This window comes from Anolis sagrei, chromosome 4 (assembly GCF_037176765.1).
Source record: "Anolis sagrei isolate rAnoSag1 chromosome 4, rAnoSag1.mat, whole genome shotgun sequence".
NCBI lineage: Eukaryota > Metazoa > Chordata > Lepidosauria > Squamata > Dactyloidae > Anolis > Anolis sagrei.
In genome coordinates, this window is record NC_090024.1 from 185297484 (window position 1) to 185416951 (window position 119468).

The 119468-nt window shown below is 39.9% G+C and overlaps 3 protein-coding genes, 1 long non-coding RNA gene and 1 other non-coding gene across 5 annotated transcripts; 2 read left to right on the forward strand and 3 right to left on the reverse strand.

Annotated features, from left to right (window-relative positions):
• Positions 1–1238: 1238 nt before the first annotated feature.
• ELAPOR1 (endosome-lysosome associated apoptosis and autophagy regulator 1) lies at positions 1239–88887 on the reverse strand. Its single transcript, XM_060773219.2, has 22 exons — positions 88438–88887; positions 47236–47356; positions 43306–43498; positions 35733–35880; positions 33813–33893; positions 31213–31318; positions 30898–31047; positions 29829–29917; positions 25476–25653; positions 23499–23627; positions 21982–22072; positions 18564–18669; positions 16321–16458; positions 15859–16116; positions 14630–14803; positions 13951–14131; positions 13032–13128; positions 12588–12689; positions 10151–10277; positions 8970–9148; positions 7926–8091; positions 1239–6346 (listed from the first exon to the last, which is right to left on the reverse strand). The coding sequence occupies exons 1-22, from the start codon at positions 88627–88629 to the stop codon at positions 6278–6280; spliced, it is 3075 nt and encodes a 1024-aa protein (XP_060629202.2). The 5' UTR covers positions 88630–88887; the 3' UTR covers positions 1239–6277.
• Positions 17458–29780, forward strand: LOC132773760 (uncharacterized). Its single transcript, XR_009631345.2, has 3 exons — positions 17458–17687; positions 18644–18693; positions 28052–29780. It is a non-coding gene; the product is annotated as an uncharacterized lncRNA (long non-coding RNA).
• A 2668-nt stretch (positions 88888–91555) lies between the features above and the next one.
• On the forward strand, positions 91556–99247 carry CFAP276 (cilia and flagella associated protein 276). The gene is made up of 5 exons (XM_060771541.2): positions 91556–91654; positions 95767–95883; positions 96165–96280; positions 97605–97738; positions 98882–99247. The coding sequence occupies exons 1-5, from the start codon at positions 91574–91576 to the stop codon at positions 98950–98952; spliced, it is 519 nt and encodes a 172-aa protein (XP_060627524.2). The 5' UTR covers positions 91556–91573; the 3' UTR covers positions 98953–99247.
• A 6483-nt stretch (positions 99248–105730) lies between these two features.
• Positions 105731–106123, reverse strand: LOC132775306 (small Cajal body-specific RNA 2). Its single transcript, XR_009631511.2, has one exon. It is a non-coding gene; the product is annotated as a small Cajal body-specific RNA 2 (non-coding RNA).
• A 4224-nt stretch (positions 106124–110347) lies between these two features.
• TMEM167B (transmembrane protein 167B) lies at positions 110348–115201 on the reverse strand. The gene is made up of 3 exons (XM_060773218.2): positions 115092–115201; positions 114759–114890; positions 110348–111774 (listed from the first exon to the last, which is right to left on the reverse strand). The coding sequence occupies exons 1-3, from the start codon at positions 115099–115101 to the stop codon at positions 111692–111694; spliced, it is 225 nt and encodes a 74-aa protein (XP_060629201.1). The 5' UTR covers positions 115102–115201; the 3' UTR covers positions 110348–111691.
• Positions 115202–119468: the final 4267 nt, after the last annotated feature.

Sequence of the window (119468 nt, forward strand, 5' to 3'; positions counted from 1 at the left end):
TGGTTACTAATTGGAGTCCAAATTAATGTGAATCATAAAAGATAAACAAATTAAAGGCTTTTCACAAGAAGGGTCAGGCTTTAGCACAGCAGGCTTTAGCACAGCAGGTTAAACCACCAGCTACAGTAAATCTTCTCAGTCAAAAGGCTGCCAGTTTGAAGCCTGGGTCAGGGTGAGTTCCTGGCATTTAGCCCAGCTTCTGCCTACCTAGTGGTTGAAAAGCAAATGTGAGTAGATAAATAGGTACCACTTAAAAGCAGGGAGGCATTCTGAAGCACCCATAAGGAATGCCAGTGATTCAATCAAAAGAAGGAAGTTACAAAGAAAGCTCTTTGTCAGGGAGATGGAGAGACAGCACAAACCCCTACCTCTGCTGACTGGAACTGAACACAAACCCTCCAAGATGCCAAAGATGGGAAAAGCTTTGTTTGTGTATAAAACGGCATTAAATGGTTGCCTAATGCGTACGTTCTGTGATCTGCTCTGAGTCCCCTTCAGAGTGAAAAGGGCAGAATATAAATACTGTAAATAAATAAATAAATAATAAGAAGAATGGATAATAATGAAGAAGAAATAAATAAGAAGAACGGAAACAGTATATGGTTTTCCGAGAAATGAGAAATCTAAAAATGTAATAATCCGTGGTTGTGGCAACTAATACCTCTGATAACCTTAGTAAGTTTAACATTGCTAGATCTGTAATAACAGAAAAGTATCTCTCATTACAGTTGGATGGAGGCATGGGTCCTATCTAGTCAATGCTTAATGTATTAGTGTGTATAGGTTTGAAGCCTCAGTTTAGTATCTTTGCTTTAGTGTTTGAGCTTTAGCTTAGTTGAGTTATAGCTATATCCTAAAAGTAAAGGTTTCCCCTTAACATGAAGTCTAGTCATGTCTGACCCTGGGGGGTGGTGCTCATCTCCATTTCTAAACCGAAAAGCCAGCATTGTCCGTAGATGCCTCCAAGGTCATGTGGCCAGGGCTAACAGTGGGAGCTCATTCCACTCTCCGGATTCGAACCTGCAATCTTTCGGTCTGCAGGTTCAGCAGCTCAGTGCTTTAACCTGCTGCGACAATGGGGGCTCCTGTATGTAGCTATATATACATACACATATAGTGTGCATTTGAATTATATATTCTTACCTTTTTCCTTTCTTTTTCTTCCCCTTTTTTTCTCTTCTGAATGTTGACTAGATTGTCTGTATTAAAACTAATAAATAATTACAAGAAAAAGAGTGTAGGGCTCAGAAGAACGGCATCTTTACTTTCTCTCTTACCTCATTCCTCTCCCAAAACAGAGGTTGCTCACATTAAAATAGTCAGAAAGTACATAGTTTTAAAACCAAAAATGTACATGCAACTCTTGCCTCCAGAAACTATAAAATTCTGTTAAGATCATATATAAAAGAAATCTTGCACACAGAGCAAGATAACCTGCAGTTTTATCATCACAAAGCTGAAAAAACACAGTTTTATAAATATAATCCAGTCAATTCTGTAACATACGGAGTTGCAAAAATTCATTGTCATCTGTGTAAGAAAGGTATTGTAGTCCCTGAATAACACTTGTATAACTTGTCCACATACCCAAAAGTCCTGGCCGATTAATTCTAGGACACTAAAATATCTGGCATGTTGATCTTATGTTACAAAGGTCACAGTTTGTAAAGGTTACAGTTTGATCCAAAAACCATTTTCAAGCATGTACAAAATATAGCAGAAACAAAAAGCCAGAATAATAAATCACAACTTCATACAAAAAACAGAAGCGGTGATACTATTAAATAGGCAAAAGTATTTTTCTGATCTTACTGATCAGTCTATATGACAGGATTGCATCAAATAAATCAGAGGAGGACCACATCATATACATGGCACACATTAGAAGGTCTAGATATTTATGTCTGGTAAGACATTTGAAATCTTAAAAATAATCTAAACTTCCACTGGTTATTTGGCTAAGGAATTCAATGCCCATGACAAGTAATTTCTTTTCTCATCTCAGCCTCCCAGTTATTTTAGGTTCATTTCCAGCTTCCTGCCCTCCAAAAGGATTTTTTCATCTGTATTTTCTATCTGTAATAGGCATTTGGGTATTACTTCTGAAAGTGGTTACTAAGATCTTCAATGGGAATTGCTCTGAATCTTCAGAGTGGCTGCTGCTGCTCCTCCTAAAAGTCCATATTCCTGCGGGTAGTTCCTTCAGCTTACTGTTGTATCACAATTTAAACAATTTGGCAAAGATTATACCAATTGCCTCTTATTGACATTATGTTTTGATTTTTGTCTTTGTCCCTGCTCCCACCGAACACTCTGCAGAATATATTATGTTTTCTATGTTATATTGCAGTTAGAAAACCAAAGCAAAGTTACAAGTATGCTAAGCCTCCAATTAAATTAATAATTTGCTACTTTCACTTGACATTTTACAACTTCCCAAATCAAATATAAAATACTATCCCCTTTTCAATTATTTCAGTAAGTATGTATTATGTGTCTTTTAAGTTCTGCTTTACAACCTGTGTTAGGTTGCATATTTGTCCCTCTATCTTGTGCTCTTCTAGTTAGACTGCTAAACAAATAGTAGACATACATATACTATGCCAATATTTTAATATGCAGTGGACTCATCCTGGTAACATGTGCTGATGGTCTTGAAGCTGATCAAAGATATCTCTTTGCCACACCTACTACTGAGAATGAAGATACTTTTTTCTCTCACTCAGTTTGAACAGTTTAGATTATCTAACTAACTTGACAGCAGAATTCAAATGCATTAATTGCCCCTCCTTTCTAAAATACTGGCATAGCCTAATGCTAAGTTTTTGTAGCAGTTAAATCTTCCGAAATGCTCTGAGAAATGTAACATTTTCCTGTACCACCTGACTCACCATTGACATTTTTTTCTTATTTGAGGCTCTGCCAAACCTTTTCCATGTTAAGCCAAGTCTTCATGTGCATTTAGGGTTGCAATACTTAGAAAAGGTACTAGGGTTGTTGTTGTTGTTGTTGTTTTTGTTTGTTTTTGTTTTTTTGCTGGTTTAATCACCTCTGAGTCAGGAACAGTATACATTTTATTGTCCTAAAATTTAATAGTGTTTTCAAAGAGAGAAGGTGCTGAGTTTGTTTAGTAACCACTGGTGAGGTTCACTGATGCAGGAACAGATCTTTGTATCCTCTTAGAAATGGACTGGAATCTGATTATAGGAAGAATACTAAAAAGAATAAACTGAGTTGTAAAACAGATTTGTGGTACTTCTGAATTGCTCCATTTTGGCTGTATTTGCTTTAAATGGCTTTATGCTTAAACTATATTCCTTTGGTTTGTATAAATTCTACCTTATCAGATGAAATGCAGCAGACCTACTAAGTGTGCAGCTCCAAATGCTTTATAGACTCCCTGTTATCTCTGGCTTCCCTGGGACTGTGAAAAACACATTATGAAGTATCTGACATGCCATAATACATCACTGCATTCAACTTTGTGCATTATAAGTTGTGCAGGCCAGCATACAAGATAATGCTTATTAGTTAATCAGAGACCTGTCTGTTTGGAATCTTTTTATTCATTCACACAGGGCATGCAATTAAGGCATCTGTTTCCTATTCCTTAATAATTCCAATATGACCAATCACAATCTAGCAGTGGACACTTGGACTTAAATCAGAACTGGGAGTTGGCTCTCCAGGTATTTCCCATCAGCCCTCCTTAATCTGGCCAAAGATGAGGGACACTGTACTTCATCAACATCCAAACGTTCAATGATTCCACACCAGTCGCTTATTTTCCAGTTCCAGTATAGTTTGATATTACTTTAAATGATATTTTAAAAGATTTCTCAAGTCTTTAAACCAATATGAATTATTTATATTGAGGTTTGTTGTCTTTTGTGTGTGTGTGTCAGGAGCGATTGAGAAACTGAGGTAACAGCAGCTGATAATTATTTATCCCAGAAAACAAAAATCAATCCAAATCAATTTGGCCTTGTTTGTATCAGAACCAGTTCCTGTTAGCTGCTTGGGGCAGAAGAGTTTACTTCCAAAATAAATTATGGGCATTTATCCTTTTTAAAACAGAACATGAAATTGTACTGTAAAAATGACCACATTTGTGTTTGTGATTGTGAGTACACATCTAAAAGGACCTTGAAACATTTGTAGGCATGGAAAGTACACAGTACAAGCAAAGCAAAGCAGAGGTGTAGAAATCTAGGGGTATCTACAGTAAAATTAAAAGTACTGTCATTGAAAAGAAACTTGAATGACTGAGGCTGCAGTTCTTTACCTGCTTACCTGTAAATAAGGCTTGTTGAACTTTATGTGACCTATTGAAATTAATTTGACATTTACATGATTATATTATGAAATGAGGGCATGGGCTTCTATTCATTTTTTTATTAACTGCTTTAATATTAAGGACTATTCTAACCTAACAGGGTAAACAGAAGGACTGTAATCTGTCAACACTGGCTTGGCATTACCAGTAAATGTTGACTTAACCCAGGAGCACCAGTTTTTAAAAGAGCTGAAAACTTCCTTTAAAAAACAACAGCACTACAACCCATTGTGCCGTGATCTTGGGGGATTCTCAGAGTTTTAGTCCAAAAAAACTAATTCCCCCAAGTTTCAGTTTTAAATGTAGTCAATGTACAGAGAAAGAAGGCATTTCTTTGAGTTATAATTGCCAGTCTCCAATGAAAATGAATAAACCTTTCCAGATCAGAAGCCATAATATCCATAAAGGAATTGATGGATTGGGAACGTTACCTTGTACCACATTCACCACTGCTACAATTCAAGCAATTCAAATAATTATACAGAAACATTTCATAGGCATCTACACATTGATATGTATCAAAACTGGCAAAAAATGTTGCAGCTCTTCCACAAGCTCCTCTCTGGTCACTAGGATTGCTTTGCTTAGTTATTTAAAAGTGTTAAAAATAAAATCTAATTTTAAGAAAACTGAAGGGAACTTACATAAAATCAAAAGATCAGAGCTTATGCCTTGATTGCATAAAATGTTAAGCATGTCATCCATTTCCCCAGTGAAAGTGAAAGACATCCAAATTTCCCTCTGAACTGAAGTCTGTAATTCAAGGGTGAGATCTCCTCCCCCACCACATACCTGTTTATAGAGAAATGACTGATTCTAATTCTGCCTGCTACGTAGGGGGCATAGTTGACCACTGCAGTCATTACCTGAATACCTACATTCATAGCTTAAGGACACACTCCTCTGCTGAAAATCTAGTAAGATTTCTTGGAAGTCCTGATAGGCTGTCACAATGCCAGTTAGACAGGCAATTCCCTCTTAGATGGTAATAGGGCATATGCTTGTATGGATTTTCTTAAAAGTGACCACTTTTCTACAAAAGCTGAAGAAAATCCAGCCATTATTTATATGCTCTAATATTCTGCAATGCTTAAAAATACTCCTTCCCAGATATATTAATCTCCATAATGATCAGTGTGCAGCAGATCTTTTGCCAAAGTGGTATTTAAAGAGGTTTAGGTGGCGTTACTAGCAAATTAGAAAAAGGCTGGCTGTAAATGAGAAACACCTACAGCATGCTCTGGGATTTTCTGTACTACAAAAAACCCCACCCCCTATCAGCCTGAAAAGATAATCTGAGTGCAGTGAAGAAGTTGGTAATTTGGGACCCAAATACAATTTCACTGCCAAAAAGCCCTTAATGAGGAAGACGGGGCTTAACATCATCCATTCAAAACTATTAATGCAGTAGCACATTTGGAAAGCATTTTGCAAGATAAGATGGTATCGTCACCCACAAGAAGGATTGTCTGGAAGGAAGAATTACAGCAGAAGCCTTTGTATATCTGCTTAGAAGTAAATCCAAGTTAAATGGGATTATTCCCAGGTAAGGACTGCAGCCTTAGGAGCATGCCACAGTGATATTTTTAGGGTAGTTCAGCCATTTGTAGCTGGAGGGAAAAGTTAAAATGCAAACTGTCACACTGAATAAATCTGTTAAGGGGAAAACTTAAATTTTGGCCACAACACAGAAAAGGGGACATGGCGTGCAAGAGACATACAAATATATATCTACATTTAGTTTTAAAAGCACACTTGTATTTGGCACAGTTTTGCTTTTGGGAGAATGTTAAAAATTTCGGCTTAAAAAAGTACAATAAGAAGCTGAAGTTAAGGAATATTGATAAGGCCACATGGCAAGTTCATAGAAGTGCAGGTATTAGCCAAGGAGAAGTCCCAAAGCATCCTGCAGCAAAGGCATGAGAGGTAGGCAATCCACTCCTAAAGATCCATGTCAATGGTACCAGAGGAAGTCTTCAATGGCACAGAGTCAAAGCCATCAGATGTTCTCTAAAGGGAACATAAAATGAAGTCTGGTTAAGGCTACGAAAGAAATGTTGCATTTTTCTCAGATCAGATATGCTTTCCCATTTCATATCCCACTTCTTTAACCATGTTACTAGTGACTTTCAGTAAACAATTCTCTTAAGCCTTCCTCTGCAGAAGTGACCACAGTAATTGCTTTCAAGTTGTTAGATGTTTGGGATAAGAAACTTTTATTATTTGTACTCTTAGAGAAGCGGCAGTATGGAGGAAAACAGATCTATAACAAGATGAAAATGTCCAGCATCTAGACCATCTCTCCAGATATGGAACTACAACTCCCATCTGTCCTAGTGAGCATAGCAGATTATGAGAAATGCTAGGAGATGCTGCCAAGAACCTTTGGAGGGCTGTACTTTGCCTGTTGTGATCTAAACTGAAGACCAAAGGTTGATTTAAATAGCATTTTGTGTAAGGGGAGGGGAGAAAGCCACTCACATTCTTCATGCACTTACTAAATGCCTGTAATTTATCCCATGTAAATATGTGATCTTGCTATTGTTCTCACTATCCTCTCAGAAACACAATTGGCAATTCTGGCTCTGATTCCTAAAAGGTGAAGCTGAGCAAGAGGCAGTCAGCCCATCATGCATTTACTCTCAACTATACAATGAGAAGCCATGCATTTAAGAGACAAGACAAGTTCCAGCCTTGATGAGTTTATAATGTTGTACTTGTATCTTGAATTAATACCCATTAGTCTGTCTAGTGCATACTTCACTCTCATGTCTTCTTCCTCAAAAAAAAAAAAAGGAGGCTACAGCTCTAGAAAGGTGGCAGCTGTGTTAAGAGTTTCTCAGAATGCAGGTCCTTCTCTATGCACCAGTTCCACATGGTCATCTCATGTGGATTGTTGCATGTCCTCAGTTAGCTGGCATGTTTTTAGACAGAGACACAAAACAGGTGGATCTCTATCTACCTAGAAGACTGAGAACAACCCTACACACAGAGTTCTGCCAACCCTGACTGAGAAGCCTACAGGAAAACAAGTAGCCACATTACAAAGTAAAAACAAAGCAGTGCACCATTCCCTGGAACATTAATCAATGTAGTAGGAAATACAATAACATATGTAGAGAGTTTCATGGTCATAGGTCTATCCTGCAGAAAGTTTCCTATAAACACTTGTGATGCCTTTCTACAACCAGGAAAGCTAACTGCATCTGGTATAATTTTCGGAAAGAGGCACATTTTTCTTTTTTACTATCCTTCTCTGTCAAGAGTTTTAAGACAACAATGGAGAATGAGGCTTACATCAATCTTCGTAACCTTCTGCCTTATGTCGTGTTCAGTTTACATTCATTAAGAATATTAATTACAAATCGCCCAAGTCAAAAATGAAAGGGATATTGATTTCAAGAAGAAAATACATGCATGCTTCAGGGATATCTTGCATATTAGGTATATTGGGACAATGTCTATTTAAATATGACCTAGAAAAATAAACTGGACATGCAAAATATCTGTCAGGTTAAATAAACAGTGGAATCAAGCCCAAGGCCTCAATTGCTTCATTTTTCCCATTGTGGATCCACAAGTACCTCACCTTGGTAGTGAATGCCTTTATTTTGCCAAAAAGGGAATTCTTGCTTGTGAAAATCAGGTCATCCTCTACATCTTCCCCCTCCATGATGGCACAACTGTCAGCAGCAGGCAGCTCACTATCCTTGGCACTGGCATTCATCACCAGCTTTGAATATTTATATTCCAGTCTTGAAAGAGACAGAAAATAAACTTGAAGGAGAAAAACAGTTTGCAGACCTCTTTTTGACACCATCCTTTCATTCTCTAACCACCGTGTGACTTTTTGGCTACTTTCAGCCTCCACTTCTTCTAATCACAAAAATTCCTTATTCTGGTACCTCCTCTATAAACTAATGAATGTGTGAATTGATAATATACAACCAACCCTCCACAATTGCTGGAGTTAAGGGCACAGGACACCCACAAAAGTGAAAACTCAATAATTAAAGATTCTATTTCCTTTACTTGAAGGAACATCTTTTTAAGAATTTCTAGGTCCCCCAGCAGGACTCTATGGTCACTGGTGGAAGTTGAGCACAGAGTTGTGCACTGGAGAACATAGAGATTCCTCAAGAGAACATTTTAACCCAATCTGCAAATAATGAAATCAACAAAAACCAGGCTTGGCTGAAGTATAACAATATATAAAGATAAGCACATATGATTCAATAGGCAATGTTATTTGAAAAATAAATTCAGCTTCTACTTTTGTCTGTCTGTTACATTGTTCAAGTTTATCATCTGACATAAAAAGTAAACTAGAAGAGGGCACTGTACAGTGCAATAATAATAATAATAATAATAATAATACAACTTTATTTATACCCCGCCACCATCTCCCCAAGGCACTCGGAGCGGCTTACATGAGGCCAAGGCCAACAACAACACATCAATAAAACAACAGGTAATAAGCAAAATAAACAATACAATTAATATAACTCACACATAAGACAGTAACACACAAGGATTTAGAAGCCTATGGCCGGACCAGATGTAATGGTGCTATCTATGTAGCTACGACTAAGAAGCAGATGCTGGGACCTGCCAAGAACAAGGGCTAGCTTACTTTTGATTTTTCTTCCAGAAGTAGCATGTCATAGCTGTCAGAAGAACAGCAGCACAAGTCCCAGCTGAGATTCCCACTTTGAGCCAGAAGTCCATGGTTTTACAGATGCTGACTTTTTGCTCTGGGAGCGGAATGCCTCTTGCACAGAGCTTTGGCTCCCGCCAGACATATGTCGTTCTCTGTAGAAGAAAAAGCAAGTGTGCTTCTTTTCAGGAAATATATATCCCTAGCTTGTATAGACAAACAATAGTAATTCTTTGTTACATACAAGCAGCAGTAGCAGTTGCTACAGGAATCTTAAAAGAGATAAATCTATCTTAGCAAAGATCGTAAGTGAGCTGTTGCAAGATGCTGCCAAAGTATTTCATCATTTACAAGCTCTGTGTACTACACATGCGCATCTGAAGTCAGTAGGAGTAATGTAAAATTGTTTAAAATCTGACTATGGGTGCTCCTAGACCAGGATTTTATTGTGAAATCACTCTATGTACCTCATCCCATGGGTCTCAGGAATCAGCAAGCATTGTAGCAAATCTGGTTGTATCTGGAGGGGGGACGGGAACAACACTCACCATCCCATGCCCTGTATCGCCCGACTCAATGGTCGTCACATTATACAGGGGGAAGTGTCAGCTGCCCGGCTTCCCCTCATTGTCTCAACGGCAACACGGTGTGGTGACATGCACCAAATCTTCTGTCATTTTATAGCTTACAGAGCCCTGCTGGAAGTAGTTCAATGTCATCTGATGGGAGCTGGCAGGCTCTGTCAAAGCTATAGAAGATCCAGTGCATGCCACCAAAACGAAGCCCATCTTATGAGGTTGACAGTCGTTGTTTGTGGCATGGCAGAGGGGATCTATGTGTTGAACTTCATTTACGACCCTCTCTGCTACATGGAATGGTATCAACAAGTCATTGTTTCTTTCTACTTGACTCATGTATCTTTTCTTACATACATATTAATTAACTTTGATTGTGCTTTTCCTGCATGGTAGTGGGTTGGACTAGATGGCCCATGTGGTCTCTTCCAACTCTATTATTCTATGATTCTATGGACTGACAGTTGGGATGTGGTAGCTTGGAAAAGCTCATTTTAAAATTCATGTAATTCTATGTACAAACATGCAATCTGCAAGCCTTGGAAACAATGAAAACTCAAAAAAGGAACTCCAAATCTTTACCTGTATTCCTCCAACACAAGCACTGGTGATGGCATGATAATCATCTGTAGAACAGAGGGGGCAAGCTTCAACAGTCTCCCACAGGAAATGAAAAGTGCATCCATCACAGGTTCCATCAGGGCATTTGCTATTTGCAAATTACAAGAAGTAATTTTGAATGGAATTAAATCATTTTAATTCACTTCTCCAGAGTAATCAGTCTCAAAATCTAAGAATTAGGCATTGGACCCTCCTCAAGCTACTACCAAAAATCCTTTACCAACAATTCCACAGACTAGGGATGGGCAGCTGTGGAATGATAGGGAGCTGCAGTAACCCTCAGGAGATCTTGGAGGGCCACCCAGCCAAATTAACTCCCACAAATAACATTTATTTTTTCTGTTCTCTAAGGGTTAAGGGAGCATATTCACCAAGTACACAAAATATGAACTCTGCTAGACTCCATCATCAGAATCAAATAAAAGGATAATAATGAAGTATAGAATACTTCACTTAAGCAGAAAAAATGAATAGATACATGATAGCTGACACCTAGCTTGACAACAGTCCATGTGAAAAATATCTTGGAGTCTTCATGAACAACAAGTTGAACATGAACCAACAGTGTGATGCAGCAGCTAAAAAGCCAGTGGGATTTTGGGCTGCATCAAAAGGAGTATAGTGTCGAGATCAAAGGAAGCATGGTACTCATCTTTTCTGCTTTGGTCAGATCCTACTTATAGAACAATGTTTGTGTTGAAATTTTTTTTTTGCTAAGTTATATTTCTAAGCATGAGAACTAACATGAGTTCTAGCAATGATGATTGCATCAAACTAGACACAACAGAGATACCTTTAAGCAGTTGAGGTACCTTACATAGGAGCTCAATTTCCTTAACCAGATTAGAGCAATAGGAAACAAGAATGGAACAATTCCTTTTACAATATTTTGCATCTCCAAGTGCCATCTTAATGCAATGAGAACTCTGGGCAATTGCCTGGGGTGGTGGGGGCATTAGCTTCAATCAAATAATTTATTGTACAAACTCAAACCCATGACAAAAAGGTACAGGTACAGGGTGCACAGAATAGTAACCTTAAAGCAAATAGGAAGCAAAAGATAACAAAGACCATCATCATGCTCACACAAAGAGAAAAAACAATGGGGGCATAAGCATAGGGGCCCCATGATAATCTATGCACAGACCAGAATGCAACACTAATTTTCCTATCACCTCCCTCAAACATTCAACTCTCCCACTTATTCTGTAGAGGAAGAAAAAATGGTGGCTTATAGCTGAGAGTTAGCATGTCTGCATTTATGAGATAAATATTACTATTTTTATTGCTTGCAGTGTTATCAAAGAAAAATATTGTAATAGATTCACGGAAGGCAATTAACGGCTGGAGACAACAGTTGCTTCCATTATTGGAAGCAGAACCTCCACTATTTGTGTTCCAGAGGAGTGTAAACATGTGAGGAAAAAGAAACTGTAGACTTATTATGTAGTAATAATAAATATAAGCTTATTTTATCAATAATATGCATGTTTATTCCTGTGAGTGGCTGTGAAGGCAGGGCCCACTGCACTGCTTTACCTGAGGACCTATAATGCTGTTAAGATGGCTCTGACATCCCCACCCAAAGAAATATCTGGCTTGATGTGGACTCTAGAGTAAATTATGTGCCCTTGTATGTTTTTTCGCTTGGAATAAATAGCAGTGGGGTAACAGAAAAAAATATAATGGGAGAAAATGATACAAAAGGGCAAAACTTAACCTTATCTTCTCAAGTACAGGATTTGTGATCTTAATTTGAGACTTATGTGGTTAGTATTTGCAAAAATGTTTATGAAACAGAGATGCAAGTATATTTTTAATATGCCTTTACTAGGGGAACAATGGGATCATGAACATATTTAATATTCATTTAAAACAAAATTATCAAGATGGTCAGACATGAGATTCCAAACAGGAATACATTCATTTATACACTTTTTTCAGAGGGCTTTCAATTGCCTCCTCTGAGGCTAGAAATGTGTGACATGCCTAAGGACTTCCAGTGAGATTCCATGATTCAAACATAGTCAAACACTCAAATCACTACATTTCATGGGTTTTCATGGGCTATATGTAAAAAGATGCAATAAGATTAGAGACAATCATAAACATCTGAAGTGTGAAGTACACAGAAACTGGCTCTTCTCCACAGGTGAAAAGGCATGCCAACTCCACTTCAGAGGTATAACTATAATTCCCAAAATATATGAAAAAAATGTTATCTTGCCTTCTGCATATTGTATCTCTGAACTAACAGTGAGAGTAGACTTCTAATTGTTGACATCACTTAATTACTCCCTCTCCACGCCAATTTCTGGAGTGCCCCATTGTAGAGGTTAGGGCAGACTGTCAATGGGACACAGCTTCTAGCAAGATAAATACTAGCCAGAAAACTTACTTTGGCACAGAAAGGGTTCCAGTCTGTGGCTTTAGGGGATTACATCTCATTCTGATGGCAGTGGCTCTCCCCTCATTACATGTCTGGGTCACATCACTGGATCTGCAAGTTAACCAAATATATTAGCTTATGATACGCCTGCTGGAAGTGGTAATCCCACACCTTGGATAGAAATTAGACTCATGTGTACAGTTAGACAGAAGTCTGAACTCATTACATAGATTACAGGAGGGTGGGAAGCATCATCCTCCGGCACTAAAGAAAAAATCTTACGGTAATTCTCTGCCTTGTTCTCTAGTTACTTCTTACAGCTATTTTCAGATTTAGAAAATGAAATTCCCTGTGATGCTGGAATATTGTAAGAACATTCAAGACAAAATGCGTTTCATTTCTAAAAATGGACAATACCTACTTTTTATCTTTGTTTGCCACTCTTTAGCTTACCTGTAAAAGAATATCACATCTGGTAAGCCCTCATTCTCAGGAAGGAAATAATCAGCAGGAGAAGTTATGTTGTCTAGAGTAGGCTGTGTTGTTACTCCTGCAAATTAGGAGCAAACCAGTCAAAAGGAGACACTGCATAGGGGAGGATGTAATTCCAGCCTAGATTAGCAAGAACCCTAATACTCCAAAATACACTGTGCTTTAGAGTCCCTCTAGAAAAGAGAACCATCTCATCATTGCCACTTTCAGCAAAGAGACCTTTTTGTCACCCTCCTCCCCCGGTCCTGATTTTTTGCAAATTTGAATTAGGTTCATGGCATCATGTGAGGTTTGTGATAACTTTGGTTGGGGGAGGAGTCTTCCAGAAGCTGTTCAACCCTCAGCAGCCCTAGCCAACATAGCCGATACTAAGAGATGTCAGGAGCTACATTTCAACAGCACTTAGTAGCCTGCACAGTTCCTAGTTCTGGGTTAGGAAATGTCAGTTAATGTGTATTTGGTTGTGTATTGCGTTATCAGTTTTTTAAATCACAAAAATAAAAGTGTTGTGGTTGAGCCTAAATGGACATGGAATCCAGTTGAAAAACAGTGTCATTCTTATACAGTTTCTAAAAATAATGCCATGTAGGAGAAACCCCTGATAGCTTCTTGCATACAAAGTTAAGCTTGAACTTAGTGTGGGAAAGACTAAAGGAAACAGATACCAACTGGCATTAAGTTTCTTGATTCAAGCAATCATATTTTTCAAATGAAAACCTATATTGATCTTACTGGTTTCCAATATGCCATTTTTATCTAGCAGACAGAAGGGCGGGGTTGGTCTAGTCACTTCAATCACTGCATGTAACATTCCCAAAAGCTTCCATCAAAAAATTGCATCAGCTCTCAGGTCAAAGTACAAGATGATAGTAGCTCTCACCTACAAATTGGTCACCCAGGCTCACAGGCTGTGAAGACATCACTGTTTTGTAGCCCATTACATCAGAGGGAACAATTACAGACTGGCATACATAGGACAATGTTGCTTTGGAGAATTCTGTCTCCTTGCCAAGGTCATGTATATCAGTGACATTATCAATGCAAGTAGCTGTCTTCCTTCCCTTCAGTAAAGGAGAAAGAGAAAGAGAAAAAAATTCTCACAGTGCAATACAATACAATACAAATCTTTATTACAGTTACTGACCAGCACAAAGCTGGGAAGGGGAAACACTTTTCTTTTTCATTGCAATTTAAAAACTTTGGGGGGGGGGGGATCAAAATTTCAGCCTCTCCACCCAAATAGGCAGCTGCATCTCAACAGTGGAACATTTTTATTAGATAACAGTTTCGGCCCTCCTAAGAGTTAATGAGGGAATACGATCAATCAGCAGATGCTAGAAGGGATTCATATGGTATAAACAGGCAAACCTATATATAAAAATTGTAATGCAAGTTTTCTGTGTAGTACTGATTCTAATGTTACATGAGAGCTTAGAAACTCTCCACACAATAGGGGTTGATCATATTGTAGAGCGGTTTTGCAAGTTATACGTCTCTGTGAAGGAAACATTTCTTGGATATCTTGATCTGACTTGCCACATATGTGTACATGTACTTACATTGTTCCCACAGAGGCTGATGTTGAAGTGATGAAAATACTTCAGTCCTTTTGAGGTAAAGCTGGGTCCCCATAGAAAGGATGTACTGTTGGCCAGTGCTGAAAATTCATACTCCAGAGTCCTGCCACCTGGGCTGACTGAGAGGTAGCAGTCATTGTAACAAAGAGAATGGATCTGGGGGAAAAGAGAATATAAAGTCAGTTTATTGGCCCACAGAGCCATTCTGAAACTATCCTTTTCTCCAGCAGAACTTATGATCCCTCTTTGTTCTAAGACGAATCAATCTTGATTTGAGATTATTCTAATGCAAGCCACAACCATACCACTCAGGAATCCAATATGTTTCTGTCTCTTGTCAGTGATACAGGATATCCATGAAACCATGTGAATACTTTCACAAAACATATATGAAGTAAGGAATTGCTCAGCTACTGTTGGGCCTCTTCCATTTTAACAGGACATATCATCTTTCTGAGAATCAGTGCATGTGGGACTGTGGCAGGAAGTGTATTTGTGAAATTCCAAGATATTTCCATAAAGGAGGAATTCTCTCCCATCCCTATTTTTCTAGGTAAAAATATTAAACTTTTCCAAAAAAAAAAAAATAGTGACTTTGAAATGTTGATATTTTTAGTTACATCTGTCTGTACTCTACAAGCAACAATTTGTTGCCATTTTTACACATGTGTATATTTATTTATTTATCAATCAAAGTGTTTAATTTTATTGATTGCTTGATTGAAATATTTTCATCTCGATCTGTTTCTCGGGTTTAAAGCTATACAAATATGCAAATCAACTATTCAACAGGCATATTTGTATGTATAGATTTATGGGCCATGAGCATGTATGAATGTATAAGAATAAACAAATTAATGCACGCGTGACAGGAATTACATATATTTAAATAAATGGATGAATTGGCCCATGGAGGGGAGGAATCAAAACAACAGAAGGGTAATACTTCTGTTGTGTTCAATTAATATACTTCAGAGTACCAAACAAATATGATCTCAAAAGTCAAATCACAATGTTATGAATTTTGCATACTCCTATTAGAATTATATTACCCTGCTGTTGCTGTAATTTAATTTCATGAATATCCTTCTGTCAGTTAAATTAATTACTGGCCTCTTATACTGTTTTTCTGTTTAAGCCAATTTAAATCTATGCAGCTGTCATAGTTTAGGAATCATTGACAATCAACACAGAGGATGAGAAAACAGTACCTTGTTGCTTGTTGTGCCAGGGCCACAAGGGATGCAAGCCTGATCGCCATAAGGCTGGTGAGCTTTCAAATAAGTATTTGATGCACATGGATAGCAGCCACCAGAACCTCTGTCAATGTAGTGTCCGTGGGGACAGGAAGTACAGGATGAACCAGAAGATTCGAGAGCACATGGCCGGCAGTAGGAAGCTACACCATCAATAACATTGGTCACATTGACAGAATATAGCTTGGCAACATCATTCGTATATTTTCTTCCCTGGAACAAATATAGACAGTACTATAAATGAAGCAGAAGTATTTAATAAAGTTAAGGCAGGGTGGTGCAGGAAATAGCTTCATATTTTTAATTATAACCTCTTCTATTTTGTAGGACACTGAAATATTTCCACGATTCTTAGTGAGAACTTCTGTAAAAGGATAATTAAGAGCAGTAGATCTCCAAAAAATCCACGATCCTTACCGCCTCATGGTATGCTGTCCTTTGGAAGGCCCATGTGAAACTCATGGTGGCGTTCTTCTCAATGATGTAGGTGTAGGACTGCTTTCCCTTAGACCCAACCCAGGTTTCCACAGGTGTGTTTGTTCTGGAATTCACACCCTACCAGGAAGGGAATGACAGGGGACCAATGAAAAAGGAATAGACACCAATTTCCAATGAAATAACTCTTTACTACAAATACAAAATAGTAATATTTCCATTATCTAAGGATGAAGTAGGGGACTAATGCTAGGAATGGGATAAAATTTTCCAAATGGCAATCTGATAAGTGAAAGGAGGAAGAAAAGTGAAAGGAGGAAGACAGAGAAGAAACATGCTGAAGTTGTGGTTATGATATCTTGGAGACATTTCTATTTACATGTGTTGTTGAAAAACCTGGGGTATATTTTACCACAGAAAACATGGAGAAGGACTGAAATACTGCTGTTTATTCAACTATTCAATACCTACATATAATCTAAACATTCATGTTACATTTTCATCATTCTTATTTCTTTTTCTTTTTCTTTTTTGTGTATCTATGTGGATTTGCTGATTCTAATCTATTCTATTCCTACATACATTTGTTGTTGTGTTTATTCAAGTCATTTCCATTTTATGGTAAGCCTAAGGAAAAATTATCATGGGTTTTTCTTGGCTAAATTTGTTCAGGAGGCATTTCTTTTGCCTTTTTCTGAGGCTGAGAGAGTGTGACTCACCAAGATAACCTAGGGGGTTTCATAACTAAGCAGGGATTTGAGCCTGTGGTCTACTAGTAGCCTAGTCCAGCACTCCTCTCAATTTTTGAACAACATAGAATATCATAGTCCAAGGTTCAAACTACACTCTCTGATATATATATATGTGTGTGTGTTCAATATATTTCTAAAATTCTCATATTAATCTTATTAACAATATTAATATTACCAATGGAGGGATTTTTAATTAACAGTCATCCTTCCACTTTTGCAGGTTTTGTGCTTGTGGTTTTGATTATTCATGAGTTTGAAATGCTGTCCTCACCTCCCAAGGTTGGGGCTGCCATGTGAACATTGTCCACAGGAGGTGAGCAAGGGGACTATTTGGGAGGTGCAACGTATTTGTTTTGTTGAGGACTTTCCTTCCTTTGCCTAGCTGTAACAGAAATTTGCAGCAGTGTAGGTAAGAGAAGGAGCTAGTTCCACGTGCCACCTCACTTGGCCAGCAAATCTGTCTGATCTTCCTCTTCTTATGTTTTGCAAATATCTGTTTTGTTTGAGGAAAAGATGACAGTTTTGGGGGGATGACAGTTTTGGGCGGAACAGGATCATAAAGTACACACACAGAGAAGGACAAGCTGAATCTGCAAGGTAAGTGACATTGCAGGCATGCCTGGAGCTGTTCCCTCTCTTCTTCCTGTTCGCTGCATGTTTTTTCTTTCTTTGCACAGCAAAACAAAGATGCGGGAAGAAGAAAAGAATCTGGGATTCCCAGGATAAGTGAAGTGCTGCCACTTTCCCCCCCATTCCCTCATGAACTGCACCCATATTTTGAATTTATTTTTCTATGTCCACTGCAACACAGAATAAAGACATACTAAAGATGTGTCTATGTCCAGGTTTAGTAGACTCAGTGTTGCTTTATATGTTTCATAAACATATATGAAACATTAGATAGTACATCATGCATATCCATATGTATTCCATTGGCCAGGAGTGACAAACTAATTTGGAATTCTTCCCTAGCTTCCTACATACGAAGCCTTGTTGGCCACATGACATCAGTGATTGGCTACGTCCCTGACATCACAGGTCCCCCAATTGTACTACTGGCTTTACTTTGTACTCCTCTTCTCTGAGGAAAGAAAGGAAGGAGCAAAGTACTATAGGAACATTCCTGTCCAACTGTACCCTCACTTCTTCCTTCCCAGTTCAAAGGGTCAGTAGCACTGAGCATGTATTGCCTGATTTTTTTCCCCCAGTCTCTGACTGGAGATAACAAGAAGATTCTCTGCTCAGCTTCTGACTGGGTAGATAGGATAAAAAGATGTTGTATAAATTCAAGGAAAGAATGTATAGCTTTTCAGTTTAAGGTTCCAGAAATTATAGATTTTTTTTAAAAAAAATGCCAGTGTTTCGTGGATTGCAGAGAAGGAATGTTATTCTTTCCGTAGACTGTCTTGTGCTATGGCTGAGACCTTATCAAAAGAAAACTTATCTACTCACCACCATGAAATAAACACTCACCACCATGAAATAAAGCTCACAATTCATACTGCAGACAGTTTCAAAGACAAATGTGATCTGTGCTATCTTCTTATTTTCAGAATCCTCCATTATCGTTTGTGGAAGACTGCAAAAGGACAAGCATACCCAGGTGCATTAACTGTTTAAAATGTTGGTGAGAATTTAACAGATGACAGTGGAAGGGAGAAGGAATGCCTAAAGATGGATGTACTCAGTTAGTGATTCTCACTTTGGTGGTGAGATATTAAAACAGAAGTTAAGTACTGGAGGGTAATACAATATAACGCTCCTCAACCTTGTATTAGTGGGGGATATGTTTCAGGAATTTGCATGGATATGTGAAACTACAGATAATAGCAAACTCTTAAAATGAAGGATTTCTGGCTCCAGAATACAATAGAGTCACACTGGAAATTAACAGAGGACATTAAAATGCATATAGAAAATATAAGGTAATTTGTTGGATGAGGATAAATGAAATGTATACCTCTTCTGTAGATATGGAGGTTGTATTGTATTCTAATTTGCAATATTATTGAAGAAGCTAAGGGTTCCTGTTCCAAAAGAATTCAGTGCTTGGCTATAGAGAGCGTGTAGCAGCCACACACAGTTCATACACATAACAGGTTGTTACTATTGTGATATAGATTGTAAAGAAATTATTCTAAGCATGCAGTGTAGAAACCAACAATGAAAGGGTCAGGGTATAGGAGAGTGCATTCCTAGACTGTGACCTTCTGGTCAGTGAATTCATGTTATCTCTGTGTCGGCTGTTTTAGAGATAAGAAAGAGTATATTATGATATCTGCAGCAATTGGTCATTCTCTTTCTCTGAACCTCGTGGAAGTAGAAGTGTGATCCTGTATATAGTGCAGTGAAAATGTAAATAAATCTAGAGCCACTCTTCTAAGCTGAAAGAAGGATGTGACTGATTAATTTGATGGGGCCAGCAGAGCAGGATAGCCGGTGCTCAAAAAACAGATGTTTTCCTGGGTCACAAAGGGGAACTTGTCAAGGAGATTTATGGAAGCCTCAGTTTCCATACCACCATCAGTTACACAAAAGAAGAATTTAATTCCTTATCTACTCTTTCAGTGGCTATGCATCACTGAGAATAATAGATTAAGGACTGTGGAAGTATTGTAGGCACAACACTCTCTTTGGACTTTAGGAGAGCTGATTTCCAAAAAATGAAGGAAACACTGAGCAGCATTCCGTGGACACAGATACTGAAAGACAAGGGAGTTACGGATGGATGGGAGTTTCTCAAGAGTGAAATACTCAAGGCGCAGTTGCAAACCGTGCCAACAAAAAGAAAAAATAGGGCAAGTGCAAAGAAGCCAGAATGGATGTCCAAAGAACTTCTAACTGTGCTGAGACACAAAAGAGACATGCACAAGAACTGGAAAAAGGGAGAAATCACCAAAGAAGAATTCAAACAAATAGCCAACAGCTGTAGGGAAAAGGTCCGCAAGGCTAAAGCACAAAACGAGCTCAGGCTTGCCAGGGACATTAAAAACAATAAAAAGGGATTCTTTTCTTATGTCAGTAGAAAAAGGAAAAACAAGGAGCGATAGGGCCTCTTCGAGGAGAAGATGGGGCAATGCTGACAGGGGATAGGGAAAAGGCAGAACTACTAAATACCTTCTTTGCCTCGGTCTTCTCACAAAAAGAAAGTCATCTTCAACCTCAGCAAGACGGAGTGGATGAGGGATTTGAGGACATCCATCTCCAAATTGGGAAACAAGTCGTACAGGAATACCTGGCCGCTCTAAGTGAGTTCAAGTCCCCAGGGCCAGATCAACTACACCCAAGAGTATTCAAGGAACTAGCGGAAGTCATTTTGGAACCATTGGCAACCATCTTTGAGAGTTCTTGGAGAACGGGAGAAGTTCCAGCAGATTGGAGGAGGGCCAATGTGGTCCCAATCAAGAAGGGAAAAAAGGATGACCCAAACAACTACTGTCCGGTCAGCCTCACGTCAATACCAGGCAAGATTCTGGAAGAGATTGTTAAGGAAGTGGTCTGCAAACACATAGAAACAAATGCGGTCATTGCTAATAGTCAACATGGATTTATCAAAAACAAGTCATGCCAGACTAATCTGATCTCTTTTTTTGATAGAGTTACAAGCTGGGTAGATGCGGGAAACGCCGTGGATGTAGCGTACCTGGATTTCAGTAAGGCCTTCGACAAGGTCCCCCATGACCTTCTGGCAAGGAAACTAGTCCAATGTGGGCTAGGCAAAACTACGGTGAGGTGGATCTGTAATTGGTTAAATGGACGAACCCAGAGGGTGCTCACCAATGCTTCCTCTTCATCCTGGAAAGAAGTGACGAGCGGAGTGCCGCAGGGTTCCGTCCTGGGCCCGGTCCTGTTCAACATCTTTATTAATGACTTAGATGAAGGGTTAGAAGGCATGATCATCAAGTTTGCAGACGACACCAAATTGGGAGGGATAGCCAATACTCCAGAGGACAGGAGCAGGATTCAAAACGATCTTGACAGATTAGAGAGATGGGCCAAAACTAACAAAATGAAGTTCAACAGTGACAAATGCAAGATACTCCATTTTGGCAGGAAAAACGAAATGCAAAGATACAGAATGGGTGACGCCTGGCTCGAGAGCAGTACGTGTGAAAAAGATCTTGGAGTCCTCGTGGACAAGAAGTTAAACATGAGCCAACAATGTGATGTGGCGGCAAAAAAAGCCAATGGGATTTTGGCCTGCATCAATAGGAGCATAGTGTCTAGATCTAGGGAAGTAATGCTACCCCTCTATTCTGTTTTGGTTAGACCACATCTGGAATATTGTGTCCAGTTCTGGGCACCACAATTCAAGAGAGATATTGACAAGCTGGAATGTGTCCAGAGGAGAGCGACTAAAATGATAAAAGGTCTGGAGAACAAGCCCTATGAGGAGCAGCTTAAGGAGCTGGGCATGTTTAGCCTGAAGAAGAGAAGGCTGAGAGGGGATATGATAGCCATGTATAAATATGTGAGAGGAAGCCACAGGGAGGAGGGAGCAAGCTTGTTTTCTGCTTCCCTGGAGACTAGGACGCGGAACAATGGCTTCAAACTGCAAGAGAGGAGATTCCATCTGAACATGAGGAAGAACTTCCTGACTGTGAGAGCCGTTCAGCAGTGGAACTCTCTGCCCCGGAGTGTGGTGGAGGCTCCTTCTTTGGAGGCTTTTAAGCAGAGGCTGGATGGCCATCTGTCAGGGGTGATTTGAATGCAATATTCCTGCTTCTTGGCAGGGGGTTGGGCTGGATGGCCCATGAGGTCTCTCCCAACTCTTTGATTCTATGATTCTATGATTTGGGAAAAGAGACACACTGCTGGATACAATATTTTACTGTACTTATTGCACTTTGCCTGTATAGCCTTGCCAACATCAAAAATTGTGAATACTCACCTGAATCCATGAATCAACAATGTCAAAATCATGAAGTCATTGTCAGAAGCTCCTGCTGCTGTGTAGATGTAATCACCAGCCACTTCCCATCCTGAAAGAAGCAATCAACATCTAACTAAATATAGTGTTCTTTCAAAAAGAGGATATTTCTGATCTGGATTCCATCATATAAAATGGGGACAGTAATTCCTTAAACATATGTACATTTCATCAAGGCTAGAACAAAAGTTCATAAAGGTTGAATGATGGCAGCTGCTCGGTCTCTGTTTCAGAGCTCTCTGTCTCTGTTTCATATGAACACATCTAGAATGTCAGCAGGATTTTACCATGATGAATGTTTCTTCACCTCTTCACGTTCATTTTTTGGTACTAACATGGTTAGGAAAATTCACATGGTTTTGTAATATTAGAAGTTATTAGGACAATTGAAAAGAGGAGACACAGAACTATTGACTACAGTGACAGACACTGAATTCAGTTCCAGCTTAATACCTGTACCACTGTCCGGATTGGCTTGTAAGGAAAATCACTTCTATTTCGACTAGGTGGTTTTTACACACATTCTTTTCCTATCCTTTCAGCTGAATTAAACTGCCCTGCTCTTAAATATCTAATACCAAGTACTAAGTGAATTTATATTTTCAGAGATAATAATCATTGACAGTGCTTTCCAAGCAAGCCTAAAGCCCATAGTTATCCTTCCAGAAGAATAATTTTCCCCAGCAAATATCTAGTGAAGATAAGAGAAAAATCACCTCTTAGGCTCTTAATCAGTTTATTTATATTCCAACTAGAACACATCCTGATTAATATTTATCCTTTTTTTGATAGAGATGATGTAAGCCAACTTTTAATTACCTGCAATATTCAACTTCATCAAATTGATTACTTATATATCCCTTTCTTTTTTTTCAAGGACTTTATACAGAAATTCATTATTTTGTTTTTGATTTTATTTTTATAGCCACCTAGTGAGAAGTAAGTTGACTGGGAGATGGTTCTCATTATTGTATCTTTCAAGTAGTTTCTGATTTATGGTGATTGTATTATGGAGTTGTCTCTGTAGGATTTGATCAGAGGGGCTTAATCTTTGTCTTCCTCTGCTGTTGAATGTGTGTGATTTGCCCAAGGCCACCCAGTGGGTTTCTATGGCTGAGCAGGGATTTAAACCCTACAACCCAGAGTCGTAGCTGAATGTTCAAACCATTGTACCACACTGGTTCTCAGAGACTGAGACTGAGAGATGGTGATTGGCCCAAAGCCAAACAATGAAAGGCGTCAAGTTTAAGTAGAGATTTGGAAACCTATCCTTTTCTACCCCAATCTACTTTACACTCATTGCACCACACTGGTAATTAACAACTGATTCCAACAAGTGGAGTTAGTCAGCCCCACAGTTTAAATGCATGTGAGTAAATCAGCTGTATAATCAGAACATGGAAAGGACTCAAAGAATGTAGTTGGCACACTAGAAAGTATATCCATATACAGGGGATAACAATATGTCACGAAGGTACCTGTCATTCGCTTGTATTCAAAACTAATTCCACTGAGGACTGTTGTTTCCATGTTAGATGGCAGAGTGTTCCACCATTTATATTCAAAACCTAGTGCTGGCTCAGTCCCAATAGGGCAGTTAACACAACCTGGGAACATAAGGAAATAGTATTATTAATCTCAGTAGGAAAACACAATTCCTGAATGCAGCTTCTACGTAACTGATTATCCTCCAAATCAGTGGTTCTCAACCTGTGGGTCCCCAGATGTTTTGGCCTTCAACTCCCAGAAATCCTAACAAGCTGGTAAACTGGCTGGGATTTCTGGGGTTGTAGGCCAAAACACCTGGGGACCACAGGTTGAGAACCACTGCTCTAAATATTTGGAACAACAAAAGCCAAACCTAGCGGCATCATTAGTGAGCAGAGACAAGGGGAATGGTAAGCCAAAACATCTGGAGCTTACCAGGTTGGTGAAGACTGTCCTAGGGTGAAAACAATTGCTAAGTGGCTAATAACATCCCTTGACATATATCATGCTCAAAATTCTTTTTGAAATACAATAGTAAAAATATGCTACATAGATGGCTTTAACAGTTCAGCTAGATAATTCCTTATCCAAAATGCTTAGGACCAGCATTTTGTATTTTGTTTTGTATTTTGTATTTTTTCAAAATACTTGCATAACTAGAAGATATTGTGGAGATAAAATTCATTTATGTTTAATACACATCTTACAATCATATCCTAAAGGCAATTTTATACACAATAATTTTAATAATTTTGTGCATGAAACAAAGTTTGTATATATTGAACCATCAGTAAGCAAAGGGGTCACTATCACAGTCACTCATGTGGACAGCTTTGAGTTTTAGAGTATTTTGGAATTCCAGATAAGGGATACTCAACTAATAATATGCTTGAGTTCTCATGCTGTGTAGTTGAGTTTCATTACTCAATATTATGTGGTAAATTTATTTAGTTTACCATATTGAAGGTACATTGGGAAAAGAATATTCTTTTTCTAAAGTGCAATGCTGTGCCTGCTTTCACAAGAATAGATCACCTTGTAGGTTGAAATAAAAAAATAGAAAGCAATTACATATTGCTTTTTTAAATTTCCAAAATGGTTGGGTGCAGTCAAGCTAAAAAGAAACCAGTAGCACTCTCTGCACAATCCCATGAAATTCACACCAAAAAGAGGGCTCCATTCACCTTTGTTTAAAATTAAGTGAGGTTTTTTGAATGTCAGGAGTGACTTGAGAAACCGCAAGTCTCTTCTAGAGTGAGATAATTAACCACCTGCAAGGACATTGCCCAGGAAACACCCAGATGTTTGATGTTTTACCATCCTTGTGGGAGGCTTCTCTCATGTCTCCCCATGGGGAGCTGTAGGTGAGATGGTAGCTCATCTACCATCACTCCTCGGATTTGATCCGCTAACCTGTCAGTCAGCAGTCCTGCTGGCACAAGGGTTTAACCCATTGTGCCACCAGGGGCTCCTATTAAGTGAGATAAGTAGGGAGAAGAAACCAGTGTAAGTCATGAATTGGCTACTACAGCTTTGCAGGCATTTCATGCTATACTGGCTATACTGATATGACTGATGGTAGTTGTAGCTCCACACCCACCACAAGAATGTGAAGGGTCACAGCTGCCTCTTTTTAGTCAAAACAGATCAAGCAGCCCTTTTCCTGGTGCTCTGTTCAGTCCCATTACTCTGCTGCCACTGATAAAAATATAGATAATTAGAATTAATGATGAAGAAACTAAAGAGTGGGAACAAAGCTCGCACAAACAGGACTGGGCATGTTTTTATCACTTCTGAGTCCAGAAGGCACAATTAAAATGGAGGCTTCAAATCCCAAGTCTCTGTTTCTTAGGGAATGTGTTGCACTGATGATTGTAGAGATCCCTGCCAGTTTCAGAATTTTTAAGGAACAGAATTCATGTAATAAATTTTGCCTGACTGAAAAGGTAACAATGGAATAGCATTACCAGACCCATTCGAATAAGTTCCATATGGGCAGGGCTCACAGGAACTGTTGTTTGTCTTGAAAAATCCAGGGTTGCAAGGCGGACACAAAGTTTTTATGCCTGACGGGGGCAATTTGACAGACTTTGGAAGATCTTCATTACAGATCTTTGGTTCAGCCCATTTGTACATTAGCTGAGTCTGTGAAGACAAAGTGATATAAAGTTATTGATACCAAATGTTTCAGCAACACATTAGTGTGCCAAAAGCTTGATCCCCCTATATCAGATATCAGATTTGGCTGGATACCGAGCAGAATTAAGTCTCGTAAGACTAGTTCTTGTGCTTTTCAAAACTGAAGTAGAACCAAAATTAAATCTGCACAAAGCCTTATTGTCAATTAGGCTTTGAACTGGCTGCATTTGTGCCATGCTGGGAGAAAGGCAGATTATACTTTACTTATTTATTCTGCTTTATACCCCAATCACTCTCCCTCATTGAAGGACTCATAGCAGCTAACAGTTGCCGATATAAATAAAATGAATGAAATAATGAATTATTGGCAAAATAGTATGCCATGGCAGTCAAGGGAAAGAAGGTTGATAAGTGCATTTTCTAAATACAGAACATGTTTTACTGGTCTTTTCCATTACTGTGCTTTATAGACAATGATAAATGCAATGCCTTATTTGCTAAGCTGTTAACTGTTTTTTTTGTTTTGTTTTTTTTTGGAGCAGAAAGTTAACAGTCCTTTGCAAATCTGAAGCTCTCATTCTGTGTCAGAACATGGCTTCAACATTTTTGGGACACGGTTTCAATAACGCCTTCCTAAACAATAAGCTAACTCTTTTCTGTGAACTTTCTACACCACAGGACCCCCCCCCCCCTCTCTAGATAGATAGATAGATAGATCAATCCTTTATCTATGCCAATTTAAACAGGCAGTTGAACCATTATTTTCCTCTAGTTAAGAAGAAAGAATGTACTTGCATTCATTTCCTGTTTTCCTATAGTTCTTCATGTTCATGTAATATGTGTAATTATTATAATTAGAAAAGAGGATACTGTAAATGGATGGTTTAGGATACTGCCTAAACACCATGAAGGCACCAAATTATCTCTGATCTTGGAAGTTCAAAACAGTCAGGTCTGATTCATACTGGGAAGGGGGACTGCCAAGGAATACCATGTGCCACAGACTGAATTTCAGAGCAAGAAAACCCACCTCTGACTATTTCTTCTTTAAAGAAAAACATAATTCATAGGGTCACCATAGGTTGACAGGCAGTTTGAAGATGAATGTACATACACATACACAAGAAGCAAAACAAAGCCAAGAGCGTTACATTTGTTGGCATTTAATCACCACCAGTAGAGTTATTTTCCTACTTGTCAGAATACATTACGTCTTTTTTGTCTTACTTTATTTGAGGAAGGCAACAGAATATGAAGTCTTTCACCACGTGCCCCCCTTATAATTTGAGAACAAGTTTTCTCTTCAACTTAATCACAGTTCAACTCTTCTGTTTTGGTTCCCCACTTTTATCTCATGTATTTTTTTATCACAAGCCTAAATTCAAGTACAACTAAATTCAAGTACAACTAAGCTCGGAAGCTTCAATTAGTCCAACGGTTGGCAGCCATGATACTAACAGGAGCGGAGCGCAGGGAGCATACAACTCCTCTGCTGCACCAGCTCCACTGGCTGCCGATTTGCTACCGGGCTCAATTCAAAGTGCTGGCATTGGCCTTTAAAGCCCTAAACGGTTCTGGCCCAACCTACCTATCCGAACGTATCTCGGCCTATCAGCCCAACAGGACCCTAAGATCTTCTGGGGAGGCCCTGCTCTCTATCCCGCCTGCTTCACAGGTGCGGCTGGCGGGGACGAGAGACAGGGCCTTTACTGTGGTGGCCCCTCGGCTATGGAACGCCCTTCCCATGGAGGTAGTAGTGCATGGTAGTAGTTTCTGAAATGGTTTGAACTGCTGCTTTTATAAAGTAATTCATTATGTTGCTCACTACTATACTCAGCCTAGGAAATGCCAGCATCAGTGCTTTTGAAAAGGGTAGCTTGCCTCTTAATTTATCATTACCACTTATATTTATATAAGTGATACATGGTAGGGTTTTTTTGTCTTTCTAACTGTTGGACAAGGGTTTCCATGTCTCTCAGAGCAGCACGAGGCTCCATGTGCTGCTGCTTCCAAGTTCTGATACTGAAATTCAGGTCACTGTACTCAGCAATGTGAGCTGCTTCTACATGCCACAGGGAGTTTGGGTGTCTCCCAGTAACATTTATCATAGTTGCTATACTGTGGCTTCTTAAGTAACATAATTTCAGCATTGGAATGGGTGCTGCGCAGGCCAATTTGTCAGCAGTTAACTATGCAGAACTCTCACCCTCAGTTTAAATGAAGGTAAGCATAATGAGTAATTAATGCAGTCTGTTCCTCATCACGGCAAGAGGACTCATGTTAATATTGATCTTCCACTATCACCTCATTTAAAAAATGAACAAATTAGAGGTGGGAGTGTTGCTTTGAATGTGTTATGTCTAGACCCTGTCACTCCTTAGCACAACAGCATCATTCATTTCAGATGCTGGACTATGCTACATGTTTCTGTTGAAGCTGGGGTAGCCTTATTGAAGATCTGAAGAACATCACCACAGAGATCATGTGACTGAAGATGGCAATGGTGAAGTTGAGAATTTTGGGGAACTGTCTCTTGATATGGTGAGGGAAAACAAGGGGCATACAGTAGGAGGACATCTTTTTTGCATGCAGGTAGATTCTAAATCCAGCCCCTGCCTTCTCCAAGTTCACCTGTCTTAAACCACGATGAGCTACTAACATTATAGGTAAAGAATATTGAGATAGAATGGATAATGATCTATTATAGTAGGAAAAACCTTCTATTATCCATCCCAAGGTTGAAGTGCTTATATTCTAAACTAATCTTGTGCCACTCTTCTTCATACGTGAAAAAGCATTGTGAGAATATTCCAGGAAGAGAAAAAAAATTCAGTGTCACCCATGTCAGTTGATAGGACAACAGTCAGAAGTCAGGAATAGAATCAATCTGCTCCTTTCTCTCCACCTCTGTTGCTTAATGTAATTGCAGTTTCTTGGCCAAGTGGTTTAATCTGTTAACATTTTTAAATCCCTCTTTATAAACAAGGATTGGGGAGCTTGACTTTTGAGTTTGCTTTCTCTCTCACTTCATTGGTGCAAAATGAGCACTGCAGGGAGAAGGGGACAGTTCAAAGCAGTTGCATATTAGACTACACAACAGCTTCCTGCTGCACTCAGTCCAAAAGATGTGAGACACAGCAGGGTGAAGAGGTTCAGAAGAAATGTGCTCTCTTGTCTCTCTTCCCTCCCATCTTAGTTGACCTTGAAAACTGCAAGTGGGCTGCTTGATTTGGAGAAAAAATTCCCCTCTCAGCAACACAATTTCTTACTGCTTTTCATCTCCACAGGTGAAAAAGGAAGTATTTGCATCCTTGCTATTACTGGTGTTTGGAGGCAATTCACTTCTTCTAGAGAGTTCTAAGAACTAGCAGTCCCTGATGTCATTAAAATTATCCTGTTTCTTTCAAGTTACAATCAGGTTACACATTTAAAAATGTCTATCAAAGGCCATAGTTAAATCCTGTATTTCAGTACCTGATTCACCTGTTGGGTATTATAGATTACTAATTCTAAAAACAGCCAAATTCATAAAGCAATGAATGAATTAATGCCATTGTTTGCCAAAAAACCTGAAGCAGCCTGGCTTTTGACAACAAAATGCATTCAATTTAAAGAACAAGCCAACCATCTGCAAACATTGATTATTAAAAGGCAAGACGGTGCTCTTACAGGAAGCAAAGAGGCATTGCATGCCATGTGTTTTGGGTTGCAATAATGAAAAGAAGAGTAAAATGATGATGACTGGTTTGTCCTTTGTAAAAATATGTGATTAGCCATTTTTCTGGTGTTAAAATACTTTTGTGCCTGTAGTCTTAACGATTATGAACTGCTCTTCTGCTCTTTCTTTCAGTAGTAAGAAAAGAGGGAAATACTACATGAAAATACAGCTAGAGTAAAGTGGCTGTGCCATGTTCTCCCCTCCTTCCCACTTTAAAGAAAAAGAGAGCTGAGCATAACAACTCTTCTGCAAAATCCTCTTCTGAGAACCACCCTGAGATAACAGGAAAGGGGTACACTTTAATTTTGAAAATAGATCACCACATGGTGGTGCTATAGGCATGAAGAATGCTTCTAAGAAGGTACAAAGGTATTACACTTCAAGAACCTAAATGAGAATCTAGGGAAATCCTACTGTTAACATGTAACCATTGTAATGAGAATAAATTAAAGAATATGCATACCTCTCCATTTGTATCACATGCTGTATGAGTATAAAAATAATCCTTATCTGTACAGGCTGGGCGTGGCTTGCATAATGAAGAACCTGGTTCTTTAGCGTAGAAAGAAACAATGGTTATAGTCACATAGAATGAAAAAAACACAGAAACAACTAAGTAGAAAGCTGTTTTAAACATATGTGTATGCACATATATATGCTTGCACACACAACCCTTTTTTCCAGTGCCAATATTTGCTCTTCTAGAAACTGTTGGGTTCTACAAATAATGTGTGTTGTATTTGCTTAAGGCACTAGATTCTGATAGGAACAAAGTCTAAGTTTTTGTATAATTAGCTTCTGTAATAGGAGCAGGCAATTACCAGTCTTTAGCATGTTTCTCTTAAATGGAGTGCCCTTCTCCCCAAGTTGAGAAGGAAGTACTCAGCAGCAAGTAGTTCACTATTCATCTCCCCAGTGCTTTCTAGTAGTCTAGCAAATTGTATCAAAGAACACATTTTCCTACTATAACTTCCCCAATTTAGGATAAAATGGCACCAGAGTTTTTAAATCTGTGGATTTTTTTTTTCAAATTTGAAAATTTAAAAATTCCAACATATGTACATACAATTACAAAATCTTTTTGATAGAATTGGCTGGCTGTTACCCAGAGCTTTTGGAGAGTTCTTAGGGAAAATCTCCACCTTGGAAGATCTAAGTCTGGATAGGTTTCTCTGCCATTATTAATAACCATGTATGCCTGGTTTCATCTTCTGTTACCCACGTCTCTAAACTTTTCCAGGTTGCCAAGGAAAAGGGAAAATAAAAGATGAGGGCTCTCCCTAAATTTCCATGGTACTAAATGCACATGTAAGGTTTCTGAAAATGCTCATACTCTTTGCTGATTAAAATGTGACTTTTTGACAGAGAACAGAAGAAATTGGGTTTAAAGTAAACTTGAACAACAGCACTGTGAAATGAAGTTGTCGAATTTGCAATCAGCTGGGGATGTGGGACACTTTACTTATTAAAGTTGGGGAATCAATCTCTTTTTATAGTTTTTAGATAATCAGCAGAAACGTCTAAAATGCTACCTGAATACATTGCTGGTTCACATTGCTGGCAGGCAGTTGCTCCCTTGCTGGAGAAGGAGTTTGCTGGACACTGTCGGCAGGATGAGGAACCTGATTTGGATGTGTAGGAGCCTGCCTTACAAGGAAAGCATTCTGAAGTATACGCTACTCCTAAGGAAGACAAGAAGAAAGTGTGTGTGTGGAGGGGTGGGGGGAGGATGGTTTGAAAAGATAAACTGGACTGCAGAATATTTTGCCCCCTAACAATACTGCAGAGGCAACAGGCACTGTGGTGAACAGCTACACTATATGTGCCAAAAAAAAAAAAAAACCAACCTGTAATTGCAATGTTCCTCACCAACACAGGCTTGGGAGTTTTGGACCACACAGAGAAGGCTGTTGTTCTCCAATATAAGGCGTTATTGCCACGATTCAGCTTTACCTGTATATATTAAACTCAAAGTTAAAATACAGGCTTATATTGAAATGGTGTTCCCTTTGAGATTTTGAGACTGTTTAAAAGAATGCACAGATTTTCCACAAAGCATTAACAACCATAGGTCCACAAAAACCAGTATTATTATTACAAGTATCATGGCCATCTTACACTATAAATTGAATGGCCATCTTACACTATAAACTGAAAACCTGTTCACGGGCCTCTATACCGAGAGGCTGCAGAACCCACTACCTCCAGGGCATTACTTCTGAAACAGCTGCCTTGTTGGAAAACTATTAGAGGCTCCACAACGAAGACCCATTCAGTGAGCAGACTCTTCAGGCAGCGCAGAGCATTGTGTCCTCCATCTCTGAAGCCAAGAAAGAACAGTGGATCAAATTGATCACAGAGGTCGACATGGGCAGGAGCAGCCAGAAGGCGTGGAGGCTGCTGAGACGGCTGAGCAACGATCCCTCACAAACTAATACCCATGCCAACATAAAGGCAGATCAGATAGCACACCAACTCTTGAAGAATGGGAAACCCAACCTTGCCACCAAAGTAGGAAAGAAACCAATAGCCAGACAGCCGGAGATTGAGAACAACAACCTCCATGAACCCTTTACATCTACTGAATTGGACATGGCTCTCAACAAATGTAAGAATGGCAAAGCAGCTGGCTTGGATGATCTACGGATGGAACAAATCAAGAACTTTGGTCCAAAAGCAAGGCGCTGGCTGCTGGAGCTGATGAACAACTGCACTGCATCCTGTCAGATCCCCAAAATCTGGAGGAAAGCAAGAGTCATAGCCATCTTGAAGCCAGGCAAAGACCGTAATGACCCAAAAAGCTACAGACCAATCTCCCTGTTGTGCCACCTCTACAAAGTTCTGGAGAGACTTATTTTGCATAGAATTATGGAAAATATAGACCCCTGTCTGATCCCACAGCAAGCTGGCTTCAGAAAAGGCAAAAGCTGCACATCGCAAGTGCTGAACCTGACCCAGCACATAGAAGATGGCTTTGAAAGGCAGCAATCACAGGAGCTGTCTTCATAGACTTGTCAGCAGCCTATGATACTGTGAACCACCGCCTCCTCCTGAGAAAAATGTATAATATCACAAAGGACTACCACCTCACCCGCCTCATAGGAAACCTGCTACAAAACAGGAGCTTTTTTGTTGAGTTCCAGGGCCAGAGAAGCAGATGGCGGAAACAGAAGAACGGCCTGCCTCAGGGGAGCGTGCTTGCTCCATCCATGTTCAACATCTACACAAATGACCAGCCACTGCCAGAAGGGACAGAGAGTTTCATCTATGCTGACGATCGTGCCATTACTGCTCAAGCAGGGAGCTTTGAGATGGTAGAACAGAAGCTCTCCGAAGCTCTAGGTGCTCTTACTGCCTATTACAGGGAAAACCAGCTGATCCCTAATCCATCTAAAACACAGACATGCACCTTTCACCTTAAGAACAGACAAGCATCCCGAGCTCCGAGGATTACCTGGGAAGGAATCCCACTGGAGCATTGCAGCGCACCCAAATACCTGGGAGTCACTTTGGACCATGCTCTGACCTACACGAAGCACTGCCTGAACATCAAACAAAAAGTGGGCGCTAGAAACAACATCATACGAAAGCTGACTGGCACAACCTGGGGATCACAACCAGACACAGAGTGAAGACATCTGCCCTTGCGCTATGCTACTCTGCTGCTGAGTATGCATGCCCAGTGTGGAACACATCTCATCACACTAAAACAGTGGATGTGGCTCTTAATGAGACATGCCGCATTATCACGGGGTGTCTGCGACCCACACCACTGGAGAAATTACACTGCTTAGCCGGTATTGCACCACCTGACATCCGCCGGGAAGTAGCAGCCAATAGTGAAAGGACCAAGGCAGAGACATCTCCAGCTCATCCCCTGTTTGGGTATCAGCCAGCACGTCAACGACTTAAATCAAGACATAGTTTTCTTAGAACTACAGAGACACTCGCTGGAACACCCCAGCAAGCGAGAGTCCAAAAGTGGCAGGCCCAAACCCAGCACCTCAATTCATGGGTGATACCAGATGAGAGACTCCCCCCTGGGCACTCAGAAGACTGGGCGACTTGGAAGGCGCTGAACAGATTGCGCTCTGGCACCACGAGATGCAGAGCCAACCTTCAGAAATGGGGCTACAAAGTGGAATCCTCGGCATGCGAGTGCGGAGAAGAACAAACCACTGACCACCTGCTGCAATGCACCCTGAGCCCTGCCACATGCACGATGGAGGACCTTCTTGCGGCAACCCCAGAGGCACTCCAAGTGGCCAGATACTGGTCAAAGGACATTTAATCAAATACCAAATTTACAAAATCTGTGGGTTTTTTTTCTTTCTTTTTTTTTCTTTTTCTTTTTAATCTCTGTGTTTGTTTTGCTCTGTTGGAATTGTAATACAATGGTTGCTGATGACACGATAAATATATACTATAAATTAATTTCTCCACTTACACTGTGGACCTCCCACCCTTTCTCTGTGGTCGTCATCCATCGTGATTCCTCTACTGTGGGCTGGCACTGATCATTCTGAATCTGCAACAAAGGAAAATCTAAAATAAGGAAAATAAATTGACTGGATTTACTTAAAATATCAACCAAAAGGTTAATTGCTGTGTCCTTCTGCAGGTGGAAGAAAAAACCCTTTGTATGAGAGAGATTTAATAATGCAGAAATAATGCCTTCATATAATGAAATAATAAAACACATGAAGGATAAAATGTGGTAAGTTTCTTTGGGCTCCTACAAAGTGAATTCTAAGACAAATGTTCTAGTCAGTTTCACAGAGCTAAATTAGAGCATCTTATTTGAATTGTAACAAATACTTTGAATAATTTTATGTCCATTTAATGCGCTAGCTCACTACTTCCTTAAAACCAAGTGAAATACAGTAATAGAAACACCTGTTAACAAAATAATCACAAAATACTTCAAAATTGTTAAGTCAACTACAAAGCACTTTAAAGACAGTAATGTTGTATGAGCTCTGTCAACCAAATTCAGGTTGCAATTGTTGTCTGTCAGGAATGCCTTGATTGTGCTTTTCCTGCCTGGCAGGGGTTGGATTGGATGGCTCATATAGTCTCTTCCAACTCTATGATTCTATTTTATGAAGTCTTTTGTTATTATAGTGAATAAGCGAGCAAAAGCTGCCAAAAAATTATGGGTTTTTAAAAACAAACATTACCTTTGAAATGTAAAGAAATTACCATTATATATTAAGGAGGAATGCAAAAAGGTATTCCTATCAAAATTAATTTACAAAGAACTATACTAGAAAGAATGGCACAGCAGCCGGATAAAGAAGCTACTGTGTGTCATGAAAGTACAGCTGACCCTCTCAATTTGCTGCGATTAGGGTCATTCGTCACAAAAGTGGGAAAAATAAAATGATTTTTTTAACCTGAGAGAACATCTCTCTAGAAATATTCAGGTCCTCCAGTAGGGCTCTATGGTCAATTTCGGCTGGATGTTGACCACATAATTAATCTGGAGATCTTACAAAAGCTTAGAGAAGCATTCTCTCTTAAAATCTCTAGGTCTTTCAACATGACAGCCCTCCCTCTCTAGCCACTTTAGGAAAGAACTGAAAACATGGACGTGGAAGCAGGCATTCGGAAATTATTAATTATAACTTATCATGATGGTGAATTATTTGGAACTGGTTTTTGCCCTGGTGTACAATATAAGCAGGATATTTTATCAGGATATTGTTATTTTTAGTTCTTAGTTTGCTTTGTTTTTGTTATTGTTGTTTATGTATTTATTCTATTTTTTTTGTTTTGGTTTTTGTACTATGACTTATATTTTGTAAGCCACCCGAGTCCTGCTTGAAGAGGGGGCAGAATATAAATAAAGTTAATTGTTATTACTATAATTACACAGCGAACAATTTAGTCAGCACCAATTGTGTTTAAATGCAGGCCAAGGTCTTTAGGCACTGCACCCAGTGTGTCAATCACCACTGGGACCACCTTTATTGGTGCCAGAGTCATTATTATTATTATTATTATTATTATTATTATTTGTTCAGTTAACCTGACCATAACTTTCACAAGAAGCTGGGGGGCATAGAGATTTTTAGAATGAACATATTCAAATCTGTGAATATAATCAAATTTGTAAAAATTAAGCCTGCAAATATAGACAGCTAACTGTAAACATGAATATCTATTGCCTTTCAGGGTATCAGTTTTAAATTTCAGAAATCCTTCTCCTCAGCTCTGAAAGTGAACTTTATTTTTTTTCTAACATACCACTCCCATCACACAGACTAAGATAGCCTCTTGTATGCAGAAGTGATCGTTTTTGTAAGATAGTACATCTTGAACAGCATACAGTAATACAAAGCAAGACAAGTTGTGAGAAACATACAAAGAACTCAAAGACGATGCTGCTGTCTGAGTAGATGTACTCAAAGGAGACGGTGCCAGATTGCTTGAGATTAACTGCATACATCAGAGTGGCAGTGCACTCATCTGTGTTGGAGGCAATGTAATCTCCCTTAGGAGTCCACGTTGACCTGGAACAGAGCAGAGAAAGAAACTCAGCAGTTAAGAATACTACTCCACAGTTCAAGAAAAAAGGCACTTCCAAGATGTTACAAAGGAGTCACATTAACAGCTGGCATGAAAAAGCATATATGCTGGACATTATTCCTCCAATGAAATAATAAGTGTAATATTTATAAAGAATTCATTCCATCTTCTAAGAAAAAATGCAGAAATCTCAGAGGCAATCTGATTTCTTTTATTAGATCGTGCCAGGTTAGATTTGACCTGGAGATCAAGAGCAATTAAAATAGAAGGCAGATGCTCCTAGCTAAGTCATACAATCAGAGTATACAAAAATATTCAAATCTGTTGTATCAAAACGGTCAGCGACTCAGTATACATTCTGGATATTACTCATTTACTATATGCTAGGGATGTATAATGAGTGAATCATTTCTCGTGCAAACAGATTTTTTCTTCTCCTTAGAACTCTTTTATCGGAGGCTCAGAAAAACAAAAGTCATCCCCTGACTGGAGCCACCCCAAGACTTGAAATCCCCAGAAACTGGGCCTCAAAAGGTGCAACTTACCAAGGGCAATATGATAAGGCAGCTCTCTGACCACTGGACCACCTCATATGACCACAAACCTTGTTAAAATGTAAGACTGGAAAGTGAACCTGCTGTGCAGGTGAAAATTCAGAACTTCGTGAAATTCCTAGTAAACATGTTCTTATCAAGTGCTATTAAGTGCAACCCATTTTTGGCTCCTTGCTTCAGGAAGAAGAAACAGCTCAAAGCATGCTGTCAGATTCAGACATTACTGCTTCTCTCTCTTCAGTAGAGAGACACTACAAAAGTTATGTTTCTCTTCTTTTTCTGGGAAATGGATAAAAAAAATCTTTCATCTACAAAACTTGTCATGGGCATGCTCTCTGAAGCTTGTGCCTGCTGTATCCATGGCACATAATCACTGCCCAAGGGAAAGGCCTGGAATCAGTTGTGTAACTCCATAGTTCTGGGTTCTTCCCAGTATTTGCCTTCTCAATTTGGTAGCCTCAGTCATCTCCAGATACATCCCACCTCTTTGACACATCTAGCACAGTTTAGTCTGCTGTGTCCTAAAATCCCTCATGATCTTTCATGAGTCAAAGTTTAGTAGTGAGGTGTCAAGCTCTCAGCTTTCTTTTCCACCAAGCAGGCCAGTTTGCACATGATGTTGGGATAGCTTTTTACATCATCATTCAGGGAAACAATCATAATATAAATGTTGCAGGACAATCCATGATCCATGTTTTTTTTTGTCCTGTGTATGTGGTAGTATAGCACCCTGGACCCAGGCATGAAGCCCCTCAAGCCTCCCCCCCCCCCCGAAATTCTCATGGTGGTTCGCGAAAAGGCCTTACTGGTGCATTATTTAAACTGTTATGTTTATTCATATCATGATCTGATCACCATGCTCAATATATCCCATATGCATGGGGGTATTGGGGTAACGATACAAAAGGTTTGGTAGGGTAGATCCTCTTTCACTCAGACTCAGCCCCCCCCCCCCCCGCGAAACAAACTCGCCCCCCCCTCCTCCCCAAATCGAAATCCTGGCTACGGGCCTGCCTGGACCTTTTTCTCATAAATTGTTCTCCAACTAAATGTCTGTACAAAACACCCGTTTACTCTCCCTCTTAAAGAGTTTATGTTTATAAGTCTCAGAAATTGTGAGAGCAACGAGGTACCTCCACCCCATACCAAATAATTCACTCATTTCTTCTCAGCAGTATCCCTCCCCCACAAACCATGTGCTCGCCCCGAGCTCACAAACCCAGAAGAAAAAAGATGACTAGCAAACTTCCAAAAAGCTTAGTCAAACAGAGCCCACAAGACTGTGAAGACAATGGACAACATTTTAATAGGTTGGTAGAAAGTGACAATGTTTGTGAGGTCCTCATTGTTATTTAATTCTGCTTGCTTCTCATGTACCCTGCCTTATATATATACATGTCTGCTTTTCCCCAAGCTAGGCAATCACCCTCACCCCCCAAATAACATTCCTTGTTTCATCAAAAACACCTTGTTTTCTAACCAGCCTCCCTTTTCTTCCGAAGTCATTATATTTAGTTAAAAATACACACAGGGTTGGTTTTACTTTGAAGCAGCAGAAGTTTAGATAAATCTCCCATGTGCATAATATATGCCAGCCACATATTTTGGAATTTCATGAACATTTATTAAAACTAAAAGAAATGTGCTTTAATTATTTGCAATAAGCTTTCAAACGAACACACAAACGACAGCAAATACGCCATCTCTGGTCTGCCATCTCCACTGAATGGAAACTTCCCCTGAATCTAAGACAAAGTAGCAGATCCAGACAACTCTTAATGAGACAAATTCGCAATGGTAATCTGCTGCTCTGTTCCCATGCACAGACTTAGAAGTTTGATGAATAATTTAAGTGATATGAGAAGTAGGTTACATTTGCAAGTTGCACAAACACTTCACAGCACCAGGTTGTTGAGTTTTTCCTCCAAAAGCTCCTCTTTAAAGTCTTGTCTCTTGCCTGATTAATCTGAGCTCATTTTTCCTCAGCATCAAAATGATCAAAGCACCAGGAAGGAAAAACAAGGTGGCAGTATTAGACTCCAGTAGGTAAGCATTGGAGTCTGATGGATAGGACAAAAGGCCCATCTTTGACTAGAGTTAACCTCTTGCGCACTTTAAAATCACAAGCTCACAAAATATTCACATCATCACAGTATTAGGCTTAATTGCTACAACTAGGATTAAAACCATAGGCAGACAAGAGCAGAACAGAAATTGCTAAAATTCATGGTGGCTGAGCTTGGGCAGCAGGAGTGGACCATGCATCATAATAGCCCACCAGTCCACAGAGCGAAAAATGTGCCCAATCACATATCAGTTTTAGTTAAGGCTGTCAGCAGTTTTGTTTCCCAGCATCTTGGCTTGATTATGTTCAATTCAATTCAATTGTAAGAAGCATTGGCTAGGATCAATAATACTACTGGAGCAGCTGCATGGGTGGGAACAAACATGGTAAGTTGGCTAGTGGGCTGCAGTCTCTAATGATAATAATCTTTAGAAGAATAAAAGCAGTGATTACTACCATCCCTTTTCCATGCTTTGACACTAGCACAAAATGTCAGAGTAGAATCAAACAAATAAAGCGTGCTCCTGCCAATGTCATGTACAGGAGTCAGCATGTTGAAGTAATTTGCCGTTATTGTAACAGCTGCTACCTGTTTCGACATAACTTTTAAGGTAAGTGGAGGACTGGGAAACATGCACTGATGCTGGTGTTTGGACTCCAATGAGCAGTGTCTTTACATATTATTTGTACAAGGTAGAGGAAGTGTCACCTTACCTTGTATATAAGGTGGTCTTCCTCTGACCCATAACCCAGCACCTCCTAGCACTAGCGTGTTAAAGAATACCTCCAAGAAAGTGTCAGTTCTTCTAGAACTGGAAGGCATGTGATGTGTTATTATAGAGAGTTAATACTTTCATGCTTTAGTAAGATTCAGGCTTGCACTGTTTACTACTAGTTGGTACACAAACAGATTATGAAGGGGCAGTTGTTGGGTTAGCCTGTTTCCCTGACAGTAATTTTCAAAGGAAAGGAAAAGCTCTTACTGGGAATGATATAAAAGAGATCAAGAAACAAATTAAAGATGGTATATGGGGAAAATGTTTTACAACTCAGAGTGCCAAAAAGTTGACTGATCACTTCAATAATCACAGCAAGTATCAAGTATTTGCTTTCCAACCAAGCAGGTTGTTAAAAACAGAGGAGACTTTGTAAATCATGCAGATTTGCCTGGCATGTGGAATTAGAGAAATAAGTCTTGAGAAAAGTAATGAGGGGTATAATGAAAAACAAGGCATGTCAAATCAAACTTGAATTGACCCCCATTATCATTTTCATTATGCACTATTTCGTTAATATTGTCTTTTTCATCATTAAATGGTACACATTTTGAATGATAGGCTAAGTTGAGGAAAAACAGATTCTTCTCATTAAACATTGAATGGAAAATCATATTAAAAACTGCAAAAGCAATTATTTCTTATTGTGAAGTCAAACTGAAATTTCTACAATGGCATTTGAACGAATAGGCAAGATTTGGTTTTGCTTCTTTCAGTATCTTGCATCTGTTTCATCAGATGTTTGGATCTTTTCCCTAAGACTTGTCATTTGTCACTTTTAATTTAAACAAAATTTGGAACACAAAAGAATTAAATATTATGTTCAACTGATAAAACTGCATGATTAAAAATTACTAAAATTTTAATAAGTTATACAGTTTCCCTCACTTACTGTGGGTGTTAAGTTCCAGGGCCACCCACAATAAGTGAAAATCCGCAAAGTAGGGATGCTATGTATGTCCTGCCTCAGTGCATAGGACCACCCACTCCTTTCTCCCCTCCCCTCTCTCTCTCTCACTCAATCCCTTCACCTTCTCTTTCCTCTCCTCTTTTCCTCTCCCTCCCTCCTCCCTTTGCACACCACACTTCCTGTTGGCTCCTCCTAGTGTGCCTGGCTCCCTCTCCCCTCCTCCTCCTCTTTCCCTTCCTCCTTCCCCGTTCATGCTTGCTTTCTTCACCTTCCTCTTCTCCTTCTCCTCTTCAGGGCTGAAAGGGTGCATGGAAGTTGCAGGGGAGAAGGAAAGGACTGTCAAGGAAGAAAGGAAGGAAAGGAAGCAAGTCCTTCTTGCCTTTCCCTTCATCGGATGAAGAGAGAGAGAGAGCGAAGGAAAGGAAGGAAAGGCCCTCAAGGCTGGAGGGAGGACTGAGGGGGGAAAGCACCTCGGAGAGTGGTGGCGGCTTGGTGGGGACAGTTTGGGTGCCTGTCACATGATATATATTTTAAATTAATATATTGAAAATTTGTGAAACAGGGAGTCTGTGAAAAGCAAACCACGAAGTAGCGAGGGAGCACTGTATATTTGTAATGCAATAATCTTTCTTTAGAAAAATCATGTTGATATAAGTCAGTATGGCATAATGATTTGAATGCTGGACTGCAAATCTGGAGACCAGGGTTTGAATCCCTCCTTGGCTATAGAAGCCCAATGAATGACCTTGGGCAAGTCACACACTCTCCGCCTCAGAGAAAGGCAATGGCAAACCCACTCTGAGCAAATCTTGTCACCAAACCCCCATGGTTTGCTTTAGGGAAATGGTTCTCAAGCTGGGGTCCCCAGATGTTTTTGGCCTTATTTATTTATTTATTTATTTCGGACCAAGTAGCAACAGACAGAACTGACCACGGAACAACAGACTGGTTCAAGATTGGGAAAGGTGTACGGCAAGGCTGCATACTCTCACCCAACCTTTTTAACTTGTATGCAGAACACATCATGCGATGTGCGGGGCTTGATGAATGCAAAGCTGGGGTAAAAATTGCTGGAAGAAACATTAACAACCTCAGATATGCAGATGACACCACTCTGATGGCCGAAAGCGAAGAGGAGCTGAGGAGCCTTCTAATCAAGGTGAAAGAAGAAAGCGCAAAAGCCGGGTTGCAGCTAAACATCAAAAAAACCAAGATCATGGCAACAAGAATGGTTGACAACTGGAAAATAGAGGGAGAAAATGTGGAGGCCATGACAGACTTTGTATTTCTAGGTGCAAAGATTACTGCAGATGCAGACTGTGACCAGGAAATCAGAAGACACTTACTTCTTGGGAGGAGAGCAATGTCCAATCTCGATAAAATAGTAAAGAGTAGAGACATCACATTGGCAACAAAGATCCACCTAGTCAAAGCCATGGTATTCCCTGTAGTAACCTATGAATGTGAGAGCTGGACCATAGGGAAGGCTGAGCGAAGGAAGATAGATGCTTTTGAGCTATGGTGTTGGAGGAAAGTTCTGAGAGTGCCTTGGACTGCGAGAAGATCCAACCAGTCCACACTTCAGGAAATAAAGCCTGACTGCTCATTGGAGGGAAGGATACTAGAGACAAAGTTGAAGTACTTTGGCCACATCATGAGGAGACAGCAAAGCCTAGAGAAGACAATTATGCTGGGGAAAGTGGAAGGTAAAAGGAAGAGGGGCCGACCAAGGGCAAGATGGATGAATGGCATCCTTGAAGTGACTGGACTGACCTTGAAGGAGCTGGGGGTGGTGACGGCCGACAGGGAGCTCTGGCGTGGGCTGGTCCATGAGGTCACGAAGAGTCGGAGACGACTGAACGAATGAACAACAACATTTATTTCGGTTACTTCTCACCCCAGAGGGGGACTCAAGGTGGCTTACAAAGGCACAATTCGATGCCGGCATCAACATAACAGTAGAATAAAAACAATATAGCAGCAATTAAACAATTAACAATCAGTTTCTGCACTGCAACAATAAAACCAATAAAACCAATTTCACCTAATTAACGCTCAGCATTTGCCATCTCATAGTCCAAATTCCAATTCCACTTAGTCCTGTCAGTCCTAGTCGTCCAATTGTCTATATCTAGTTGTCAGATTGCCCGAAGGCCTGGTCCCACAACCACATTTTTAATTTCCTCCTGAAGGAGAGTAGGGATGTTGATGACCTAATTTCCCCCGGGACTGAGTTCCATAGGTGAGGGGCCACCACTGAGAAGGCCCTGCTCCTCGCCCCGACCAACCTCACTTGTGATAGCAGTGGGGTCGAGAGCAGGTTGAGAACCACTGCTTTAGGGGCACCATGAGCCAGAAATGGCACAAAATATGCACACACACGCAAATGTCATGGCCATAACACAAACCATCTTGGTTTACAAATTAAATTATCCTTTTTAAATATAAACATCCTAACTTGTGCTCTAAAAAGAATAATATAAAGAGGGAGACAAACTGCTACAAGTTAAAATTAGTTGTTCACATAATCCAATGTGGATGGAATAGGGAATTAGAAGCAGCATTGTTAACTACAGTCCCACTGACTGTAGCATATGAGCTTATTATCTATCATCACAGTAAAGCCTAATCAAAGGAGGATGAGTGGATTTCCCTATTATTGTCACAAATTGAGTTACTTGTGATTTAATGCTGAGAATTATCAAATCAATTTCAGAATCGTCACTTTGCCCTTATTTTTAGATCATGTCTCTCCCCTTCCTTTCAGGTTAATGTACACATATGTCCATTAATTAAATCACAGTATGAAGATGGATCATAATGTAGCCGACACAACCACATCAAATACATTTTGACAACTGAATGTGCATGCAGGCATGCATCAGTTAACTGTAAGTAAAACAAAACACACAGGCTCACAAACAGCATTAGAAATCATAAAATCAGGAGCAGAATAGCAGAGAATTAATAAGAAATTCACAAGCATGCCAAATCAAATGTGCTGCTTAGTTTTTCAAATCTACAGCAGCCTTGAAGGCACTGACTGATGCTGAGCAGCATGGATGCTGTGTTCCAACATTAATGATAACAACAAGCTCACTCACATGCTACAATTTCCCAAGGATTCTGTGAGGCTGTAATCAACTCCAAGGTTGGTTGCCACACTGGCAAAACCATGGGGCAGTTCATCCCATTCATCGAACTTGATGCCGGTCCCCAGAGAATACGTGCCCTCTGCACATGGTTTGCATGACTGATCTTTCATGTCCAAGAACGTGCCTGCTGTGCAGGAAAATGCTGAAATGCAGAAGAGCAAAAGCAAGATTAGGCAAAAGGGTGAGAAAAAAAAAACAAATAGAGATTTTTCTAGATTGATTCCTAGCATTCTGGCGAACCAACAGATAAGTGGAGTAGTGCCTGCTGAACCTGGAGTGAAATCAGAAAACATTTTGATAAGGTTGTTTCTCTTCTATTCATCTATAGACTAAACGGTTTATAAACAAACCAAGGCAAAATATCTATTGTTTATCTGTTAAAACAATTGACATCTTGCCTTTCCATTGCATACAATCGCTCAAGGAGCCCAACATGCACTTTTGGGGGGTGGGGGTGGGGGGTGGGGAAGGTGAGAAACCAGAGACTAATACTGCAGTGCTAAACATACATATGAGGGACAAACTCTACTGAACTCTGTGGGGCTTATTTCTGACTAAGGTTGCATTATAAAGCTCTAAATGCACCTTGGGATAACTCTCATTGCACTATATGGGATTTTCTTCTAATATGCTCTGGCTTGTGCCATAACGTCTTCTACAGACACAAAAAGAAAGCCAGGTTTCCTAACACATACATACATACATACATACATACATACGTGGTAGGAAACCTGGCTTTCTTTGTGTGTGTGTATGTGTGTATGTACACACACACACACACACACACACACACACCATAGTGACTTTTTCCTAGTATTTTCTTCAATTGTACAGTTGTGAGGAAATAATCGATGTCCACTCCTGATTTTAGTTGAATTGAAAGTCCCTATTATCTAGAATCAGGATTAGAAACTGTGACTTGATTTTAGTTCATTCCCAATAATCTGAATTTTCTGAGCTTGAATATAACACAGTTTCTTGAGCATGAATATAACAAAAAAAACTATATCTTTGACATCTGGAAAAGAAAGGGAGAGGGAACCTCAAAATTCAAATGTATGGAAGTTCATCTGGTCTATAGTAATAAATTCGTTTTTTCATGATGAGGAAAAGTTTGCAGGAAGGCAGCCAAATGGGTAATCTGGAGCGAGGTGTTGCAGAATCTAGAGTCCTCCCACATGTGCACAGTTGAACATACAGTGGCAAGATCAAGATCTTTATGGTGGGAGGAAACAAATTCTGGATTTTCAAATCTTGGCTCTATTACTGTCACAAAGCAGACATTAAATTGCCATCACTAAAAATTCTAAAATTGACCTATTCCTGCAAGGTGTTGTGGAATGTCTGTATGCAAAGGAGAATTAAAGGGGATGACATTTTAAACCTTCTCAATGGCTTTAGAAGGGAGAAAAACATTAAAGAAAAATAAATGAGTATTAACATGCTAGGCTGGGTTTTATTTTTACATTCTTGAATGTATAGCCTAGCTAATCAAATTGATATTATAATTACATATTTGTATCATAATTTAACAGCTCTTTAAGCTTGCCTTGTATCCATAGAGAAAAGAGATCCAAAGAGCCCCTGAATACACATCACAACTTACATCACGTTTTGTTTACTGTACCACACTCCATGTAGACCTGCCTATCAGAAGTGTTCAAGAACTACTAATGGTACAAAATACTCCAGATAGGTGGTTGACTGGGACCAGTTATACTGAGCATCAGGCCCGTAGCCAGGATTTCGTTTCGGGGGGGGGGGGGCTAAAACATTTTCAGGGGGTTTTGGGGGGGGCTGAGTCTAAGTGAAAGAGGGTCTAGCCTAGCAAACCTTTTGTATCATTACCCCAATACCCCCATGCATATGGGATATATTGAGTATGGTGATCAGATCATGATATGAATAAACATAACAGTTTAAATAATGCACCAGTAAGGCCTTTTTGCGAACCACCATGAGAATTTGGGGGGGGGGGGGGAAGCCCCTCAAGCCCCCCCCCCTCCCCCCGGCTACATGCCTGCTGAGCATGATACCCTTGTTGACAACAGCTTCACTGGCTTTTGGTCTGTTTCCAGGCACAATTCAAAGTACTGGTTATTAGTGATCTAGTAAAACCCTGTATGGCTGAGTCAGACTAATCTGAAGGATCATATTTTCCTCAACAAGTTTGCCTAAGATCTGAGATCATCAACAGAAACCTTTCTTTCCGTATCATCACTCCTCAGTGGTTCCCTCCAGTCTCTGATACTCCCCCATTTTCAGGTGTACCTTTGGTGACTGGCCTATTTATACCTTTAAATGCAAGGTGTGAAATAATTATTAAAATAGAAACAGAAAGAAAATATCTCTCAGCCTAGTGGGAAGGACCCGTTTGCCTGTCCAATTTGCTTATTATGGGCAGGTCAATTCTAAGTCCTTACTCGAATTCCTTCAGAAATTTGTTTCAGCTTGAAAACATTGTTTATGCCTTTACAACCTGAATTCTGATCAAAATCTGACAGTAGCAATTTAGTCACCTTGGAGAAGTTATTTTTGGGTAATGATATTGTTAGGAACCCACATTTCAAGAGTAATGCACCAAGGAAGAATGAAATGAACTACAGCTTTTATTTACATTACAAATGTACTTTTAAGGAGCATTATTAAGAGGCATTTAGACAGGGGGTTGTTTTGGGGTGTTTTTTTTTTTTTTACAAGTCTTATATCATTCTTTAAATCATCTTATATCCAAATCCCGCGAGGACAGTACACTTTCAGAAACTCTGTTGCATAAGTTGCTACATTTTTTTAGGGCCTGCAATAGTGTGTGATCCGTAGTGCAGTCAATTATTCTGCAAGCACAGAGACACTTCGTAGTTGAGGAGCCAAAGATTTTTTGTACAATTTATGAGCTGAAGACAATGGTACTAAATGTACAATCAGTTGTCAAACTGTGGGATGCATGTTATACTAAACGTATACAGGTTGAGTATCCCTTATTAGAAATGCTTGAGATCAGATGCGTTTTGGATTTTGGTTTTTTTTTAAAAAAAATTGGAATACCTGTATTTGCATACAGTGATATAATGAGATATCTTGAAGGTAGAATCCAAATCTAAACATGAAATTAATTTATTTCATGTACTTCTTATATGCATACCCTGAAGGGAATTTTACACACCATATTTTAAGTAATGTTGTACATTAAACAAAGTTTGCATACATTGAACCTGAGAAAATCAAGTGGACAAATTTTGGAGTATTTCAGATATTGGAATTCCAGATAAGGGATACTCAGTCTGGATAAAAGCTTGATTTTATGCTCTTAAAAGAAGTAAAAGTAAGTAATATAAAAAAATGAGGAATGCAACAAGCAATATAACATGTTTTAAACATTAAACACATTTTCATACAACTCTGTTGCCCAATTAACAATGAGCATTTTTCTGTCAATGAACTGAATATGTCAATTAAATAATGATACAGCAGCCATTTTACTGCAGCCTTTGCTAATAATAAAAGAACTTCCACAAAATGTCATTTTAAGGTCAGATATGGTACATTTTAAGGTCAGATACTAACTCTCTCGATATTTTTACTCTTCAGATACAGAAATTCAAATAGTTTTTACTACAGGTCAGAGGAAATGCCAACTGAGGGGTATTCAAGATCAGTTCACATTTCAATCTCTTTCTTCGCAATGTTCAAACATTAGAAGAGCTGGGGAATCAGTTCTACTTCCAAGCAAGTAGCATTGGTGACGTGGGCTTTATTGAAATGACAGCACTGCCTGAAAATAGCTCTCTCATGCCAGTGGTTCAATGAGGCCCAAGAATCTCCAATGTGCTGGAAAAAGCTATGAGCAGGAAAGATTCAGTGGCAGCAATAATGGCTTACAGCATTCTGTGCCTTTGATGGGGTCTGGCAAGCCGGTGCAGAGTCCTGGAGTGTGTGGCACAGCTACTCTCCATCTGGAACCTAGGCTGTTGCATGCTGTGTATTCATAATGGTATTCAGACTGGAAGAGAAAATACAGTGATAAAACAACTATGTGGGCATTTAGCATAGATGATAAACACTTTCCCCATTACCACAGGAGATTTTTTTCCCCCTCTATAGGACATAAGTGAAGTTGATTATTTTTGGATACACTGAAAGCTGAGAAAAAGGAAACTCCATGATATATTAAAAGATTTCAAAAATGAGTTACAGCAACCCCAGAGTCACAATCTAAAAATATCCAAACTCTACATCATATGTGTATGTGTGCATATGACCAAGCACCCAAGTTACCTGTCAATTTGTGGCAACCTAATGAATTTTGTAAGGCAAGGACTTCGCAGTGGTGGGTTTGCAATGTCTTTCCAATCAAATATATTCAACACCAATTGGTATTCTCCCATCTAAGACCTAACCAAAGTTGATTCTGTTTCACTTCCAAGATCAGATGACTTCCTTTAGGGTTTTTAGGCCAGTCTCAGGCTAGATCTACAATACCCTATATCCCACTATCTGATCCCAGATTATCTTGTTATCTCAGATTATCTGGCAGTGTAGACTCATATAATCCAGTTCAAAGCAGATATTATTATTATTTATTTACAGCATTTATATACCGCTTTTCTCATCCCTAAGGGGACTCAAAGCGGACACAAATATAAGATGGGATCAGATCCTGGGATATAAGGAAGTGTAGATGATCCATCACAGAGACATAAATATTGTTATCCTGGGTCAAATCTACATGTGGAAGAAAGACTGCTTTAATTCTTATTATCTTGGTCCACTTTGACCCCTTTAATACCACATACATCTGTTAAAATATGAAGTGAGATTGGCCTCACAAGTTACACAAGTAGGTTTTATAATCATATAAGAAAGAGCTCTTGTAGCACCTTGGGGACTAAGAAAGTAAAGTTGATAGCATAATCTTTCATAGATAAAGATGCATATGAGAAAGTAGACATTTGGTGTATGAAAGCTTATGCTACCAACTTTATTCTCTCAGTTAGTGTATAAGGTGCTACAAGATTTCTTTGCATGTTGACATTCCATACTAACATGACTATTTGAATAATAGTTTTTATAATCATATACCTATGTTCACAACTTGGGACACAAGGCATCTCATGAAGTAGACTTAGTCTACAAAAGCAACTTTTTTCTCTGTCAGCTAGTCTCAAAGTTGCTTCAAAAACTTTTTTTGTACTTTCAGATAGTTATCATGTTTTACTGTTGATTTTATATGCAGTTTATGCATTTTGATGATGGTTTTCTTTTGGCTTTATGTACTTTTCATCATTGTTCATATTTTATACAGGATACATTACATGAGGCTTGGCCTCATGTAAACCACCCCGAGTCCCCGTTGGGGAGATGGTGGTGGGGTATAAATAAAGATTATTATTATTATTTATTATTATTATTATTATTACCCTGTGTGTCTATTGTAAGACTGATCTAGGTAGACACTTCTGAGGGGAAATCAGATGGTAACAAGGGATGCTTTATTTTCCATACACCTGCAGATTTTCCACTACAAAACAAGGAAATATACACATGTGCTGAAGCAAGGGGACTTGAAATGAATAAGAGCATTACAGTCATCCCTCTCTTTTCATGGATTCTACATTCATAGATACAACCACCCACATCCTGAAAACATTCTTTAAAAATTCAAAAAAAGCAGACTTTGATTTTGCCATTTCATATGCTATTGTATATAACGGGATTTAGCATCAATGGATTTTGGTAGCCACAGTGAATCCTGGAATCAAAGGATGCTAAGGCCTACTGTATATGTATGAAGAATGGCACTCTTTTTCTTGTCCCCGCTCAGACCCATCGTGAGTGCCATTGGATCCCCCACATATGACTTAGCAAAATTTCTTGCTGCACAGTTACAAATCCATATTGGGCTCACTACACACTACATCAAGGACTCAGCCCACTTCATTGAAAAAATCAGCAATCTCAACCTAAATACCAACGACAAACTGATCAGCTTCGATGTGGTATCTCTATTTACCATGGTCCCGGTAGCAGACACCATGGCACTCATCAACCAGAGGTTCCCAGAAGACATCACAGCTCTGTTTCACCATTGCCTCACCACCAGCTACTTTCAGTGGGACAATGAGTTCTATGAACAGAAAGATGGAGTAGCTATGGGGAGCCCTCTCAGCCCGGTCATAGCTAACTTCTACATGGAACACTTTGAAAAACAAGCCCTGGAGACAGCAACCAAAAAGCCCACGATATGTTTCAGATATGTGGATGACACCTTCACTATTTGGAGCCATGGAGAAGAAGAACTCAACAGGATCCTGGACCATCTGAACAGCATCCACCCAAATATCCAATTCACCATGGAAAAAGAAAATGAAGGAAGACTGCCGTTTCTAGATGTCCTAGTCATCCGCAAACCAGATCAACAATTGGGTCACACCGTTTACAGAAAACCCACACACACGGATAGATGTCTACATAAAAACTCCAACCATCACCCAAGTCAAAAAAGAAGCACAATTAAAGCCTTGGCAGACCGTGCAAAAAGAATCTGTGAACCCCACCTTCTCCAAGATGAACTGAACCACCTAAACTGGGCTCTCCAGGCCAATGGATACTCCACCTCAGACATCAGAAGAGCTGCAAAACCGAGAACAAACCACGAGCGTAAAGATGAAGATCCACCCAGACGAAAAGTGTTCTTGCCATACATCAAGGGAACCACTGACCACATAGGGAAACTGATGAGGAAACACAACATACAAACCACTTACAGACCCACCAAGAAAATCCAACAAATGCTACGTTCAGCAAAGGACAAGAGGGATCCTCTCACCTTTGCAGGAGTCTACCGTGTACCATGCAGCTGTGGACAAGTCTACATAGGGACCACCAAACGCAGCGCCCAGACACGCATCAAGGAACATGAAAGGCAATGCAGACTACTTCAACCAGAGAAATCAGCCATAGCAGAGCACCTGATGAACCAACCTGGACACAGCATATTATTTGAGAACACAGAAGTGCTGGACCACTTGCACAACCACCATGTCAGACTACACAGAGAAGCCATTGAAATCCACAAGCATGTGTACAATTTCAACAGAAAGGAAGAAACCATGAAAATGAACAAAATCTGGCTACCAGTATTAAAAAACTCAAAAATTACAGCAGAAAAACAACAGAGGGGAAACAAACAGGCACATGAAATCACCCTCAACAAAAGATTCCCCCCTGGCGCTACCTAGCCATTGAATGCAAATCAAGGTGATCAGCTGAAACATCCACAGCTAGCCCCAGCAAACAAAAGTCCTTTGTCACACCCTGGTCATTCCACAGATATATAAACCTTGTTTTTCCTAGTTCCAACAGACCTCATTACCTCTGAGGATGCTTGCCACAGATGCAGGCGAAACGTCAGGAGAAAAATTGCCTCCAGAACATGGCCATATAGCCCGGAAAAACCTACAACAACCCATGGAAAGCCTTCGACAATACTTTTCAGTTTTGTTTGTGCCAGATGTTTTATATGTCCTCTTCTCTTTATGCTTGTGAGGATAAAAGTTCTTTAGCTGTTTTTAAATGAGTTTAAGGAGGGGGCTGTTTTGATCTCCTTAGGGAGGGAGTTGCAGAGGCGAGGGGCAACCACAGAGAAAGCACCTTCTCTCATTCCCACTAGCCATGCTTGAGATGGGGGTTGGGACCGAGAGCAGGGCCTCATTTGCTGATTATAGCACCAAGGCAGGCTTGTATGCTGTGAATCTCTGATTATAAAATGTTACAAACTGAATTTGCATGCACTGTGAATTGTTGTTGATTTGTTTTAAAACAACATAATGAATGTTGTTTATGCTAGATTTAAAAATATTTATATGCCCCCAATAACAAAAAAAAATTAATGCTATACAATTTCTTATGTTGTTTATTCTAACAAACAACAGGAAGCCTTTGAGTACATCAGCAACTAGCATGTTTTGTTAGTAAAAGGTTTTGCAGACTGTATCACTTCACTAGACAAGGTAGCACTCATTGTGTTGTGTTACAAAAGGAAATACATTCACTGTTATCTAGCTACAAATCTGAAACAATCTGGGATGGAACACAGGGACCCACTTCATAAGTCACACTATTAACTCATCTAGCTCAGTACAGTATGCACTAACAAGCATCAGGATTTCAAATGGGTGTTTCCCACAACCTTAAAGACTCATACCAAGAAAAGTCAACATAGCTAATCCTACAAATATCCCAGTATTACCATCCTAGATTATGCAGTCTCAATAACTCTTTGTGTAGAAAGATTACTGTCAGATGATAGCAAGAATAATATTGTGCCCTTTGTTCTGTTCCTGAATGCCCTACAGTTCTTGGACCCAGCACAATTCTCATCATTATTTTCATAGCTCTCTCAAGCCTCCTTCATACACTTTCCTTTCTCCACCCCTCCCCCTTGCCCAACGGATCTTTGTGCCCATGAGCTTTTGTTCATCCATCTGAAGGTGTCCTTCAATGTGTCCATACCCTTTCTCCTGGACTTGCCTCTCTGAATCATATCTCCTCTCAAATCACTTATTGTCAGCCCTTATTGTAAGTAGTACATAAACTTAAGTATGGATGCATCCTGACTGATTGCAAAGTAAAGTAAGTAAAGTAAAATTTATTATGGTCGATGACCAGATCACAACATGGCGGCCCAGTCCCGTACATTCACATCAAATCCAAGGGGTTATACACTTCAAATTTCAACAAATTTTAAAATCTAAGCTAAAAACCAATACAAGTAATTATTAAAACCTAACTCAACCCACAAGATCATCCTTCGCAGTCTAAAGAGAGGTAGTGGGAATGGCACCGGGGAGGGGGGGAATATCCAAACCTATAAATATCAGTCTATATCTGATATCCCACCTATATTCCAAGAGAAGCTTATGTATTTTAACCCTCAATCATCATCCTCCAAATTTTAATTGCAGCCGTGCAGAACTTAGTGACGTTGTATGTCACAGCTGAGTGTGTGTCTGAGAGCAGCAGATCTACATAGAATTGTTCAGAGCGTCCTGGATATTTAATTGTCCAGAGCGTCCTGACTAATTGAAAAATCCAACATTTTGTTTCTGACATTTCCAATTTTATATTGGGTTAAAATAAACTTATTAAAAGGTATCTGATCATACTGGGTGGTAACAGGAAACATCATAGGATAAATAAAAAAACATTATAAATCACCAAACCAAAATCAGATAGAAAAGAACAAATCTGGGACTTTCAATTCCTTGTAATCAGCCTGGATGCAATGAGCCAAAGCAATGACATCTTGTTTCCCTGTTTAGCTCTGATGCCTCCACTGCCATTCCCTTTCCTCTCTCTGTTGTTTTTCCTCTGTGCCAATTGTAACATGTCCTCCTAAACCTCTATAAAACACCATACACACCAATGGCACTTTATAAAAAAACAAATACTATTATAGTATCATAAATGTTAGTTCCCTGTGGAAGAATATATATATATATAGAGAGAGAGAGAGAGAGAGAGAGAGAGAGAGAGCACTCAATTGTGTGATTTTAAGGAAGATTTTGTCACTGTTAGGCAGAGAAACAGCAACTAGGATATGTTGACTTATTTTAGAAACTTTAGAATATTAGCTATATAGAGCTTATCACCCTGCACTGTTATAGTGTTATTATTCCACTAACTGGCATTTTTAAACAGATTCTGGCTGATGATTTATCAGGAGTGCTTTAACTGTATGATCTTGCATGACAGGGAGGTTGGATTGAATGGTCTCTTCTAACTTGATGTTTCTGTCATCCAATGCAATATTCTACTAAATGCATGGATCTTGGAATAGGGAAAGAGAGCAGGAGTCAGCCCTTTGAACACTATACAATTTTGGCACTATTGGACCTCCAAGACTTCTATGAAGGTTGCACAAAAATTATTAATCAGAAGAATACTAATAATCATAAGCTAATATTAAAGACATGTTGTTATTCACAGCAATAACAAAGGTTGCTTGAAATCTGTTCTGTAAACTTATTTGTGAATAAGCAGTACTGGATTCAAGGAGAGGATTTCTAAGCATATATTGTGCATCTTGTAAGAATCGTCAGATTTAAGAAAGTTTCAGTGAAGGGAGGAAGTAATTTGCCATCTCTCTGCAAGTAGGCAAAATTACTAACAACCTGTTTGCCAATATTGACCACCACTCTGAAGAGGGCAGACTTCACCTCCACTTTGGGATCTCGAAACACCTATCTTAAAGATTTCAAAGATATTGACCAGAACTTTAATCTCAACCAAAGGAAGTTTTAAACTATGAGTGCTTGGATCACATCTCATGCTCTGCCTGCATTAAAAATCTATCAGCTGCATTCTGATCTAACTAGAGTCTACCATGAGTTGGACAGGAGCTGTTGCAGAATAGAGTTCAACTCCATGAAATGCTTTCCATGATTTTAAATGATCTCCTAATTTCTCTCCAATTGAAAGTAATAGCAAAAGAACCCTGTGGAATAACATCTGACTTAGGGCTAAAGGTTCTTGATACTCTTCCTTCAAGAAGTATGGCACAACATAAAATAGGAGCACCTATCCCATGTCTAGATTACATTAAAGTCCCTCATCCAGTCCACTACTTCTTATGGGCACAGTAAGTAAGAAAGGGAGGGATACTGGCTTGGGGAGTTCTTTCAGGTACCATCCACACACACAAAACACCCAAGTAATGAGGATGCTTGCCATAGATGCACTACCTCTGAGGATCCTCACTACCTCTGAGGATGCTTGCCATAGATGCAGGCAAAATGTCAGGAGAGAATGCCTCTAGAACATGGCCATATAGCCCAAAAAAACCTACAACAATCCAATGCACATACAGTTAACACACTTATGTTGTTGTTCATTCGTTCAGTCGTCTCCGACTCTTCGTGACCTCATGGACCAGCCCACGCCAGCCATGAAAACCTTCGACAATAAATTGTATGTGCATCGTTACAAGTCTGCTGTCTTACTCATCCCATTCCATTACTTTATACTAATACCTTCTGATGAAACTGAAACATAATTAGAATCTTCATAATAACACCTCTACCTTTTGAGAGCTCATCTTGAATAAGAGAGTACTAGAGACGTGTAATCAAAATATGTCTCAAAAATATAATTGATTGGAAGTTTTAAACTGTTTTCCATGACCCCTGTTTTAATTTGAAAGGCGTCTTTAACATACAAAACAGCACGCAGAATGGTGTTTGTCCTGGCATTATTATAATTAGTGTGACAATGGCTATTGTTCATTAAAGCTGCTCTAGGAGAAACCCAGATGCAGAGTTTCAGAGAGGGCAGCAAAAATAACAGTTTCTTCAGAGCTTAGAATAGATGAAGAGTCAAAGTATTAGTGCACTGTGCCGCAGTATAACCTAAACAAGAAAATGCTGCCCAAATCAAGGATAAGTGGCAGTGCAAAAAGGCACAGAAATAAACCTTCCATCACTTTATTAAATTCTTGCAGTTGGCTGAGATGGGAAAATAAACTTCTTAAAATGAATAATATTTTATGTACCTGTTTTCCATAGATCTTATTGTCCAAGTTTTCCTATTTCTCTAACATTTTATTAAACTATTGCAAATGCTGTCCTGCTTGTGTTTTATTATTAATATTTTTATTATTTTCTCTTAAGTATAATGTAACTATTGTTATTTAAATGGAAAATATAAAGGTCATGGGTATTACTTGCCCTACTTACTTATCTTTTGCACTGTGTTGTTGGTATAAATTTAAAACGTAGTTGACTCTAATAATCCAGACTTCAGGATGACTACCTCCTTCCTTCCTTGGTAAGGGTCTATTTGTTTTATTGCTGCTCTGCTTTACATTTTTCTTTTAAAAGTACCTGATACATGATATCAGGATCTATAGTATTAGATTAAAGCTCTCTATCTGTGTGTGCGTGTTCAAGTAATTTATGGCAATCCCATGGATTTAACTGAGATTTTAAAATCAAGAAGTACTCAATACAGGCTTGTTTTGGGTATTCTACAAAGGAGAAGGTTTTTCCTCACTGTCAAAAATAGTTCAGGGTGCAATCTGCAGCCGTTTGATTCCAACACACTGCTTGAACATTTGCTAAAGCACAAAGGAAAGTTAGCAAACAGTACAGAAATGCCTGATTAAAGGGAGGGCGATTTCTATGTGCCTGGAATTAGTGGCATTGTGTAGTTTTGTGAATTAACTTTTTTTTTTTCAAAAGGAAGCAAACAAGGCAAAATAAGATATTGATGGCTTTGAAGTCTGAACTCTTGTCTGGTTGCACTATGGCCATGGGGGAAGTGAAGTAGTTCAAAATAATGCCCCCGACATGCCTACAAGCACATGTCACAGGATGTTATCACATATGACTCCTAAAATGGGTTCTCCTGTAGTAAACCTGTCTTGGCTGATATAGGAGGATAACTGCCTAGTCCCATACAATCCTTTTCACAGGTGCTTTGAGCTTGCACTATGCAATGAGATAAACAACGGGACGGGGGTGGGTGTGTGGGTGGGTGAGATATCCATTGTGGGCTGAGCTTCCTGACTACAAAACAAAAAATCCCTTCCCCAGCCCCCTCAGATCTTTCTTCTTAGCTCAAAGTGCTGCTACACTCAAATTTATGCAATGGCTTGATGTTATGGAATCCGGGGAATTGTGGTTTCACAAGGTCTTTAGCAGTCTCTGAATTCACCTTGGTAATCCTTTAACTGCCATGACTCAATGGGAAGTAACCTTGGAAGTTGGGCTTTGGGGAGGCAATAGCACTCTTTAGCAGAGAAGACTTAAGGCCTTATAAAAACTATAGATTCATTTATACTGCAGAATTCTTGTAGTCTGGCACCAGCTGATTAATGTTATAAATCCTGAGAGTTGTGGATTTTCATGGTCTTTAGCTTTCTCTGCCAAACAGTGCTGAGGCCCCACCAAACCAGAACTCAGGATACCACAGCATTGACCTTGGCAGTTAAAATGGTGACAAGGGAAGGAAAATGTTAATTTTTAGTTTTCTGCCTAAAAAAGCACAGCTCAAAATGGACTTCGCATCCCCTTCCCTCTCAGGCCCCTTCTACACTGCCATATGAAATGTAGCAATATAGAATCACATAATCCAGTTCAAAGCAGATAATGTGGATTATCTGATTTGATAATCTGAATTATAGTATTATTTCCAGTTTTTGGATTACTGCTCCATCTGAAAACACTTTGAACACTGAAAGTGTTTTCAGCTACCTAAAATGAGAATCACCTAGTTTTTGAAATGTACTCTTTCGACATGAGTTGAAGACTGGTTTGAGGTGGATGTAGAATGACAGTGTGTGATAGTAAGTACCTCTATTCATGGCTGGGAAACTTCAAACCCCTGCTACCTGCCATGTGTGGTAATGTCCATAGTGCCATATACTCCCAACATTTACTTAGAAATCTTTTGGAGCAGGACATTCAGTGTAATGGTTAAAAAATATGTGGTATGTTCTGTTTTATGTATATTTTCTGCATACATTTTATTTATGTATACCCTAATTTTTTGGGAAGAAGTGATATATAAATATTTGCAAAGAAATTTATTTATTCTCATAAATAATCCTCACTTCCTCTGGGGATGCTTGCCATAGATGCAGGTGAAACATCAGGAGAGAATGCCTCTAGAACATGGCCATATAGCCCCAAAAAAAACCTACAACAACCCAGTGATTCTGGCCATGAAAGCCTTTGACAATACATTAAATTTATTTATTTATTTATTTACCCTATTTATACTCTGCCTTTCTCTACCCCGAAGGGAACTCAAGGTAGCTTACATATGACAATTATTCAATGCCTTGCAACATATACTGACATTAAAACTTAAAAACAATTGAGTTAAAATTAATACAAGTTAAACATTTTAAATCACTCCATCCAAAAATCGTGGTCCAAGGCCAATTCCATAGTCAATTGCACATAATCTATATTGCAGTACACTAATCTCCAAAGCCTGGTCCCAGAGCCAGGTTTTTACTTTCCTTCCGAAGGCAAGGAGAGAGGGGGTATATACTAAATAAACTAAAAATATACTATTGTCGCTGGACCCTTTCTTTATTGTTTAAGGCTGGTGCTGTGTTATTACGAAAGCTTTTGTTAACCAGCGAGTGTGTTTGAAGATTGGTACTATATTACAATAAGCCAATGTGGCCTTGCGGTTTGAATGTTGGACTAGAATTCCAGGAGACCTGAATCCAAATTTTCTCTTAGTCACAGAATTGCACTGGGTTACAAATCACATTTTCTGTGTCACAGAGGAAAGCAATTGCACATCTCCTCTGAATAAATTTTGCCAAGAAAACCCCATGATGGTGTTGTCATAATGGAAAGCTGACTAGAAGGATCATAAACATATTACAATATTATTGGGGAGTGGATATATATTAGCTAACAAGAAAAGGTTAATCAGAGCTTTATGTCTGCTCTTCTCCTGACTGTGAATAATTTCAGGCATTTGAAACAACACTGACTTTGGGCATTTGAAAAACATACAGCCACTGATGCATATTGCATAACCACTTCTTGTCCTATTTGAAAGAGAATATGCTAGGACTGCAACTACTTATGCATTTGTAACCCTAGTTGTCAAACAGATAGGCAAATTTGCTTTGCATACTCTGCTGGTGGCCTTTCAAGTAACATCATATTTTGCTCTGAACTGTTCCTAATTGAATCTTTCTGAATAGTTTGTAGTTTAGCCACAGATTAAAGTGATTCCATATTCTTCAACCCATTTATTTAAGCATCTGCCTCAGAGGCAGGTAAAAAAGACAACATAATTTTACATTAAAAAATAGAACAGAAAAGGACTACAGACTATATACAGCCTACAATACTGACTAGTCTAACATTTCTGGGAGAAATGTTCCCAGGCCAGCTGTTTTCTTGAAGGTCAACCTGAAGGTCCCTAGTCCTTATCCTCAAATTGTTTTCAGTTATCATATAACCATTTCCACTGCTGATACAACCATTTCTTATAAACTACTGTAATTATTAATATGAGAAACAAGAGCAACTCCCAACTAGAATTGACCCAATGAATCAATTGTTAAATGTTGACTCAATGCATACACACATGTTATTCAATGAGTCTAAAACTATGAATAGAATCCAGGTCAGTAACAGATAAGATGCCTGAGTAATCTCTTTCCAATAAAATGTAGTGGATGCAAAAGTATACTATCAATGTTATATAAAACAAACTGCTTATTTATAATAAGATTAATAATATCACTCCACATCAAAAACAGTAATTTTACTCCCATTTCTTTAAAAAAAGACATAACTTGGAATAAATTAGTTCCAAATAATTAATTACATGTAATTATCTCATTTTTTTCTAAAGCTATGTTTGCATCCAAAGGGAAAACATCTTTCCATGTGTGGTGTAACACTATGCGCATTTATTTTAACAGCTATAGGAATGTGGCCTCACTAATGGAGGAAGAAAATCGCAATGTTCAAGCTCTGGTTTATGCTCTCTCTTGTGGTCTCTTAATGGATGTTGAAGTAACAATGTACTAGAAGGGAGAAGAGTGTTTGTTCAATTTGTAAGCTAGCATCTTATAGCGTTCAGATGTTCTTAAAGAAACAAATATTTTAACATAAGAAATTTGTTAAAGTAGCAATTTATTTTTTAAAACATTGCAACAGTAACTACTTTTAGAGTGCTGGTACTAAAATAGCAATGAAATCGTTTTTCAGAATAACTATCTATAAACACAGTTAAAAACACGAAATCCACCAGTTGAGGGTCATTCTCATAGTCCCTACCAAGACAAATGTAAGTAAAAACGCATACTATAGGAGTTTTGGAGTACGGTACCACCTAGATGCGGATGACACCCAACTCTACTACTCCTTTCCACCAACTTCCAAGGAAGCTGTCCTGATTCCAAGCCAGTGCCTGTCATCAGTAATCGACTGGATGAGGGCAAACAAGCTGAAACTTAATCCAGACAAGACAGAGATACCCCTGGTCAGCCGGAAAGCAGATCAGGGAATAGGGAGATGCAGATTGTGCTGGTTGGGGTCACACTCCTCCTGAAGACACAAGTCCAAAGTTTGGGGATCCTCCTGGACTCAGCACTGAACTTGGAGGCCTAGGTGTCAGCAGTGGCTGGAAGGGACTTTGCACAATTAAAACTTGTGCACCAACCTAACTCGTTCCTTGAGAAGCCAGATCTGGCCACAGTGATGCATGCCTTAGTTACATCCCATCTGGATCATTGTAACACGCTCTACATGGGGCTACCTCTGAAAAATGTTCAGAAACTTCAGCTGGTCCAAAGAGCTGCAGCCAGGTTGCTAATTGGGGCTGGCTACAGGGAGCAGACAACTCCCCTTTTCTAGCAGCTCCACTGGCTGCCAATCTGTTTCCGGGCACAATTCAAAGTGCTGATTCTGAACTTTAAAGCCCTAGATGGTTCAGGTCCAGGCTGACTGCATTCCCTTGTACAAACCTGCCTGGGCCATCTTCAGGAGAGGCCCTTCTCTTGGTCCCACCTCCATCTCATCTCAAGCTCGGTTGGTGGGAACAAGTGAGTGGGCCTACTTGGTGTCTGCCCCTCGACTCTGGAACTCCCTGCACAGGGAAGCCAGAATGGCCCCCTCCCTGCTGTCCTTCTGGTGGCAAGCAAAAACCTTTTTATTCAGGCAGGCTTTTAGAAAAGAAGATTTTAAAGATCATGTCAGGGACTGCTTTTATAGATGTTTTTATGGATTTAATCTAAATGGTTTTAACACTAATGGTGTGAATGCTGTTTTAATATTTGTATATATTAAATTGTATGCTAATGCTTTTATGTTAATCCGCTTTTAGTGTCCTGCGGGAGAAATAAAGCAGGGTATAAATAACTAAATATAATAATAATAATAATAATAATAATAATAATAACAACAACAACAACAACAACAACAAGTCCTTGTAATCCACTAGTAGATACCCAAGTACTATTTATATGTAATGAGATAGCAAAATGATGTCCCCCTTACACAAAACCACTTTGGGGATGAATCTTTGGATGCAGAATCTGTAAATACAAATGGTCGACTGCATTTAGATACATTTAGATTTGTGATCATTTGAATTCAGACCTCCACTTTAGACAACATGACCATAAGAACTAATGGAACATTGCTGATAAAACGGGGGGGGGGGGGGGGTAGTAAAAAATTGTGGGAATCTCAGTTTTACTTCATATCTACAACATACAATATTTCAAGTATTAATTATTGTACTTCTTTTAAAACATCAATACTACTTTAAGAAAAAAATGTTATTGCAATCTGAACACATAAAAACAGAAAAGTAAAAATGGCTAATCACCACTTTATATTCAAAAATATAGGCTAGATATCAAATCTTAAGAGTTCTACAACCTGTTCTAGCATATAACAATTTCTTCATCAGAAACAACAAGAAATCTGACCTGCAAGGTGTAGATCATGTGCTGTTCCTTTTGTAAAGAACAGATACTATCTGATCTGAGCCAAAAAGCAAAGACAGAGTACAGTTTCTTCAGTAAAGAGCTTATGATACACAGTTTAGATCCCTGCACCTTGATCTTTTTCAATGAAGCAAAGAAAACTAAGTCATTCAGATTATGCTCTCGGCCATAAAATGCTGGCAGAACAGGCCTCTTTTCTGTGAATTTTAATGTCACTTTTGCCAAGATAGACAAATGAGTTGGAGTAGGGAAAGACTTTAGCCAAGTGTTTGAAGCTATTTTTGATTGCTCAATGAAAACACATTTTATAAACTAGCCTATGTATTAATATAATAAAAATTAGCTGGAATTCAACATTCATGTTATTACACCTACATTTATATATAAATGAATCTGGAATCAATTAAATTGACTTTCATTCACGTATCAACACTGTACTGAAAAGAACTAAATAGATTGTGCGACTGTCTTTGACATGATTACTATTATGTTTATGTTTATTTATACCCCACTTTTTCTCTCCACAAGGAGATTCAAAGAGGCTTAGAATGACATTGACTATACTATGTAAGCTGCTTCCAAATATTGGTGGCAAACCCAAATGACTTATTTTTTAAAGAATCGGATTCTGGGGAAAACCAGACTGCAAAAAGGGGATTTAAGGTGTATATGGCCAAGTGCCTCACAGGCCACACTTTGCTCACCCCATTTTACACTCAGACCTCAAATGCTGATCTTTGTATCTTTTGTTGTCATATTCGTATACCGTAAAATTTGATACAACAACATAAAAAGGCACATAAAACCTCTTTCTATATCTGGAAAAATATAGGTACAGGTATTTGCATTATTCAATCCGTTCATAAAACATTTACAAGCAAGGCAATTGTTATTTACACTGCACTACCCATGAGGAAAATGTTCCCCTCCTTCATCTAATAAAAGTTCCATCTACAGGTAATAAATTTCGTCTATATGTACTGTAAACAAATATATTTCTAAGGTCTTCTTTGTGTTTGTATGTTCAGAGAGGATTGCACTAACAAGTACACCTTTGAGCTGTTGCTATTATGGACTCTTTATATTATATATATTGCTCAGAAATCTATCATATGTTTAAAAAAAGAACAATAGTTTGCTGTTGGACTTTAGGTGACAAGAACTCCCAACCATCTCTAGTAAAGGTTTTATACTTGGTCTCATTAGAAAGTTTTCCTATGAAACTTTGTAAGACTATTTGTCTGCTTATGGAAAGCAGTTACAATTTATATATGGTTTATACTTGGGGTGGTAATTATCACTTTTTAAATGGACTGCCATTCATTTTGGTAACACTGTATTGTTTTCAGTTCTTTCATAGAGTAAAAATATCATTCAGATCTCCTTGGTAAAATGCTGTATGCTCTTTGAATAGGTTTCTTTCATCAAATATCTCTATGAATCCACTTAAATCTATCCATAAAGATATTATTCAATTTAGGAGCAAAAGATTTGGTGTCTGTTCCAGAACCTTGAACCAGGGAGTTGTTAAAAAAAACCCTAGGGTTGCCAGGAAACATATGAAAGCTATAGATAAAAACATATCAATTCATCCTTTTATCTGAAGTCACTTCAATAACATCCACAACATTATATTGAGCAAAATTTGTAGAAAATTTGATCACTTTTATTATTTATCCTTCTGAGCTTGTACCAAGTGCAATTTGTTTTATTCACGCATATTCAGGCCACAAAAAACCTGCAACATACTAAGTTTCTGTAAACAAATAGATATTCTTATAACCCAGTTTCATACACAAAGGTATAAAACGAGGCCAGCAGATTTGCTTTTCACAGACACTTGTCTAGTTTTAACTTTATCTTGCACTATGCTCTGCACTCCATATGGAAGAACAGCTGTCTCCTGGGCAAGGTGTTCCCTTGTAGCTAATTACCTTGAAAACTGACACCTTCCAAGCAGAGCTCTGAGAAGGATGTTTATGCACAGGTTATGTTAACATTTAAAGCAAACACAATCACCTGGAACATACAGCCTGAATGTTTTCCAAAACACACACATCATTTTCAAAACCACTCCCCAGAAGAAAGGTAAAAAGGTATTGATTTTAAAAGGAAAACTTCAGTACCTTATTTTTGAATGCAATTATTTAAAAAACAAGAAAATATTGCATCTGAGAACAAGTGTCACATCTGGACAAAGATATACAGGACAGCTGCATAATGCAAACACTATTTCTGGGAAATAGCTTTTTTGTTGTTCTTGTGTTTGGCATCAGTTCACACACAGCCCTATTTGTGTCACGCTCAATGAGGAATGGGGCTTTTTGCCTGTTTCCACCTGTAATTTCCATGTTCAGCTTAATTTGTCTATAATGGCCCGTTTGGGTAGAACTGAAAGCAGGTAGACTTTATCTCCATAATCAATAAATAATCTTAAAACTCACAGACTATTGAGACATTCATAATAGAAGGAAGAAACATTATGAGATCAATGTTAATTATTCAGTACCAGGGAGAAAAAGAAATACAGGGTTGAAATGAAGGTTATTTTCCCCCCAGCAGACAGAAGAACATAATGGCCTAGCTTGAAACTATGGGAACTAAATGACTGGGTGAATCTAGTCCAAGTGGCAGAAAGCTCATCGTGAGTATGCTCAAACACAAGGGATAATCATTATTCATCCTACTCCATAGCAATAATGCCCATCAACAAAGTTACACTTGTAGCTCTCAATTGAAGAACCTTGAAGGCTCATTGTGAATAACTGCACAACACTTTGAGGAAAAGATCCACCCACTTCAATTTTAAATAGAATTAGATACAGGCATAGATACATGACAACATGGACAAACCTTTCAGAAGACCTTCAGGAGGAGCCTGAAAACTTGGTTATTCCAATGTACCTTCAATGACTGAATGTAAGATACTCCCTGACCAAACTCTGCATAAAATGAGCTCAGAAGCACTTCATTTTATGGTTCGTCCAATTAAATCCCACCACATCCTCGGATCCCCTCCCTGATTTTTATTTTGTCCTATCTCCCAGTGTTTTAAATTTTATTTTTGAATTTGGCCCTGCCCAATGTGATCATTTGTGTTTTAATGTTTGATTTTATGCTGCTGTGTCACTTACTGATATTGGTTTTGCATTTTATGTAATTTATTTTCTGATTTCCAATAAGGACATTTTGAGACTACAATATAGAATGTTCTTTAAGAAAGACAAAAGGTTCACAAAAGCCCTTCCAAAACACCAGTTATCTCAGCCTAGTCATTACCAATGCATAGAATTGGTTTTGTTCCTAGACTGATGATAACTGATGTGCAATAGTAGTTGGTTCAAAATAGCAACTAAAAAGATAAACCTTTGAAGTTTCATAGCACTTGAATATTGGGGAAGGCAAAAGGCAAGACGGGAGTTATATTAAGTCTGTTTGATAGGGAGAATTTTTGAAACCCCTTGATCTTTCTCGGCACTTCCAGAACTTCAATTGTTACAGAAAGGTACAGCCACTCACTTGCTTCTAGAACAGCATCTGCCAGTTGATCACAGAATAATCAGATGTGCAAGAAAATGCATTTTAATAAGCCAGGAAATGTTTTCATTTTTTTTTACTTTAAAAAGCACCCACCCTCTACTTTCCTTTATAGAATGCAAATACATATACATGTGAAAAAGATCCAAGGACTGTGAGAGTATTTCAGCCTTATGGAGTTAGAGCTTGAAATTATGACATTAGTGCAGCACTGGGTTAGAAACATTGACTGTACTTCACATATCTATATCTAAATTTAATTACAACTTAATCCATATCTGAAAATAGGTATCAATTCTGGGAAAGGGAAGCTCGGGAAAGGCAAGTTAAGCCTCTCCTCACTGCAGCCCTGATCTTCCCCTCAATATATTTGATCAAGCAAAGAATAAAATTTGTGGGGGGAAATCATTTTTGGACTATATCTCCCAGAACCATTCAGCTGGCATGACCACTGGCTATGGGAAAATTCTGGGAGCTACAGTAAAAAACAAAAAAACAAAACAAAAAGCAACAACCTAACTTTTCCAACTTCTAGGAGAAATCCTGCCATTAGAAGCATCCTTCATAAAGTTAACAGCAGAGCTGTGGCTGACTTTTACATGGATTGTGGAGGGAGAAAAGCTAAAACTCCTCACATTGTGCTATGGTCCCAATCCATACAATAACTAAAAAAAGTGTGAGTCAACACATAGGTAAATCCTATATAACAACAGATATAATAGCCAAAATGGATAAAACCCACCTAGGGGAATGGTGGTGGTGTAAAATGCAGAAAGGTGCATTCTTCCACGTTTGGTGGACCTGTAAGATGGTACAAGATTTTTGAGAATAGGTGATTAAGGAAACAAATAAAATGATTACTAATAAGAGAATGTGCCTTTTAGGAATATTTAGGGAGATAATTAGTAAAGGAGATGAGGAAATTTGTCAATATAGCTTTGTTGCAGCCAGACTGACAATAGCAAAATCATGGAAAGATGAAAAAGAACTATCAAAAAAGTACTGGAGAGAAAATCCAGTCTTCATTATTTCCAGGGAGGAAATAATGTAGAGTTTGCTTTAAAATGGAGGCTACAGTAGATATACTGTAGATATACTGTTTGTGGGAATGATATATTTGTATTCTAGATGGTTTTCCGTTTTATATTCTGTATGCCATTAATTTCACTCAACAAAAACCTTTGAAAACACACGCACACACAGAGAGGTAAATCCCATTATTCAATGTTTACTTCAGTGTTTACTTCAATCACAATTGATAATAATTTATAAGGCTGTACATCTACCACACATTTAATGTACAGTATTTTTAATTTGCCACACAGAATGTCTGTTTCTTGGATTTTCTTTGTGTATGATCTTACAGTATATATCAGACATTTCCCCTGGAACACATCCAGCTTCCTTAGTCTGCTGTGTTCCATATTATGACACTCCAATTCCCACAAGTCTCAGCCATACAGAGCACACCAAGTTGAGATTGGCTGGAATCCATACCTATGTTTTGATATTATAGGCCAATTCCACCATGGGGACTTGTATAAAGAAAATCAGTATTATACTAACCTTCCAACTGAATTGCTCTTATGTTAAATAAATCTTTTCAATCTGACACTCTTCAGATGTGATACTATGGAATCTGTTCCCTGACATGCATAGGTTCATGCACACAGCTTGTACTATTGCAATTAAAGTTTAGAAGAATGTACTTTCCATATCTGAAAAATCAAGGTCTCAAGTTACATTAGCAAATGATCAAGTAAAACTGAAAATATATTCCCAGTCTTTTAGCTGTTACATACTCTGTTTGGTGAAGGAGCAGTGGTGCTTAGGCAGTTCTCCATCATTATGTACTTGTTTTCTAAGTATGATGCTGAAAAACCAAAAAGATCCCCAGCTAAAGAGCTCCTCCTAGTCACAATGCTAAATGAAATGCACATTTTATGTCCACCTTGCCAAACAGAAACAGCATATTACTGGCTCTGCTCTCTGGACCTAAATTATAGCCATTGCATATTTTCTGAATCTATTTGCCTAGAAAAGTATCAGGTTATTTTTGGTTCAATTTTGTTTCAGTTCTATATTTAGTAACAACCAATCAAAATATTAAATTCATAATATATAGTTAAAGGAAAACATGTGGTATTGGATGAATCCTAAGGGGAATGGGAAGAAGCACGTGGTTAAATGTTCAAAAATCTCAAGAATATAAATTTTAATACCAAGATTCTCTGCCTTCTTTTGAGGCTTTTGACAGCCTCCAGGTAATTTGTTCATACCACCTACTCAGTTTTGCTCTCCTGGCAGAAGGTAAAAACTTCCAAGCAAAATGGAACCCACTTTTATCTGACAAAATACTAGAGGCAAGCCTTTTGATTCCATACATAATTGCAATAGTGGATGTGCTTAGGTATGACAGAAAACCCAGATAGTTTGAGACTTTCCTCATGCAAGCTGACCTGCTAATTCACATTTCTCAATGCTATGGTAAGAAGACAATTCCCTCCGCTTTGTGCCCCAAATGGGATGAGGTCCTAAGAAACTAGAGCTGATGTGATCTGTCCAGTGCAATTTTCTGAATCAGTGCCCCAAATAATAACAAGAACAGGCCTAAAAACCAAGACACCAAGATTTTTTTTTGGTTGGGGTGTGTTATCACCCTCTGTTATTGGGAGGGAGACGAACCACAGTTCCTAGTCTAAACTTCATGATAAACCAAGAAACTGAGCCTCTAGATTTCTTGGGATGAAAACTCCAATAATCCCTGATCTGGAGATGATGGTTTTGTAGCCATAGCTGCCCAATCCAACAGTAAACAAACCACAGATAGAAATGCCCACATGCCACAGCAATCAACCAGTTTGTACCTGAACCTGACTCACTCATGGTAAGAACATTTTAAATGACAACCAGGTTTTTTTTTGGGGGGGGGGGGGGACTACAACATCCAGAATACTTCGGCCAGTAAGTTAACTGGCCATGCTTGCTGGGGTTTCAGTGAGCTGCAGTACCAAAATGTGCTTTTCTAGCTTCAGGGACCACAGCACTTTTACTGTATACCTCTTCACATAAATCAAAGAAGATTCTGCTTGCCTACCATTGCTCTATGAATGCATACAAACTAGGCACGGGAGTGTTTGGCAGATAAAGGAAGCACTGACACTTTCCCAGGCAATTTAGGAAATTCCACCTTTAACTGAGCTATATCTTCTATGATATTCATGAAAATCCTGGACATGAGCTTGCTGTTTAGATCCCTTTTCTCTTCTTTTCCTGACAGGAGACTGACATTTGCTGCTGGCACCTGTCTTGAGCTGTTCTTTATTTGGCACATGTTGTCAGGATAACCTTCCTGAGTGTAATGAGTAGCAATACTTCAGGGAAAAGGAGGGGAGAATCATCCTATTTACAAACAGCCTTTTCAATAAAGAAAAAAAATATCAAATTAAATAGAAAAAAGGGGCTTAGGATGAAAGGCACAGAACTGTTTAGTAAAGAAACAAGATAGTTGTCTTCTGTAGAAAAATATGCTGTGGGGGGAAAAAAACAAAGAAAACAACCACAGTTGGTCTATCATGGCACAGAAGAGTAGGAACGTAAGTCTGCTTAAAGTATTTTTTATTCTAGTATGAATCAAGAAAAAAACAGAGAAGCACCTAGCCCTCCTCCACTTAAGGCAGAAAGGTACAGCTATAGAAAAGGTAAAAAAGCACAGCTTAGTTTTTACTAAAGCTGTCGGGGTTTGCATGTAGAAAGAGAACGGATGGACTTGACCATATATGGGAGACAAAGACAGACTAAAGATGAGGTTTTTTTTTGTGAAAGGGTGAAAAATCGGTCATGAGACTTGCCAACTTTGCAAAAGGAAGTAGCCAAGGCTGAAGTTAGAACTTGCCAAGGTCAGCAGATGTTTTCAGCTGTATTTTGCATGTTTCCAAGAAGGGGCTTGCTTATTGCGAAGCGAAACTTAAAAATATATGAGCTAATTGCTTAATATTAATTATAATATTGACAGCTTTTTTAACCAATGATTTAATCTTCGGGGCGGCTCTTAAAGCCGAACCCCTTTTTGATGTATAAAAGAACACTACCTTTGATGCTCGGGGGCTTTTCCAGAGACGCCATTTGTTGTGTCGAAAAGCCACTAGCAGCTGCTATAAATAAACTCTGATATTCTTGTTGAACCCTGTTGGCCGTCTTTCCTGACTCATCTGCGTCCGCAATTTGAACTGAAACGGAGCATTTTGGCTGAGCCTTTGAGCAATTGCTCAGGGAAGGAATAGCCTGCTTCATTTTTGGAGGTTCCACCGAGATTTGATTCAGACGGGCCGGAGTCGGGGGAGACGGATCTTGTTGGCAAGACGATTTTTGATCAGCATCAGGGGCGCGAGGGGCGATTGCCGTTAGCCGAGACAAAGGGGGCCCCCGACTACTAATAACCGGCTGCGACACTCCCCTCTTCTGTCGGTGCTGCTGATCAAGGTAAATCGCAACTCTTCGGGTTCTCAAGAAATCAACTGGGAGTGGAGGAGTGATAAGAAGGATCCAAAAGGAGGAAAGTCCGGGGGACGAAGGTTGTTCCAACGTCTACAGAGGCCCGGCAAGTATAAGTGGTCAAGTAAGACACTAGGTAACACACACCAGCGCTGGGGGAAGGGGGACCACTAAGTATCCCGTGGGGTAGTGGGAGGACGGGGCAAACCTTGCAGTTCCTAAAACGTGCCGTCGAGTGTCCGGGCGTCTAGGTCAAGGTTTGCTCCCCACTAGAGGCCATGGGTGGGAGGAACTCAAAGACAGTGTCTCCGCTTCAGTGTATGCTAGACAACTTTGACAAGTTTGTAGCTACATCGAGTCAGGGAGATCCAGGAGATTTTAAGGACTACAGATTAAGGAATCTGTGCACAGGAGAATGGCCCACCTTTCCTTTTGGGTGGCCTGCAGAGGGGTCGTGAGACCTAAAGAAGATTAGGCAGGTAGAAAAATTTTGTGCTAACCATCATCCGGATCAATATATTTATATTGATGCCTGGGACAACGTGGTGACCCAAAATCCTGATTGGGTCCGAAAGTGTAAAGAAGTACAGTGTATGATGATAAGAAAAAAGGAAAGGAAAGTCAAGGTTAAGGTCCTTGCCCAGGAAGAAGAGCCGGCGGAAGAACATAGTTACCGGGGACAGCGATATGCAATTCCCAATGCACCCCCGCTAACAGTGGCTATGGGCACTAAAAGAGAGAATGTACAGAGGAGGTGTCAGGAGAAGAAGGAGGCGAAGGACGAGGTCAAGACAGAGGCAGAGAAAGAGATAGAGGATGTGGAAGAGACAGTGGAGGCTATACTCCACACCAGAAGAGGGAAGCAGTAGTGGCTGCAATAGCAGAAGAAGAATGGGAGGATGCGGAGGAAGAGAAATGAACTGACCAGGCTCTCGTTTTGCTGGACCCCGGGGAGCCGATGGTCACTATAGAAGTAGGGGACCAGCAAGTTGACTTTTTAGTGGACACTGGGGCAGAACGATCAGTGGTGAACAAACTTATTAGTCCTACCAGCGCAGAAGTCACCAAAGTGGTGGGGCTGTCAGGAAAAATTCAGAAATGCCCTTTTCTACAGGAACGGACATGTAATCTGGCAGGCCATAATGTGAGTCATAAATTACTATATCACCCTGATTGCCCAGTGTCATTATTAGGAAGAGACATTTTGTCAAAATTAAGAGCACAAATCCAAATTTTTAGACAATGGCCAAATGGAATTGACAATACCCATGGAAGAGGAATGGAGGCTCGGGCTCCCAGACTTGGAAAAACTGTTCGACTTGTTCGTGTCTGAAAAAGAAGGAGTGGCTATAGGGGTGCTTACCCAGACATAGTATCATGGCAGAGACCAGTGGCTTATCTGTCAAAACAGTTAGACACGGTAGCAAAAAGAAGCAAGTAAATTGACCATAGGACAGCCACTGGCCGTCAAAGTACCACACCATGTAAAGGCGCTGTTAGACACCAAGGGACCGCGCTGGCTCACAAATGAGAGACTGACAAAATATGAGGGGGTGTTGTGCGATAACCCGATGGTGACCCTAGAAACTTGTGCCACCTTAAATCCGGCCACCTTGTTGCCTGCCCCAGGAGAGGAAACAGTCCACCAGTGCATTCAGGTGATGGAACAGGTATATTCCAGCCGACCTGACTTAAAGGACGTACCAATGTCCAAGGCAGACATGACCCTGTTCACGGATGGCAGTAGCTTCATGGAGAACGGTGAGAGGCGTGCAGGATATGCGGTGGTACAGGGGGGGGGAGAGATTCTGGAAGCAGAGTCGCTCCCCCCGGGAACCTCCGCTCAACGGGCTGAATTGATAGCCCTCACCAGAGCACTGCAGTTGGCAAAGGGAAAACGGGTCAATGTCTACACGGACTCAAAGTACGCCTTTACTACGCTCCATGCCCATGGAGCTCTGTACAAGGAGCGGGGACTCCTTACGTCGGCTGGAAAGGGCGTTAAAAATGCAGCTGAGATTGTGGCCCTCCTGGAGGCGGTCTGGGACCCGGACAAAGTGGCTGTAATGCATTGCAAAGGACACCAAAGGGGAGAAGACCCAGTGACACAGGGTAATAGACTAGCTGATTTGGCCGCAAGAGAGGCAGCTAAGCACCCCCACAATAAGCAGCACCTGTTGGCTGTGACGGTAATAAGAGATCCCCCGTTAGAAAAGTTTACATACACAAAAGAAGAGGAGAATTGGGCTTTGGGGGAAAAAGGAGAATGGAAGGGAGAGGTCATTGTGATGCCAGATAACCGCGTTTATGTCCCTAAGGATATGGCGTGGCACATAGTCCGACATATGCACTCCAACACACACCTGGGTAAGACAGCCTTAGCTAAGCTGCTAGAACGGCAAATGTACATTGATGGACTCCATAGCCTGACAGCAGCCGCAGCACACAGATGCTGGACATGCGCCAAAAATAATCCTCGAGAAGGACCCTTAAAGCCACCAGGAATTCAACACATAGGCAACGTCCCATTCGAGGCAATTTTGACTGATTTTACTGAAATGCCCCCGCAAAAGGGCTACAAATATTTGCTTGTTTTTGTGGACACCTACACCGGGTGGGTAGAGGCGTACCCAACCCGAACTGAAAAGGCAGTAGAAGTTTCAAGAGCACTTTTGAAGGACATAATCCCCAGATTTGGAATACCATTAGAAATAGGGTCTGACAACGGTCCAGCTTATGTACACAAGGTGATTCAAGGACTGTGTCAAATATTGGGCACAAAATGGAAATTGCATTGCGCTTATAGGCCCCAGTCCTCAGCAAAAGTTGAGAGAATGAATCGGACTCTAAAGACTGCTATGTCAAAAATCTGTCAAGAGACAGGGCTGGGTTGGACTGTAATACTGCCCATGGTACTATTGAGAGTAAGGTGTACCCCTCACAAAAGAACAGGTCTGACCCCCTATGAGAGACTATATGGCAGACCACCATTAAATTTGAGGTCGATACTAGACAAAGGGGGAGACCAACATGTGATTGGAGATAAACAAACCATTCAACAAGTGCAAGCCCTGGCTGGACAGATAAAACAAATTGCACAATATACTTCAGAGTTAAATCCACCCTATCCTACCACACCTTTGCATTGTTTCTCGCCAGGTGACGAGGTGCTTGTGAAAGAGTGGAAGATTGACCCACTAGGACCCAAGTGGAGAGGGCCCTATACTGTGCTGATATCAACCCCTACTGCCATTAAAGTGAAGGAAGTTAAACCTTGGATACATTACACCCGTGCCAAGCTGGCACCCCCCATGTGGGAGATAAAAAAGGCAGATCAGAGTGACCTGAGACTCAGGATCGTCCGGCAACTCCCTGAGGGGTCAACAAGGCCATGAAGCTGACCTCTTCGGGAACAACAGATCGTCGCAGGTCAAGTATGACGCAGTGTGGCCCAACGAAAGCCCTATCTTGGAAGTGGTGGATAGAGATTATAATGGGGAGGAGGGAAAGATGCCCTAGAAAACCAATAGGAGTTCGAACGGTTTTTGGATATATGATGCTTATAAACATGATCACTATGATACAGGGAAATTGGCTAAAAGAGCATGCTAGATTCATGTTTGATCAGCATGGAAAAGATGTGGCACTCCTATATGAACATCCAGAGAAAGTAGGTGACTTCTCTTTCCTCCCTACCCTAATAGCTGACCCCCAGGTGGTGCTCGGGGGGGTTACAAGGAACTATTCAAAATCCCACCATATTTTCTCAGGTCCCCGATGGATTAAAACACATTAAATTTAGACGAATAAGATATACTGCCACCACGAGAGGAATGTGTTTTTGTTGTGCAAACAAGGGTACATGGAATCAAAAATGGAAAGGCTGGGAGCACAGAAAAGCCTTCCTAACAAGGTTGACAAATTACACTCACTGTCAGGACAAGTTTTATTTGTATGGAACCTATAACTCAACATATGTTAACAAACAAAATCTGGCCGACACGGACTGGAAGGAACTGTACCCTGAGTACCCGCTGTTTGAGTCAAATTACACATCCCTGAGAAATGGAGGCAGTATTTGTTCAGGATGGCATATTAGAGATCCCAATATGTGGTTTTTCTTTGATAAATGGGCAACCAATTTTCATCCAGGAGGAAACCAATGTGTTGGGGTAGGATACCTGACATTCCCTGTACGAGTCCTTAAACACCCTAGGAGGCTTCAGAGATCTTTGAAAGCCTTAGCACCCCTAGGACCTGAGTGCTCAGACGAAGTGATTATAGACTCACAACTGTCCGAAACTGGAGGCTCAAGGATAGGAGGAGGATTAATAACAGGGCTCCTAACCCTCGGGTCCTATCCTGGAATAATGGCCCAAGAAAACAGAAAGAGTATCATGGGACTCACATGTAGATTAGAGAAAAGCATAAATGCCACAGGAAAAATAGTTAGACAATTACAATCAGAAATTGAAGAACTAAGCCAAATGGCAATGCAACACAAGCTAGCCCTAGATTATTTGTTGGCAACAAAAGGAGGATTCTGTTCTATAATAAAGGGCCGGTGCGTGGTCCAATTTCATAATCTGAACCAAACAATTGAAGATGATTTGGAAAAATTGCAAGAGTTAATAAATCATAACGTAAAGGAAGATGGATGGCAACCTTTCTCATGGTTAACGTCTCTGCTTCCTTCAGCATCATGGCTTAGAGAAATAATACTTGTGATTATGCTATGCGGTTTTGTCTTTTTGTTGCTAATGTGCTGTTTTCCGATTTTGCTTCAAGTTTGCCAGAGACATATGCATCAGGCAGCTTCGGTAGAAAAGATAGCTCTCATTAAAGGACATAATTGGAGAGATCCGTAATATCTAACCCTTGCTGATTTGCTCTCGCTTTTGTAAACCGCTTCGCAAAACAAAAACATGAGGGAATAAGGCAGAAAGGTACAGCTATAGAAAAGGTAAAAAAGCACAGCTTAGTTTTTACTAAAGCTGTCGGGGTTTGCATGTAGAAAGAGAACGGATGGACTTGACCATATATGGGAGACAAAGACAGACTAAAGATGAGGTTTTTTTTTGTGAAAGGGTGAAAAATCGGTCATGAGACTTGCCAACTTTGCAAAAGGAAGTAGCCAAGGCTGAAGTTAGAACTTGCCAAGGTCAGCAGATGTTTTCAGCTGTATTTTGCATGTTTCCAAGAAGGGGCTTGCTTATTGCGAAGCGAAACTTAAAAATATATGAGCTAATTGCTTAATATTAGTTATAATATTGACAGCTTTTTTAACCAATGATTTAATCTTCGGGGCGGCTCTTAAAGCCGAACCCCTTTTTGATGTATAAAAGAACACTACCTTTGATGCTCGGGGGCTTTTCCAGAGACGCCATTTGTTGTGTCGAAAAGCCACTAGCAGCTGCTATAAATAAACTCTGATATTCTTGTTGAACCCTGTTGGCCGTCTTTCCTGACTCATCTGCGTCCGCAATTTGAACTGAAACGGAGCATTTTGGCTGAGCCTTTGAGCAATTGCTCAGGGAAGGAATAGCCTGCTTCACACTGACACATACAAATATACACGCCCCACCACACCAGCTACATAACCTTCCTCATATGCAAAGCTAAGTCTTTAAAATAGATTCTTGCCCATATCTGCCACACCTCTGATCTTCCAAAGTCTTTCTCCATGTAGAAAATCTCCATCTGAACAAGAATCTCTCCGCTTTGGACATACTAACTTTCATTTTTTTAATTATCACTACTTCTTTTGTTGTTTTATTTTTATATATCCATCAAGTGCACATGGCAATTTACAATAAAGCAAAATAAAAACAAGGAGAAACAATGGGTCCTGACAGAAGTGTACAATCTAAAATATGTGTGCCTGCATACCAAAGGAAGGAGAATAACAAATAACAAAACTACACAATTGCAAAATAAATCATCCAGATAAAATGCAAATAAAAAAACACAATATAATGGAAAGTCAAATGACAATGCATGTATTCAAAATATACTAGACTACAAAATAAGTAAAATGTGATAGGATGGGAAAGATTCCCCTCTTCGTGTGCTGATTCAGGCCAGGTAAGTAATGCTTGAATCAGGCTACAAATGTAGAGTACGAGTAAACACCTCCATGTAGCAGTGGAAAACAAAGATTTCTGACTTAAGCTCCATTGAGTTGCTATGACAGGATAGATTAACAGCTCACAAAATAGTATTGCCCAGATTCAGGCTTCCTTCATCCCCAGCCAAAATGATCAAATGCTGATTGAGAGAGGGGAGATAATAATCTTTTGACAGCTGTGTGGAAGGGTGGTGAAGACAATACCGAGTTAGACAATGAATGGCTTGATTTTTGTAGAAGACTGCTTCTATGTTCTTAATATATGTCCTCCCCACATATTAAATTGGTCATTATGAGCACTTCACAATGCAAAAAAAGTCCATTAGCTACTATAAAATTGGATCCAATGGTTTAAAGGACTTCTAATGTATTTAAAATATTTTTCTGCCCAGATTGGACTCCTAATCTTGTAGTAGACAATAGTTTCAATGAATTGATAATTAAGAAACTGGCTAATTTTATAACTTCCTTCAGTCTTTTTATCGACCAGGAACAGGTTGGAATAACCTGTAAAACAAGAACAGGGATCTCTTATCTGTACTCATGACATATTCCTTGAGGCATTTTGAACCAGGTGGCCTGCAAACTATTGGAATCATGTACAGGCTGTCCCCAAGTGACAAACAAAGATTGGTTCTGTAGGTTTGATCTTAAGTTGCATTTGTATGTAAGTGCAACTCCAGATATATATCTATCAGCTTTGGATAGCATAGGGAGATTAACACCCCTGTGGTATTTGTTTTGCTGTCTGTGTCTCTACTCAGAAGAATTCGCCTCCCTTTCTGTCCCTATGATATTTGAATTTTGGAAAATTTGGCTTGTTGTGGAAATAAGGATTGGTGAGAAAGCTTCAGTGGAGATAACTTTCCCTCATGATAACTCTTTCAGGAGTTAATTTTCTTTCCCATGTCTAGATTTCTCTTACTTCCTGTTGTCTCATCCCATTCTTAACTGTGAGTTGTTTGTAAGTTGGATGCTTGTAACTTGGGGACTGCCGGTACTGGATATTAGCTGACCATCCCACGTAGTGTTAACTGGTCTCCCTTAATTTGGTGGTGAGGCAATATTTCTCATGCAATGCCAGGATCTACTAGTACCATCACAGAATATCTATGTACAGTCTCTTCTGCAAACATACTTTCAGACATGTTGGCTAATATCTAAACCCTTTCGTAACCATTTATGAAATAAATGGCTTTTCAGATTCAGTGAAGCCTTGCAATACTATAACCCCCCTGTTACAAATCCAAACCATTGGCTTTTCCAGTTTTTCTGCATGTGCACAAAATTTGTCAAAGTGCTTTTCCGTAGGTCCTTAAGAGTGGAATTTCATTACTTTATTAACTTCTTTTTTTTAAAGCACGAGAAATCCACATAATTCTGTCACCTAATCATGAGTTTCATAGAGTATCCACATTAACCAGGTCAAACCAGGGCAAGATACTGCACAATGGAACTGGGATATGGCCCTCATCTGAATTCAGCCCTGAATATTGCAAACTACACAAATGAGCTTTTATTTCTTTTTGCAAGAAATCACTGGAAGTTTTAAAACATATTATATGGTATATAGATCAAATGAGTTAAAACTTATAGGGTCAGCCTCACATGAAATATTATGGATCAAAGTTTAGTTAGGATAAATTAGATAACAGCAGAGATAGAGAAATTTGTTTCAGTCAATCATACATAATCATGGCTTGACACAATTACCAATGTACTAGTGCCTCTGCTACAGAAAAATGTGTGTGATACCTCACCACCACCAGGCATACATTTCAATAAGTGGTAAAGTCAAAAATACTCAATTCTTTTTTCATTCACACAGAGTACTGTAGCAGATAATGTGAAAGATTTAAACTCACTGAGTTGAAAACATTTTTGGAAAATGTTATCATGAATAAAAAAACTAATTCAATAATATAACACATCACATGTGAATGGCTTTTCACATGACGGAAGGATGCTTGGAATAATCTGACTTAACATAGGCTACAAAGCATACATGAACTGAACTTAGAAGTCTTTGGGAACCCAAATTATTCATTTCATTCATGTGTTTAGTAGAGTCTCTGAACATGCATGAACTCTCAAGACCACTCTCTGCATTGTGAAGGAAGTTTGAGTACCAAAGAGACTGGCATTCAACCTTCAGAGCAGTAGAAAAGGATGACAATATAAACATATACATGCAACATGGATTTTTCCAAGTTAAAAAGCAGACACTCTGATACCAATTCAGCAGCAAATTATCTGAAGGAGGTAAAATGATATTTGACCTCTGGGAAAGCTTACACAACCAAACAGATCATTTGAGAAAAAGAATAGCTAGTCGGGAACAAGCAAAGCAGGATGTTGTAGCCACTGGTCAAACTAGAATATAGCTGGGAGAAAACCTCAGAATTCTCCAACATGAATGAATATGTGAGAATGACTGCACGGTTAATGGGAAGGGATGAACAAATAGGCTTTAGAGGAAAGGGTACTGATGTGAACTTTAAAAGGTTTATGTTAGCTACAGCTCACTAAATGTACTTAATTGCAAGCATATAACACGATCAAAAGCTGGAGCAATATACCACCATTCACTTAATGTATGGTGAAACTAATATAGGTAGGCACAAAGTTGCAAAGCAAATTGATCTGGGAGAGTGGAAGACTGACAAAACTGCACTGGCATGAAACTTCCACCCAACATCTTCCAGTTCTGCCAGCCAATTTTGATGAACCGGACTGGCTTGTTTCCCCCCACTCTTTCCAAAACCATTGGAAACTATAAGGGCTCTTTGGAAGAAGACATCTGATGGCACAAGAAAGATGGTGACCATCTGTTCCACTCTTCAGCGTTCCAAAATTCACTCACTGGTAAGTCAAGGAATGCTATAATTGAAAACACTGAACATCTCAATAATGATTATGAAAGATCAGAGACAGTAAGGGAAAACTCATCATGCACAAGATATACAATAAAAAGAGTGATCTTCATTTATATATGACAATCATATAGATGTTCCAGAAGTCTTTGAGTGTTTTCAAAAGGGAAGGTGGCTACTACCACATTTAACAACTAGTAAAACTGTAGAAGTAGTTAGTTTATTGTACATACAGTAAAGTTCAATTACATTTGAAACTTAATAAGGACCTGTTCACTCCTTTCATGGTGTAATTATTACTATTAATTAATTTCATAGTAATAGATGATGACTCCATTAGATGGTGGAAGAAGAACATTACATGATTCAAGGGCTTGGCTGGGCCTCATTTTGGAATATTTCGGTGACAAGAGCAAAGGTAAGAGATGAGTATATTTTGTACCATAAGCCAGAAGGTTGTTGCACTGATGTGTGTTTTTACAAGCAAACAAGAAGGTATTTGAAAATTAGAAAGGCTAAGGGGTACTTTTCACAAACAGATATAATGTTTACTTTATATGTTACTAATTTATTTTACTACTTGGAGGTAGTGTTGGAAGTAACAAAATACTTGTTGAAAATAACTTTCTAAGCTCCGCCTGATATCTGTGATCAACAAAAGCACCTAAGAGTTTTTCCACCTCAGAGTGATGGGACTAGCCCTAGGGTTTCTTCCCTTTGTCCAAGATAGTGATCTTCCTGTAGATACAAGAAATACAGTCCCAAGAGGACACATCTTATATGTGATCTTGACCCCTTTCTACTTTTTCCTCTTCTCTACATCAAATACCTATTATTTCTCATTCTCCAGTTCAGATAAGTGACATTCAGACCATGGTATATGCAGCAACAATTTTGTATGATAGCATAGAAATGTAATTCTTGGAAGCAGCTTGGGAGTAATCCTGGATTCATCATTGAGCCTGGAGCCCCAGATTTCGGCGTTGGCCAGGAGAGCATTTGCACAATTAGAACTTGTGCACCAGTTGTGCATGTACTTTGTGAAGTCAGACTTGGCCACGGTGGTCCATGCTCTTGTTATATCTCGTATAGACTACTGCAAAGCAGCCTACGTGGGGTTGCCTTTGAAGATGACTCGGAAGCTTCAATTACTCTAACGGGTGGCAGCCAGATTCCTAACTGGGGCAGCATACAGAGAGAGGACATCCCTCCTGTTGCGTCAGCCCCACTGGCTACCAGTTTGCTACTGAACCCAATTCAAAGTGCTGGTCTTGGCCTATAAACTCCTAAATGGTTTTGGTCCAACTTACATGTCCGAATGCATCTCCTCCTATGTGCCAACAAGTGCTTTAAGATTGGCTGGGAAGGCCCTGCTCTTGGTCCCACCCCCTTCACAAGCGTGACTGGGGAGGATGAGAGCAGCCTATATGAGATGTAACAAGAGCATGGAGAGATTGAGATTCCTCAATCTGATGTCAACCCTTCTTTGACTGGTGACCAGATCTCTGGGGCGGAGTCTCTTTATCTGACAATATCTAGCCTACCAGCACATAAACATTCCACAACTGACACAACTAAAGCTGCTCATCAGAGCATTTATCCATTCTTTTTGTGGAGAATCATATAATCACTCACCTACAATATTAGTGTACTGATTCACAAATACAGTTTTTCTGAATAACATTGATGTGGGAGGAGAGATGTTCTTATTCAGTATTAAGCAACTAATAAGCAAAATAAGCAAAAAGTAAAAAGCAGCAACATCTACTCATCTAAATCACTCTTGCCTGAAAATAAGAGTTTTATTCGTAATGTATAGTAGCATAAACATGATTGAAATAAAGCTATTCTCTTCCAGCTCCTACTGAGCAAGCAGGAAAGAAGTTCTTAAATATCTGGGAGAGAAATAGGACTGCCTGGTTTTCAGTGAATGGCCATTTGTCTGGTGGACTGAATGTGAAAAAAACTACTTGGGTTTTTATTAAAACATTTTAAAAGTATCTTGAGGTAGAACATGGGTTTATGCATAATGACTGACAAGAAATGCTGTATAATTTTTCAATGTTAATTCACAACTTGCCTAAGGCCATAAACATGTCAACGGTATTCTAAGCCATTCAATTTTAATGAAGCTTTCAAAGTTAAAAAAAAACTTTAAAAAAACTCTTTTGCTTTATAGAGATAATATAGCATGCAAATCATATTCTGCCCAATTGCTTAGACACAATAGGTGATTCCAAATTTCTTCTGACCAATGAATATGAAGATATCAGAATATCAAACACATGATATTTATGTTTAATTGTATTTAAATAGGAGAAACATATATAATATGATACACTTGAATGCAGATAACACAGTATGTTTAAAATAAGCTTATTTATTTCAAACAGATTACTTGTATTTAGATGTGCATCTGCACTGAAGTATATATTATGCACTATCTCTTTCTCCCCTTGTCAAATTGTTTTTAAATTATATTGTATTAAGAATATTTCAAAATATATTAAAATGTAGATAGAAGAAAAAAGAAAAGGAAAAAAGAAGAAGAAGAAGAAAAGGAGAAAACACATTAAAAGCGATAAAATTACAATGAATTCCAATTTTCTTTACAGCGATTATAAATCTTAACATATAAAATCTTATGTCTTCAGCTAGAAAAGAAATATTTCAGACGTTTTCATTAGTTCAAAGCTATTAATTATCAACATCTGCAGTTACGCTATTCTTTTTCTGCAAAAAAAAAAAACAAAACCTAAAACAACCAATGGCTCTCAGTTCTTCAAGAATCTTGCCAGTGATGTTTGTCTAATGAAAGTGATGATTCATCCTTTTCAGCTAAATCATTCTGTTTTTAAAGCCAATACACTTCCATTTTTGTGCATATAGCAATCTTGCTGCAGTGCTCATATATCATAGTCATCTTTGATATTTCCTCTTCATTTGCTTATTCATCCATCCAAATAAAATAGGTTTAACCTGTCCCTCAATCTTCAAAACTTTCTGTATTAAAGGCCAAACTTTTTAGCTTTTTCATATATTCACCACATGTGATAAAATGTCTCAACATTTTGCTTACACTTCCAGGATACATTTGAAACATCATTATGCATTCCAGCCAATTTTTTCTGAGATCAACAAACAGTCAGTATGTTGTTTTATAAAAATTATCCTTGAGATCATAACATAAAGTAAATTTTAATCCCCTTGATCATATGTTTTCCCATTGTTCCATCCATATGTTACATCCAAATTCTAACCTCAGTTTATCATACAGTCACAAATGTTCACAAATGTTTATACCTTTTACCAATCAAATGGTCATCATATGTACCTTAACTCAAATTCTGATTTCTTTTGTTAAAAATTAAATTTCTTTGTTCTTGTGGGTTTTTTCAGGCTATAGAGCCATGTTCTAGAGGCATTTCTCCTGACGTTTCGCCTGCATCTATGGCAAGCATCCTCAGAGGTAGTGAGGTAAATTTCTTTGTATTTGCAAAATTATTTCATTTTGTGCACTTGGAATCATCACTATTTGAATGTAAATATCATTTCTCCCAAACACTCCCATCTACATGAAATCTTCTTCTTCAGCTTGTCTGCAAGAAAGACATTTTTTTTCTTGTGTACAATTTTGATTGGTGTCTCCTTCAGCATGACCACATATTTCAATGAATTTTCATAATGTTGCTGTAGAACTTGATCTCTGGTCCACTTTCCCATATAGCGAACAATCATATTCTTTGGCAAATTTCTCTATGTTGTGACTCATGATTAACTTTATAGACCTAAGCTACCTCTAAATCTAACTCTGCACCTTATTTCTCCAAGAAGGTTGCCAATATCTCAATAATTTTTACTGATGTTTTAATTCAATTGCTCTCCAATTACTCTAAACTTCAGGTATTCCTCCTTTTTGCTCATCTCTAATAAAGCAACAGCATCCAAATATTGTTCTTAATCTATTTTTCTGTCTTTTCCTCCAAAGTCAGTAAGTTTTCATTCGTCTAATTCAATTTGGTTGTCATTTTTCTTGATTGTTTCACTTCTATAATTTTTCTTTCAATTTTCAACTTCAAGTCCCTTTTAAAATCATCTTCCATTTTTGACATCTGTGATTTGATCAATTTCTGCTCCTCCAATATACTTAGAATCATTGAATCAAAGAGTTGGAAGAGACCTCATGGGCCATCCAGTCCAACCCCCTGCCAAGAAGCAGAAATACTTCATTCAAATCACCCCTGACAGATGGCCATCCAGCCTCTGTTTAAAAGCTTCCAAAGGAGGAGCCTCCTACTTGTGACATATCTGTTGGTTTTATGGGTACTTCTATTGATCATCTTCTTCCCTCAGTTGCTTTAATCTTGGATCTGGTCCCAATACTCAGACACAGATAATCTGTTCCAGTTTAATGACAATCCCCCATTTATCTGAAATGGAAGGCCAATGGACTGCTTCGAAATCACTGGAATGAAAATATGACTGGTGCAGCTTATCCATTTAGTTTATTGCCTGAATTATAATAAAAAATGTTTGTTTTTTCTTCTTATCTTTCTTTGTTTTACTATTTAAAATATTTGAGTCATGTGAAATAATATAGGTAGTAATCCCTCTATTTAAAATATAAATTATTAAAATATATTCATAAATATTTAATTTTTTAAAATATATTTTGAATTAAACTTAATGAATATCAGAATATTAAGACATTAATATTAAAAAATCAAAGGAAGTATGAGATCAAATTATCTTATTATAATCAAATACAATAAGGAAATGTTCTGTTCTGAAACAACTTTTCCTCAAAAAAATGAAAAGCAAAGCAAAAGAAAGCCTATGGCAAAGAACATCTTGTTCCTTCCTTAGTTGCAGTACACCAGTAAATAGAACTAAATAATGTATTAATTATCTGAAAACTTATTTTTCTTTTCATTATCACATAAAACTATATAATATACCAGTAGTCATTTTTAGTTTTAATCTTTAGGTATTTGATACATTTTAAAACTGAGTCACTTTGAATCCTAATTCAGGGGAATATTTCTTTATTTATTTATAAATATACATAAAAATTTTCAATGAAATATACATGGATCAATTAATTATAGGTTTTAATAAAATTTGAACAGTGAACTTGTTGGTCGCATTTTCTTAAACCCATTATTTGCTGAAAGTTTTTTTAAGTTTTTTAAATTTTAGTTGATACATCCCGTCAATTAACAAACTTTTGCCATACAAGTCTTATCGTGGTTTATATTATTCCAAAAGAAAATTTAACTCATATGACACTTTATACATTTCTTAGATGAGTATCACCCATGTGATTGTGCTTGTGTGAATCACAAAACATATAGCTGTTAGTGAACTGTTCATGAAAATTATATCTTTTTATTTATTGAACTAATTTGATTTCAGTCTCAAAAAATATTAATTGGTTGAATAGCAAAACTTTAAAGAAAATTATAATTTTATGACAGCTCTAGAACCAATTATACTATTGCCAGGTTGGTTCCAAACAATTTGGCCATGGCACAAAGCATAGTCAGTTTGAAGCAAGTTCTACTAACATCCACGAGACTCTTCCCCCAAGAATGTGCCACATGGTCTTTTAATTCATGTTCATCTTACACAACATGACTGGATTTCCTAGATGATAAATCCTGCAGATTTCAATTGAACTGTTTTTCAGTGGATCCAGCCATGATCTGTAAGAATCATTTTACTTAAAAAAGCATTTGATCTAGCTTAAGTAGTGAGGACATTCATAGTAGCTAAACGTGTTGAAACCCAAGGAACTTGTTTTTGTATAAATACATTTTACACTGGACCGGAGTATAAGTAAGTTATATCCCAGCCTAAGCAAATGAAGAAACATTCAAGATCTCCCAAACTGCTGATCCACCAGAGTGCTACTGGGGCTGACAGACTGCAGACATTTCACTTTTCTGTTGTCAGTTTGCTGCTTACATACCACCTCTTGATTCACATGAAACACTAGTACAACTAGGTTATTCCTTTTGTCCATGGAGGGGAAAATCTTTGGCTTTCAAGCATAACGCATCCAAGAGAGTGCATCTACAACTGTAGAATTAATGAAGTTTGACACTAATGACTTCATCAGATGGCGTTTTTTCTCAGTGGCATACGTCAGCTCAGCAGTAGTTTAACCACGGAGTCCACCAGCTCCCACCCCACAACTTAATACTAATTCTGGCAGGGTTCTGTGGCTAAACTAATGCAGGACCAGCATACGCCACCATGGCAGAAACACAGGAGGCATCCCATGTTGCACCAGCAACAAAAGGCAGAAGCCAGGCAGTTGACACTTTCCCCGTGGGATGGGGTCATTGGTGAGTCAAGTGATGCGAGGTGTGGGACGACAGAGTCCCCATGCCCCCCACAGGCACTGCTGGATTTGCCACAATCTGGGGTGATTCCAGCTGCCTGTATAATAAGGCCATTAGTTGCCATTGCTCAATGCTATGGAATCTGGGGATTCATACCATCCCTTGTAAGCCGCCCGAGTCCCTTTGAGGAGATGGTGGGTATAAGAATAAAGGTGTTGTTGTTTTTGTTTTTGTTTTTCTTGTTGTTATTGGGTTGTTGTAGGTTTTTTCGGGCTATATGGCCATGGTCTAGAGGCATTCTCTCCTGAGGTTTCGCCTGCATCTATGCAAGCATCCTACCTCTGAGGATGCTTGGCATAGATGCAGGCGAAACCTCAGGAGAGAATGCCTCTAGACCATGGCCATATAGCCCGAAAAAACCTACAACAACCCAGTGATTCCGGCCATGAAAGCCTTCGACATTATTATTATTATTATTATTATTATTATTATTATGAAGGCTAAAGATGCTGTATAACTTCCACAATTCTATAGCATTGAGCCAGGGCAGCTAAAGTTCAAACAGTGTAAATAACATCCAGACAGCACATTTTAATATGATCTGTCATCTTTCCTAATGTTTTTTGCAGAGCTTCCTGGACTGTGCAGTCCCTTCCCACTGTTTAGCTGCTTTCTTTTTCTTGTAGAAAATGTGGTAATATATAAATCCCCTCTTCCATACCACCCAGCTGTGCTCCTTACTAACTGTATCTCACCCTTCTGTTCTTTTCTCTTCTGACTATGGGGAACAGTTCCACCTGGCTTTCTGTAATACAGTATATTTGCACTACTCACTACTACAAGCTAGTGGTGAATTGGAGAATTAAAGGCATTTTGTCAGAAGAATATAAAATGTTTGCACAGGCACAATGCCACACCTACATATAAATCTCAGAACTTAGCTTCACAGACATACATACAAAGTAACACAGAAATACACATTTCCTATGATACATTTGACCCAAGGTGCCATTGACATTCAAATGGAATGAAAGTGGTTTCTAGTAGTTGTGCCATTTTTTGCAGGTTCAATTTTCACTGCAATGAAATGGAAGGAATCCCGATAAGCCTGTCATGAAACTGCGACAGGGAAAATAAATGTTCCAACAGCTGTGTGTTAGCTACCTGTTAACATAAAAAGAACCTGGCATTTCCAGATCCCCCAACCCTAAAAAAAACAAAAACAAAACATGTATGCATGCAGCAAGAAGTGTAAACCACTTCATCCAGTTCAGCTCATGGAATATTACAATGGTCTCTCCAGCGGGCAAAGTAACAGCTGTTATAAACTCCCTTGCACATGGAATTTTTTTAATGCATTTCCTGTCTTTGTTTCACTGTCTTTGATTTTTGTTTCCATAATTCATATTGTCCTTATCACTTTCCACTTGTTGGAAGGGAAAGAAAAGGAAACAAAAGGAGAAAACTAAACAAAAACAGGAATGCTTAGGGAGAAGCAAATTGTTACTCTTTGTTGACACAATACTGGCATCAGACTCGCCAACTGCCACGTTATCAAGAAGAAAAAAGGAGTTGCACACAGTAAAGTTTCTGAAGATAAATTGCAGTTCAGTATTAATGAGGGGTGTGGGATGAAGGAAAGCAAATATTAGCTTCAGATGGCTAAGTGGCACTGCTTCTCCAGTTAAGTAATTGTCTCTCTTGATTCTTAACATCAAACTGCGTACTTCCGATTATTTGTGACTAAAGCCAAGGCAGGCTATGGAGAGTTTTAAGAGGACTACAGAATCAGCACACCTGTTAAGGCTAGACAGAGACCCACTAAAACAATACCAGTTGCTATGATATATTAATCTTCCTAAATACACTAAAATAACAGATCATGTCTAATCTTTGAAGCTAAACAGGTTCCATTCTGTTTAATACTTGGATGGCAGCCACTGGCCCAGGTGCTATTGGCTATATTTCAGAAAAAGGAACTGGCAAAACCACTTCTAAGTATTCTTTGCCTAAGAAACTCCTATGAAATTAAGGAGATCACTATAAATGACTAAAAGGTACATGTGCAAAGACGTTTTATGTTGAAAGACTTTATTATAACACCTTACCTGTCTTGCATGGATACGGAAATTCAATACAGATAACACCCGAAATGTACCAAATCCTGTCTGATCTTGGAAGCTACTCTGGGTCTGTCCTAGTTAGTATTTGAATGGGAGACCACAAATGAATACAAGGTACCATAGCCTACATTTCAGAGAAAGGAAACACCTCTTGGCTGTTGTCTAAGAAAGTCAAATGAAATTTATGGGCTTGCTGTAAGTTGACAGGTGACTTGAAAGCACATGTACCTTAAAAGACCTTGATGTAGCACAAGGCTGTGTGGCACAATAAACACATTCATTTTAAAAGCCTGGAAAGATGAATATATCTATTATACCATAATTTTTCAGTGCCAGACGCATTTGATTCCCAGAGACAAGAAAGGTTTCTGAAAAGTAAAGTGCAAATTCACTGCAACATTTGCCTCTGAGTGTCTGATCTTAGAAGCTAAGCAAGGTCAACCCTGGATAGTACTTGGATAGGAGATCACCAATAAATACCAGGTGATATAGGCTATACTGTAGAGCAGGCATGGGCAAACTTAGGCCCTCCATGTGTTTGGGACCAACTCCCACAATTCCTATCAACCTGTAGGCTGTTAGGAATTGTGGGAGTTGAAATCCAAAACACCCAGAGGACCTAAGTTTGCCCATGCCTACTGTAGAGGAAGGAACTAGCAAAACCACCTCTGAGTATTCCTTTCCTAAGAAAACTTTATGAAATTAATGCGGTTGCCACAAATCGACAGGTTTCTTGAAGGCGGACATATGTTTCTTCAAAGACTTTGTTGTAACACAAGGCTGTGTGGCACAACAAATACAGTAGACTCAGTTAACCGGATTGGAAGATGCCAGATAAATGCAGTTTCTGGTTGCTTGAGAGTTCAGCTTCAAAAAAGACCTAGCTAATTCTGTACCCCATACAACACCATATCATAAATTCTGTAGTGATTTAATATTAATATTGAAACACAGCAATTAAAAGCAAATAAAGCCAAACCTAATGTAATCCAGTTTTACTGTAATATGAAACAGCTTTTTAAACATTGAAAATATTATTGGGTTGCTGTGAGTTTTCTGGGCCGTATGGTCATTTTCCATAATAATAATAATAATAATAATAATAATAATAATAATAATAATAATAATCTTTGTATTGTCGAAGGCTTTCATGGCCGGAATCACTGGGTTGTTGTAGGTTTTTTCGGGTTGTATGGCCATGGTCTAGAGGCAATCTCTCCTGACGTTTTGCCTGCATCTATGGCAAGCATCCTCAGAGGTACGTCACTACCTCTGAGGATGCTTGCCATAGATGCAGGTGAAACGTCAGGAGAGAATGCCTCTAGACCATGGCCATTCAGCCCGAAAATACCTACAACAACCCAATAATAATCTTTATTTGTACTGTACCACCATTCCCTGAGGGGACTCAGGTTGGCTAACATGAGGCCAAGCCCAAAGATACAATACAGGAGAATACAAAAGCATTCTCTCCTGATGTTTCACCCACATTGATGGCAGGCAACCTCAGAGGTTGAGGGGTTTATAGATCTGTGGAAGATCCCGGGTGGGAAAATAGATATATAAACCTCACTTGCCTAGTTTCCAACAGACCTCAGAACCTCTGAGGATGCCTGCCATAGATGTGGGCGAAACGTCAGGAGAGAATGCTTCCGGAACATGACCACACAGCCTGGAAAACTCACAGCAACACAGTGATTCCAGCCATGAAAGTCTTCAGCAACACATTGAAAGTATTATTTCTTCAATTTGGAGAGTCTACTGTACTGAGTCTACATTTTATGGTGGGGTGAAGGTATTTGTTTATTTATTTATTATGCCTCCCAAGGACCACAGGAGGGGTTTCTGAGAAGCCTGCGCCTTTCCCTCTGCCTGCTTCACAGAGAGATGGAGCCTTTTCCTCCCTGTCAAAGAGGCAGAGTCCTCATCCAACCGCCTTGGTCTCCTCAAAGAAGCTGGGTCACTTCGGAGTGGAGTTGGAGGGAGAGGAGGAGGCAGGCTTGGTGGTGGTGGGTCCTCTGGGTCTCCCCTTCCGCAGCCCTCACTGGGCCCTTCCTGAGGGAGGAAACGTCCCTTCTTCCTGGCTTACCTCTTTGCAGGCGTGGAGGTCCTCCCCTCGGGCCACGGCACCTGCCCAGAGCAGCAGCAGCAGCAGCGAGAAGAGGAGCGGGAGGGACCTCTTCCCGGTCCCAACAGGGAGGCACAACGACGGGGAGGAGAATAACGAGGGGCAGCACTCTTGTACACCCAGCAAGGGATGGAGACCGCCAGGCTCAGCCATACTGGCGAACGGGGAGAAAGGCGACGAACAGGTGTGACAGCAGCAGCAGCACTCCTCTTTCCTCCTCCTCCTCCCTCCTCCTCCTCCTCTTCCTCACTGACGGCCCAAGAAGGATGCAGTAGCGGCGGCGGCAGCCTCGCCTCCAACTGGTCCCGCCCCCCTTGTCAGGTTCGGCACCGCCCACACTTCGTCGCCTAGCAACCACAAAGCTGCCGGGCCTCGGAGGCGGAAGCGCACCTGAGGGCTTGGAGTCGAAGATGCTCCTCTTCTTCCCCCCCTCCCCCACCCCCACCCTGCGTCCTCGTGAGCGCGCGCGAGCCAGCCGGAAGCGCTACTCAAGAGGTCGCGCTTGGTTGCGCTCGCGCGGATCTTTTCGAATGGAAGCGAAATGACAGAAAGAAAGAGAAGGGGGGGGGGGGGAGGAAAGAGGAAAGAGGGCGGGGCGGCCGCGTGCTGCTGGCCTGGAGCGCGCGGACGAACGGCGCGCAGCAGCAATATCTATATCAGGCATGGGCAAACTTTGGCCCTTCAGGTGTTTTGGACTTCAATTTCCACAATTCCTAACAGCCGGTAGGCTGTTAGGAATTGTGGGGATTGAAGTCCAAAACACCTGGAGGACCAAAGTTTGCCCATGCCTGATCTATATAGATATACTTATTTTATTTATTTGCTAGCCATCCCCTGCCACGCGTTGCTGTGGGCCAGTCTGGTGATCTGGAAAATAAAGTAACGAGAAAGTGTTGGTTTCTAATCTATGTAATTTCTTTTATGCTTGTGGGTAAACAGTATTTCTTGTTGTATTGTCGAAGGCTTTCATGGCCGGAATCACTGGGTTGTTGTAGGTTTTTTCGGGCTACATGGCCATGGTCTAGACTGCATCTTTGCCAAGCATCCTCGGAGGTAGTGAGGTCTGTTGAAACATTCACACCTAGCTCCAGCAGACAAGAATCCTTTGTCCCACCCTGGTCATTCCACAGATATATAAAACCTTTTTCCTAGTTCCAACAGACCTCACTACCTCTGAGGATGCTTGCCATAGATGCAGGCGAAACGTCAGGAGAGAATGCCTCTAGACCATGGCCATATAGCCCGAAAACAACTACAATAACCCAGTATTTCTTGTTGTTTCTTTGTCAGTGTTGATGTGAAGAGGGGAGGGGGACTCAGGGCGGCTTCACAACAAACACTCATTCGAGTGCTAACCACAATTATAAAACATATTTAAAAAACAGTTCATTAAAATATTAAGAAACATTTGATTAAAATCATGCTGGTTTAAAATCAGTGCCTGGGACAGTCCATTCTCATACATATCACAATGAGTCTTATTCCCGATTGCAGCTGCTATTGTTCAATTGCTTGGTCCCATAACCAGGTTTTGAGTTTTTTTCTAAAGGACAGGAGGGAAGTAGCCAATCTTATGTCACTGGGGAGAGAGTTCCACAGGTGCGGGGCCACCACTGAGAAGGCCCTGTTTCTCGTCCCCACCAGTCACGTTTGCGATGGTGCTGGGATCGAGAGCAGAGCCTCTCCAGCTGATCTTAAACTTCGTGGTGGTTCTTAACCAGAAATACGTTATACATCCGTACATTCACACACCCCCCTCTCTCTCTATATATATATACACACACACCCCTATATAAATACCTATATATCACGCATGGGCAAACTTCAGCCCTCTGGGTGTTTTGGACTTCCAATTCCCACAATTCCTAACGGCCTACCGAAGGCTTTCATGACCGGAATCACTGGGTTTTTGTGTGTCTTCCGGGCTGTACGGCTTAGACGATGCAAATGGATAAGGAGTTGAACTGGAAGACATTGATAGTTTTAATGTTTTTTTATGGATGTTTATTATGTTATATTAAATGTTTTTAATTGATATGTATATATGTATGTTGTGGCATCAAATCGTTGCCAATCTGTTTGCCGCCTTGAGTCGCCTTCAGGCTGAGAAAGGCCAGATAAAAATGCTGTAAATAAATAAATGTTCCAGAAGCATTCTCTCCTGAGGTTTCTGGCTACTAGTATTTTAAAAATACTAATCACCTCCCAACAAAGGATTCCCCCCGGACAGGAAGCAGCCAGACCTTGAAAACTGCTAGGCCATTAAATGCTAATCAGGCTGGCCAACTGCAACATTCACATTTGCCTCAGGCAGACAAGAGTTCCTTCTCCCAGCCAGGACTTTCCACAGATATATAAACTCAATTTTCCTAGTCTCCAACAGACCTCACCACCTCTGAGGATGCCTGCCATAGATGCAGGCAAAACATCAGGAGGGAATGCTTCTGGAACAAACAGCCCAGAAAACACACAACAACCCAGTCTACCAGCTGTTAGGAATTGTAGGTGTTGAAGTCCAAAGCACCTGGAGGGCCGAAGTTTGCCCATGCCTGCTCTCAGTTTGACTCCCCTGGCTCAATGCTATGGAATCCTGGGATCTGTAGTTTGGTGAGGCGCCAGCACTCTTCGGCAATGAAGGCCCGAGGCCTTATAAAACTACAACTCTCGTGATTCCGTAGCACTGAGCCATGAGAGCCCCAATTAATTTCAAATGACATTAATCCAACAGCATAAAATGCACCCTAGAGGCATAAAACAATTTCCTTTAGGCTATCAGAACTATAAGAGAAAGTGGATCTAATTTAAAAAAAGAAGAAGAAACCCCTCCAATATTGTTTTATTTGAAGGGGAGGAAATGTTGATCTGCTGAACGTTGCGCTTCGGCTTCAACATCTGTCCTTTGTGGCAAATCCTGCCTCAGCCGCCTGCTGTTCCTCTTTCCAGCCCTTAGGGGTCGCTTGAGAGCCTGGCTGTTTCCTAGCAACCTCGATGGAACCTCCTAAACAAAGGTGACAGAAGCCCAGGTCTGGTGCTGCTGCTGCTGCTGGTGGTGCTGCTGCTGGTGCTACTGCTGCTGGTGGTTCTGCAGCCTTGGAGCATGGCCACCACCATGAACCCCTTCCCATTCCCAGACTCTGAACATGAAAAAGACAACACTGGAAACAACCAGACTTTCCCGGTAAGAGATCATTTTTTAATATGAAAAAGTTGTAAATGTATTAAATATATGCACATTCATTTATTTTATATGCCAGCAAAGTATCATCAGACTCATAGTGGTGGAGGGAGGAAATAATATGAAAGCCTCCTTCTTTGGAGGCTTTTAAACAGAGGCTGGATGGCCATCTGTCTGGGATGCTTTGAATGCAATTTTCCTGCTTCTTGGCAGGGAGTTGTACTAGATGGCCCATGAGGTCTCTTCCAACTCTATGATTCTATGATTCAAGGGAGCTACTAGAGGAAACCTGAAGCACTTGCCTAGTTTCCAACAGACCCCTCAACCTCTGAGGATGCCTGCCATAGATGTGGCAAGACGTCAGGAGAGAATGCTTCTGGAACATGGTCATACAGCCCATCCTTCAGGCAAGAGATGAACTTTTTTCAGAAAGGAAGGGAAAAAAATCTTTTAATAACACCTGATAAGGCATGCAAACAAAACCTCACTACCTGTGAGGATGCTAACCATAGATGCAGGTGAAATGTCAGGAGAGAATGCCTCTAGAACATGGCCATATAGCCCGAAAAAACCTACAACAACCCAGTGATTCCGGTCATGAAAGCCTTCGATAATACATGCAAACAAAAATTCAGTATCTGTTGACTAAAAGTAAAGCATTCAGTCCATACTTCAGGAAACAATGCCTGACTGCTCACTGGAGGGAAGGATATTAGAGGCAAAGATGAAGTACTTTGGGCCACATAATGAGAAGAATCATAGAATCATAGAATCAAAGAGTTGGAAGAGACCTCATGGGCCATCCAGTCCAACCCCCTGCCAAGAAGCAGGAATATTGCATTCAAATCACCCCTGACAAATGGCCATCCAGCCTCTGCTTAAAAGCTTCCAAAGAAGGAGCCTCCACCACACTCCGGGGCAGAGAGTTCCACTGCTGAACGGCTCTCACAGTCAGGAAGTTCTTCCTAATGTTCAGATGGAATCTCCTCTCTTGTAGTTTGAAGCCATTGTTCCGCGTCCTAGTCTCCAAGGAAGCAGAAAACAAGCTTGCTCCCTCCTCCCTGTGGCTTCCTCTCACATATTTATACATGGCTATCATATCTCCTCTCAGCCTTCTCTTCTTCAGGCTAAACATGCCCAGTTCCCTAAGCCGCTCCTCATAGGGCTTGTTCTCCAGACACTTGATCATTTTAGTTGCCCTCCTCTGGACACATTCCAGCTTGTCAATATCTCTCTTGAATTGTGGTGCCCAGAATTGGACACAATATTCCAGATGTGGTCTAACCAAAGCAGAATAGAGGGGTAGCATTACTTCCTTAGATCTAGACACTATGCTCCTATTGATGCAGGCCAAAATCCCATTGGCTTTTTTTGCCGCCACATCACATTGTTGGCTCATGTTTAACTTGTTGTCCACGAGGGCTCCAAGATCTTTTTCACACGTACTGCTCTCGAGCCAGGCATCCCCCATTCTGTATCTTTGCATTTCATTTTTTCTGCCAAAGTGGAGTATCTTGCATTTGTCACTGTTGAACTTCATTTTGTTAGTTTTGGCCCATCTCTCTAATCTGTCAAGATCGTTTTGAATTCTGCTCCTGTCCTCTGGACTATTGGCTATCCCTCCCAATTTGGTGTCATCTGCAAACTTGATGATCATGCCTTCTAGCCCTTCATCTAAGTCATTAATAAAGATGTTGAACAGGACCGGGCCCAGGACGGAACCCTGCGGCACTCCACTTGTCACTTCTTTCCAAGATGAAGAGGAAGCATTAGTGAGCACTCTCTGTTTTCGTCCACTTAACCAATTACAGATCCACCTCACCGTAGTTTTGCCTAGCCCACATTGGACTAGTTTCCTTGCCAGAAGGTCATGGGGGACCTTGTCGAAGGCCTTACTGAAATCCAGGTACGCTACATCCACGGCATTCCCCGCATCTACCCAGCTTGTAGCTCTATCGAAGAAAGAGATCAGATTAGTCTGGCATGACTTGTTTTTGATAAATCCATGTTGACTATTAGCGATGACTGCAAGACAGGAAAGCTTGGAGAAGACAATGATGCTGGGGAAAATGGAAGGACAAAGAAAGAGGGGCCGACCAAGGGCAAGATGGATAGACGTTATCCTTGAAGCAAGTGGCTTAACATTGAAGGAACTTGGGGTGGTCACAGCCAACAGAAAGCTCAGCTGTAGGCTGGCCCATGAGGTCATGAAGAGTCGGAAGCAACTGAACGAATAAGCAACAAAAGTAAAGGGAAAGGTTTTCATAATTCTTTTATTTAACACCCCCCCCCCCCCATTTAAATGCTTCTAGCCAATGGTTAGCTGAATTTTAGGTAACCCACTAGTGAGGACTGAACTACTATGTGACAAGACAATTCAAAACGAAATTGAATATGGAAAGCTGAGTCCATTCTTTGCAACGATGGTAGGGAAAATAGCCTTTCCTGCATTGGTTTGTTCCCAAAGGTCAATGAGACAAAGAGTAAGGACTGTAAATTTTAAGATTTAGGCCATATTGTCAAATTATATACTGTATTTCTTTGATTCTAAGACACAGTTTTTATATACAGACACACCCTGGTTTTAGAAATGTTTATATGGAAAGAAAGTGTACCTTAGGACTGAAGAAATTTGGTATCAATAAAGCAGTTGGCATGATTCCTATTTTAAGATAAAGTGACTGTTCTTCCAGTAATATCTGGCCTTTATAAAGTAGTCAGGAGAACACTTTTTTAAAATGGGGGGAATCCAGGAATTACAGATCTATGAATTTAAATGTATGATCTGCATAAATTCGTGGAATACAAGATACAATTACTAAGCACACACAGAGAGAGACACAAATGATAGTAAAGGTAAAGGTTTCCCCTTGACATTAAGTCTAGTCATGTCTGACTCAGGGGGGTGGTGCTCATCTCCATTTCTAAGCTGAAGAGCCAGTGTTGTCCATAGAGGCTTCCTAGGTCATGACAGCATGGAGCGCCGTTACCTTCCTGCCGTAGTGGTAGCGGTACCTATTGATCTACTCACATTTGCATGTTTTTGAACTGCTAGATTGGCAGAAGCTGGGGCTAACAGCAGGAGCTCATCCCGCTCCTCAGATTCGAACAGCTGACCTTTTTGTCAACAAGTTCAGCAGCCCAGTGGTTCAACTTGCTGTGCCACCAGGGGCTCCATATTAGATATTATATACAATATATAATAAATAATATATAATTAATGTAAGGTTATTATACACACACACAGTTTTATATATATGATCATATATCATTCTGTAATTAAGTAACACTTCCTGGCATAGAAGTAAGAGTTCTTGATAGTCCCAAAGCCTTGAAATTTGAGTCCTGTGGTAATGTTGTTGTTATCTGTCTTCAATGCATTTCTGACTTGCGGTGACCTTACCACAGGATTTTATTGCCAATATTTATTCAGAGATTTGCAATTGTTTTCCTCTGAAGCCAAAGGAGTGTCACTTGCCAAGGTCACCATCCAGTGTGTTTCTATGGGACTCAAATTCCTAGTCTAGTATTAAAACCATTACATTCCCACATGCCTTTTCTTAAACATTAATCCAGATGAAAAACAGATGGAGATTCATTTCTGTACAAATTATCTCAAAAATATGTCAATGCACCTCATAAACCTATTTTGGCTGTTGTACAGGCAGCAGGCAGCAGCAACAATACGCATGGTCCATCTTTTCTTCTGCAACCTCTTCCCATTGTCTTTCCTAGCTCAAAATAGCAGAGCACACTGATGAGTGGGTCAAAAGTCACTGATCTTTCCATAACTGTTTAAAAACATTTTACCTGTAATGTAATGTAATGTCCTATATACTGTAGATGATGCTATAGTATTAATTCAAAATTATATATATATATATATATATATATATATATATATATATATATTGAAAACACATTGGTAAGGGGCTTCCAACATTCTAGTTAAAAGGGGAAAAACAAGGAAGACACATGTTCATTCTCATTTTACAGCCTCTGTGGGCAGGGCTCCCCTACCTCACAAATAAATTGCAATTCAGGAGAATATGTTTCTTCAAAATATAAAGGTTTGCAACAATTATTTCAAGCTCAAATGCCTTTTATTGGTCCAGAAAACACCTTATCCTTCGCCCAACCATGCTGTCCCAGAGCAAGACCCCTGGAGTCGTCTCTATGGAACACCTACCTTAGCAAGCATCCGAAGAGAAATCTGGTACTTACAACCTGAGGTAAAAATATTGATTTTTTTTGCTACTTTTTCATTTTCTAGTTTGCCTTTCCCATCACATCATTCTTCCCTTTATAAATGTTGATAAGCATACAGAGAACATATCATTTTCCTTCAATAAAGATCAGTTAGTCTTGATGTTTTCATTGGAAGTTTCTCTCATAAAGGATTACTTCTTGGAGTTAATCAGTCACACATGAGGTTCTAATGTTTATTTACAGCAAGCCATAAATTTATGCATATAAACATGTGAATACTGATTTGCATCCACAATTCATCTAGCCTTCCAGAGACAGTCTGGATTTTCATCTCACCGCTCTGTACAATCACCATGAAGACCTGCTTAAAGACAAGAGCAAAGTAGTTCTCCATAAAGAAACAATCTTTGATACCCATGGGTAAGCATAATTCATTGACTGCCTCGCATTCAGCCAACTGTAGGGTCCCATATTTATATTTATCTTTGTATAACGCATCAAACAAAAGCTTGTAGCTGCAAGGCCAACAATGGCATGTGATTGGATATGCCATATGATACATAAGCTTGAAAGCAAGCACGAGCATTTTAAATGTTTTCATGAAAACTGTCCTTTGTATCATCTGTAGAAGAGCCACATTTCAAGGCTTTCCCTCAGAGCAAATTGGCCTTGCTGCCCATTCACCATAATACAGGAATGTTAGAAGTGTTTTTACCTTCTCAGCAGTGGCCCCTCAGTTGTGGAACACCCTGCTCAGGATATTAGATCAGCCCCCTCCCTCTTGACCTTCTGGAAAAAAAGTGAAAATGTGGATATTTGAACAAGCCTTCAGAATCTAATGCAAGTCAAACATATTAGGCAAAAGTGAACATTGGAACAGCTCAGACAATGATTTATGGATAATGAAACTAACACTGAAGGCATTGCTTTTATATGTTTTATTGAATATATTTTAATTCTATTAATTGTATATTGATAGGCATCAAATTGCTGCCTGGTTGTAAGCTGCCTTGAGTCACCTTCGGGTTCAAGAAAGGCGGGATAGAAATATTGTAAATAAATAAATAAATAATACTTTGGCACATAATCCCACATTAGATTGGTGTTGAAATTTGCACATAATATTTAAGCAAGCAGCTTTTTGTTGCAGATTGGAACTCGGCCTAGTGAATGTGAGGAGGATAATTACTCAGCACTTTAAATGTGCCAGAATATCAATATCTAAAAGTGTAATAGGAAATTTCCAGAGGTCTGAATTGGCAGCGGCCGTTGCCCTTATTGCACCATTCACCGCAGCTCTATAATAAAATTGCATCAAGACCTAATTTTTATCACTTGAGGAATTGAACACAAAGCCAAAGAAGTAGGCACAATGATTGATAACTGCTACATATATTCACTTAATAAAATCCCCCTTGCTCCTTCTGTCACAGTTAGGGCTGGGACGACTTCTATTTGTTTAGGAGCTCAGTATATATAAATATGCAGTTTGCTTAAGGGTCTGTCAACTGAAGGCAATGTAGACATGGACTAGTCTGTATTGCTGAAAGTAAATGTGCATTTAATTTGCAATAATGCAGGTATAACTCTGATTTAATAAATCCTGCTGCTTCTTACTGAAGTGTTCCCTAGCATTTTATTATCTCTCCTAGTTGTTTCAGTGATATACAGCCTGTGCATTTCAGATCACTTTAGCATCAATAATATGCTAACACTTATTCCCCCTCATTTTTGAGCACTGTAGGATACCAAGGCGTTTAGAGCTTGGACAGGAACATGTTGAACCTTCAATTCATCGTCCCACTTCCAGGGGCATCTGTGTAAGACATTGGATCAGCCCAGTAAAAGAGTCAATCCATAGTATTGAAGGGGCCATTGGTAAGCACAACTAGTAGATGCCTATTAAAGAGAAGTTAGCATAAGAACACAAACCCTCCAGAGTTTATGGACCCTTACTTTAAGCAGATCAATATCCTAAACCAGGGGTCCACAAACTTTTTAAACAGAGGGCCAGGTCACAGTCCCTCAAACTGTTGGAGGGCCAAATTATAATTTGGAAAAAAAAACATGACTTCCGCTGCACATATCTTATTTGTGGTGTAAAAAAACATTTAAAAACAATACAATAATTAAAATGAGGAACAATGTTAACAAATATAAACTTGTTAGTATTTCAATGGAAAATGTGGGCCTGCTTTTGGCTGATGAGATAGGATTGTTGTTGTTGTTGTGTACTTTAAAGTCGTTTCCGACTTGGGTTGACCCTGAGCGAGGGCCGGGTAAATGACCTTGGAGGGCCTTAGTTTGAGGACCCCTTTCCTAAACGCACCACTTCCCTGGGTTAGCCTTTCTTGATTATTTTGGCTGTCTCCAAAAAAACACTTTTTTGGAGAACATAATCATTTTTCCTTGAACCTAGTCACTTGTTATTACTTATATGAAAAGCAAAGTGATGTTTGAAAAACTCAACACGGGCTAGTATTCTGAAAGCTTTGCCCAGCTGGTGAGCTACTGAAATGTATGGTATGGCTCTAAAGTAGGAAACAGCAATACCAAAGAACAGTTAGCAGTTCTAAAAAAACACTCTTGGACTGTTTGAAATTTTTTTTAAAGAAAAAAGGTGGGTGAGATTAAAATTGTTTTTATAAGAGCCAAGCAGATCTATCTAGATTGTAGGGCTTTATTCTATTCAAAAAGTAACCTTCTATTGTATGTCCATTGTAAACACAAACATTTTCCTTACTGTTTTGATAGAGTAGGTTTACTATATATATAAAGTATTCATTTTTCTGTTATTCTCAATATTAAGATGTTTTCAAAAAGAGGATTATCTTAAACCGATGTGTGGCAATCCTCAATGCTCTGATACTTGGAAGATTTTTCATTATTTGAAACACTAAAGCCCCTTCTGCACTGCCATATAAAATCCAGATTATCTGCTTTGATAATGTGGATTATATGGTAGTGTAGAAGGGGCCTCAGGAAGAAGTTGACACCATGGCTTTTGTTGTTGTTTTGCAGAGTCTCCACATACAGCAGCCACTAACAGTGGATACTCTCGCAAGGAGAATGGAGGGATCTTCTATCACTAAAGCTGCCACCCAGCTGACTGGCCATGCTGCTGCTTTGATCCTTTCAACCTGCAATCACTTAGTCCTGGGCTAACTCTTTGCATTGAGTTCCCTCATTAAACCATGCAGCTTCACTGAATTCTAGTAAGGGCACAGTGATACTGTATGTCAGTGGTTAATGAAAAATCCCAGACAAGCCGTTTCCTACTGGTAGGTAAATCTACAAACCCAGCAGGCCTAAAAATCCAAAGATTTCATGATGGACTCCGTCAGTCCAGAATAAGGTCAGTTTAGACTGAATCATACCTTATTTGACTCTAATATTACCTATAGTGATCTAAGATGGTTCAAAACTGTTCACAGTAAACTAGCTAAATAAAAGCCACATTTATAGCTTACTCCCAAACTATCAAGTCTTCTGAGCATTTGTTGCAATATCCTGAAAAACCTGTTTTTTCTGTCCTGTATTAAAGTCAAAACTATTGCAAATTTTCAGGAAGAGAATGCATTATATTTTCAGAGACCATGTGAACAAAGAGTGTGCTTGTCTTAAGATGAGAACTAAGATGTATGCAGCCAAAAGTAAACATTTTGGGGTTTTTTTTCCTGATAGATTTGACCATACATGCCAGCAAACTTGAAAACACTATGTAGCAATGCAAATATAAAATAACCCTTTCTGTATTACACATAACCTAGCACACATCTCCTTTGACCTACAGTTTAAGGATACTGTTTGTGTTTCTGTGAATCCCAAAGAGCACTATTTCCTTTAGCACTATATCTTAAGTCAAGCGCTCCAGGGCAAGTCTCCACAAGAACAAACTGCTTAGAGGCCCTGAAGGCTGTAACCATTATATTCAGTCTACTAACCTCTTTCCAAGTGTATCAGGAACAAGGATACACACACAACACTTTACAAGAACAAAATGTAATACTGATTAACTGGACAAAACAATTGAAAATACTTTATCACAATGGCAGTGTGCAGACGACCTGGAACAATAGGCTGTCGCCAAAAATCAACAGCAACCCTGACTAGTTCAAATCACACAGTCCCACACTGCCATCATGATTTTCCTCAGGATGGCAACATAGCTACAATTACTACACAATTTAGCAGGTTTGCCCAGCCTGGTACCTCTCAAATGTCTAATTACTATTATATTTATTTTTACTCCGCTTTATCTCCCAAAAAGGTGGCGTTAATTATATTCCTTCCATTCTGAGCCACCTTGGTCTTCCAAGCAGAGAATACTAGGCTTGGAAAGACTCTGGGTGCCTCTACACTTTAGAATGAATGCAGTTTGAAACCACTTTACCTGCCCTAGCTGAATATTATGAAATCATGGGAATTCTAGTGCAGATGCACCATGTTCCAATACATCTTTAACCCCCTTCCAATTCCTTTGTACATTCTTCCTGTTCTGCTTTCAACCCTTTCAGCAGTACTTTCTTCGCTCTCTCAAAAGAACGTCTGATCTGTACGATTTATTGAAACATACAATCTCCTTCCAGATTTTTGATTACTTTTCCTTACCCATGCCTCACTCTCAGCAATCTTCCATTTACCTTCAAAATCAAGACACTAGTGTTCATTTAGTGTTCAGACCTTTGGAATCATGTAATTTAGCTTTCCTTTCTCCGTTGACTTTTTAATGCTCCTCATTGTGTCTAAGGTTTTAATCCCAGCCAAAATATCAGTGTTTGCTTCCTGAATAAGAATGGCAAACTGTTCAGTTCCTGGAGCAATTAAACATCTCAAGCATTATAACATCCCCGGAAATAACCTTGAGGTTTCACTGTTGCAAGTGTAGCAAAAAAAATGTTGGTCTAGAGTCAAAGCTTTGCTCAGCATTTGACTATCAGAAAAAAAAAAACTTCCACACAGCAAAAATGAGTTTGTAGTGAATTTTCTTAGCAACCATTTCCAATACGTAATGTCAACAGACTTGTTAAGAAATAAAAATCAAGTTCTTACTAATTCGTTTTATTCAATATTGCCTATAAATTTTATAAAAGCCATGTTCTGGGGAGAAAACAAGAAAGATGGAATACATCCATTGTGACACAGCATGTGTCACAATGAGACAAGGGGCTCAACTCTTTCATAAGAACTTAGTAAATAATTAGTTTTGCAGAAAGGAAACAAGAGCTGAAAGAGAACTAAGAAAGATGCCTTAAAGACAAGATTGAGAAACTAAACAGTTAGAAGGTGGAGAAATGAAGCAAGTAAATGCAGAAAAAAATCCACACCTTTTATAAAACTGCAAGAGCTTGCTATATTGTAGGATAATGCAAAGAACAGAAAGAAAGAGAGAAATTCACATTTCTGCAAGATCAAAGAAATGGCAGGAAGTACAGATTTTATACACTGGTGGGAAGACATTTTTCCAAACCTGAATATTCAATTCCTCCAATATTGAAAATGCTTATCGTGTGATGATATCTAGGATTAGTGACGTGTCCTAACTAGGGGACATCCAGTGAGGAGTCTAAATTTGTAGGATTTGGATGCAGGACCAATGTGAAAATAAAGAAGAAAACTGCCCATTTTTTTTTAAAAAAAATGATTTTTTTTCCTGAGTGAACACCTAGGAATCTCTGCTCAACTCGGCCAGAAGTTGATCACAAAATCATACTAGAGGACCTAGATTCCTTGAGAAGGTCTTAGGTAAATCCTTAAGTAAATCCTATGGAAAAACCGGACACTGGTAACTACTGTAATGATGTCCTTTTTAATTGTGTAGCAACTTCCACAAGGTGGCAGCATTCTTAGAAGTTAGTATGGCTCTGAAACATTTAACTATTAGAAGCTCAGCACTGTAGCTATGCTAGTCACTGAATGAGTTAGAAGAGACCATGTGGCCATCCAGTCTAACCACCTGCCATGCAGAACTGCACAAAGCCAAGACCTTGTAAAACTATAACTTACATGATTCTATAGAACTATTTATTTATCGTGTCAGAAGCAAACCGAGGGTACAGTTGAAATGTATTTAAAAACACAAAGTTTTAAAACTTGGCATTAAAATAAATGTCCTTTGACCAGTAACTGGCCACTTGGAGTGCCTCTGGTGTTGCTAAAAGAAGGTCCTCCATTGTGCATGTGAAAGGGCTCAGGTTGCATTGTAGTAGGCAGTCTGTGGTTTGCTCTTCTCCACACTCCCATATCCTGGACTCCACTTTGTGGTCCTATTTCTTAAACTACCAAAGAACTGAGCCATGGTAGTTCAAGGACTCTTCCAGACAAGCCCTATATCCTAGGATCTGATCCCAGATGTCCTGCTTTAAACTGGATTATATGAGTCCCCACTGCCAGATAATCTGGGATAAACAAAGAACCTATTTAAGGAGCTCCGTTGGCTGCCATTCATTTTCCGGTCCCAAATTAAGGTGCAGGTTCTTACCTACAAAGCCCAGAACAGTTTGGAACCCACCTACCTGCGTGACCGCATTTCTGTTTATGAACCCATGCGATCTCTCCGATCTGGAGACGCCCTGCTCTCGCTCCCGCCCTCTTCGCAGGTGTGATTGGTGGAGACAAAGAAGAGGGCCTTCTTCAGGGTGCCCCCCCCCCCCCGACTTTGGAACTCACGCCGCAAGAATATCAGACAAGCCCCCACATTGACAGTCTTTAGGAGCCTGAAAACGTGGCTGTTCCAGTGTGCCTTCCCTAAATAAAGGAAACATTGCCTTGCTCTGACCAATTCCCTGCAAAATGTCCTCAGAAGCACTTTAACTACCTGTTGGGTTGATCTCCCTACATTATCCTTTAAAATCCCCTGCTTAGATATACCCTACCTCTGTTTGCGCACAGTGTTTATTTGTAAAATTTTAATCTATTACATCTGGCCTGGCCACAATGTTTTAAATTTTTTTTGTGTTACTGCTTATATGCGAGTTATATTAATTGTACTGTTTTATTTGATTGCTGCTTTGTTGTTTTACTGATGTGTTGTTTGGCTTGGCCTCATGTAACCTGCCCCGAGTCCTCCTGGGGAGATAGTGGTGGGGTATAAAGTTTATTATTATTATTATTATTAGAAACACAACAAGACGAATCCACAGCAAATCATCAATTTTACATCTTTGTTCTGTGTTTTCTAATTTGTATTCTGTACAAATATGTTTTAATATGTGTATTTTATATAATTTTTTAGATTATTATATGTTTTTAGTGATGTTCTAGCCTGCCTCGAGCCACAAAGAGAGGTGGGTAAGAAATAAAATTATTATTATTTCGTCCACTCCTCAAAAAGGCTTCCCTTGACTCCACGGTGCTGAACAATTACAGACGGATCTCCAACCTCCCTTTCTTGGGTAAGGTGCTGGAGCGGGTGGTCACCTCCCCGCTCCAGGGCTTTTTGGATGACATCAACTACCTAGATCAGTCACAGTCTGGTTTCAGGCCTGGTCATGGCACCGAGACAGCCTTGGTCGCCTTGGTGGATGACCTCCGTAGAGAGCTGGACAGGGGGAGTGTGACTCTGTTGTTTCTCTAGGACATCTCAGCGGCTTTCGATACCATCGATCATGGTATCCTTCTGGGTCGTCTCTCTGGGATGGGTCTCGGGGGCACGGTTTTGTCGTGGCTCCGGTCCTTCCTGGAGGGACAAACCCAGATGGTGAAGCTGGGAGACACCTGCTCAGATTCCTGGCCTTTGACCTGTGGGGTCCCGCAAGGCTCTATCCTGTCTCCCATACTTTTTAACATCTACATGAAACCGCTGGGAGAGGTCATCCAGAGTTTTGTGCCATCTCTACGCAGATGACGCACAATTCTACTACTCTTTTCCACCTAATTCCAAGGAGGCCTCTTGGGTGCTGGACGAGTGCCTGGCCGCTGTGTCTATCTGGATGAGGAGGAACAAGCTGAAGATCAATCCCGACAAGACAGAGGTCCTCCTGGTCGATCGCAAACCGGATCAGGGTATAGGTTGGCAACTTGTGTTGGACAGGGTTACACTCCCCCTGAAGCCACAGGTCCACAGTTTGGGAGTCCTCTTGGACTCATCGCTCTCGCTTGAGGTTCAGGCGTCGGTAGTGTCCGGGAGGGCTTTTGCACAATTAAGACTTGTGCTCCAGCTGCGACCATACCTCACCAGGGTGGTCCATACCTTGGTCACCTCTAGATTGGATTACTGCAATGCGCTCTACGTAGGGCTGCCCTTGAAAACGGCTCAGAAGTTCCAACTGGTCCAACGGGCAGCAGCCAGGATGTTAACCGGGGCTCATTACAGAGAGAGGTCAACCCTCCTTTTTAAGGAGTTCCACTGACTGCCGTTTATTTTCCGAGCCCAATTTAAGGTGCAGGTGCTTACCTACAAAGCCCTGAACGGTTTGGGACCACCCTACCTGCGTGACCGCATCTCCGTCTACGAACCCACGCGTTCACTTCGGGCATCTGGAGAGGCCCTACTCGTGATCCCGCCTGCGTCGCAAGCACACTTGGTGGGGACCCGAGACAGGGTCTTTTCTGTGGTGGCCCCCCGACTCTGGAACGCCCTCCCAAGAGACCTTAGACAGGCCCCTACACTGGGAGTCTTCAGAAAGAACTTGAAGACCTGGCTGTTCCGATGTGCCTTCTCAGATTAGGAACCTCCAATACCAAGTCCTAGAAGCACTTTAGTAGAACTAAGATTACTGCACACCACACTCTGCACTTACTTATAATCCTACATATCTCCTGCCACATCAGCACTTTTAATCTTGTACCCATTATTCTGGCCCGGCCCAGTTTTATATTGTTTATTCTGCTTAACTGTTTTTAATTTGCTTTAGGTATTGTATTGTGTTTTTGAGGCCTTGGCCTGTGTAAGCCGCATCAAGTCCTTCGGGAGATGCTAGCGGGGTAAAGTAATAAATAAAGTAATAATAATAATAATATTTGAAACACAAGATGAGTTCACAGCAGACACTCTGTTGGCTGTTGTACTGGATCACACGTCGGACAGTTTCTAGGACTGTGTGATGTATCGGCGATTATGCGTGCAGATCCCAGTAAGGTGGCCTTTTGCAGCTGGCAGATGGTAATTTCGTCAGCTGTAATATTGTGTTTAAGTGCAGGCCAAGGTCTTTAGGCACTGGACCCAGTGTGCCGTTCACCACTGGGACAACCTTTACCGGCTTGTGCCAGAGTCTTTACAGTTCGATCTTTAAATCCTCATATTGTGTCAGCTTTTCCTGTTGTTTCTCTGCAATTCTGCTGTCACCTGGGATTGCAACATCGACAATCCATACATCATCATCATTATTATTATCCTGGGATACTGGGCCTGCCTGGAAGGGCCCAAATTGGTGTCAAGCTACATTAATTCCCTATATCCCAGGATGTGATCCCAGATGTCCTGCTTTAAACTGGATGATACGAGTCCCCACTGCTAGATAATCTGGGATAAACAGAAAACCTGGGTTCAGATCCTGCCTGGAAGGAGCCTAAGTGGTGTCAAACTACATCAATTCTCTACATCCCAGGATGTAACCACAGATGTCCTGCTTTAAACTGGATTATACGAGTCCCCATTGCCAGATAATCTGGGATAAATAGAAAACCTGGGGTCAGATCCTGCCTGGAAGGACCCTAAGTGGTGTCAAACTACATTAATTCTCTATATCCCAGGATCTAACCCCTGATGTCCTGCTTTAAACTGGGTTATATGAGTCCCCGCTGCCAGATAATCTGGGATAAACAGGAAACCTGGGGTCAGATCCTGGGATATTGGGCCTGCCTGGAAGGGCCCTAAATGGTGTCGAACTCCGTTAATCCTAGTGTAGGCGCGTCCCAGCTGCGTTCAAGTCGGATCAGAATCGCCTCGATACACATCGGCCGAGAGGAGGGGAGTCCCAGCCTCGGGGCCTCATCTATCTGATCAATTCATCACTTCCGACTCAGAACGTGCCGCCGGCTCGGTGGACCAGCTTCTCCGTACAGCGCCCTTCGAGAGGGCTTCACGGGAAGGGGTTCTTCTCATTTCGGGGCGAGAACGCGGCAGCGGGCCCTCGCCCCGATCAAATAAGATCATCGTGTATCAAGAAAAGAAAACGTCGTAGCGCGGGGACTCATTCGCCCGCCTCTCTCTCTCACACACACACACTCACTCTCTCACTCACGCGCACCATGCACAGGCACGCCCCACGCGCCCTTCCAGCCTCTCCTCCCTCTCACACTACCACGCTCACACCTCTTTCTCTCGCCCCGGCTACTGACTGCGGAACCGGCAAGCCCTGCCCTTTTATTGATTCCGCCGCAGAGCATTTTGGGAAATCTATTAGCTCGCGCTCTCGTGCCCCCTTCTCGCGATGTTTGCAACTTCCAACTTCTGAGGTGGCTTTGTTTGCCTAAGGCTATGTCAGCAATAGATGCCTTTGAATTGTGGTGTTGGAGGGAAGTTCTGAGAGTGTCTTGGGCCACCAGAAGATCCAACCAGCCCATACTTCAGGAAATAAAGCCCGACAGCTCATTGGAGGGAAGGATAATAGAGGCCAAGATGAAGTATTTTGGCCACATCATGAGAAGAAAGGAAAGCTTAGAGAAGATAATTATGCAGGGGAAAATGGAAGGAAAAAGGAAGAGGAGCCAACCAAGGGCAAGATGGATGGATGTATCCTAGAAGTGACTGGCTTGACCTTGAAGGAGCTGGGGGGTGGTGACGGCCGACAGGGAGCTCTAGCGTGGGCTGGTCCATGAGGTCATGAAGAGTCGGAAGCAACTAAATGAATGAACTACAAACATGTCAACCATAATGATATCAGTTTGATGTCTTAACTGCCAGGACTCAATGCTATGGAATCCTGGGAGCTGTAGTTTTGTGAGGTATCCAGCACTATTTCATAGAATCAGAGTTGGAAGAGATCTCGTGGGCCAACTCCCTGCCAAGAAGCAGGAAAATCACATTCAAAGCACCCCTTCTTTTTGACAGAGAAGGCTAAAGACCTTGTGAAACTAAAACTCCCAGGACTCCATAACCTTGAGCCATGGCAGTTAACGTGATGTCAAGCTGTCTTAACTCCACAATTTATCCCAAGGCTGTGTCTGCAATAGAGAATTGTATCACTTTTTGACACCACATTAACTGTCATGGCTCAATACTATGGATTTCTGGGATTAGTATGAGATATTTACCCTTCCCTGAAAGAGAACAAACTACAAGTCCCAAGATTCTAGAGCAGGCAGTCCAAAACACATGGAGAGCCCAAGTTTGTCCATGCCTGTTCTAGAGGATGGCAGTTATGGCAGTTAACGTGGTGCCAAACTGTTGTAATTCTGCCTTGTGGACGGGAGGTTGGATTTCTGGGTTGGTTCTAAGAACCCATTTTGTGCGGACTTTCTGGAAGAAAAAAGGAGGAGGTAGAGAACGAAATAACTCTTCTGTCAATCCTGCATCAGCCACCACAACTGGGATGTTTAGAGCAGATACTTTGTGAAACTCCTGTTTGGAAAAGTTCATTAAATTAGTTGTGGAATCACAGTTAAATGTTTTGGAAATATAAGTAATATAATTGAAGTGAGCCACTGGTTGTCTTCCCCATTCTCATACTCAGAACTATTCTTCCTTCAGCTCCTTTTGCAGTCCTCCAAATCTAAAACTACCCAAAGGAGGAAATACATTTTAGAAACAAGGCAAAATCTGTGATAAACTATGGGAAATATTCAGAGAATAGCATGATGACTTATCTTTGGTAAATTCGACATGGTTGGAAGTGATAGGTGTAACTCATAGTGATCTTTCCTCTGTATAAAACATTGCATCTCGCAATTTTGGCTGAAAGTCCAAACTAGCCTCAGCTCCATCTCTGACTAGCAATGTTAGCTTTGAGTTTTCAAACCTTTCCACCACAACTCTGCCAAAATCAACTATATCATAGTACTCCGTAAGCAAAATCACAACAAATAAATCAATGTTGGAGAATAAACCTAGTTTTTGCTACTGCCATGCCTTCTAATCACCTTCATGTTCAAATTTATTCTTTCTCTCTGCTACTTTCCATGGTATTCACTTGCTTCCAAGTGGGAGAATAGAATGAAAACATGGTGTTTTACATCCAGATTCAAAGAAGTTCAGCTAGCAATCCATTCCCTTGTTTTTCCTGTTTGATTTTTAAAATCTCAATATTGCATTTATAGATAAATAAGCGAACCCAGCTTTGGGGTTAGTTTGTCCCTTTTAAGACTTTACAAAAGCAACTAAATGCATATCTACTTAAAAGTTGCAATGAATTTAATGACCTCTGGGGAAAGTAAGCAATGCTGGGGCTTTGTACTCCATTTGGAAGATGTTTACTACCCCATACCCCCAAGGCCCATTTTTACAAATGACCAGACTATGTCGTATGTTATTTATTATGTTAACTACTTAACATAATAAATCTGTCACTGTTTAAGGTGATAAAAGGTTGTTACTTACTTCTAATTTGTATGTATTACATTGGTATCTAACCACAGGATTTCCAGAAAAGGAGTAACTGAATCACTCATCAACAAAGATACTCCATACGCATAAATACGCACCTTTGTATGCACATTCACTCCAAATAAATAAGTCTTAAGCTGCTTTAAAATAAATCCAGTCACCTCTACTGAAGAATTGTCACAGTAGATCACATTATAGTTATACTCCATATGGGAAAAGTAGTTTGACAAGATTATCTTGGATCCAAATAATTTTTTAAAAAAACACAGACTCAAACCACCTAACTGAAATACAATTTTGTCATCTCACCACACACACCAGTGCAAAATTTGACATTGTACTGTGTGATTAAATGCATGGCATTTTATTTTGTTTAACAATTAAGTCTACATTTCTTCAACCTGGTGCCCTCTGGGTATTTTGGATTTAACGCTTCTAACAATTCATCACCTCTGTTAATAATAACTATAGTTCTAAAGATAAGGAGGATGGCACAATGAGGAAGACTACTCTTGTCAGTCCAAGACTTCCTACTGTTTTGGATTTGAGGATTTGCTTGCAGTATATTTATAGACTATTTACTGCAGAAGCCTTGGACAGAGATGATAACACATAAAACATAAAGTACTGTCAATGTACTAGGTAGAGAGAATAAAAACCTCAGTGGGGTTGGGCGGTTTACAGCCATTTCAATCACTGGGCAATTATCTGTACCACTGTGCCATGGAAAAATATTTAGCTTGCACTGGGCATTGCATCCCTCCTTACTTAAGTGTCTATCTAATACAACCACTTGTGTAACTAACTACCAGTTATTCCAATGTTAACATCTGAAGATTCTTGACTACCCATAGCCAAATAACTGGTTGGTATTCTTGGCCTGAATTCAACAGTGGTATTCTGCTAACAAAGCTTGCTGCACTAGTAGTAGTGCATTTTCAGAATTAGCACAAAGGTGCTTACCAGTCATTTTTTGTTGCATAAGCAACAGTGAACACAAATGTGTAATCCAGGGCAAATAGGCTCTCAGGGATTTTTACTCTGCTAGCAGTATGTTGGATTTAGGCCCTAGTTTCCTATCCCCAGATTGTCTGTATGAATTAAGCAGCAACATGTAATGCATTATCAGGACTACTGCAGAGTTATATGTAAATTATTACTGATCATTATTACTGATGTTCTTCTCTATGAAAATGAAAAGTTCAATGTTTTAATCCCTGTAATTGTCTAGGTATGGGCCACTTTCCTGTTTAACAAAATATTTTTAGAAGGTTATTTATTTATGTATTTAGTATCAAAAGCATTGCATAAATTAGTATAAAAATGATAAAAATAGAAGGAGTGCAGGGGGCTAAATATCTTTTGACCAGAAACGGGCAGCATTGTCTGTAGCCTCCAACAATTCTTCCTCTGTATATGAGGCTGGGTATAGTGGACAAGCATACAGATGCGGAGTTGTCTGTTCTGCTCCGCAGTCACACAAGGTGTGAAATTCTTTTAGGTAGTGCCTTTTTGCCGGGTGGTCTTTTGATCTGCCCACTCCACTTCTGAGTCTGTTCAGGGACTTCCAAGTTGTCCATTCTTGGTTTGCCCCTGGAGGAAGACCCTCGTGGGAGGCCATCCACTTGGGATTTCCTGGTTGAGCTGCCCAGAGGGATTCCCTTGCTGTTGCTGAGGGGATGCCAAGAGGAGTGAAATAACCATAAACTACTAAGCTATCTCAGAAATGTTTTTGATAGGAACATAGTCACTTCTTGAGACCATTTTATCTGCTCTGTTTTGCAGTTAAATTAGCAAAGATTAAAAATTACAAAATTATACTTACCTTGAAAAGTTGGTACAAAGATGTCACTCTGAATCAAACATATTTCTAACCACAACTGAAATGTTTTATGAAACTGAACCTCTACTTTTCCATTTCCCTAGAATCTGAGAGTTGATAAGACCCATTTTTATTCCTTCAGATCCCAGCTAGCATGTATAATAAAAAAATTAAAGGAAGAAACTATTCCAATGTGTATTAAATATGAAGTATGGGAAAGAACAATAAGGCAGATTTATTCATACACATATTGCTGGAATACCAGAGGCCAAGATAGGACTTGAATGTGATAGATTTCTGTCTGAAAAAAAAATGTACAAAGTTGGGAAAAAACAAAACTTTTTTCAGATTTAACCAGCATTATACAAATAATGGAATTTTTGTTGTTAAAAGATTAGGTCTCAACTCTGAAACCACTTTGGAGTTTGTATAATTTTCATCAACATAAACTTCAAATATACATGTTAAACATGCTTTTAATGTAGGAGATTTACCTCCAACACTTGAAGCACAAAGTAACAGAAAAGGACCATTCAAATTAAAATGTGGAATAAAGAGAATAACTGTATAATTAAAAATAAAGAACATAAACACAAATCTTCACTTTTAAAGTCTGTACACTTTCCAAAATATACATGTTTGGATCTTTCAATGTGATTTAAACATTTCAACATCTATTAACATAATGTAACAGCGTATGTCCTCATTGCTTTCTCCTTCTACATTGACAGCCAGAAACTGGCTGTGTTTATGTTGTTGGCAATTTTTAATTTTGGGCTAGGATTTTCGGAATGTGAAGCATTTCAGGACTCTAGCTATCTGTAAAAGGTAGCAAGACTGTTAATTATTCCAAGGCAGATGTGAATAGATCACAAAATATCAATTTCTTTCATTTGTGGTGCAGATGTTGTCTTTGTTCAAGAATACAGAGCACATAAGCACTTTTCCAAAGAATGCAAGAAATTTACGACTAGCTAGATTTCCATATAGTTTTCCAATAATTCATTTTTATCATAGCTTTATCCCCAATCTTAAAACTGCATTAATCAAGGAGGAAAAGAAATAAAAGCAAACCTCTATCTTCCCTCACTGTTAAATTTTGGATATTTAGAGCAATTCCCTTTAGAACACCAGACAGGAAAACGTTTGCACTTTCTAATTCTGCCAGACCTTGGAGAAAGCCTTTCCATTTCTATTTGCCAGCAATAATTCACCTTACCCATTTCTATTTACCACAAACCTATGATGTTTACTTTCTGCAGACTGTAACACTGATTTTAATAATCTGCACATGAAACAGTATTTGTTGACATTCAAGCTCTACTAGAAGCACAGAGGGTGGTTGTTATTACCAAAACTACTCCCTTGGTCTGAAAGATGGCTTGGCCATAGGAGAATATCCTCTTGACATCCGTGTAAGGTTCTGTGTACGTTCCTCTAAGAGATAATGTCCTCTGAAGCCAGAGAGATAGGCCTTCTATAGCATCATTGTTCAAACAGCACTGTCCATCCGATGAGATGGGATTCATTTTATGAAAAGGACATAAAAAGCCATGACAATGCAGGACATTGCTACTACTGCATGAAGTCTTGTACCAATCACCGCCGCTGTAAAATCAAAAGATATTTGGCATTTATAACAGTACAGAGTATATGTTACTTGCTTCAATTGTTGTGAGAATTTGGCAAGTTTTATTTTATTGCTACAAACACTAAAAGCACAGTCCAGCTTCATGGCCCTTTAGTCGTGGCCCTGGTCTGCAAGACATGAGCAGTAGATGACCAGAATTCTTGAAAGTCTCTCGTTGATGGGGTTTGCCCTAATCCCAAACTGACTTTACAGCAAATAACAACAAACTATTCTTCCACTTCAACAAACGGCCATGGCTCAGGGCTATGCAATCATTGGAGTTGAAGTTTTATGCAGTCTTTAGTTTTCTCTGCCAGTACCTCACCAAACTACAACTCCCAGGATTCAATAGCATTGTTCTGTGGCAGTTAAAGTGGGGGCAAACTGTGTTCATTCTACAGTAAAGATGTACCTTTAAGTTGTGTCATTTGACACATCACAAAATCCCCAAATAGAACCCACTACCAGGTGAAGACTTTTATAACACACAAAAGAATTCTCAAGTCTGACCTCCTGCTGCTATAAATCTTTTCACAACTTCCTGGGAAGGTGCACATAATCTTCCCTCCTTCAAGCTGCTCAAAGGTGCATATCCACTGTAGAATTAATGCAGTTTGATAACACTGTATAAATTAAGGAGCTGGGTACATTTAGCTTGGAGAAAAGAAGGCTGAGAGAAGGGGACATGATAGCCACATTTAAATATTTGAAGGGATGTTACATTAAGCAAGGGGTTTCCTCCTGCTCTGGAGACTAGGACATAGTGGATCAAAGGGGAGTCTACATAAACATTAGGATACAATATATTATGTTTTTAATGTTATTGTGTTTTAATTGGTTTGACTCCTTGCACTTATTATGTTTACTTAGTTTAACCCTCAGTTTTGGTTGTTATATTTTATATTGAATTTATTTTATTTCATGTTTGCCTTGCCTTGACTGTTGTTTTTGGGCATTAAATGCTTGCTGTTTTTGTTATTTTTGCAAATTGTCCTGAGTCCCTTCAGGGAGAGAAGAGGGCAGGCTGTAAATAAATTTATTATTATTATTATTATTATTATTATTATTACAATAATAATAACCTTCGCTTATCCAATGTTCTGTATTATCCAACGCAATCCAGGGTGGGAGAAAGAAAGAACCCTTGTCTGCTTTGGTGCTGAATTCGTAAATACAGTAATTACTACATAACATTACAGTGATTTGAACTGCTTTTTCTGTCAATTTGCTGTAAAACATGATGGTTTTGGTACTTATTTTGTAAAATCATAACATAATCATCATTTGACATTTAATAGGCTTTTCCTTAATCCCTCCTTATCATCCAACATTTTCACTTATCCAATGTTCTGCTGACCTTTTTATGTTGGATAATTGAGACTACTGTATTAGAACTTCCTGAAGCTAAGCGTTGTTTGGCAGTACATATGCTGCCTTCTCAGAGCGTGATGGAGTCTCTTTCTTTGGAGGTTTTAAAGCAGAAGTTGGGTGAATATCTGTTGGGAATTGTGTGTTCCTACATGGCAAAATGGAACTGGACTGGATGGCCCTTGGGGTCTCTTCCAACTCTGGGATTCTAAAACAGCTCATAGAATCACAGAATAACCCGGCTACCTTCGTGACCGCATCTCCTACTACCAACCTGCATGATCCCTTTGATCTTCTGGGGAGGCCCTCCTTTCACCCCTTCCTCTATCTCAGGCACGACTTGTGGGAACAAGGGAGAAAGCCTTGGAACTCACTACCTGGTGAGATTAGGCAAGCCCCCACCCTAGCAGCCTTTAAGAAAGGTCTAAAAGCATGGCTCTTTTGTTGTGCCTTTGGAGAGTGACCATTCATCCCATTTCTATCTGTTCCATTTACAGTGTTGTCCTTATGATTCACTTTCTCCCGTCCTAAATTGAAGGCCTAACTGTACTGTTTGTTCTTTTTGGGCTCCTCTCAAATACACTTTATCTACTCCTACCTCATCCAGGGTTTTATCATTTTATCTTGTCCATTTGGCCTGCCCATTGTGTTCGATTTTCTATTATACTATTTTGCTTTGTTTATTTTATTTTGCCACTGTGTGTACTTCATTGTGATGTAATTTTTGTTGTTGTATTTTGCACTTTATTTTGCTGTATTGTATCTTTGGCCTTGGTCTCATGTTAGCCGCCCCGAGTCCCCTTCGAGGAGATGGTGGCGGGGTATAAATAAAGATTATTATTATTATTTTACTGATACAAAAGCACAGCAAACAAGATCTATATGCTGGATTTCGTATCACAAAATCACAAGTCGAACACTTCCCAAGCGTCTAGGACTGTGTGATGTTTAGCCTGAAGAAGAGAAGGCTGAGAGGAGATATGATAGCCATGTATAAATATATGAAAGGAAGCCACAGGGAGAAGGGAGCAAACTTATTTTCTGCTTCCTTGGAGACTAGGACGCGGAACAATGGCTTCAAACTTCAAGAGAGGAGATTCCATCTGAACATGAGGAAGAACTTCCTGACTGTGAGAGCCGTTCAGCAGTGGAACTCTCTGCCCCGGAGTGTGGTGGAGGCTCCTTCTTTGGAAGCTTTTAAACAGGCTGGATGGCCATCTGTCAGGGGTGATTTGAATGCAATATTCCTGCTTCTTGGCAGGGGGTTGGACTGGATGGCCCATGAGGTCTCTTCCAACTCTTTGGTTCTATGATTCTATGATGTATTATTATTATTATTATTATTATTATTATTATTATTAGAGTTGGAAGAGACCACATGAGCCATCAAGTCCAACCTCCTGCCATGCAGGACAAACAAAAATACCCAGTGCTCAGTGCTATGGAACCATAGGAGTGGCAGTTTTACAAGGCCTGTAGCCTTCTCTGTGCCTCGCCAAGCTACAACTCCCAGGATCCCATAGCATTGAGCCATGGCAGTTGAAGGGGAGTCGAATGTCCAACCAACCGTTCCTTGCCCCGCTTCGGGCCTTACCTTTGTAGAAGACCCCCCAGACGCCCCTCTTCTCGGAGAGCAGCCAAGCTTTCAGCCGGGGCACCTTCCGGAAATAGGCGCAGGTGCATATGAAGAGCAAACCGAAGACCAAGAGCCCGTCCAGGGAGTACACTGCGGGGGAAAGAGAGCGTCACTGCCAGCTGTGGCCTCGGAGGAGCGCCTCTCCCTTTGGGGTGGCAAGGGAGGCGTCTCTGGGGCCAAGGGGAGCTGTCAGGAGGAGGCCACCGGCCCAAGCCCATGCCAGAGAGACCAGCCAAAGCCAGGAAGCCCATCTTGATCTCCCCACGCCCCCAGTCCCGCTCTAAGGCTCACCATTCGCCATGACGGCAACCCGCAAGGCCCAGATCAGCTCCGCCGTCTCCGCATCGCCCAGAATGGACAGCCAGCGCGGCACCGGAACCGCCAGGCAGCGCCAATCGAGCACCGATGCAAAGAGGGTGTTGTCCTTCCCTCGTCTAGGTCTCAGCAGCGATGAGTCAGGCAGAACTAGTCGAAAGCCGAACCGCCGGCTTCTAACTAGAGACGCGGATGTACTGTCTAGGGCAGTGTTTCTCAACCTGGGGGTCGTGAGGAGGTGTCAAAGGGGTCGCCAAAGACCATCACAAAACATAGTATTTCCTGGTGGTCATTGGGATTCTGTGTGGGAAGTTTAACCCAATTCTGTTGTTGGTCGAGTTCAGAATGCTCTTTGATTGTAGGTGAACTATAAATCCCAACAACTACAACTCCCAAATGCCAAGGTCTATTTTCCCCCAGACTCTACCAGTGTTCACATTTGGGCATACTGAGTATTCGTGCCAAGTTTGGTCCAGATCCATCATTGCATGAATCCACAGCACTCCACTGGATAAAACTCCCAAACTCAAGGCCAATGCCCACAAAACCCTTCCAGTGTTTTCTGTTGGTCATGGGAGTTCTTTGTGCCAAGTTCGGTTTAAATCCATCGCTGGTGGAGTTCAGAATGCTTTTTGATTATAGGTGAACTATAAATCCCAGCAACTACAACTCCCAAATTACAAAATCAATCCTCTCCCCCAATCCCACTAGCATTCACATTTGGGCATATTGGGTATTTGTGCTCAATTTATTCCAGTGAATGAAAATATATCCCGCATATCGGATATTTACATTGCGATTTATAACCGTACTAAAATGACTGTTATGAAGTAGCAACAAAAACAATATTATGGTTGAGGGTCACCACAACATATGGAACTGCATTAAGGGGTCACGGCATTAGCAAGGTTGAGAACCACTGGTCTAGGGAGAGGCGCTGACTCTGTAGAACAGTGGTTCTCAACCTGTGGGTCCCAGAAATCCCAGCTAGCTTACCAGCTGTTAGGATTTCTGGGAGCTGAAGGCCAAACATCTGGGGACCCACAGGTTGAGAACCACTGCTGTAGAAGGAATGCAATTTGACTGGATTTATGGTTCAATGCTTTGGAATCACGGGAATTGTAGTTCGACAACGTCTTCAGCCTTCTCAGCCTAAGAGGACTGATGCCTCATCAAGATACGACTGACAGGATCCCATAGCATTTGAGTCAGGGCAATTAAAGTGCGATCAAACTGCATTAAATCTACCATGCGGGTGCACACAACCCTTGGCTATTGTTCTTATTACATGAATAACACTATGTAACATGAGTTTTGTTCTTGGGTTATAGATGACATTTCCTAATTGGCTCTATCATAAAAAACATGGGGAAAGTTTTATTAAACTGCAAAAACTTTGTGTTGTCAAAGACTTTCATGGCCGGAATCACTGGGTTGTTGTAGGATATTTCTGGCTAAATGGCCATGCTCTAGAGGCATTCTCTCCTGATGTTTCGCCTGCATCTATGGCAAGCATCCTCAGAGGTAGTGAGGTCTGTTGGAAACTAGGAAAAGGGGTTTATATATCTTTGGAATGACCAGGGTGGGACAAAGGACTCTTGTCTGTTGGAGCTAGGTGTGAATGTTTCAACTGGCCACCTGGATTAGCATTTGATGGCCTGGCAGTGCCTGGGGCAATCTTTTTTTGAGAGATGATTAGATGTCCTTGTTTGTTTCCTCTCTGTTGTTTTGCTGTTGTAATTTTAGAGTTTTTTAATACTGGTAGCCAGATTTTGTTCATTTTCATGGTTTCCCCCTTTCTGTTGAAAAACTTTGTATTTGTGGGAGGCACATCCTGGAGCATATTTATTTATTTACTTACTTACTGTATTTGTATACCGACATTCCCAGACCGTAGGTTTCTCAAGGCAGTTAACAGGGTAAAATTCAATGCTTTGTTGTTCATTCGTTTCTGACTCTTCGTGACCTCATGGACCAGTCCATGCCAGAGCTCCCTGTCGGCCATCACCGAATTAAAAACATTACATATAATAAAAACTAAACAAATCAATAAAATATAAATTCATAGTATCCCCTTATTAAAAACGTTGTCCGGTCTCATTGTGGCCGTTCCATTTTCCTATGTCAGTTACTCTGCGTTTGGAAATGCTTGTTCAAAAAGCCACGTCTTGACTTTTTTCCAGAATGTTAAAAAGAAGGTGGCCGATCTAATATCTATAGGAAGGAAGTTCCATAGCCAAGGGGCCACCACCGAGAAGGCTCTGTCTCTCGTCTCTGCCAAACGTACTTGTGACGAAAGCAGTAACGAGAGCAGGGCCTCCCCAGATGATCTTAAGCTCCTAGATGGTTCAAAAGGAGAGATGCGTTCAGACACATAAGTTGGGCCAGAAACATTTAGGGCTTTATAGGCTAAAGCCAGCACTTTGAATTGTGCCCGGTAGCAAACTGGCAGCCAATGGAGCTGGCGCAACAGAGGACTTGTACGCTCCCTGAGCGCCGCTCCTGTTAGCAACCTGGCTGCCACCCGTTGGACCATTTGAAGCTTCCGGACAGTCTTCAAAGGCAACCCCACGTACAGCCCATTGCAGCAGTCTATTTTGCATTAATTTTTCATTGAATATCTTCTAGAAGCAAAATGTGTATACTTGCATCCTTTTTGGCCAAATAGTAATAAACCTCTGTGGCATTGCGTTCAATCTGGGGAGCTTGTGTCTTTGTCTGGGCTGATCTGGTTTAGCAGATGCTCACCAGGCATAGACCTTTTAACCTTGGCCCTATCTGAAATCACTAGTTTACACCGCCTTAACTGCCATGGCTCAAGCTTATGGAATCATGTGAATTCTAGTTTGGTGAAGCAGCAGCACTATTTAGTAGCCCTCAGTCAGACTCTTGCAACGTTCTTTCTTCCACCCTGGACATTCCACAGATATATAAACTTCACTTGCCTGGTTTCCAACAAACCTATGATTCAAAAGGTACGAGCATAAATTCACAGAAAAATACAAGACTTTTTATACATTTCTGACAGCTATTCAGATTTCCCACACCCTCCCCTGACTGGCTGGAAAGAGAGGCAGGCTAAGATCTGCACCTGAATGGGCTGGGGGTTCCTTTGACGTCACAGCCTGCAGGCGATTTCCATGGTGGGAAGAACAACAGCTGGTGACAAAGAGGACCATCTATCTGCACACACATGCACACACAAGCTTTTGATAGTGTAGGGGCAAAGAAACCAAAATATTTCCCCAAAAAGCAGGAGTTGTCCCCTCTAATAGTTATCTGGCTTGGCAAATAACTAGAGGGACACTGACTGTGATTTCCTTTTCCAAGGGATTGTGCAAATATAAGGTGTGGAGAGGTAGCTGCCTTTTAGATACATTTTTATACATTTCATCTCATACAATTCATGCAGTTTATACTTATTGGATTTGGCACAGTACATAAAATATACCAATCAAACTGATATATTTTATTAGGGTTAGACTTGACAGAGTTTGTAGGGTACAGTTGCTGCTAGGTCCATTCCAGAGCCTCTAATGCTTAAGTATTTGACAAATTTGGAGCTGCAGAATATATATATATATATATATATATATATATATATATATATAAAGGTAGTCCCCTGACACTAAGTCATGTCTGACTCTGGGGTGTGGTGCTCATCTCCATTTCTAAGCCGAAGAGCCAGCGTTGTCCGTAGACACCTCCAAGGTCATGTGGCCGGCATGACTGCATGGAGCGCCGTTACCTTCCCGCCAGAGTAGTACCTATTGATCTACTCACATTTTGCATGTTTTCGAACTGCTAGGTTGGCAGAAGCTAGGGCTGACAGCGGAAGCTCACGCCGCTCCCCGGAATCGAACCTGCGACCTTTTGATCAACAAGCTCAGCAGCTCAGTGCTTTAACCCACTGCACCACCGGGGGCTCCATATTATATATATATATATATATATATATATATTTGCTTGACGTATCTTGATGAACTATAAATCTTTGGGGGGGGGGAGGGTTGCTGTGGCTTGACAACAAAACTGCATTGATCCTATAATGTACATGCACCCACATTTAAGTGCCAGAGGGGATAATCAATTAGGACATTGCAAAAACCCTAGACTTCACTGTAGTAGTCCTATATTGTCACTCTGTAAAATCAAAATTAAGACATGGACACTTTCAAGTTTACATTATTCATTCATTTTTATTCAGAAATGAAGAAGTTTACACTTTGGATGGATAATATGAAAAAAAAAATTAAGTCTTTTTTTTTTTTTTTTTAAAGTGGGTCAGCCTGGAATCAATAGAGATGGATTGATTCCAAAAATGATGGGTGTTTGAGTCCTTTGTTAAGGTGG

What these genes read in the sequence shown, in the direction of transcription:
- ELAPOR1 (XM_060773219.2), bottom strand. Translation starts at nt 88,629, where the DNA reads ATGGCTGAGCCTGGCGGTCTCCATCCCTTGCTGGGTGTACAAGAGTGC. An exon ending in TGAACCAGCAATGTATTCAG is followed by an intron (nt 29,918 to 30,897) that starts GTAGCATTTTAG and finishes TCTACGCTAAAG; the next exon opens with AACCAGGTTCTTCATTATGC. An exon ending in CTGGCACAACAAGCAACAAG is followed by an intron (nt 14,804 to 15,858) that starts GTACTGTTTTCT and finishes CTTTTCCCCCAG; the next exon opens with ATCCATTCTCTTTGTTACAA.
- CFAP276 (XM_060771541.2), top strand. Translation starts at nt 91,574, where the DNA reads ATGGCCACCACCATGAACCCCTTCCCATTCCCAGACTCTGAACATGAA. An exon ending in GAAACAACCAGACTTTCCCG is followed by an intron (nt 91,655 to 95,766) that starts GTAAGAGATCAT and finishes TTATTGGTCCAG; the next exon opens with AAAACACCTTATCCTTCGCC. An exon ending in TCTGGTACTTACAACCTGAG is followed by an intron (nt 95,884 to 96,164) that starts GTAAAAATATTG and finishes CAATTCATCTAG; the next exon opens with CCTTCCAGAGACAGTCTGGA.
- TMEM167B (XM_060773218.2), bottom strand. An exon ending in CTGGGGGGTCTTCTACAAAG is followed by an intron (nt 111,775 to 114,758) that starts GTAAGGCCCGAA and finishes TTGATTTTACAG; the next exon opens with CGGCGGTGATTGGTACAAGA.